Source organism: Equus caballus, chromosome 7, assembly GCF_041296265.1.
Source record: "Equus caballus isolate H_3958 breed thoroughbred chromosome 7, TB-T2T, whole genome shotgun sequence".
NCBI lineage: Eukaryota > Metazoa > Chordata > Mammalia > Perissodactyla > Equidae > Equus > Equus caballus.
The window spans coordinates 54,781,928-54,913,519 of record NC_091690.1 but is presented as its reverse complement, the minus strand read 5'-3'; the positions used below and the strand labels follow the sequence as shown (position 1 = coordinate 54,913,519).

Here is a 131,592-nt window from a genome sequence, read left to right as displayed (position 1 = left end):
TGAAGGGAAAACAAAATATCACGTGAGATTCACACTCAAAAAAATCTTTTAATCCTAATTGTATCCTTTAATGTGATGTGATCCTGGGCAAGTCAGTTACTCCTTCAGAGTGAGTAACTCCTTCAGAGTCAGTAGTAAAAACACCCTGAAAAGAGTTCTATAGGGACTAAGTGAAACGACGTTTGAGAAAGTGCTTTGTAAATTGCAAGGCAATCCTCTTTATCTTATTTTTTTCTAACAATATTTTCACTCACCCAGTCTTCTTAAACTACGTAATCTGGCTTGATTAAGTTTTGTCATTTATTTAATAAATATTAAGTGCCTATTATGAGCCAGACAATGTGGTTGGGGTTTATTAGTGAAAAAGACAGCGTCTCTGCCTTCTTGTAGTTGAACATCTAGTATGAAAGACAGTGAACAAATATTCACAAGCCTCATGAGTATAACAATGGAAAAACAATGAGTTAGCCTGGGGAGGGGATGGAGTGGGCTTCCCGGAGGAAATGCTGTGTGCACTGATACCTAAATTATGAGCAAGAGTTAGTTTTGTAAAGCCAGGGAGTAGCTTTCTAGGCAGATGGGACAGCATGTCCTAGTGGCGGGAAGTAATACAGCCTGTTCAAGAAATTGAAAGATTCCACTGTGGCTACCGTAGAGATGGGGATGGTGGTGGGACACAGTGTGAGATGAGGCCAGTGCAGTTGGCTGAGCAGTGCCTAAGCACTAGATATTGTCCCAGGTGCTGGAGGTGCAAGGATGAATGAAATATCATCCCTGATCAGCATTTCAAAGTTTAGTTCAGGAAAGAGATAGTTAAACTAATCATCCATTCAACAAATATTGACTGAGCCCCACATGTGATGGGAAGATAACAGTGAGCTAAACAAAACCCCTGCTCTCATGGAGCCAGTATCTTGGTAAGGAAAAAAACATGATAAGCAAGTAAGCCAATAAATGGTTTTCTCATCTTGTATCTAGGAAATGCTGTCAGAACCATCTTCAAAATATTTCCAGAATCTGACCATTTTCACCATATCCGATGTTAATTCTTTGGTCCAAGCCACCATTATCCCATGTAAATTCCTGCACCTGCTCAACTGGTCTGTCTGCTTCCACCCTTCTCCCTCTATATTCTGTTCTCAACATGGCAACCCAAGTGCTCCTTATAAACATGAAGCCAGATCATGTGACTTCTGTGCTCAAAACTCTGCGTTGGTTCCTCATTTTGCTTAGAGTAAAAGCTGGTGCCTTTACAATGGCCTACATGGCCCTCCACCATCTGCTTCCCTCCTCCCACCCCATCTCTCTGCCTCACTCTTTTAACACTGTCTCCCTTACACACTCTGCTCTGGCCTCCTTATTGTTCCTTACACAAGCCAGGCACACACCTCCTGCAGGGCATTTGCATGTGCTGTTGTCTCTTCCCCAAACTCTCTTTCTCTAGATATCTGCACCTTTACCTTCTTTAGATCTTTGTTCTATGAGGACAACTACCCAACTACTCTATATGATGTTGCAGACGCTTTTCCAACCACCTTATCCTTTATTCGTAGCATTTTTACATATTCTAACACACTATATCTTTTACTTTAAATAAATTATTTTTATTGTTATTGTCTGTCTTGACCCACAAGGGCAGGAGTTCTTGCATGATTTGCTTTGGTGATACATTCTAAGTGCTTTGAACATCATCTGGTCCATAGGAAGGGCTCAAAACATATTTGTTCAGTGCGTGAGTGAAATTCTGAGAAAAATAAACCAGAGTGATGGGCACAAGAATCCCTGAGTGGGAGGAGAATAACTATTTTACGTACAGGAATAAGCAATGTTTCTTCTAATGCAGTAATATTTGTAAGAAACCTAAGAGAACTGAGGGGCTGTCTTAAGTCAGTATCATTGGGGAAAATTCCAGGAAAAAACCCCAGCAAGTGCAAAATCTTCAAGGCGGAGCAACACATGTGTGTCCAGGTAACTGAGCGCAGTGAGTGAAGTGGCTAGTTGAAGGAAATGAGTTTGGAGACGTGGCCTGAAGGCAGATCATGTAGGCCCTTTATTAGGTTGAGTCATCTATAGCTGCCCTTTTTGTAGGTCAAAATAGTGGCAATTTTGTATAGTGTCAATTTCATGTGATTCAACTTAAAGAGTCATGACAATAATAACTTTGATTATAATTGTAGTTACAATTTATGTGTTGCTTTATCATGTGCCAGGCACGTTCTAAGTATCTGACACATATTCATTCTCCAGTTCCCACAACAACCCTATGAAGCAAACACTATTAACTCCTATTTTACTGATGAGGAAACTCAGGAGTGATATAATTATCCAAGGTCACACAGCTGGCCCCTGGCAATCTCCCTCCAGGATCTGGGTTTTAGGATTCCACGGGAGAGTGTGGATCTGTCTTACACTGCAGTCTGGGTGCTGAATGGCGAATGAGCCAGAAGCAACTAAAAGAGGAAGCACAAGGCTCATGACCTGATCCAGGAGAACAATTCTAATTCAGAGTGTGTGTTTAGGAAACGTTGTCGCGGTTTGCTGATGGATTGGATGTGAAGCGAAGGAGAAAGGAAGGAGTCAAAGATGACTCCTAATATTTTTTGCCTGAGGAACGGGGTGGATAAAAACAGTTACTATAATTTGTATGCAAATATTTGATAGAGGAATTTTGTCTGTAAGAATACAAAGAGAGAATACCTGGTTTCAAAATATCTTTATACATAAATGTCTAGATAGAAACTCAACATGGCTGCCCTGAGGAGGAAGCTGGCAACATAACACACGTAGAACTAACACATCTACACATGCAGAGGGAAAAACACTCACTATCTACTGAATCAGGATACACAGAACTAGCCCAGAGTAGTTCAAAGATATTCCCAGTCGGAAGGGCTCCTGGAGACCAAATTCTCACCTTTCCCCACCCCCTAAAGAGATACACTTTTGGGTCATTCCAGTGACCCCGTAATTCCCAGGATCCTGCTATTGCCCAATCTGGAGGAACTTCACAAAGTCCCTCGACCCTCCATTCCTAGTCTGAGGAAGAGTGGAGGAGGAAGGCACTAGATTTCAGACCAACGGTGCAAGGGGATGGGATGATGGTGCTCAGAATGTTATCTGAGGCAGAGACTGTCCCAGAAACTTGAAGATGGACTAACATGCTCAACTCCCCGTGGGTTCAAAGCCAGCACGTCAGTAGTGCACATGGGGCCTCATAGGAAGTGAACAAAGTGTGGCCTGGAAATGGACTGAGATGAGAACCAGAAGTTGGACACAGGAGCGTGCCTTGGAAGTGGAACATGGCTCCCAAGCAGAGAGCATTGTGGGGTGAGCAGCATGGTTTGAATGGAAGAATTTGTTGCCTGTGCCAGCAGTTGGCAGGAAACTGGAGTGGTGGGATGGATGTAAGGAGGGAGTGGAGGGGATTTCTGAGGCCTGGGGACCACCAACCTCTAGTTTGAGTGAATTTTAGTGGCCAGTCCTGCTATGTTAAGACGAGGAGTGATACCAACCTTTGGAGACTTGTGTTTCGGTGGTCAGGCCTCACTCTCACTGGATGGATCGGTGGATATTTCCTACCCCAATGGACACATACTAATCACACTTTAAATCTTTTCCTAAAGCCTCAGCATTCTTATAAGGAGTTATTGTTTTATAATTCAGATAAAAATAGTGAGAAATATTGAGATATATCTGTAAACCATAGCCTATGTGATGGGACATTTTCAAATAAGTTTTCCTCCTTTTATTTTTTTTACATTTTTTTATTTTTATTTTTTTTCTTGTTTTTTGTCCCCCAAATCCCCCCAGTACATAGTTATATATTTTAGTTGTGGGTAGTTTTCCTCTTTTTAAAAATTGGTGTAGGTAAGATAAAAAAAATAAAAGAAATCATGACATACAATAAAATAGCAATTTTTCTAAGGAAATGCATTCTTCTTTAGCGGTAACTTTCTTCTGGCTAGCAATTTGTAACTTAACAGCAGTGGGATTGACTCTTGGGTGTCTTTTCTGTGTTTCTGAAGGAAAAGAGGCCTTGATTTAACTAATGTCTCAAGAAAAAATGTCTAAGTGCATTTTAATTTCTATTTCTCTAACTTCTTTTGGGGAATATGCAATTTTAAATGTATGCTACAATGATTTAACAAAAGTCTTATGTGTTGCCTTTAAAACATTTGTGTGTGTGTGTGTGTGGCTAAATTTAAGGCTGGCTCCTACCAAAGGGCACTATATATACAAAGATTTGATTCAAAGATTGATGCCTACTAAAGTATAAAATGGTTATATGGAGGGACATAGAGATGTAGTTTCTATCAAATGATAGCAACTTGTCCTCTGTGTATAGCTGAAAATGTGTAAACTTGCCTAGATAATGCCAATGAGCACCTAGGGTCCTCAAGGACAGCCTGGTTCTCGAGAGGGGCCAACAGCATTCATGGGCATTGACCTCCTGGTTTCAAACATGGATCAGTTCTCCAATAATATTTTTCTGTAAAAAGCATATTTTTTAAAAGTCCTACTCAGTTGAATGAAAATTGATCACTTAGACATACTTATACATAATAATAGTGTTCACACATTTTATATATATATATATAAAATATATATATAACTTTTAATATATTTTCACAACTAATTCTCATAAAATCACCATAAAGCTGGGGCTGTTATGAGCACTTTGTTTTTTAACAGATGAAGGATCTGAAATACAAAAATGCTACTATGGTTTGCTCAAAGGTACTTGTTGGTAAGTGATAGGTTGGGTTCTTCTTTATCTTCTCACCTTTCACAGATAAGGGTTCTGCAAGGTTCCATCATGTTGCCTTCTTGTCATCCCATATATACAATCTGGGCAGCGCTCTCAGTTCTTATGTATTCATCAACCATCTCTCAGATGTTAAACCAAGTATCATTTAAAAGCACCCACTCTCTTCTCAGGTCACACGGAGACTTTTGTGGATTGACTTTCATTGATCCCCTTACAAATCAAGGCACCAGGTTAGCACACAAAGCTATGATGTAACCAAAAGGATATCAGTTGCAATGATAAAATTTGAAAAATATTACTCAGATGCTACTACTTAAACAGAACACAGTAGACAACCAGTAAAGAGGCTAAAGAATGAACTGGAAGTGGCGGTGGCGAGGGGACTTTGGGAAATGGGTCAGAGTTGTTTACAATGGAAGACAATAGAGTAACAGCACAAAACAGCCTCTGTTTGTTCTTCCTGTTCTCCAGCAGGTGGGTTCTGATCGTGGGACAGGTAGAAGAAAGATTCAGACAGAAGTGTCTCCTCTCTTCTTATCAAACCCTGATGACTTTTCTGGCTGTATTGAATATGGAAAGATAAAGTGAAAGGAAACTAAAAACAATAAATTTAACAAGTCATCTTTAACAAATCATTTTAGTAAAAGTCATCACAAACAAGATTGAAAAACAAAATGAGAGAAATAGCCGTAATATACCTAATATACTAAGAAGTGTTATAATCAACAGGGAAAATAATTAAGAACATGATTTAAAATAGACATGGCATGAACTGGTAAAATAAAGGAGAGGAAATTAAACTGGTAGTTAAAAAAGAAAATATGCTAAACCTCATTAGTTTTAAATTAAATTAAAATAAGATTAATTTGATACATGATTCAACAAAGATTTACATGGGACTTACTGTGTGCAAGGTGCCGTTCTAAGCAGGGTTCATGGCATGTCATGGATGACATGGAGAACATTTCCATCATACCCTCATTCTAAACTGCCTTTCCAACTTACTCTCCCACAACTCTTTCGGGTGCCCAGCATTCCAGCCACTATAAACTGTTAATACCTATGTTTCCTGAACACCTAATGTTCTTTCCACATCTGTGTCTTGGCCATTCACACTGTTACTTCTGACTAAAATGCCCTTCCTCTCCTGCTTTTTCTTGGCACACAGAGAAATAAAAACTGAGAGGGAGAAATGCTATTTCAATTTCTTTAATAGCTATCAAAATCATCTCAAGCACCAGGCCTAGATAGTTTTGCCAGAAAGTTCTTTAAATTTTCAAGGAAGATATAATCCCGATTGCATGTTATTTGCTTCAGAAAAAAGGAAAAGAGAGGGAAGCCACCCAGCTCTTTCTATGCAACCTGAATGCCAAATCAGAAGAGAGTACAGGAAAAATATAAGCAAATTTCACACACTCACACACACAGACCATGTGCATATATGTGTGTGTATCCAAAAAACATATTAGCTAACAGAATCCAAAAATGTACTAAAATTAGAAAGACAAAAAAACCTTACAATCACATGGATTTCATCCCAAGAATAAAAACTATCAATGTAATTCACCACAATAAGGAATGCAAGGAGAAAACTATATAGATGCAGAAAAGTGTTTAACAAAGACTAACACCTTTTTTTACACTAAAAAGTCTTAGTAAAATAGGAATAGAAGACGTCTTCCTCAAGAAAACATTGTATTTAATGGCAAAATATTACGTGAAGTTCCCTTAAGCACTGGTACTGTTTAAACAATCCAGGAATGTTAGTTTATGACTATATGAGTTCAAGTAAGACATTTCATAACACTTTACCACTCCCTCCTCCCTACTCTGTTAGTTCCTAGTGGAGTGAAAAACTGGCCAACATATTATTGATGGAGAAATGAGAGAAAACCCCAGCCAGAAAAAGAGAGATCTGTAAAGCCCCCTTTTCTACCCCACGCTCCCAGCCTCAAGTAGATTTGAGATGAGTGAGGGGCAGGCAGGTAGAGAAGATTTTAGTATTAGAGTAAGTGTGGCATTTTGATTAGTATCTTGGACGGGATATTCTGATTACTGAATTGATACTGTTTTGTGACTTAGTAACTCCAGGGTTATTTCAAGCAAGAAAAGTTGAGACCTGAGCTGGTTTCCAACTAGCACAGGGAGGAGTAACTCTTCTGAATAAAGCTCAAAAGGACAGCGGGAGATAAACAAAAACGAAACAAGTTGAATTTTCATCCTGACCAGTTGTGCATTTTGTGTGCCATTCGCATATAGAAATCTCAAGGGAATTAATGAAAAAGTCTGTCAGAATTAATGAGATAGTACAATGATGTTCCCAAATACAAGATCAGTAAAGAAAAGAACCCATTAGCATTCTTCTACATCAGGAATTACTAACTGGAAAGTATAATAGAAGAATTAAAAACTGTTTTAAAAAACATAAATTTAATTCTATTAATTTAGTTAACCTTTTATTTCAAAGTAATCATATATAGTCTACAGAAGTTGCAATAATAGCACAGAGAAGTGCCATATACCCTTTACCTAGTCTTTACCAATGGTCCCAACTTGACATTGGCATAGAACCATTAACTCTTTTTTTTTTTTTGAGGAAGATTAGCCCTGAGCTAACATCTGCTGCCAATCTTTCTTTTTGCGGAGGAAGGCTGGCCCTGAGCTAACATCCGTGCCCATCTTCCTCTACTTTATACGTGGGACGCCTACCACAGCATGGCTTGCCAAGTGGTGCCATGTCTGCATCCGGGATCCGAACCTGCGAACCCCGGGCCACCAAAGCAGAATGTGTGCACTTAACCACTGCGCCACTGGGTCAGCCCCAAACCATTAACTCTTATTCAGATTTCACCATAAAACTCTACTAAGTTCTATAAAAGATAATCTTAATAAAGCTAATGAAAGAGAAAATATTGTGCAACAAATAGCCAATGACACTTAAAAAACTTAGAACCTGACCACCCCTACTCACACTTTTTCTCATTCTCCTTATTGGACTTCACTTCTTATTTTTTCCCAAATCACTTATCGTCCAACATAACGTAGAGTTTACTTAAATGCTACAACTATTGTTTGTTGACTGTCTTGTCCTGTAGAATGTAAGTTTCCTTAGGTCAGAGATCTTTAGCTGAGTTTTTCGCCAGTACATGCTAAAGCCCTGGAACTGGGCCTTAGCACATGATAGGTGCTCAATAAATATTTGTTGAAAGACTATCTCCTTAACTACTGTTTTTCCATCACCCCACACCCAATCCATCAATATATTCTCTTCATTCTGGCTCACAAATACACTTTGGATGCATTCAGTTCTCCATTTCCCTGTCATTCACTCCCGGCTCCACGTCACCATCTCTCACCTGGATTACTGAACTGCTCTCACTCAGAAAGGCCTTCTCCTACCACCCTATATAAAGGAGCTCCCTGCCGTCACACCCACACACCTTGATTCTCTAGTCTGTGTAACCCGGGGGGTTAGGAATGTGGGCTCTGGAGCCCAGTGGGCTGGATTTGAATCCCAGCACCAAACTTAGCAGCAGAGGGACCGTGGTCAAACCAGACAATGTCTGTGCTTTGTTTTTTCTTCTGTAAAATGGTGATAATAATAGCAATGTGGTTGTGGTGAGAGTTGAATGAAACATTAAAGGCACGTAAAGTGATAAGAGGACAGTCAATACACTATTAATGTTCAGTAAATATTAGTTGTTGTTAATGTTGACATCTGAGTCCCTTGTGGTTTCCTGCAGAACATTCACCTCCCTGTGCAATGATTTACTTATTTACCTGTTGTTTCTCCAGAGGACTGTCAGCCCAATGGGGGCAGGTCCATGTCTGTCTTATTCAATGTGCATCCCTAGTGCCTTGAAGGGTAGCTGCCACATGGCAGGCGCTCAAATTTCTTCTAAATTACAATTTCCTGCTTGGATTCAGGATTTCGGTCCCTCCTTTCAGTGCTTTTTGTACCATGTTGCCCTTGTTTGAGACTCTTTTTACTCAAAGTGTGGTCCATGCACCATCAACTTTAGCACCATCTGGTAGCTTGCTAGAAATGCAGATTTTCCAGGATTCACCCAAGGCATATTGAATAAGAATCAACACTTTCACAAAAATCACACTGGGCTTTGTAGGCCCATTAAATTTTAAGAAGCATTGACTTAGATGAGTGCATCAAGCAAGAAAAGAAGTTCTTACCATTTGGTTGTGGGTAGTAGAGCTAGATAACACATAGCTACTGCTTCCCATTTTTTTAATAATCATAAAATATTTCTTGTATTCTTCTTGAACCTGAAAATTAAGGAGTAAACAGATTTGTTACCACAAGTGGCTAGTTACTGATGGAAGACACTGAAGTGGGAGTTAGGAGCCCAGGAAATTGTATGAAATGGCTATATCATTAAATGGTTGTCTGTATGACCTTGGTCATCTTTCTCCATTATAAAATGCTCACATTCACTCTTTAGGGCAGAGTCAAACTCATTATATTATTAAGGAATGATTTTGTTACTTGAATTTTTATAAAAATACTGTTTCCTGGACATAGGTTTTTATAAATCAGTGATTGGCAACCTATGGTCTGCAGCTCACATCTAGCATGCCCCATATTTTTCTTAGGACTTGTGATTTAAGAATGGTTTTTGCATTTTTATATGGTTGAAAAATAAAAAGAAGAAGAATATTTTGTGAAGATGAGAATGATAGGAAATTTAAATTTCTGTTGGAACATAGTCTCACTCAGAAATAGAACACCCATTTTGTCAGTGATGTCCTTGCGTGATTTTGGGGCTACAATAGCAGAATTGAGCAATTGCAGCACAGATCATATGATCCACAAAGCCAAACATAATTATTATCTGGTTCTTTACGGGAAGTGTTTGCCAACCTTTGATATAAGTGATATGTGCCTTTCCGTTCTCTTAATGGTTATCAGAATGGAATGACACAGTAGATGCAAGGATGTTTTGAAGTTAAGAGCTACAAGGGAATATAATGGTGTTACTGGGGAACATGATCAGCTTCCACTGAAAAGGAATATGTAGTGTGACGGACATCACTGCAGTCAACTTTGAATGATATAGGAGCAAATCAGGTACTTGGATTAAGGAGTGGTTGTTGCTGAGTTGTACCAGTAAGAAGACAACAAAGCAGAATGCAAATGATCCAAGTGGTCAGACAATGCTTATGACAAAGGCAGACTGTACGTTGGATCTGGGAATAGGACAAGAATGGTAACGTTACCTGCCGATTGAGGAGACAATGGATCACGAAGATGTAGACTCCCTGTAGGACATTGATGATGGTAAAAGCATAGGCATTCACTGATCTGAATGGTTCCTTTACGGGCTCAACGAGAAAAAAGCCAAGGCCCCAGGAGCAGCCCAAGAGGAAGAGCTGAGCCGTAGCTTTAAATGTCAATGTCCTGCCAAATCAAGATGGAAACACGCTCTTCTCTTTGCCTCTCACTTTCAATCTCAGCAGTTTTCCTTCTACCTAAAGTATTTCATTAAAAAAACCTATTCTCTTTACTAAGCAATTGGAAAGGTTGAGTTTTTCTCAAGACTGGATGAAATTGAGAAATATGTAGTTAAGAATAAGATTACAGGACAATGAGTGAATTACTCTATAGTTAATTTAACTGAAGAGAGCACAGCTAAAATTTTCAGCACATAAACTACAGTTTAGATGTATTTATTTTTTGATTTGTGTTCCATATTAGCTTTAAGGCAGTGGCTCTTAAATTTTCATTTTGGAACAACAGCATGGGCATCATCCGAGAACTTATTAGAACTGCAGTCTCGGTTCCAACCCAGATGTACTGAATCAGAAACTCTGGGGCTGTGGCTCAGCAACATGTGTTCTAACAAGCTCTCTGGATAATGCTGATACACATTAAAAATTGAGAATTATTGCATTAAAATATAATACTTGCTTAAATTTAATTTCACATTAAGTTGAATTTGGTAGTCAGTACATGTAGGTAATCTCTCTGAGCATGTATATTAACTATGATGTCTAGAAATTAAATATGTACAAGAAAGCTATGATTAAAGGAAATTTGTTAAAGAAATTTTACTTAAAGGAAAAGTAATTTGTAAGTACTCATCTTTTAAATATATGAATTTGCCCAGCCCAGATTTTTGTTACAAAAAGATAAAGCTTTTCTTATTACTCACCAGCCAATGTAGTATAGCAAAAAGGGATTGGATGAGGTCAGGCAGGCATTCCTTTAGCCTCTACTATTCACTGACATTTTGCTTTAGTCATTAGTCTTATTCATCTAGTATATCTTGCTTCCTTCCTTCTGAGGTCCTATTAGGATTTTACTTCCTGGTCTCTTGTGGTCAATGAACTGTGAGCAGAAGTGATGTGTGGTGCTTCTCAGCCAAAGTGTTTAATTGCCTGAGGGAGACCCTTTCCTGTAGTGATGGACAACATTCCAGATGGTAGCTACCCCATTTCCTGGCTCATTGAGCTAGGGCACTGTAGAACGGAGCCCCTAATTGATCCACATATGAACACACGGTATGAACAAGAACTCATCATTTGTTGATTTAAGCCACTGAAATGTGGGTGCTATTTGTTACTACAACACAGCCTAGCCTCTCCTTACTGGTACATCTTTGGAAAAGTTTTCCAGAATCCCTTGCAAGAGGTAGTTGTGGTTAAGGATGCATATTCAGGCATCAGACAGATTGGATCTCAGGTCTGACACATAGGTTCAGCTGTATTATATCAGGCAAGCTACTTAACTCTTTCAGCCTTAGTCTAGTCATTGGAAAGATGAGATTAATAGTTGTGCTTCTCTCCTTGTGCTGGAGTAAGGGTTAAATAAGATAATACGTACAAAACACAATGTCTGGCTCATAATAATCAGTGTAAAACAAGCACAAAAGTACTCACCTCATAGAACTTTTTGGCAAGCACAGAGATGGACACAAGAGTTAATACTTGATACATGATATTATCCTCTTTTTTGACCACTTTTATACTCAGGTTACTAAGGAAGACCATCATATACTTCTTCAAGTGTACCCCAAGAGAAAAATCTCATGGAAACATTTAATGAGCTCATCTCCCTGGGCCTTCCAAAAAAGCCTGATCCCTCCTTACCTTGTGTTTTTTATCGTGGACACTTCTTTATTGAGGGAAGAAAGCCTGTCTCTCAAAATCCATAGGATTGTCAAATAAAAGATAAAATTTATCTGTAGGAATGATATGAAATACCATCAGCAAATATCGACATTTAAGGCTTGTAGATATTGGCAAAATGGAAAGGAGCTAGGAATCTATTGTAAAAAGCTGTAAGATATATTCAAGATGCTTTGAGACCTACTGGCTAAGCCCATGGGTTCTTACGTATTCTCAAAACTAGCTGATCATTAGTTACCTGGGGTATTTACTAAAACACAAATTTCTGCATTGTATTCTCATAAATTCATATTTAGTAAGTCTGAGGTAGGCCCATGGGACCTGTATATTTAACGTGCTCCCCAGATATTTCTTGTGATCATCCAAGAAACATCTAGAATTGCTGAATAAAAGATAGCAAACATCAATTGATGTATAGTGGAGTTAAAAGAAATTAAAGAAAATCACTGATGATCAGAAATAAGGATGGAACTCCAAACCTGATCTGCCAGTGTGTAGGTTGATACTGCCCTTTCCTAGAATGGATGTGAGAGATGGTCTCAATTAACTAGGGACTTGAGATTCCAACATGTGCTGGGGCAGGGGACAAAGACTTGTGAAGTGACAAGTTGGAACTAAGACCCACCCGCATAAAGCCAAGAACCTTGAAAGGCTACTCTCTCACTAAAGTGGTCTAGTAGAAAAACATCTTCCTACCAGTGCAGGAAAAAAGGCAAATAAAAGCTAATTTTCTTAGTCAGGAGCTCTGAGCATAAGTTCAAATGCATTTCTTGAGATTTTTGTTACCAATTTCTCCTCACACTAGTTTGAAGTCCAAATTTATATCATCACTTTACTTTGGAATGCCCAAACAGGCCCATTTACATAACAACTTATCCTAGGTCAGTAGTGGCTCTGGGATACCTGATAGTATCAAATTCAGAACCACTCTGGAAGGATATGTTTTCAACAGAATTAAAACGCTTTTTGAAGATGAAGTCAAATTCAGGATTATAAACCATACAGTCTACCATGAGTGCAGAGTTGGGATACAATAAACAAGGGTAGGATTAGAGGCCAAAGTTCAGGGCTCTCATTGCTTCACAGTGGCCCAGATTTGTATCCCAGTCTCAGAACCACCCCACTCATCTGTCAGTGGCCGTGCTGTGGTGGTGGCTCACATAGAAGAACGAGAGGGACTTAGAACTAGTATGTACAACCATGCACTGGGGCTTTGGGGAGGACAAAAAGTAAAAAGAGGAAGATTGGCAACAGATGTTAGCTCAGGGTGAATATTACCCTGGAAAAAAACAATACAGCAAAATCGACATAATTTCCAGGAGAAATTGGTGGATTCACATTCATAATAAGAAATTTTAATATACATCTTTCAATAACCTCTAGTCCACTGTTTTACATTTAGTAGATCTGAATGCTCAGGAGGACTTGTAGATTCAAGTATCTGGAACATCTGCTTCAATTTTAAATGATGCTAATGTAGTGGCTTCCCATGTTGTATGGTACCTATTTTGATCTTACCTTAAGTAGAAAACAAATATATTATATACCCACCAAGATGATCACAGAGACTGGACCTATGAAACTCCAGATAAGCCCTCCTTTTAGGTTGAGCCAGCAGCTGAAAAAAGAAGAACCAGTAAATAGATATCAACTGTTCAGTACTATCCGGGATAAATATAAGATGTTTAAGGGATACTAAAATTTATGCTGTATGTTACCCATCAAAAATAATGAGATACATTCAGTGGTAAACTAAATTTGCCACACAAGGTTCATGAGGAATAGTAATGTGGTTAGATGATGTCTGGTAGGTAGCAGCCTGGGGATGGAGTAACGTAGTGGGAAAAATTTTGGCGTAAGTGGAGTGAGGTCAGGTTATGAAGGACATGGAAAGATTGTCATGGGCAGTTTGACTTGATGTGAGTTTGGCCTAGTTTATTTTTTGGTTTTAAAATTTGAATAATGCAGTAAAACATTAAGAAAATTCTGGATGCAGAATATATTAGAACTGGAGAGAGAACAAAGGTATAGATTAGCTAGAGAGTGCAAGAATGGAGACAAACAATCCCAAACATAATCAGAAGCACTGAATAGATGAGTGTGTTTATCAACATATTCAGTTAGAAATAGGAATCCACAGATTTTTGCTACTTCAGAGGAGAATCTCAGAGTGGGAAGAACGCTTAGAGTAATGATGAGGACTTCAAGTGCTTCTAAAGACTGTCACATCACATTATGTATTTAACAGTATACTTGGGATTAAAAACAACACAAAAATGCTTGTTTATCAGAAAATGTAATTTTCAGCTTTAAAACATTTACCAAGTATCATGTATTCTGAATGCTGTGACCATGATTATGGGTGGATAGGATTTGAGATGAGGCATCTTTCTTGATTGGCCTCCTGACACTGTAACAAACCTCTTGAAATTTATATAATTTTTGCTTATATGGAGACAGGGCTTTTTCTTTCTCTGCATTTCAAAACGATTACATTTTCAGCCACTATTCAGGCTATTTTTTTCATGTATAAAATGTGGGAGGATGGCTGAATGAGTGTTATTAGATTCTAATAACACTCTAAGACTCTTTACACCCCAGAAATTAATGATTCCAACTGTATGATAGTATAGACTTGAGTGGTAATTCAGAGCACTCAATCTGTCTACATTTTAAACACCAAACTATTTCCTCCTGACTGTCTGATATTGATGAGAAGAGGAAAAGCCCAAGAAGATGAGTAAGTTGCTTTGTGTTGTGAATACGATGGTTTAGAGATGCAACATAATTTATTTGAGTGAGACTAGCATCCAGACGTGGGCAAATCTTATACCTAACTAATTCTATGACCTTGGAAAAATCATTCAACCTCATTGAGTCTCACTGTCCTCACCTGTTACGTGGGGACACAGGACTATTCTCTACTTTTCAAATGCAGGTACTGAGTGTCAAATGGAATACTGTATACAAAGTGTTTAGCACAGAACCTGGACAAAGGAAATGGCAAGTGAGAACTGCTGCCACCACTGCTGTTAATATCATGGGTGTCAGTATTAATAATTATAGTGATGATTGTCAAAACAGATAGTTTCCTGTTGTTTCTCCCTTGTTTTTACAAGGAAGACAGGTGTGTACACATTTCCCCACCAGGATGAGTTCAGCATCACACTCACTGTCTAGGTGTGCCATAGCCATGGGGATTGAGCCCTGCAGACACAGCCACAATCACCACTGGGATCCCGTAGCCAAAAGGATACAGGAACCTCTTCTGGAGTCTTTTGGTGATGGTGTAGTTGGCCACTTTGAGGTTCCTAAGGGTAAGGAAGAGGTGCAGTCCTTCGAGGAGCATCCAGGTGAAGGAGGCCAAGTAGAGGTAGTGCAACAGCCCTGCGATGATGGAGCACAGCACCTGGAGGGGGAGGAGACGCACCGGAGTGCTCGATGGGCACGAGGATGCCATTTTATTCCCAACACAGCATTGCATTTGAAGAGAGATATAAACTTAGAAACATTAAACTCACAGATAAATCTCACAATTTATCTTTTTAAATATAAAATACTGACATAGGACAAAAATTATTCCATGTATCAGAGTTTTAAGAACTAAAATAATCCCCATTGTCTGCCTCCTTAGCTGAGCCTGAATTGAATACGTTCTTCTTCCAGAAAGACTTGATTCCTTCCCCGCCTAAAAAGGTGTACAAAAACCAATTATTCCAGAAAACTAGTGGCCAGCTAGCCCCACTGTGTATCTCATTCCTTTCACACTTGATCATTGTTCAAAATGTTTCATTTATTATTTCCCGTGCTTTCATTCCCACACGACGCCATGTTTCCTCAGCCCAGACCCAAACTCTTATTGCTTCCCTTCCCCCAAAACTGTCCTTGGTCCCTGTGAATTCCTTTCCAAGTCTTTACTGAACTCTCCTCCAGCTCCTTGATTTTCCTAAACTCTGATTCTGCCTTGGAGATGCTGCTTCCTTACGTCTGTCTTAAGTAGACGTCCCTTCTATGTACGCTGTGCATCTTGAAGGCAGAAGGTGAGGTTGGTATTGTATTTTCATTAACGGGATTTGCTGTGTGTTATTCCTACAGAGACACCAAACATCCAGGTCCAGCTAGGTCATCCTTTACCCGTTCTTATCCTTGGCACTTCCTAAGTACTGAGTGACTCCTGTTATGCTTTTAAAATTTGAGTGCTTCTCCAGCTTCTACCATCATCCTGGATAACTTCAATATCCAATACCTTGGCCTCTAAGTTTCTTGACCCCTTACCTACAATGATCTGCATTTCACTTTGGACACCTGTTTCTATGTCCACACTGTACTCCTTGACATTAAATTCAGGCATTCTTCTTTCTAGACATACCCTTCCAGGTTTTTAAAAGCACAATGACTCCAGCCATCCCTGTTCTTAAACTTTGCCAAGACACCAGGGCTCCTTGATCCTTCTGCTTTCGCCACACTAGCCTATTCCTTCCTTCATTCATCTCCTTCCCTATCTATCCTAGACCTGAACTCATGTTGCTTCAACCAATCTGTGATTATACTCGACTCTCCTGCCTTTTTAATTCTTTCATGATACTCAATTGGTAAAACTCTATTACCAGGTAAGTCTCACTTTCTGCCTTCTTTATTATAATTAAGGTACTGCCTAAGAACTAAACTACTGTATAGTTTTTTACGGTCCCTAACTAAACTGTGTTAGTACTGTGTAGAAATTCTTCTACATTTCTGCAGCACCCTCCAAAGCAGAAACCTCTTTTTTACTCTCTATCCTGTCCTCTTAGTCTTGCTTTGGATCCCCCATCTGTCGTTAGTCATAGTTCTTCTCCTGGGCACCTTCTTAAGTGCATTTAGGTACTCTCAAGGCTCTTTCATTTTATTGAAAGCAAATACCTCCCTGGTCTCAAGTTCTGCTCCAGGTTCTTTCTGGTCTCTTCGTCCCTCTTCAAGAGTGCTGCTTTCTCCTTTTCCCTCTTCCCGCCTACAACCCATTCAGTCCTCAGCCCTCCCCCGGTACCCCCTGACTTCTGCCCTATTCCTCTTAAACAGCTCTCACCAAATTCACCAATGGTCATTTTTCAATTTGACCAATAGAAACTGTTCAAGTTTTATTGCCTTGAATCATTGCATTATTTGACACTTAAAGCTCTTCCTCCCTGGCTATGCCTCCTCTATCTTTTCTTTTTCTTTTTCTATGCCTATCCTTCAGAATTTCATCCCCAACCCCCTTCTTATTCTGCATCTTTATTCCTAAGAGTTATCATCCTCTCCTGGGGTTTCTGGTACTTCCAGATGGTGTGCTAATTATTTCCATGTGCATTCTCACCCGAGCACTAGATCTATAGAGGGAATTGTCCTCTGACCACTTCAATTTGGATATACCAGAGAAACCTCAATGTGTCTCAAAGGGATCCAGTCCAAAGAGCTCCTTACACTGTATTCTGTGAATAGGACAATCAGCCATCCATTCCACAGGACAAACCTGCATTCTGGGTGTCACCCCTGATAACATCCCCAACCTCATCCTCCACATCCAAGCAGTGAGTAGGTGCTGTGGATTCCCCATCCCTTCTCACGCTCAAACCCATTCAACTTTCTTCTTCATTGGCACCAACTTGGAGCAGTTTTCAACCTTGAACTTTGCTCTACATTCTGTTTATTTCAGTTTTAAAGTCTGAGATACCAAAGAATGCCCAGATCCCCGGAAGGCTGTATAAAAAGTGACCAACTCTTGCCTCCTCCCCAATCACAGTATATATTCCATGCTAGTGGCTCTCAAAGTACGATCCCTGGACCATCAGCATCAAAATGACCTAGGAACCTGGTATAAATGCAGATTCTCAGACTCCATGCTGGACCTACTAGATCATAAAATCTAGAAATAAGGCTCACTTTTTCAAAAGCCTTCCAGATGAGTCTAATGCACAGGAAAGTGTGAGAATCATTATTCTAGGAAAACTGAGTTACATAAGATTTCCAAATAAGTTGAGACCCAGCTCACATCCAGGCCTTCATCAGTTTTCTGTCTGGAATGTTTTTCTCTTCCAATGGCTAACCTCTTCCCCTAACCTAAGGGCACAACTTAGACACAAATTCCTTCAGGGAGCCTTTCCTGTTTTTGACATTGGCAACTGTCTTACCTATGGGATCTGAATCTCTGTGTGTTTACTTCTGCTGTGAAAACAAGTTCTTTACTTTTTAATTGGATGAGGACGGGGCACTGTGTATTCTTAATTCCTAGCAAAGTTCTAGGCTTAGAATTGGCCCTAAATAAATATTCGTTAAACCAAATAAATTCAGCTAATTGAATGAAATTATGTAAATCATAGAGCTTGACCTATACAAAGTATTTTGCAAATAGCATCAACAAATCAATCATAATTGAAGTTTGCTATCCGATTATTTCCTGTCACATCACTTCTCCATACACCTCCTTTCTCCTCATTGGCAAGCTCTCCATAAACAAGAATGAACTTTGGTTAGTTTTTCTACCTTGGGCTTGGTCTGTTTGATGCCTGTGAGGAAGAGCAGGTGGGCCAGGAAGAGGCAGAGTGAGAGCTGCAGGTGGAGGGAGATGCTGGTGTTCTGGATGGATTGGCACAGGAGGAAGGTGAGGACCGCCAGGAGGAGACACAGCAGAGAGACACCCAGCCCCACGTGGGTGATCACAGTCAGCACAGGGTCCTCCTGGTTCCAGCAAAAGAAACTCATTTTAGACTTCCATTTTCTTTGATAAATTTACTATTGTAAAGAAGGTAATATTGGTTATTTTACATTCTTGATCTGGATTACCACTCAGACCTTAAAAAAATGTTTTCAGACCATTATGAGTATTAGAAAATATCCATGACAATGTTAAATTGACTACTTATGGATAGTAGACAGTGTCCATGACGATGTCAGATTTACAAAGCGGAATTTATACTACATAGATTAGGGTTTCTCAGTCTCAGCACTATTGGCATTCTGGGATGGATGATTCTCTGTTGTGGAGGGCTGTCCTCTGCATTGTAGGATGTTTAGCAACATCTCTGGACCCACTAGATGTCAGTAGCACTCTCCTCCACCAAGTAGTGACAAGAAAAAATGTCTGCAGTATTGCTGTATGTCCCCTAGGGGGCAAATTTGACCACCAGTTGAGAACCACTGAAATGGAGTGTGGTCACACATTTGAAAAAATATATACATGCATAAAATAACAGAATTTATGTTTTAAGCTAATTTCCATTATTGATGGATGGTAGCATCTTTTCGTGTTCTTTGTAATTTTCTATATTTTCCATTTTAAAACCAGCAGGCATGCATTTTTCTTAATTAAATAAAATCTATAAATATCTTTAAATTCTCCTCTGAATATAAATTTGAAATAATATTTATTTTATTAAAAAATTAGTTATCAGACTCTAATTGGTTAGTATTAGACTTAAGACCATACCTTCATCACACTGGATGCCATAAGTACTGCAAAACTGGAGAGGTGATTGCAGGAACAAACTGTTTGTGTCACATTACAAAAGATGACATGACAGCCATCATTGAACCAAGTCGTTTTGTGCCAGTAGACACATAAAGGCCTTTCAAATTCATTTTTCACCTGAAAAGAGAATAATATCCTTGTTATATTGTATTTTATAATCACCTCAGTCAGTAAATGTAAATATATGTATCAATATATTTAAACCTACTAGAATTTACAATTTATGTGTATTTGAGGTTAAAACACAGGTATAATTGCTGCTCCCTATTGCTGATTGAATAATCCCTCTCACATTTGCTCCCTCCCTCATATCTCTGACTACTCCTTGCCTAGTACTATGTCCTATGAACCCTAATAGTACCTTTTTATGAATGACTTCAAGAGATCTTTTAGCCCAAGGAATGGAAAACTATGAACCATGAGCCAGATCTGGCCCACTGCCTGTTTTTATGTGCCTGTGAGTTGAGAATCTTCTTTACTGTTTCAAATGGTTGAAAAAAAAGAAAAGAATAATATTTAATGACACTTGAAAATTATACAAAATTCAAATTTCAGTGTCCATAGGCAAAGATTTATTGGAACACGCCTATTTATTATGTACTGTCTATAGCTGATGTTGCACTACAGTGGCAGCATTGAGTAATTTTGGGAAAGACTATATAGTTAGCAAAGCTGAAAATATTTACTCTCTGGTCTTTTACTAAAAAAAATTGCTGAACCCTATTTTAACCTGCCAGCTATGACTGACCCACTTTAGACCAACTGGAGAACTTTCCATCCAAAGTGGGGAAAAGAACTAATGTTTGTTGAAAACCTACCAATTACCATAACAATATTATCTCATTTTAGTTGCCACAACAGCCCTGACAAGGACAGTAAATCTCATAGAGCACCAAAAACTTGCCTTAAGGTCAGACTACTGGAGGAGTCAGAAATGCACCTTGTGTTCCTTTTGTCAAAGCTATTTTCATTAGACTTTTTCTTTTTTTTGCATAAAATATCTATTATGAACCCCCTGGATCCAGCTGCTCTTGCAATAATAAATGGATAGTAGCCATACTTAGTGGGATATGCAAGATGCTTTTATATTTGGTTCATAAAACATGTTCTTATTATCTGACGTTCAGCGACAATATTTAAAATTTATTTCTGAGACATGAGAGGCTTGAAGAAAACATTGGGTTCAGTAATTCCAAAAAGTTCTGGAAATTCAAATGGAAAAATCTTTCCATTTCTTTCCTTTTCCATATCTTTCATAGGAAGTAAAGGACTAATTTGAACAAATTTCTTTTTTATCCGTAACAACAAATATTGCTGCATTTCTAATTCCCTTCCCATACATTAACTATTAAGAAGATAACTGCATTCATGTAGTTAGAATGTCTTTTGGAAATGGCGTCAGACCAGGTGCATAGTTTACTTGGTTACTAGTCTTCAAGAATCTGACCATGCTCATGTTCATCACCACTTAACAAACCCATCATGGGATTGATTGGAGTGGATACCAGAAAATTCCAAGAACTAAAAGCTACCTGCTTTGTGCCCACTTGAATATGTTGGAAAGTGAAGTTAATAGGAGCAGCCAGAGACCCATTCTTCACGTCTCCTATTGTGCCACTCACTACCTTGGAGTTGAGATAGAATTTGTCCAGCTCTTCGTCAGTATTTAGGTGTTCCTTGGAGATAAATGTGTTATTCATGATGAGTCCAATGGAGTTATAGGAAATAAAGGCAGCTGCTCCTGTTTGGAAAGAAGCAGACAGATTAAAGAGGTCCCTAAGGAGGGTCTCTAAAGAGACCCTTTTAGAAAAAAAGCATAGCTAAAATTAGACAGTTATTAGAGAATTTATTAGACGAAACTATTAGTGATCAAGGGATGAACCAAGGTGTAGAAAAACAAAACAAAGATCATGAGATCAAAAACATATGAAGTATCAAACAGAGACATCAGCAAGATGATGGGATAGAAGTTCCAGCCAGTGTCCTCTCACAGAAAACTGCTATGAGAAACTAGCAATGAATGAAAAACCTTCCTGACAGCTCTGGATTCCAGATGAGAGATTACAGCACTTGAGTGGAGCACAGAAACAAGAAAAGATGCATTGGAGACAGTAGCAAGGATGGTTCCATTCTACCTGGGTCACCCATTGCCCAAGCCACTATAGCAAAGAGTGAGCCTCTTCACCCCAGAGCTCTCCCTGGGGAAAAGAGAGTCAAGTGAGAATCCAAGTTCACTATGGATCTAGGCTCCAGGCCTGCCCCAGTGAACCCCAATGCCAGGCTGTCACCGGTGGACCTGGGCTTCAGGCCTGCACCAGTGGTCCCCAACACAAGACTGAGCCACAAAGATGTTGGCTTCAGACCTCTCCCAGTACCAGGCCAGCCTCTATGGACCCAAGGAGGTGAAAGATCTGGACATGAAAACTATAAAACATTGATGAAAAAATTGAAGAAGATACATATAAATGGAAATATACCCCACGTTCATGAGTTGGAAGATGCATATTGTTAAAATGTCCATACTATCCAAAGCAATCTACAGATTCCATTTAATCCCTATCAAAATTCCTATGGCATTTTTCATAGAAATAGATAAAAGAACCCTAAAACTCCTATGGAACCACAAAAGACCCCAAATAGCCAAAGTCCTCTTGAGAAAGAACAAAGCTGGAGGCATCACATTTCTTGATTTCAAACTATAGTACAAAGCCATAGTCATCAAAAGAGTATGACAATGGCATAAAAATGTATATAGAGACCAACAGAGCAGAAAGGAGAGCCCAGGAATAAACGCACACATACGTGGCCAACCAATCTTTGAAAAGGTCACCAATGACACACAACAGGCAAAGGAGAGTCTATTCAATAAGTGGTGTTGGGAAAACTAGAAATCCACACACAAAAGAATGAAATTGGACCCTTAAACCATAAACACAAATCAATTCAAAATGGCATAAAGACTTAAACGTAAGACGAGAAACCAAAAAACTCCTAGAAGAAAACATAGGAAAATTTCCTTGACATTGGTCTTGGAGATGACTTTTTGGATATGACACCTAAGGCACAGGCAACAAAGGCAAAAATAAACAGGTGGGACCATCTCAAACTAAAAAGCCTCTGCACATCATAGTAAACCATCAACAAAATTAAAAAGGCAACCTACTGTACAGGAGAAAATATTTACAAACTATATATCTGATAAGGGGTCAATATCCAAAATATATAAGAAACTCCTACAACTCAATATCAAAAAAAAAAAAAAAAGATCACCCACTTTAAAAATGGGCAAAGGACCTGGATCGAAATTTCTCAAAGGAAGACATACAAGTGGTGGACAGGTACATGAAAAGGTGCTCAATGTTGCTAATCATTGGAGAAATGCAATTTAAAACCACAATGAGATATCTCTTCATACCTGTTAGGATGGCTACTATTTAAAAAAAAAAAAAGCCCTATGGGTAGCAAGTGTTGGCAAGGATGTGGAGAAAAGGGAACACTTGTGCACTATTGGTGGGAATGTAAATTAATACAGTCATTAGGAAAACAGTATGGAGGTTTCTCAAAAATTGGAAATGGAACTACTCTGTGATCCAGCAATGCCACTCCTGGCTATTTATGCAAAGGAGTCGAAATCAGGATCTCAAAGAGTTATATGTACTCCTATGTTCATTGAGGCCTTATTCACAATAGCCAAGTTATGGAAACAATCTAAACGTCCATCCATCAATGAATGGATAAAGAAAATGTGGTATATGCATATAAATGAATACTACTCAGCCTTAAAAAAAAAGAAATCCTGCTTTTTGCAACAGTGTAGATGGACCTGAAGGACATTATGCTAAGTGAAATAAGACAAACACAGAAAGACAAATACTGTATGATCTCGCTTATATGTGCAATTTGAAATAGTCAAACGCATAGAAACAAAATAGAATGTTGATTTAGAGGGCTGGTGGGAAGGAGAATTGGAGAGATGATGGTCAAAGCATCCAATATTTCAGTTATGCAAGATAAATAAGCTCTGTGATCTAATTTAGTGATCTTATATGATCACTTATATGTATACATATATATCTAAAAGTATATGTCAGTCTTATATGATCTTATATATTATGACATATATATGTGATCTCATATAGTGATCTACTACACAGCATAGTGCTTACAGCTAATGATACTGCATTGTGTACTTAACATTTTCTAAGAGAGTAGATCTTATGTTAAGTGTTCACTTAAATTCACACAAAAATAATAAAGGGGGTGGGAGAAACAAATATGAAATACAAAATAGATATAAAAGATATTAGATGTTTATAATTCATGTGGCCACATTTGTTTGACAAATTCATAATATATGATGAATGAAGACTTTGATTGACTTTTAAATTGTCTATAAAAAGGCCACAGTGGTTGGACTTAGAAGCAGTGATGGATTTCTCAATTTAAGTGAAAAATATTTTCCTTAGTTCTAAAGCCTCAGTTTTCCATTACCTCCAGTGTCTTCCCCAGCAATGGTCGTGCAGTGAATGCTCATCACTTCTGTTCCAGCCCTCAGGGTGAACGTCTCTTTTGACCCTTTGCAGCCTCCTTTAATGGCCAGAGTTTCAATAGCTGGAAACCAGACATTTTTTTTTATGAAGATTGACATCTATTTATATTAAAAATTCAAAGCAGTTTACAATTACATAGAATGAGTTTCATTGTGTGTGGCACCACTGCCACCAATGGAATAGAATCACTAGGTAAAGTAAAAGAAAATTACAAAGGGGCTTCAAACAGGAAATTTATTCCGCTGAAACAGAAATGTGATGATTTTTCATGGTAAGTGAGTTTGTTGGTCTTATGTGGAGAAACAATATTCTTGAGGGAACAAAGCAGATAAAATGGGGAATGTGTATGGGTGAGATGAGAAGCAAGAAGTCAGACTCAACTTTGAGCTTGATGCTTTGTCATTTTGACTGTAGTCATTTCAAGAGAAGGAAATGGAAGAGGCTTTGTGACACCCCACCACTCTATAATCAATGTAAGAAGTGGTATTTGAAGCAATTTTTCTCCATTTTCTTAAGATATACAGATGGAAAATTGTAGAGACTTGTCTTTACATTCCTCCATTTTACCTCTTTTGGTGAACGACAAAGACATTTTAAGCAACTTTACAAGGAGGTGCTGGTAAGAACACATAGTGAGTTTATGTCATTTTGGTCTTTGTCAGTGTTGAACTCTGTCCTCCTGTATCCTTGAGGCTAAGTACACTACGTAGAGCTTCATTTGAAAGTTTCTCATCTGTTCTACACATTTCATTATCATTCACTCATGCATTCATTTTATTATTTAACCACAGTGTCCCACCTGTTACTAGGCGCAGGGAAATAAAGGTAACAGGACTTGAAATGGGGCACTACCTGCCTGAGTTTTGACGTGGCCTCAAAGGCCAAGAAGAACATAGTAGGACTTGTGTGTCTCCCATATCCAGAAATGAGGGGCCAAACAACTATACTGGACATCGCTCATAATATCCAACAGTAGGTTTCACCAGCATTGGTGATGGCTGCCTGCAATCCCCCCTCTCCATAACAGCTTGGAGAAAACAGATAGGATTCTATGGGAAAGAGTTGAAGGTGTAAATGAACATACTTTCTCCTCCTGTCAAGTCAACTGAGAAATGTTTCAGGGGTATTATGCAAGGAGCATCCATCTGTTACTGGAGATTGGAGAATGTAGAGTTTGGTGTCTGACTCTCACCAGGAGAAGCCTAAAATCTTCCCTGGATGAAGCAGAAGATGTCCTTGCCTGATAGAAGAATAAAGGGTATTGCAGTGGAATCAGGATTCAAGGGTGCAGAGTGTTGGGGAAGGAGATTCAGATCTGCAAATTGGAGCTAGACTGGAGCCCATGATAAAAGGAATCCTCCTCAAGAGCTACCAGCAGGATGACAGGATCCAGCTCTAGAAGCTCAGAGGCTGAGGGGAGTGTTCTAAGATGCCAGCTGGAGGAGGGGTCTTGGGGCATCTTGGGATGCTTGCAGGTCTTTGGCAAGAGGAGTGCCAAAGATGCTCCATGAAGGAAGCTGCCAGTGTCCGAGCATCAGAAACATCAAGAGGTCCAATGCTAGGTGACAACAGCTGTAGCCACCTGAAATTATGGCCTTTTCTCTGCCCTGGAAAGGTCATAATGGCAACTGGCTTGTGGGAATGAGAAGTGGAAAGAGCCCTGGATCCAGAGCAAGAGCATCTGAGACTGAGTCCCAACGTTTCCTCTTTATTAATATATCGCATAGTGATTAAATCTCAACCTCTTTGAATCCATTCCATCATCTATAAAATGCAGTACCTTCCTTACTCACGCTGCTGGACTGTCATGAGGACCAAATTGGGATAAAGTTGGTAAAAGCTTTTGAACTATGTGTTTCACCTTGGAAATAAGGTGCAATGGTATATTCCTAGTTCTAAAATGGTTTTGTCTTGTGGCCAAGGAGTTGTTATTTGTGTACTTATTTTACATTCATATGTCATCAGATTACAAACTCCTGGAGGGCAGTAATTTTTACAATTGGCTTTGTTTCACTCATATTTTCCCTTATTTAAAAAAGTGTATTCCTGATATTTTATCACAAATGGTCAAGCAGATTGCACACTGAACAACCAAGTACCCACCACCCAGATTCTGCAATTCCCAACATTTTGCTATGTTGCTTTCATCACTTATCTATCCCTCTATCCATCCGTCAATCACTGGATGATGGGTGAATTTATTTTTTTATGGTATTTCCTTCTCCTCTCCCTCCTCAACCACATCCTTGATTCTGATCTCATTGAAGTGTTTCTTTGGCAACTCTACCTGACATTAAGCTTTCCATCTCCTAGGATGTACAGTCTTTTACACTGATTATAATGTCTGCTATGTACGGTTACTGTTTCGTGTACTTATGTCTTATTTCTCTAAATCAGTGGCTCTGAACCAGGGGTGACGTTTTTCCCCCTCAGGGAATATTTGGTAATATCGGGAGAGTTTTTGGGTTGTCATGATGTTGGGATGAGGAGAAGGTTGGTACTGGCATCTAGAAACCAGGTTTGCTGCTAAACATTTTATAATGCATAAGGCAGCCCCCACAACAAAGAATGATCCAGCACCAAATATCAATATTGCCAAAGTCAAGAAACCATGCACTAGAAAAGTTATACGTCCCCCAATATAGCAACTGAGGGTGCCCACTGAAATACGAACTTGGAAAATACCCAAAAAGAATGTTAAATAGGTAGTTAGACTGAGAGTGATTTCATTATTCATTAATAATGATTTCATTATTCTAGGACATAAGTAACTTTATCAATGACACTCTGTGCATACTTCATGATTCCTCGCCGGTGTAGGTTCTGAAAGGGTCTTAATTGTAGTCCATGATTTTTTTTGCAGAAACAATCCATTTTGAAACACATACATTCAAGCAGACGCCTTGTGAGGAAGAGCGACTGGCGTGGGCTTACCCATAAACTGTGTCTCTACCCTCCGTTTGCCCTCTGTGGTTTGTTTCTGAGCTTCACTGTATGCTGCTGACTGAACACTCTGCAGATACAGGGTCAGCACTGCAGCCAATTCTTCTTTGTTTCTGGCGGTTCCATGGGCAGTAATGTTGGTGAGGAGATCAAAAGAATTAGCTATTCCCTGTGGTAAAATATAGATAGCGTCACTAAGGAAATGGAAAGAGATGCCTGAAACTACTCATTCTGTGCCCAAGATCTTTCTCTAAAGCATTTGGAATTAAAGAGACACCTTCCTTGGGGATGCTCGTCTTCCTACAAATAGAGATGACAGGCGCATTGAAGCAGAATGTTTGGGAAATCAATGCAATTGTTCAGATCTAGTAGAAGTCACTCTGTTCTGCTGTGATCAGGTCACTTCTTGAAAAACTGTGGATAAATGCTGCTGTGCCTTCCTGTCCCATATTTTATCCTTTCTGTCATCATTTTTTTCTGTTTGTGATTCTTTTCTTGTTCACCTTCTCTCTCTTCTACTGTCTGCTATATTCTTCCTGTAAAGATCCATATCGTAGCCAATATAGTAAAACAACAACTATATTAAAATGAATAGAGTTAGCCATTACGGTAAAACAATATCGTGAAACACCAGTGACTTCATGTATTGGGGCAGAAAATGAGACCTGTTTTCACCTGTTTGCCTACTGAATTAAGCACAATCCATTTAAGTCTGTGAGCTTCTGGACTGAGTAATTTTTAAGGGGTGGATGGCGTGAGAGAGAAGCATACCATCCTTAGTAGAGACTCACAGGACCACCTCTGGAAATTTTTTTTAACTATGAAAAACTCTCTGAACCTCCTGCTAGTGATTTGGATACTTATTCTGTATGTGCTCCCCTTTCCTCTGAAAATGAACTGGGATTCCAGTAGACTAGCCTTCTATCCAGAGTACTTTGAGGAAACCCTGAGAGCCATTTGTAATGGTTCTCAACCATCCCTGTGCATTAGAATCGTTTGGTCAGTTAAAAAATACAGACAATGGGACTCTACCCTCAGAGATTCTGGTTCAACTGAGACCCAGGTATCAGTACATTTTTTTATAGCCATCCTAGTCTTTCTAATGTATAGCTAAGTTTGAGAATCACCAAGCATGAAAAGATATGAAAATATTAGAAGGGATTTCAAACCTTTAAAGACAGTGTTGCATTTCCATTTTCACACCTACGTGAGAGCCTCACTAGGTCAGAGCAAATCCATCTACTGTTATGCCGATAATGTGTGGAATTCAGCTAGAAAAAAACACACAAGAAAGGTGATTTGAACATTTTCTTTATACCACAGAGATCTGGGCTTCATAGAAATATGTGTATGAACTTGGGCATACAAGACTTTGAGTGGCTGATAGTTAATGTGGCCATGAAATTGACTTAAAGCTAATTATACATTTATAGAGGGTTAGTACAGCTTTCCAATAATTCTTCTAAGGACAAGTCTATATGTAAAAAAAATCTCAGTGGTAAGAGATTTAATATCTGAATTGAGCACTCAAGTGATATTTGGTGACATTCAATGTATTTAGTATTAACAAAAGGCATGCTTAACTGAAATTCAGAAAAAAAGGAAATTTTTTATTGACTTGCCCTATGAGTTATTAAAATATATAAAGATGCATTAATTAGAAATTTTGTTCCTGAAACAAAGAGACCAGGAAGTGTGTATATGGGATTGCCCAACTCCAGGGGTACAATAGGGCTAATTGTCACTTCCCCACCCAATTTACAAAAGCTTTGCAAAATAGTACAGAGAATTTCTATACACACCTCCCATGTTTTAGTTATCAACTTGCATTTTAAAAAGTAGCATTTTAAATTAGTGGATATCTAATGAATAAATAAGGTTGGTACATTTGGTTTTGTATTTGGAAAAAAAAATCTACCACACAATATAGTAAAAAATGTTACAAGAAACTTAAGTATATTTTATCTCTGCCCCTTTTCATGCCCAATACACAAGATGATGATGGCATGAAACTCACCTGGACTTCACAGTCTCTGGAAAATTTATTTTTGCCAAGTTGAGAACAATTAGGATTGATTTCTAAGAATGAAAAGAAGAAGAGAGGTTGGAGAGAGTTACTTCTTCAAGGTCAGGAAATATTTGACCTTACAAGATGACAAAAATGTTTCTTCTCAGATTCCTGTAGCATCAAGTATCTACAAGTGAGACAGGATCAAGTTTTCTTAAAAAAATAATATATTTTGGAGACCCAGGGAGACAGAGTACCATTATTGAAGAATGTTTGCCTTCAAAAATTCCTAAATATTTCTCTCCAAGTCCTTATTATCATCTCTATAGTTTATTCACTAGCCACGGCTGCCATTTTATTTTATAAAACAGTGTAACCTATCATCAGCATTTGTGGACAAGAATTCTTGATAGGATTTTTATTATGGGTACGCTGTCCCATTTTTAGAGTGTTGATGCAGGTTGGCCTAAGACAGTGGTTCTCAAACTCTGGTGTGCATCAGCACTGCCTGGAGAGCTTGTTAAAACAGACAGATTCAGTAGATCCAGGGTGGAGCCTGAAAATTTACATTCCTACCACATTCCTAAACATTCCACTCTCCTGGCTGACATGGATGCTTCTGCTTCTAAACCGAGGTCAACTCTTACCCAGCTTCATTAGTCTCATTGCCTACCTGAAAGTCAAGATAGTCAATCATCAAATTGCTCTCATTTCCTGACAGCACCATTTACAGAAGAAATTGCTGCTTCTTTAGCTCTCCTCGAAGCCACCTGGCATAAGGCCAGACTCTTCATTAAGCCCATTCTGGCATCTTTTTACTGAGACACCCAAGCTTCCTCATGGCAGGTGTACTTCTTTGTTGTAGCAAGTTAATAAACCTGACAATGTGGACTTCATATGCGTTCCCGGTGGTGTATAGGCACTGGGCTTTATCAATACTTACCAGTGCATTCTACCTTCTAATGTGTGAAGTTTGGCTTTCCATTACTTAGAGCCAAACCAGGTTGACAGGTACAAAGGTAGCTTCCAGTTGTATTGGTCTTTTTTTTTTTTTTCTAAAGATTTTATTTTTTCCTTTTTCTCCCCAAAGCCCCCCAGTACATAGTTGTATATTCTTCGTTGTGGGTCCTTCTAGTTGTGGCATGTGGGACGCCGCCTCAGCGTGGTCTGACGAGCAGTGCCATGTCCACGCCCAGGATTCGAACCAACGAAACACTGGGCCGCCTGCAGCGGAGCACGCGAACTTAACCACTCGGCCACGGGGCCAGCCCCCAGTTGTATTGGTCTTTGAGGGTCGATGGGCAATACTATTATGGCATTCATCCTTATCTGCAGAGTGGTCAAACAGTTCATAATCGAGCCAGCTGAATATATACACTCCACCTACCCATTGGCAGTGGTGCCAAAGACTTTTCTGTGCCAAAGACCTATAGCTTCAGAAATATTTAGAGGTATTTGTTGAAAATACAAATCCCAAAGTGAATCTCAGACCCACTAAAAAAGAATTTCAAGGAGGTGGGACTCAGAATCTGATGCTTTCACAAAAACCCCAGGTGATTTCATTCAGCATACAGGTTCGGGAGCCACTGATAAGGATGGCTGCCTGAAGACATAAGGGATTTTCCTAAGTTACTAAGAGTTTAAAAAATATCTGAGTGTTTGTTCTCTGGGAGAATTCTTAGAAGTAACAGCCTACTGTGCAAAGAGGCGATAATTCTCCAGGGTCATAGAGGTAATCAACATGGGATTAGAAGACTAAGCTGTTAATACAATATCAATATCTAGGACAGGAACTGGAAAGATGGGAAAAAGTCAACTCTTATGCTATTATGATTCCCACTTGTTTCAAGATTTTTCCTTTTCATAATAAAATTTTCAGGCTACTCTGTTTGCTTAGTAACATTTCCAATTATGGGCCTTGGGTTTTGATGGAAAATTCTGGTCTAGCAGCTAAACTTATCACAGAATGAATAGAGACTCTAAGGTGTGGAATACTTTGAACATTCACTGTTTTGCTTTTGTTTTTTGTTTTCTGAAACAACCAATAAAAGAGAAAATTCAATCATGGGCATAGTTTCACGTTTCGGTTCTATGACCTGTTTTCTTCCTGGCATCTTTGCTCACCTGGGTAGCTTTTCTCTAGAATCTCAAACCCATGTTGTATGGAACTGGTTCACTTTTGCTACACCTAATTCCATTCTGATTTTTTAAGGCTGTTACTCTATTCGGACTTATTGTTGCAATCTTCTATGTTGTTTGTAAAATTCTGCTTTCCAGAAATTGATGTAAGTCCTGCATCACTGGTAGATTCATAACCCTTCGTAATGTTATTACGCATTGCATTTAGAGGACAAGGAGTCGAGACATTGTCACGTGCCAGAGCAACTGTCAGAGCGAAGGAGAGGATAGGAACTCAGTTTAGACCCTGGGCTGCATCAAGTCAACTTCCTGCTCTTGAGTCTTTGTGACTTGAATCCTTTTACGTGCTGAGTTTGATGTCTTGCAAGTTGTACACGCTTTGTAAACATTTGTTCAGTGGATGATCAGTGAACATGATTGGTGTTGCCAGCTTAAATTATTAGAAAAAAGAAAGATGTTTCAGTAGGGATTGATTAAAACTCTTTTGGAGAAACTTTGGAGCAATCCGCTTGGACAGTCCTACTCAAGGTGTGAGCTGTGGTTCTCCAAGTGTGGTCTCTGGACCAGCAGCATCAGCATCCCCTGGGAGCTTCTTAAAAATGCAAATTCCCTGGCTCCACCCTAGCCCTGCTGAATCTGAATCTGAGTCCTGCGCTGGGAATCTCTTTGAACCAGTTCCCCAGAGGATGGATGGTGATGCACACTCAGGGTTGAGAACCCCTGCATTTTGGCTGCTTGTGGGATAAAAGACTTCTCTGATGAACACCCTAAGAATTTTTTTGTAAGACCTGGCTTGGAATTTTTTGGTCTTTACTCTTTTCTCTTGTGTGAACTCAGAGAAGTGTCATGAGCCAGCCCACTGTTGTTTTATGCCATGGTTTTCTATCGATCAATAGTCTCAGGATTGTATTGAGCTTCCTAAACTTCAGGCCATTTTCAAAACCAGTTCTGTTTCTAGTTCTTTCCTTTTTATCACTTCACCAAACCTGTTACTCGTTTTCTCTCTCCTCATGAAGTTTTCTCTCTCAATCTCCCCCATCTCCTTTCCCTTTTCCAAGATTCAACTCCTTTTTACACCTCCTTACCCATCATCCTGTCTTACATCATTTCTTCATGTCTGTAAGGAGATGACCATGATTGAGGAGGCAGGTTTTGTGTATGAGATTTCTTTTTTAAATTACTTTTAATTTCATTAATTCTGATACTGAAACTTTTTGTATTTAATCCAAATGAGATAAAATTATAAAGAAAGAGATTTATCCTCTAATATATGATAAAGTAAATAAAAGTTTTTTTAAAAAAATTGTGTCGAAACCCACATGCAAATTGTTCATCTGGGATGTCATGTACTTATTTGAATAAAGTCACTTCCTATAATATATTTGGATCCCTGTCTCTTCCTTTTTTTCACTTCTTTTTAGTCTTCTTCCCTTTTCTCTCCCTCTTCATCTTATACATTTTGTCCTTAGAATCTATTATTGAGAAAGGCAAGAAAATTCACCGCATTTTCATTTTTTCTCCCAAATGGCATTTTTGAAATGAAATGAAAGCCATACCATCTTCAGCTGAAGAAGATACACCAATTTGAATACTATTTTGTATGTTTTCTGACATTTCATTTTGACCATCACCTGGGGAAAGGCTGAAATGATCTGTATCCACTGAGCCCCCGTGTAAGCCCCGGGTCCTGTACTCACTAATGCATTTCTTCTGCAGACTCTTGAAGGTGCGATCTCCATCATTGGTGACATATCCCTGTTGGCACTCACAGTAATAGCTGACGTTAGTATTCACACAGTTTGAAGTTGGAGGGCAGACAAATTCTCCTCCACAGTATTTAGCACCTGTGAAATAAAGGAGTTAGTAGGGGCTTTCATTGGGAAGAGTTTTCAGGTAAGTAATTTAAAACTGGGTGCATCATTACTGGGGTTTCAGAACCAGTCTTTCTCTTAGTAGACTTTTGCTTCGAGTTCCTGCCTCACTGATCCGTTACATTTTTTCTCTGCACACAAGTGTTGAGATTTTGGTGAACTCCACTGAAGCCAAAGATGCTTAATAATAGAAACTAGTGGTGGAAAAATACAGGACTAGGGCTAATTGATGCCAAATTCTTGAAATCCGGTGTGATGAGACAGAAAGTATGTCTCTAGAAGTGCCTAAAACTCACTCTTGGAATGTGGTTAAAATGCTTCACTTTTTTAGTGAACTCCTAGGCAACTGAATGACTATACCCATCATTTCAGTTGTAATCCCATGTTAAGCAGGAGTTTCCACCTTCTGTGCAACAGAGAAGACATCAGATTTTCAACATTGTTACCAGTGTTTGAGTTGGAGGAAATAGAAACAACAGTTATAGTGCACTTATTTTGGCAAGCACTAAGATAGACAGTTTACTGGTGCTATCTTATTTAATCATTAAAGCAGGTCTCTTACATGTATTAACTCATTTTACTGACTAGGAAAATGAGATTCAAAAAAGTGAAGACACTTGTCCACGGTCTCCCAGCTAGTAGATCACAGGATGGATAGAGCAGGTGTACTAGGGAAAAAATCTACATTTGGAACTAATATTATAGCACACTGCTTCAATGTGCACATGCTTCGTTGTGCATACAAACCCGGAGGTATAATAGGGGTCTCATTTTAGGTTTTCCCCAGGAGAAATTTCTGATGGACAATTCTGATCTTTATATTCCATGTAATTTTATACAAAAATTTTCCACTCTCATCTTCCTTAACAGCTATAAATCCATATCTTTTCTGAATCTAAACCAGCTGCATACCTTTAAAATTTCCATTTTAGTGCATAATGTAATACCCAAATGCAAATATTGTAGATTTACATTCCAGTGAAAACCTATACATGCTCATTTGATTAGGGTGTTATTTTTAGGGGGGGGAAAAAAAAGAGGTGTATTCACCTAGACAAAATAGCCATATATGTTCTGCAGAATATTACAAAAATTTTACCTGTTTTAGATGCCCCCCTATGGCCACAGGAAGTGAATAAACAATGAGATTATTACTTCATTGTTATAATGAGTGAGTCTTGAAAGGACTTAGAGTGTAATTCTTTTTATATAAATGGGAAAATTGATAAAAATGCAATTTTGTATTTTTTAAATAAAGATATTTATTAATAAGGGAGTGAAGCATTCTGCCTTCTCTCATCCCATTTTGTGGTTAAGAATCTAGTTAAGTGTAGCTTTGATTAAAATAATGCCCTCTATTAATAAGCATTTACCACATATAAGTCATTCCACAAAATGCTGTGCAGATATTCTACTTATTTTATTGCATTTCCTCAAAATAGCCATAATGTGTAAATATTAGCATTGCCATTTCATTTTGAGGAAGAAGCAACATAGAGAGGTTCTATACTCACCCATCGATGGGTTGGCATCTATGGGAGCAGAGGTTCAAACTCACATTTGTCTGACTCTAGATAAAATATCATTGGCCTCCATTCTCTGTGTGATACTCTCTTCATTACTTAAGAAGTTCACTTACCATCTCTATGCCACACTTTCTCTGTCTGAAACAAGTTGAGGACAATGTTTGTCTTTCTTACCTCCAAATGGTTGTAGGATAATATAAAATCACACACATGGACTGTGTTGAAAACCCATTGCTGTAGAAATGCAAGATGTACTAACCACCTTCCTTCATGAGCTTCAACAAACCTTGGGTTGAAGACTTCTGAGTCTCAATGAAGGAAAGAACGCAGTAGAGTCCTGAGAGAGAAAAAAGATAATTTAGGTTAATTGTTAGCATCCGCAAATGCCTTCTGGGTCTTGGAGTCTGCCCGGGGCTGGCATTTTTTGCCATCTTGCACATTGCAGATTTCAGTACTGTCTCTTAGTTTCACCCAAACGAGGTGTAGAAGTTCAGTTAGGCAAATGCAGTGTGCCACTGGCGTAACTCCAAGATTTCCACTCTAGCCAATGGCCTTTCAAATTTTGGATGATGGAGAGATCATTATAAGAGTGGATAATCAGCACTTGAGAATCAGATTCGATGTTTATTAAAGAACCGTTTCCTAGGAGTTCTCATCCTTTAGAAACTAAGGGGTTGCTAAAAAAAAAAAAAAAAAGAAATGCAAAAGGTGGATGCAAACTCAAGAGAGAAACAGAATCAATAACTAAGGCTGTATTCATATTTAGTTGAGACTGCCACCAATGTCACATTTTAATGATACAGGATTTTAAGTTGAATGTCAGATTAAGACTGGTGGCTAGTACTTGTGAAGTCTCAATTTTGTGATGCAATTTTTGCCATTATTATTTCCTTGACCTTTTCCCTCCCCTCATACCCTCAACCCCAACACACATACACACACACAACCACCACCACTAACACCAACAACAAGGGTGCACGGATAATGTAGGATGATAAAGCTCTGCTGCAATTTAGGAGATTAAAAGAAGATGGAGTTTGTAACAGTAATATGAAGACAGCTGTCTTATGGGTTCAGCAGTTTATCTGTAGGCTTGAACTACATGTTAGATAATTTCCTGTTTGGAGAGAGAATAAGCTGTTTAAACCCTTACTCCAGAAAAGAAGACTTCCGTGTAGCCATAGTTTTGGGAGCTATTTCCTGTCAAAACTCAAGGACACACCCGGTCCCTTATTTCTCCCTCCTGTTTTATCAGAAACTTCAGGGTTTATGATCTAGTGTTATAAAACAATACACGATTTGCCTTATTACCAAAATTACGTCATCATTTTACTAAAAAATCAGGTAAGCAAAGAGAGGAAACAAAAGAAAACTGAGTCAACTGTCATTTTTCAGAGATATTCCCCATTAATATTTTGGCGTATCCTCTTCTAGTCAATTTTTCTCTTATGTATATAAACATGAATATATTATTTTACAACACTTATATAATAACTAGACTTAGCTTTTGCTCAAAAATAGACTCCAATATGATTTTTAATGTCTACAGTATTTTATTAGTATTTTTAGAGTAGTTTCTTATAATAGCTTTAACTAGAATTCTATCAGTAGACACGTAGGATTTTGGAAAATTTTCAATATTATAAGTAAAGTTACAGGGAAGGTCTTCTTGGGTTCATCGTGAATTGGACAAAGTCCCATTTTTCTCAAAGATCAGTGGAGAAGGACCAGCTGCACCTGATTCCCAGTCACCTTGTGATGGCCTTTTCTCCCAGTTTAGGATTCTTGAATCACAAATATCTCCATCATTTCCAGCGTAACAGTTAGAGCTTCGCATGCCATTATCTGTTTCTTCTCAAATGCTTCAACGGCTTCACCAGTTCCGGCAGCCCCAGAAAAACCACAAAGACACCAGAAACATCCACTGCAGCAATCACTTTTTCTGGAAACCACTCTAACTTGGAAGGAAGAGAATAAAGCCCCTGTTGTCCGCCTCTGTTTTCTGTTTGTTTCCTGTGTTACAGGAGCTCTGCCATTTATACTTGTATGACTATCCTAGGGTTGCTGTAACAAAATGCCACAAACTGGGTGGTTTAAAACAAAAGAAATTAATTTTTTCCCCATTCCGGAGCCTAGAAATCTGATTTCAAAGTTTCAGCAGGTCTTTCCTTGACTCTTTCAGCTTATGGTGGTGGCCATCCATCCCTGGTGTTTCTTGGCTTACTGCTGCCTCTGTCATCAAATGATGTTTCCTCTTACAAGGACACCAGTCATATTGGATTAGAGTCCACACTAATGGCCTCATCTTAACTTGATCACATCTGCAAAGACCCTATTTCCAAATAAGGTCACATTCACAGGTACCAGGGATTAAATATCAATATATCTTTTTTGGGACACAATTCAACTCATAACAATAGACTTGCTCCAAGTCAGAAGAGGTGGGTTTGAGTGTGGGAGGCCATAAGTTTGTGTGGTGGTTGCAGATCCTAGAACCCCCTGCCTCAGCCATAGTCTCGTGTGTGTGTGTGTGTGTAGTGGTGCGTCTTGCAATTTCCAAGTCAGTAGCCATGTAAGTCTTTCATTTTTTTATCTTAATAATGTTTTTTTTAACCAAACATCTACAAAGAATTATCATCTCAACATGTAATCAATATAAAATTGTTATTGAGGTGTTAGACATTCATGTTTTTATATAAAAGCTTTGAAACCCATTGTGTATTTTACACTTACAGACATCTCAATTTGGACTAGCCACATTTTAAGTGTTCAGTAATGACACATAGCTATTGGCTACCAGATTGGAAAATGCAGTTTTAGAAAAATAACGGACTTTATTACTTATAACAGTTTTAGGTTTACAGAAAAATTAAGTGGAAAGTAAAGAGAGTTCCTACATGTTCCCTCATCCCTCCCAACACACAATTTCCCTACTATTAACATCTTATTAGTAATCTATATAATTTGTATATTATTATTGTAACATTATTAACTATAGCTTATTAACTTTAGTGTTGTACATTTGTTATAATTGATGAACCCGTATTGATACATTATTATTAATGAAAGCCCATGGTTTACATTAAGAGTTCACTCTTTGTCTTGTACATTCTGTGGGCTTTGACAAATGCATAATGACATGTATCCACCATTACAGAACCATAGAGAACAATAGCTTCACTGCCCTGAAATCCCCTATGCTCCAGGGCCATGGAGGTCTGTAAGTGTGATCTTTATCATAGTCATAGATGTTTGGGGTAATGTGGAATATAGAGGTTCCTTCCAGCTCGTACCCTCTTCTTTAGGGAGAGAAAAGGGAGGAATTTCCCATATAGTCCCATGTGCTCACAACAGCGTAAATAATACAGGAAACCAACCTTGAAGGTGTAGAAGTGGATCATCACAACAAATTGGTCCTGGGATTAACATGGTTAAAAGAACTGAGGAAAAGGAGAGGAAGTCAATTTTTAGAAAAGCAAAAATGCAGCTTTATTTCTGCATTGGTCTTGTGTTAGTGATTTAGAATTTTATAAATTCAGCATGACTATTGCTTCCCCAGGCAGGGACGCACGGCCTTGTGGCATTCTGCACACGTGATTGGTATGCAGCCCTGCGTGAGTCACACACGGAATGTTCTGTGGCATCCCTGGGCCCTGGGTGTGTGAGGCTGTCCCTCCCTATCATGCATTTTGGAGGCTGTGATGCTGGAATGTTCTTGTCTGAGACCTGACCGGCATGGGCCCTTTCTGACCCTCTCACTTTACCCCTGACATGGCATCCTCTGGTGCAGTTCATTTGCATCATTGCAAATGGTGTTCATGCAAATGGCTTGTTGACCCCGGCTTGGGACTCAATCTGGCTAAGAGGAGGTGGTCCCTGGAACCTTGCTATCCATGGATGTGGATGAAATCATAGCGCCTAGGACTGACAAATAAAGGAAATGTGCATACCCCACCAGGACTCTATACACTTATCCTTTGAGATTACATTCTTTGAGAGATGCATAAACACAGTCTCCTCCTTTTATCCTTTTCAGGCACCTGAGGATGGCATCAAAGGAGACATGGTGTCATCTCTCCCCATCCCACATAGCCTGCAGACTTGCTCTCTCTCCTACAGGTGAAACGTGGGACATCCTTTTCCAGCCCTGAGAGCCAAATGAGGGAACTCTCCAGTGTCCTCTGTTCACTGTGCAGGGCATTATAGAGATCAAATCCTAGAGAAATGTTGGGTAAAAGATGAGGGTTTCTGTTGATTTCCTCAATGGCAAAAATGAAGGCCAGAACATACCGGTAGTTCTTGTACTGAAACCTGCAGAGAGGGATAAGGATCCTTAGGGAAAAGACTCAAACCACGATTATCATCAAATCTGACGCAAGCACTTAATTAAGGAGGAATGCCCAGTCAACTCATTGTATCTGTGGCAACAGCTCTCCTGGAGCCTTAGAATTTATAGTTAAATCAAATAACGTAGCCTGGGCTCTGGAACATCCTTACTGAATTCCACTCACATGGAGGGAAGTGATTATGTTTATGAGGAAACTGTAATGAATGAAAAAGCAGATCACATTCAGAGTGGGTTTTCTAAGTGGTTCTTTGCTTCAGGATCCAAACTGTTTGTTCATATGAACACATCATTAAATGCTTTGGAGAACAGCAGTAATATTAACAGGAGATTGGAGATAGGCCTGCGGAGGAAGAGTAATTCCGACTGAAGGGTACGAGACATGCAGAGAAGCATGATATCTGTGGGTTGAGAATGGTGTGGGAGAAGGCTGGCAATCAAATTGCCTAAGCTTCTGCCCCATCACACTTGAGTATTTGCCACCATCAACAACCAGGAAACTAGGATGAACTTGAGAGTTCCAATAAGGGAGGAAACATCAAAAGGCAGGAACATGTGGAAGAAGCATGAAGGGCCGAAGGGAGCGGAAATGCATGAATCTAAGAGACACAGCCTTGTAAGGTGTAAAAAATGAAAATGTGATTACCAAAACTGACTCAAATATAAAATAGAGAAAATTATACAAATGTTGCTATATGGTTTCAAGAGAGCGTTTAAGAAATAAGATTCCAAATGTCCACCAGACCTAGATGAATTTACATGGCCATTGCGTGGGTGACAACTTGCCCAGGTACAAGGTCTGCTGAGCTGGTGTGAGTGAAGAGCAGAGGGCAAGAAGAAAAGCATGTAGCCTCTCATCCTCTGACAAGAAACAAACTCTCCCTACGCCATCCAGGTGCCTGAAGCCACAGAGACGTGTCAGTTGAGCTTGACTTTTGCCCCCAGGAGATTCAGGCCAGACCCTCCCTGATTCAAGAGCCTGCAGAGCCTGGAGCCCTGGCACTGGCTAAGAAACAATCACCAATGTTATTATAAATCACATGTCAGTACATTCGAAAATTTAGGTAAAATTCACAAATTCCCAGGAAAATAAAAGTTACCAAAACTGTCTCAAAAAGAAATGAAAAATCTGAATAATCCCATATCTATGAAAGAAATCAAATCCATAGTTTAAAACATTCCCACAGCATTTTATTGTGGCTAACACCTTCGCTGATAAATTCTACCAAACATTCAAGAGAGGAATAACACGCATTTACTCCAGCTCTACCAGAGAACAGGGAAAATGGGAAAACTTTTCATTTCATTTTATGAGAATAGCTTAACTTTGCTACAAAAATCTAACAGAGTTATTACAGGAAAGGAAATTTGTAGGTCACTGTTTCCTGTACTAAATTCATGCATTCCTAAAAACAATTAACATTCAAAATCTAGCTGTATTTTATAAGGAGACCATACCATGACCAGATTTGGTTTGTGCAATGCAGTTCAGTGCAATAGTTCCTGAAAAAAGGAGAAATAATAATCCCAGTAACTTCTGTTATTATCTATTATATATATTATATGTAATCTTTTATAAAAAGAACTGGTTGTGTTCCGTTTCTTGGCCTGAGTGGTGTTAACACACATGTACACTTTCTGATAATTCATCATCTTTACACTTCTGATCTATTCTCTATTCTGATTGTATGTCATATTCCAACAAATATGTTTATTAAAAAGAGAACATGAAAGCGCAAGAATGAATGAAAAATACAATGGTTATTCAATTGAAAAGTGCCCAGAGGTCTAACAGAAATGTTTGTGGAAAAAAATGAAACAAAACAAACCTAACAGATTGAAGCACAGAGTTATTTATAGTCGATACAAACTGGAAATTTGCCTTACTGAAGGTAAAATTGTAGAGATATACGTGGGCATGTGTGTATTCAAACATGCATACATACATGTATATAATATACATATGTACACATTATATATGCATGTATGTATGCACATATGTATGTATCTATATCACTTATGGGGGAATATATATATGTATATGTGTGTATATATATATCTGCTCTGGAGAAGGAAGGCAGGAACAGACATTTATCAAATACCTACAAGGTTTCTCAAGCTTAATTTTTCCAACATTTGAAATGTCGTTTTTTTAAACTTTCTATTTTTACAAAAATATATTTATTCTTAAATGTGTTATACCAATATGATCTCAGCAGTTTTACTTTATTAATTAATGGCAGAATTTGCCAGCTTTTACACATTGTCTTGATGCTGCAATGTACTAAGCCAGGTGCTTACAGCCTGCCTTTTGTTTCTCCAGAGGTTGTGTGAAAGCTTAAGCTTGTGGTCTCTCTCTGGCCTGCAGATTTGGACCAAGTTTCTGCACATGCTCAGTAGCTGTCCTCCAGAGCTCACTCTGACCACCACTGTTGGGAGCACACACGAAGAACAAGCCATAAAGCGGGGGCATGTGTGTATGTGAGGCACACGGAGCAGTGGGGGTGCCCAAGGGCCAGTTGGGGAGATCCATGAATGAGGCATTCCCAGTGACTCATGGGAAGGCTTCTTGATGGAGTCCTCAATGCAGTTAGAGGACCCACATCCCTTTAAAGCCCTCCACGAGTAACCACCTGTCAGTGCATCCGAACTCTTCAACCCATCTGAACACATTTTTGCGCTCTGAGAGAGTGCTGGAACTTCTCTTGAACCCTGGACTTTCACAAATCCCCTCTCATCTGTGTGTCTTGGTCTAAGACAGTGTTTTCCAGGGGCTTCCATATAGCAGATGAAAGGGGCTTGAGCAGATTCATGGGCCACTGCAGGGCCCACAGATGGGACCGAGGTCTGTCAGCCTATTATCAGATGTATGGGTGGGTGAGACTCCTCCCGGGTCCCTTGGCATATGGTGCTGGATCCCACTTCTCCCACAAAGACACTTTTATCTGTGGATGAATGACAAATTATTGTTGGTGGAGGAGGAGAAAAACGAGACATGTCTTATTCCACCATGATGCTGATATTACTCTCCTTCGCTGATTTACAAAGACTCAAATTTGACTCAGACTTTTAGGAGCCTACTGTCTGCCTAAAATTCTGTACAATCCCAGACCCTCCCAGACCCACACAATGAAGGACATAGAAAGAATATTCTTAGATCTACTTACAAGGCCCAGGCAGATAAAAGCCAACAAATTGGTTCTGGTCATTCTGCTGGGAAAAGAGGGCAGGGATCCCTCTCATACATTCTGGTTTGGAAGCAAGACTTTGTTCTCTCCGTGAATGAATAAACACCAAGAGAGAGAGGCTGTGGTAGGTAAACAAATACTTGATTCATCTGAGAAGAACATCATCTGTTCCTCTCAGGAGGAGGTTAGTGTAGGGAGAGAGCCCTGGTAGTTTCCACACTTCACATTCTTCCTTAATCTTAAGATTAGAGAATCAGTTTTATTTGGGATGGCAATTCAACAAACTCAAAGATAAAGTTCCTAACCTCTCTTGCAGCTAAGAGTGACCAGACCAAGTTCAGGCCAACGATGCGTGGCCAGAAGTATGGTGTGGGAGTTTGTCGAGGCTGCACAGATGGAACTGACATAGATGCGAGAGCCAGCATCAGACACATGAGACAGCAGCCCACAGGTATTGTAAGTATTAGCTCATAAACACCTGACAATGTCCCTAGGAAGCTGTTTTAGCACCATCTCCATTGTGCAGGTTGGGAGACTTGGGAGGCCCTGAGAGGCACAGTGGCTTTTGCAGGACACAGAACTGGTAGGAAAAAAGAGGTCTGAACTCAGTTGTGTCTCCTCAAAGCTGGGACCTTGTTTCCATTCCCAAGGTGCTATGGGAAGAACTCTGATGGATGTTTGTGTACAGTTATGGAGATGTCATGGGCAGAGAGGGAGAGCAGTCAATAGCCCAGAGGGGGCTTTTGGCAGGTCTCATTGAAGGAAGGGGCCCAGGTAATGGAATCTTGGAGAGGTGACCTCACTTCCTTGGTGACAGACCCAAACAGAACTTAGAGCTCTGGTTCCCAGGCACACATGTTCTAGACACAGCCTCGTGTCCACCTCATTTGAGTGGAGACACTCAACACAGCAGGATGTTCTCATTTTGTACCCCGACTTTCTGAATCTTTGGCTCTTGGAAATCTGCGAATGAGAGCCTCTTCAGTCACTGTAGATATTGGCTCAGCCCTCACCTCCAACGCCTCTGGCCTTTTGGCAGGAGGAACCCTCAGGTAACACAGGGCAGGCCACTCCAGGTCAGGGCACAGCTGTGCTCCCACTTGGGCAGCCCCACACCCCTTGACCTTCATTGCATGTGTGTGTGTGGTGGGGGTGGAGTTAGGAAAGGTGAGGATGAGAGGGGATCCACCTTGGGCAGGAGCATGTTGTTAGGTGTCAGAAGCCTGATAGGGTGGCATGTTCATACCCCAGATCGTGCCTGGCAGGATAGGAAGGTGAATACTGGGGACCAAGCTCCTTTGTCATGTGAATCCCAAGCCCTTGAGGTGTCATCTCATTCCCTCCCTGGCTGGGGGTCTATGCAGATGCTCCTCTGTGCCTGAGCTGTGGTTGGGGTTACCCCTGTGGCCAAGTCCAGGCAGGCCCCTGATACCTCTTGGCCCAAAGACCAGACACTGTCTTTAAAGAGCTGCACCCAGGAGATGGTTGAGGAGCTGGCAGATGGTTTCAACTATGCCATCTCCCTGGACAGGGAGCAGGTGTACCACACCACCAACAATGACCACAGCTGGTGTGAGGGAGAGTGAGTGCAGAGGGGTCTCTATAAGCAGGATCCCGAGATGGATCCAAGGCGGCCTCAGAATCCACATTCAAATCTGAGACTCCCCTGAGACTTTCTCATGGTTTTCCCACTGGAGTCTTCCACATTCTCTCTCCCAAAGGAATTTGGTCCTCCTTACCTCCCCACCAGCTACGTAAGAGGGTAGAAAGTCACCTCCATCCTCCTGGTGGTTCATGGTGATGACACTGACTATGCGTTCCTCATTGTCCTGCCCAGTGTGAAGATGACCCCACTGTGAAATTAAATGAGCCCTGCAGGATGCATGCCTTACAGGCACGCATGATGGAGAAGCTGACAGAGTCCATGGTACCAGACTTCCTGGGTAGAAATATCTCCACCGTCACCACATTCATGTTCAACTACTCAGCCTTCAATACATCCCGCCAAGTCTTGGACCAGCTGTTTACTAGATGAGTGCCTGTCCCCTCCTCAGCACAGTGGTGACTCTCTCTACTGCTAGCTGTTCATCATGGGAATGCACCACATCTCTCTGAGCCTCAGCTTGCTCCTCTGAAAAGTGGGGTGGGAGAGATTAAACTTCATGGGGTTCTCATAGGGACTAATGGGATCAGCCATGGGAGGTGCTTACCTGGTGCCTGGCTCTGCAGATGGGGCTGTGGGGCGTGCTTTGGTTGTTCATGGTTAGTATTGGTTCTTCCCTGTGAAAAGCAGTCTGCCTCACCCACCTCTGTGAAGGGGTCTTTTGAGTTTGGACTCAGCACATGGGGATCACCCTGTTGAGGAGTTTCAGATCCCATCCAGTTGGTCCTGGTCCTTGGGCTTGGTGGAGCCAATTAAGGATGCCTGGGACAGCAGAGGGGCCCCAGGCCCACTCAGATATCTGAGATGGTTCTGGTTGGACTTCATTCATTCAGCCGTTTATATTGAGCACCTACTCCATGAAGGACTTTTGGAGACACAGCACAACTCAGTGAATGAAGCAGACACAATCTCTGGGACTCAGTTGTAGTCTGAGAGTCAAACAGTGACGTTAGACATCATTTGTAGGTCCTGTCCTCCATCGTACATTACGTGTGATGCTCTCGTAGCCTCCTTTACATCTGGAGGCATCTTCTCATATTCTAACAGGACCACCTAAAAAAGTGAGTGATCTTTGGGCCCAGAAAGAGGGCTTCCTGTCTCTATAGAACAGGGTGGAGGAGAAGATGGGGGCAGTAGTGGGGGCGGGCCTGGCAGAACCCTGCATCTCACACATCTTTTGATTCCCATGGGAAGGCTGAGGTCTGGTGGCTTCCAATCCCGGAGGACAGGAGTCAAAGAGCCATGGAGGGGATCTCAGGACCCCTGGGAACCAGAGGGGAGGCTGGGCTGAGTTGGCCCCTAGAGATCCATCCCCACTACATTCCCATTTTAATCTGCCTCCCATTCGTTGCATCCACCAGTTATGGTAACCACCACCAGGTCCAGAACAGGAGGTGTGTGAGCAGTCTGCTCATGAATCTGCCTCAGTCCTTAGTCCAGTTGCACAAGTGCATGGAAGGCTGGTTGGGCCTTGTCCAGGGCCTTCGGGAGGAGAGTGTCAGTGGGAAGAACAGACTCACACTGCCTCTGTGTTGAACTTGCTCAATGAGCAGTCCTGCCACCACCAGGACAGCCACACAGGGGTTGGGACTGGAATGGGGCTCTCCTCTGGATGAGAATGGGCGGGCATAGGGGCCCAGACCCAAACAAGGGTACGTTGGGAGGGGAGTGTGGCGGGAACGACAAGGCCTCCCATTCTCCTGCCCAATTGCCTCTCCCCAGTGCCATCTATACTCCAGTGGGAACCTGCCTGGACCCAGTGCAGGATTTCTGGAAGCCCCTGCATTTTCCCTACTTCAGGATGAAGCTGGCCCATGTGCATGTGAGCTCACCTGCCTCAGAGCTGGAGGGCCACGCCTCCCTCCTCCCAGTCCAGCTGGAGCCTCCAGAGCCCGTGGAGGCAGAGCTGGAAGGTGAGGGCCCTGCAGTCTGGGAAGACAATTTGCAGGGGGTTCATGGGCTGGGTTCCTTTAAAGCAGTGGGGTCCTTCCTGAATTTGGAAAGACACAGGGGAAGTCAGCTACTTGATGATACTTTTGCTTTATGCTGCTCCAGTACGATTTCCAGAGCTCCCACCAGCTCCAGCTCCAGAGCCAGAGCAAGGGCCAGCTCCATGGCCCAGGCCAGCTCCAGCTCTAGTTCCACCACCTGTGCTACAGCTGGAGCAAGTGTCACCTCCATCAGCCCTTCCAGGGCCAGAGCCAGTGCCAACATCAGCTCCAGCCCCAGGGCCAGCTCCAGCTGGAGCCCGCTGGACCCTTCTCTCCAGGGAGAACACTTCCTCCATCTGGAGAGATTACATCAGAGCCGGATCCAGCCCCAGAGCCCACCTGCCCCTGTGCAGTGACCACCAAGAGCCTGCTGTGGGAGCAGAAGCCTGACTTCCTGGGGTTCCCTCCCCAGCTGATTGCAGAGCAATTTACACTGATGGATGCGGTGAGCAGCAGGGCTCTCAGGGCAGGTGGGGCCGGCCTTCCCTGTGCCATCAGAGGTCCAAGACCTGCCTTTTCCTGATTCGGAATCCCATGTCCTACATCCAATCCCAGCTTCCCCACTTACCCTCATGTGACCTGCGCAACCTCTGTAACTCCCAGGCCTTTGCTGTCCCCACATGGACAAAGAGATGGACACTGAGAGCACCTGCAACACAGAGTAGCTATGCAGATGAATGAAGTAGTACACAGGATGCTGGGAAGAGTCTGGCCCTTTGGTGCGGAAGGGGAGCTCACTGAAGTGCTGCTGGGTCCATGGGTTGATCATACATATGCCCACGAGGCCTCATAGCCTCAGAACTTAGTAGGCACCTCATAGGTACATGACTACATAGGAGACAGACAAACAAAACCCATGGTTGTCAAGGCCTTAGGGCAATGTACATCTGAATGGGGAATTGGAGCCCAGGGTAATCAGAATGTGTGGAAGATGCCACTTGAAAATGGCTGGTGTGAGCTGCATTCTGGTGCTTGGAGGATGTGAGACTGGGTTGGCAGCGAATGCCACTTTCCTTCCCCACAGTATTTGTCCAGAGTCATCCTGTGCTGGGTGCCCTCAGTGGACATAGACAAAACCCAGGGACCCCCACAAGCCCCACGCCACATTCTGAGCTTCCTGAGCTCCAGATCTGGTCACTGACCCTGACTGGGATGGTGGGCTGGGCTGTGGCAGGGCCTGCTGACCATCCTCATCCTCACCAGGAGTTGTTCAAGAAAGTGATACCCAGCCACTGTCTGGAATCCACCTAGTCCTGGTGGGACAACAGGGGCAATGAGCACCTGGCACCTACCATCTGTGCCGCCATCACCCAATTTAGCACTGTAGCAAACTGTGTCATCAGCACCTGCCTCGGAGACCCAAGCATGATGGCCCAGGACAGGGCCAGAGTTGTGGAGCTCTGGATCCAGGTGTCCAAGGTACCTTCTGGGCGGCCCAGGGAGCCCCTCTCTGGAGTCGTGGAAACTGCCCCTTCTCCTTTCTCAGCTCTCAGGATTGAAGTCTGTTGTCTGAGCCCTTGCACAGTCCCTAGGCTCTTCCTGCTGGGGCCTCCCTGACCTTGACTCCTGGGCCCAGGGTGGGAAGCTCAATTCTTCCTGGACTCCTGACTTGGGTTGAGCTCAAATCCTCCAACCTGGGAATGCTACTCATCAGGTCCTGGGGGTGCCCTCCCCGGGTTCCCTGAGCATCTGTCTCATCGATGACAGGAGACGTCCATTGGGGGACAGAAGCCAGAGGCAGCAGGGCTCCAGCTCCCCTCACCAGCTCACTCTCTTCCCTTCCCCAGGAGTGCCAAGGCCTGAGAAGCTTTTCCATGCCATCCTCTCTGCTCATGGAAGCTGCTCATGGAGGTAAGTGGAGGGTGCAGATCTGGAAGGAGCGGAGGGGTGATGGGAGGAGGGAGCAGGCAGGATATGCTTTGCTGAGCTTTTCCCTTAAAGTTTCTCTGAGGAATAACCGTCAATATTGTTCTGAATGACAGGAAGAGGGGGTGTTAGCTGCGTGGGCAGGTAGGGGCAGTTAGGGACAGGAGGCCTTGGTCAGGGGGCCCAGGGATGCTGGCTGGACTGTTCCAGGAGGGCGAGGAGCAGGCAGGATGAGCAGGTCTCTGGCTTCCATGCGGATCCATCAGCCGGCACTTGACTCTCTCCAGGCTGTGGGTGGATGGAGGGGGTGGGGACTCTTTTCTTCCTAAAGCAGCCCAGTCTGTCCTCAGGAAGCCAGGCTCCTCCTGCTCCTTCTGTCTTTGCTGCACCTCGAAGGACAGGGCACCCTGCCTGCCCCAGGGATGGGGCACTGCGGGGTCCCATGGGTCAGGTGGACATGGGTGCTGCCCAGCCTTGGGATGAATGGTGGATCTGGAACAGAACTGTGTGCTCTCTGGGACTCCCCACTGTGCCCTGATAGTGGTCACTGCTGACACACCCAGTGGGATTCTCACCTGGTGCCGTGTTGGCAGGGCACATGCCCCAGATGGCAGTGAGAGTATCGGGGGATCCAATAGATACTTCATGGACCTTCTTGAGTGGACGTTAGAAGTTTCCAAGAACAAACGGAAGGAAATGTCAGCATCACCCAGTGTCCTGGTCACCCCATAACTGTCACTCAGATGTGGCACTACAGGTCCCCTTCCTGAATGGATGAAAAACAGAGTTCCGTTCAGGGAAACGTCCTGAGGGGATCCTAGGGAGCTGAGGCCTTTGGCATGGCCTCAGGTACATCCTGGGGTCAGAGAATCCCAGGCCTTGGGACAGGTAGATGCCACTTGGACAGTTGCCCCACGACAACCTTCCCCCCTCCCCATACATCGCTCAGCCTGGCTGAGGGCCTGTTCATACTCTGAGAGTCCAGAGGACATGACCTTGTTCAGAGGTGTGTCTGTAGGTGGGGTGAAGGCAGGGGGACAGGGCCTCTGGCTGGGAGGGGAAGGGGTCTCTCCTCTGTGGGCCTCTGAGCAAGTCAAGCCCCTCTGTGAGCCTCGGTCTCCTCATGTGGGACGTGGAGGGAGGTGACCTGTGGTACAAGCCCCACAAACGGGGGATGAGGTTCAAGGGAGGAGAGGAATGTGCAGGAGCTGTGTGCCGCCTCCTCCTCGAGGGGTGAGGGGAGAGCAGTGACGACAGTCAGATGACACTGAGTCCTCAGGAGGCCCTGGGAGGCAGGTGGAGTTCTCCTCACACTTTCCAGATGAGGGGAGAGGCTGAGGGGCCTGGGCAGGCCGGAGGCCACAGAGGAGCGAGTGTTGGAGCTGGGACTGATCGAGAATCAGAGCACTCTGGAAAAGGGAGCAGCCACACACACCAGATGTCCAGGGTACAGGATCAGGGGCCTGGGAGACATGTGGAAGGGAGCATGGCCTCCCTGACCTTGTCCTTGACCCTGCAGGAAGCAACCTCTTTGTTGGAAACCCTGGACATAAATGCCTAGGGAGCCCAGGTGAGGCAGCAGCAGCAGGTAAGTGTGCCTGTGGGGAAGGGTCCATGCGTCAGAGGAGAGGGGGCTCCGCCCTCACAGCTGGAGGCCTCCACTCAGAGAGGGGTCCCTCCTCCTTGGGCCCAGCTCCTGGCCCCACAGAGCCTGAAACGCCTGCATTGGAAGTGAGCAGGAGGAGGCCTGGCAGGGCTGGGCCCAGGAGGGACTTGGGGTGGGGAGGAGCAGGGACCACATTCCCTGGGATTTGGCAAAAGCCGACCCTGGGAGGTGATGGGGGGGATTGGTGTTCCTGGAGGGGGCTACTTTGGGGAGACTGCTGAGGGTCCTGGGCTGCTTTTTGTGGGAGTCTGGGGTGGCAGGAGGCTGGGGTGAGGGGTTTTGGGGGAGGGTCCATGGGGGTATCTGAAAATCTGGACTCATCATCACTCCCATTCTGCTAGCACAGGGTGTCGTCCCCTTCCTGGGCTAAATCCTCGATTACCTGCAGCTTCTGGACACTGAGATGGAGGATTATCTGAAGGAGCGTGAGCATGGAGGGGGGAACAGGGAACAGAATCCTGAGGTTTGGGAGGCGAGAGTCCCGCACTGGGTCCTGAGCTCTCAGCATTTGGAAAAGCTCCTCTCCAGAGAGCCTCATGGTTGCCCCTGGAAGCTGGGGCCTCAAGCCCATCTTTGAGATGCGGGAATGAAGGCTCTGCATAATCCCCCCTCCAGGCTCCCTGGGCTGGGGGAGCTCAGAGCTGCCTGACTGCAGAGCTGCAGAAGGTGGCGTGAGAGCTGGACTCAGCCTCATATGTTGGAGTCCTAAACCCCATAGCTCAGTATTTGAAGACAAGGTCTTTATAGGGTGATTAAGTTAAAATGGCGTCAATTAGGGCAGACCCTAATCCAATATGACTGCTGTCCTTATAAGAAGAGGTCATTTGGACACAGACATGGACAGACGGAAGACAATCTAACAATGCAGGAAGAAGATGGCCGCCTACCAGCCAGAAAGAGAGGCCTGGAACAGATCCTTCCTTCCTCTCAGAAGGAGCCAACCCTGCCAACAGTTTGAGCTCAGATGTCTAGCCTCTAGAACTGTGAGAAAAAAAATTCTGTGGTTTAAGCCATCCATTGTGTGGTACTTTGTTATGGCAGCCCTCGTAATTAATACAGGGTTTAATGCCCTTGTAATGTTTTCCAAGTTAGGGGAGGTCTTTCCATTCTGTGAGTTATATATTACAAATGAGTATTCTACTTTCTCAATTTTTTTTATTGTGGAAAAAAGACAGACAATATTAAATTCACTCTGCCAACAATTTCCAAGTGTACATTACAACAGTGTTGACCACATGGACATGTTGTGCCACAGATCCTCAGATGCCCCCATCCTGCATGACTGAATCGCTACACACAGCAAACCACTCCCCACCTCCTCTGACCCCCAGCCCTTGGGATCCACTATTCTACTTGGCTTCTGTGAGGTTCACTACTTTAGATCCGTCATTTCAGTGGAATCGTGCAGCATTTGTCCTTTGGTGACTGGTTTATTTCATTTACCATAATACCCTCAAGGTTCATACATGTTGCAGCATATGACAAGATTTCCTTCCTTTTTAAGGCTGAATAATAGTCCATTGTATGCCTGTATCACCTTTTCTTTATCCCATCATCCATCAGCGCACATTTAGATCATTTCCACCTCTTAGTTATTGTGAATAACGCTGCAATGCATTTTCTCAAATGTTCTCCTGGCCCTTAGTGAGACTGAAATGTGATAAATCACCCTTCTAAATGTCTAAGAGGAGGAAAATTGGACACATGACATGGACAGAGGGAAGACAATGTAACAACACAGGGAGGATATTTAAATATTTGTCACTCTACAGATAAACCTTGTCTAACTACATATTGTATTGATATCAGTATATTAATAATGTAAGAATTTTGCATCAAGTGCTTTGTCATAATGACTTTTTGTGTGTGTTCAGGAAGCTTGCATAATATGAGGATCCCCCGATTCTTGAATATTTAGTAGAGTTTTCTAGTAAACTTTTAGGATGGGAAGTCTCTTCCTAGATGTGAGGCAGGGAACAGAAAAATAATAAAGTGATTGATATATTTAACTACATCAAAAGAAAACTGTCGTTTTATTTAATTGTTCTTACATACTCCTTGCTTATTTATTAGAATGACACATTTTATTAATGAAAAGAAAATTCAATAAACAATTTTAAAATAAAATAATATCCACTGAGAACTTGTATGAAATATGAAAGTTTTAGCAACATGCTGTGATCAATTTCCTCATCTGTGAAACGGAGATACATAATAGCATCTTCTGTATGGGTTCCTGTGAAAATACTCAAGAGTAATGTATGTAAAATGCTTATCACCATGTAGGTTGGAAAGGAACGCCCCATTCATTTTTCCACCAGGATGATTATATATTTTTTTAATGCTTGAACTCTGCAGTTTTCAAAATACATTCCATTGTTGCAAAGTGATGATTTTTATAAGTTCTTTGTAGCGTTTGATGATCCCTTTGGAATACAAATTCAGGCTTGTGTCTGTGTGTCTGTACATATATATCTCAAATAATACTTCAAGACTTATAGTGAAAAGCTACCTTCTCCACTATTTACTCTGATTTTCAGAAACAACTTCTTTATTTTTTCTGGTTGAAACTCTATTTATTCCTAACTTAACTCCTTACGAAACTTTTGACTTTTTCTAATTACTTCCTTTTCTGAAAGAAGTAGCATATAGTTCTCTTACATACCTTAAAACATCATCCCTCACTCAATATAATTGTTTAATGAATTAGGATAAATCAAAATTCAATGCCTATTGTTTTATTACATAAATGTTTACCATTTTATGACATGAATCTTATCAGAGGTGTGCCACATAGGATATTATGAATAAATTTTCTTTCTCACCTTTTTTTTGACCTTTTAAATGGTAAGATCCATTGTTGCTTTCTTTTCTTCCTATCAATTCATCACTGGTTCATCCCTCTCCACCATAAATTTAAATCTTTCAGTATGTTCAGATGCATGAGACAATTTATTGGCTTCAGTTTTTGCTTGGGGACGCCCCTCTTGGGCTTGAACACATACACGCATACGTATACATACTGTATATAGGAGGTTAGAGGCGAAAAGGGTGTTTATCTCTGGGGGAAAAGACTAGGAGACAGAGGTGGGAGTGAGAATATTTTGCTGACTTTGTATTACTCTTTGAAGTTTTCTTATATGTTTTATCTATAATGTAGTCCCCTCCCCTCCAAAAATTTTAAATTAAATAGCGTAAGATCCTTATTTACTGGCTTGGGTCAGCAAGTGGTAGAGAAATGTGAATATATGGAACCAATTTTTTAAAGAAATTAAGAACAGCAAACATGCACAAAAATTTTAAAATTCCAAATATGGACATGGGGTTCTGTTGGGCTGTGTCAGGCTGAGTGAACGCGGAGAAAAAACTGAAGCGAAGTTGTTAAGCATCCTGCCGGCTGTACAGTCTGGGGGTCCCCGGAAAGCCCCGCCTCCAGCCCCGGCCCTCGAGCTGATTCCCTCCCACTCTCCCACCCAATAACTCTATTCCAGCCCCACCCCCGCCTTATCACCGCCCTGGCTTGGTCTCCGCCCACCGTCTCCCGTTCGACTCTAGCCCCGCCCCCAGGACCTGTAAGGACCACAGTCCCAGCCCCGAAACAGGTCCCTTCACACAGCCCTGCCCCTAGACCGGATCTCCGCCCACGGTCCCACCCCCGCCACAATTCTCCCGCCACAGCACAGCCTACCTGCAGGCCCCGCCCTCAAGCCGGATCCCCGCCCACAGCCACGCCCCTAAAGCTACCCTTCTCCCACAGCCCCGCCCATGGAACTGAGCCCTTCCCACAACCCAGCCCTCCAGACGTGGTGTCGCCCATACAATGATCCCCACCCTCAGAGCTGGTTTCTACCCACAGACCCTAGAGCTGGTCCCCGTCCCTAGTACGGACCTAGCCCGAGGCCGACCCTTCCACTCACTAAGGAAACTGGACACCGCCTCCAGGCTGCAGTGCGTGGCCCCGCTCCGCCCCGCCCCGCCGCTTCAACCCGGAACCCCCAAACGCCTCTCCCGGGTAGGCCCGCCCGAGACCGGAACCTGAAGCGCAGAGCCGCTCGCCCGAGACCGGAAGCGGAAGCCGTGGGAGGACCCGGGTGGTTCTGCTCGGTGTCTGCCGTTTTCTCGGCGCGGACGGGATTCCCGTGGACGTGCGGCATAAGGGGCGGGACGCGGTGAGTGGCGGCCGGGCCGGGCTCTGATCCGGGTCCAGGGAGGGGTCTGGGCCGGGGCAGCCCCGTCAGGGCCCGGCGTCCTCCGTCGCCCCGGAGCCCCGTTTCCCCCGGGCTGTTCGCTCAGGTCGCTGGAGCTGCTGTTTCCTCCGGGCGCCACCATCCCCTCCTCACCGTCCCCGTCCTCCGTGGGATTTGCCCCGGGGGCTTTTAGCCTCGTCTGGAGGCGTTGTTTGGGTTGTTACAAATCGGGACTCCTGGCACCTGGAGGGCGGAGGCCGGGGATGCTGCTCCGCATCCTCCACGGCACAGGACGGCCCACGACGCAGAATTCTCTGGCCCAAATGTCAGCAGTGCCGAGGGTGGGAAACCCTGCCCCAGGGCCTTAGACTCTCCCGAGCCCTGAACGAACTGTGGAAACTGTTCACAAGTCAGCCGAGTCACTTACAGGGCCCCTAAGTGACAAGCTTGTTTCAAGGGTCTGGAGACACCAAAAACTCTCTGTCAAGCCTAGTGAGGTGAGAAGGGAAATGCACACAGCACGGGGCTGCTTTCTGCCGTCTGGGGGAGCATGGGGCTGGATAGGAGTCAGGGAAAGCCAGTCACAGCCAACAGTTACCGTTAAATCAGTAAATACAAACACGAAAAGTGAATGGGGTGTCCTCTCCCTCCAGCAACTGTCATCACCCTGTAAAAGGCCTCAAAAGCACTCTTTGTGCTTTTTCCCCTCAGACAAGAAAAGCATCCATGGAGCTCAGGTTTGAGTTGAAACCAGGCTCAAGGTCCGCCTGTCCTCGCTGATCGTGGATTTCTGTGTGAGCAGGTGAGCGCCGCATGGACTCCTTCCAGCAGGTTCCAGCAGCCCCCGCTGTGCAGAAGAGCTGCCTGTGGGCTTTCCTGGGCTCGGGGTGTCAACACGAGGAGTCACTAAGAGGGAGGGTGTCTTAGGAAAAGTTCTTGATGTTTGATGGATCATATTCAGGGGAAAGATAGTAAAGTGTGTGTGGTTCTGTGTGTGTCAACAATTCAGAAAATACAGTTATATGCAGATAACATGTTAAACAAACATGCAAATAACTGCAAATACGTGTGCAGTAGAGAACTATAGATGTACTTGCATTCCATCATATTCAAAATGTCAGGATTTTATATGTAATATAAATATGTAAATGCTTTCTGTGTTTATGTAGTGTTACAAGACAACCCGTTAAATATTGGCAGGAATACTGAGCAGCATTCCTCAGGCTCATTCAGCTTGACTTCTAAAGCCCTTTCAATCCTCCACAAAGATTCAAAATAGAGGGGCACCGGAGGAAAAAGATGATTTTTAACTTCTTTATATTAGTAACAGAACTTTAAAATGGAATTGACCAGCAACCAGATGTATTTTGAGCAAGTAGTTTTTTATTCTTTGTGAGATTTCGCATCATCTGGAGGAATGTTAAGCGACACCTTGTAGATTGAAGGGTCGGGACTAGTCTGCAAACAGAGTGTCCGCTGCACCTTGCCTTCTACGGGGAATTGACTTTGTTTCTTGAAACTTTTCTGAAATGACAGTGTGGTGATTCACATTGCAGGGAATGATGTTAAGTAATTTTATATTTAATTGTTGGCTTCTACTAATTGTGAGTGTGGGTGTGTGTGTCTTTCTCATTCTAGCTTTCCTGGGACATTCTTGAGGGGAATGTGTGCTTGTCATGTAATTGATATTCTTTGAGTGCACAATTTATGGTGACCAACCGTCCTCATTTATTCAGGACTGAGGGGTTTGCCGAGACACAGGACATTTAGTGTTCAAACCAGGACAGTCCTAGACAAACCAGGATGGCTCATCATCTCCATGAGCCAGGCCCTGGGCCAGCTGCCAGGTGATGTGGAACTTGGCACAAGAGGACGCAGCCTGAGGGGACAGAAAAGCCCTCTTGAGAAGGACTGACATTTGGCTTGAGAGCTAGATTTGGGACTGGATTTAGGTAGTCGGAGGGTTAGCCTGGAGTGAGGGTGTGGGAGTGTGTTCAAGAGAGCCTTTCAGGCAGAGGGACCTATGTGACAGCAACTCTGAAGCAGAGAGCCTGGTGTGTCCATGCCCTGAGAAGAGGGATGATTGAAGGGAGTCAACACAGGGGAGGGGTGTGAGTCAGACAGGCGAGGGGGGCAGGCAGGACCAGATCAGGCATGGCCGTGGACTCTGCTCTAAGACCAGTGGGAAGACGCTGGAGAGCGGGGAGCAGAAGGATGACGTGACTAGCATTTGGTCAAAGCACGTGGGTTAAAATGGACTTTAGGGTTAAGAATGAAGACTTAAGAGGCAAGATGGGAGGGGTTGGGAAGAAGATTAGAAATAAAGTGATTGTTCCTTAGACCTGGATGATGGCTATGGAGTAGGAAAGAGCTAGAAAAAAAAGACCTTGGCGTTTAGCACTGAGAGAAGGTAACAATACTTTAATGGGTGCATTTGTCAGATGGCACAGGGCAGTGACTGTGCTCCTAGCTGCTGTCCATGCAACCCTGCAGGCATCCCCCTCACCCAGGTCCATGTTTTTCCGCCACTTTGCCACTCACAAGTCCCTCCTTCACATCCTAAAGGAAGTCAGGCCTCAGTGTGTCTAGGGCTTCCCTGTCTACCACAGTAGTCAGTAGCCACTTGTAGCTATTTCAGTTGTACCAATGAAACATATAATTAGAAATTTGTTTGCTCAGTCACCCTAGCCACATTTCAAGTGCGCAGTAGCCACATGTGGCTAGTGGGTACCATATTGGATGGAGCAGAAGTGTACAGCATTTCTATCATCACTTCAAGTTCTGTTGGGCAACACGGGTATAGAATGGTCCATCCTCTGTGACCCTCTTCCAGCTGCAGCATATCCAGGGGAGCAGCTGTCACTCTGTAAACTGAACAGAGACCCCTCCTGCCCTACTATGGGATTCAGCTTCCAAAAGACCTTGAAGGGGTCCGTGAGGCCTGAAAGTGTCCCAGGCCCCTTCTCCGTCTGCTCTCGTCTTGGGGGCCCAGTGAGCTGGCTGGATCCCAGCCCTCCTCTCTGTTGGCTCAGTGACTATAACTTCCTAACTGCAGATCGGGTCCCTGGTGGGAGAAAGGAGACCTCCTCCACCTGCCGAGGGGAGAGCAGTTCTGCAGTGGTGTCCGGGTCCACTGGACTCACACCCTGGCTCAGGAGGGTTGATGGGAGAGGCTGAATTAGTTTCCCGTGGCAGCTGTAACAAATTACCACAAACTTCACGGCTTAGAGCAACAGAAATTTATTCTCCTGCAGTTCTGGAGGTCAGAAGTCCTTAATGGATCCACGGGGCTGTGTTTCTTCTGGGGGCTCTCATGGAGAATCCATTTCCTCACCTTTTCCATCGTGTAAAGGCTGCCTTTATTCCTTGGCTTGTGGCTCCTTCCTCCATCCTCAGAGCCAGCAGCGTAGCATCTTCAAATCTCTCTTTTTCTCTGACCTTTGCTTCCCTCATCACATCTCCTTCTCTGACCCTGGGCCTTCTGCCTTCCTCTTATAAGGACCCTTGTGTGACATTGGACCCACCCCAATAATCCAGGGTCATCTCCCGTCTCCAGATCCTTACCTTAATCACATCTGTCAAATCCCTTTTGCCTTGTAAGGTCACATATTCACAGGTCCTAAGGATTAGAATATGGACATCTTTGGGGCGAGGGAAAGAGGGTCACAGAGGATGGACCATTCTATACCCGTGTTGCCCAACAGAACTTTGAGTGATGACAGAAATGCTGTACACTTCTGCTCCGTCCAATATGGTACCCACTAGCCGCATGTGGCTACTGCACACTTGAAATGTGTCTATCACACAGGCCAAGGAGTCAAAGACTCCTTGCAACTCTTTTTTTCCACCTGCTCCAAACTCACTCTTAGTGTCCAGTGTTCCCTTCCCTGCCCCACTCACACCCTTTATTGCTTTTATCTTTGGGATGGAGGGAGGACATGCAGAAAGACCTCAAGAAGCCAGTTTTCTGGAGTTACATTTTATTCTGTGATTCCAGGGAAAGGAGACCTCCCTTCTTATAAAAAGGAGACAGTCCATAGAGACAGCTTTGTACCTTGATTTTTTTCACTTAAATTTATTGGAGATAAGAATACCTACAGATCTTCTCTTTCCTTTTTCTGTGCTTGTTTCTTCATTATGTGGCTGTCTCATAGTTTATTGAACTGATTCCCTGTTGATGGTCATTTATGTTGTTTCCAATCCTTCCATATTATAAATAAGGCCACAGGGAATAATCTCACTCATGTCTTTTAGTATTTTTGTATCTCTCAGGCAGAGTCCTGGTAGTGCAGTTGACAGGGACAGGGTAAATGTTTTTCCATTTCGCTTGACATTGACATATCTCCTGCTGAGTTTTACCCCCGCAGTGTATGACAAGGCCTTTCCATATGGCCTGGCCAATAAAAGATTCAGCCCACCAAGTCTTTGTTGATCTGACAGATGAGAAATGATGTCAGTGTAGTTGCAATCTACATCTCTGTTCTATGACTAAGATCATTGGTGATTCTACCAAGTGTATTATCCTTGAAATGGCAGTGGTGGAAACCAAATTATACTGTATTGGGGAATGAATGGGACATGAGGAAATGACACAGAGAATAAACAGTTTGTGTTGAAGGAGAGAAACTGGACAGTAACTGGAAAGAAATTATGCTGTTAGGATAGATTTATTTCACTACTACAAATCCTGCATCAGGTTGGACTCATGGGTTAAAGAGTCCAGTAGAGTGAGAGAGCTGGAAGGGAAAAGGTAGGCAAGAGATCAGTAATGCTGTACAGCTCTTAAAAAGGCAGGTGGGATGGAGCACAGAACAGAGCCGCAGAGCACGGCCTTACAGAGAAGGGAGATGGCTCCTGGTTTCTAACAGGAGAGGGAGGAAACCATGGTGCGGGTGGTTGTTTTGGTGACAAGACAGGAAAGTGGCTTTCTTCTCTGGATGCTTGCTTTAAGAAGTAGGATGCAGGACCATCTGCTGAAAGTCAGGGTGTATTCGTCCTTATCTACTGCTGCCTAACAAATTCCCCCAAACCCTAGCGCCTTAAAACAACAATAATCATGTGTCACCTCTCACACTTTTAGTGCTTTTGGAGTTCAGGAGTGGCTTCGCTGGAAGGTTCTGGCTCAGGACATTGATGAGGTTGCAGGAGGATATCTGCTGGGACTGCAGTCATCTGAAGGCTCGACTGGTGCTGAAGGACTCACCTCCAAGGTAATTCACTCGCGTGGCTGTCAGGTAGGTGCTGGCTGTTGGAGGGAGGCCTCAGTTCCCCTCCATGGAGGTGTCTCCACAGGGCTGCTTGAGTGTCCCTGAAACATGGCCATGGTCTGTCCCTAGAGCAAGCAGTCCAAACGAACCAGCAGAAGCTACGGCGCCTTCTAGGACCTAGCCCCAAAGTTGCCCACTGTCACCTCTGCAGTAGTCTAGTGATCACACAGGTCAACCCTAATTCACTGTGTGTGGGGGACTCACAAAGGTGAGACACCAGGAGGCTGGGATCATTGAGGGCTGTTTGGGAAGCTGGTTAGCATAGAGGGAAAAGGTGAGCATGTGTGAGATTAGAGACATTGGAGAAGGTTTAATGAGCACGGAGCTCCATGGACTTGTAGGATTGTCCTGCAGGGTCAAGGACTCTGCGTGTTGGAGACCATGTTTTTCTAGAGGTGGCAAGGTGACAGCTCTTGTGCAGGTTGGTCTGCCCAAATGTTGCCATGGAGCAGGCAGATGATTGCAATCCTGCCTGGTTGGAGTTCTCTTGGGCTGGAGTGAATGTGGGGGGTAGGGATAAGGAAATATTTTGAAATGAGAGACATTACAGTTGGAGTTTGACAAGTATGAAGTGAAGAGAGAAGGTGGTAGATGGACAACAAGAAAGTAGGAGAGTGGGCAGACTGGAGCCTTTGTGTGGAGAACACGTAGTGAGAGGAAAAAAATGAGTGAACAAGGTAGAAATTTAGCAAGTTGTATTCAGAGAGAGAAATTTCTGAACTATTGTTCTAGATGGTGGAATAGTGTCAGGTGATGACAAAGCCTGGGGTGGTGCCCATGGAAATGTGTGGCCATGGTGGAGTAGGGACAAACTCCTAATGCTGTGAGAGTCATCCTCATGACTCTGCTGTCATCCAATGACATGGAACTGGAGGTCAAAAGAATGATGGGAGTCAGGTGCCAAAGTCTCAGTGAACAGGCTTTGTAGCTGAGTCTGTGATTGTGACAACCACGTGGATGGGAAGAATGTGCCCCGAGACTCAGGGAAGCAAGGACTTAAAGTAGGGGGAGCAGTAATGTATTGGTCGTACCACTGGGGACAGAAGAAGACAAGTTTTGCCATCACATGGCCCTGAGTTCAGAATCTGCTAAGCAAAGACAGGGCCCAGTATTAAATATATCACCTTTGAAGGAGGACATGATGGACAAGCTAAGACAGATTCGTCCTCAGGAGCCTGGAGAGGGAGAGAGGCTGAGAAGACTTTCTATTTTCCCTTTTATTCCAGAGCCCTGTCCTGAGTGCTCCGTGGGGACGAGAGGAGGAGTGTCCTGGTTCTCCACTGCCCTGTTGGTCAGGAAGACTTAGCGCCTTCATCACAGGATGGCGGCAATGGTTCTGTCCCCCACTTGTGGTAAGTTCTTGGGTCCTCACAGCCCTGAGAGTCCAGGTGCTGAAGGCCCCTGCACCACAGAGCAGGCACAGGGGAGGGGGCTGAGCAGGAGAGGCGGGAGTGGAGCCCAGAGGTCACTGGTATGCAATTGGGTGCTTTTGGGGATGTGGGAGTTTGGAGATTTGAGTGTCTGTGGAGGTGTCACCTGTGTGGTGAGTGTGTGGGAGCTTTGGGATTCTACCTCTAATGCCGTCTTTATTAAACGATAAAATAATGTGATGTCCCTTTGAATTTTCATTTCCTTGTCTGTGAAATGAAAATAATCTCTTCCTCAAGTGCAGGAAGACCCTCGTTCCTATTTCCTGGCCCTGAGTAAGACAGGACTGTGTTCTGGTTTCTTAATGAAAGCTGTGTGTGTTAGTGTTGGGCCGTGTTCAGTCACAGGTAGGTTGGCGAAGCCTCCAGATGTGTGAGTGCTAGAACCTAGAGCAACCCTGGATTCTTGTGACTCATTCCTCTTTCCCCAGCTCAGTCTCCCCTGTACCCAGCCTCTCCTCAAAAAGGATGCACAGAGGAGGAAGGGTTCGTTCGTGGCTTCCTGACAAGCTGGTTACCGGTGAGCCAGATATTCCTTTCTCCAAATCATTATTCCTTTGATCAAAAGTTGCTTTTGTTATCTTTCAACGACCTAGAGCCTCACAGCCAAACCAGGTCTTCAGGCATCCCAGGGTCTCTGGGCCTCTGATGGAGGGTGTGGGGCTACCCCGTCATTGTCAGTAGATACCGACGTTTATTACATTGCGAAGCTTCCTCCAGGGTCACTATCTACATCAAGTTCTGCTGAGAGTTTTAAGTGGAAGCTAAGGAAGGACATGACTGTGTCCTAAACTCAAGCACTTGATGATGGCTATCGGGGAATCATTCATACTTTACCAAGTATTTCTCTGCTTTCTGCAATGTCCCAGGCCTATGTTCAACCTTGGACACTGAGGGAAGTTAGATTGCAGGATTTCACAGCCTCATTGGAAGAGTATCACGTATGTGTTAGAGGTGCATTTAACGTTGGGAGTGGGCAGAACTGGACAGGAGATGAGCAGTGAGGGTTGAGCCTGGATGCAAATGAGAGAAGAGATCAGCACCTGTGTGGACACCTTGTGCTGTGGGTTCCTCCTCCCCAGTTCTGTCATCCTCGGCCCTTTTCCTGTCCACTTTGGTGGAGGGGTCATGGTTAAGCCATGATCTTTGTGATGGTTTAGGACTTGGTGACCTTGGAGGACGTGGCCGTGGAGTTCACTCCGGATGAGTGGGCATTGCTGGACCCTTCGCAGAGAACCCTGTACAGGGACGTGATGCTGGAGAACTGCAGGAACCTCGCATCGCTTGGTAAGCCCGACATCGTTCCTGCGTTTATTTATTAACTCAGGTAGCAAGGCTTTTTTTTTTTAGTTCTTATAACATTCACAGAACAGGAAATTCCCCATTTTAACCATTTTAGGGTATCCAGTGCAGTGGCTTTTGATAGATTCACAGTGTTGAGCAACCATCAACACTATCTAATTTCAGAACATTGTCATCACCCCTAAGGGAAGCATCTACCCATTAAGTGGCCAATACATGTCACCTACCCCGCTCACTGCTGGCAACCGCTAATTTGCTTTCTGTCTCTATGAATTTTCCTATTCAGAACATTTCATATTGCTGGAATCATAAAATATGTGATTCTTTGTGTCCGGCTTCTTTCAAGCAACGTAATGTTTTAAAGGTTTAGCTATATTGTAGGATGTACCAGTTCTTTATCCCCTTTTATGACTGAATAATATTCCATTGTATGGATATTCCACATTTTGTTTATCTGTTCACTGGTTGATAAACATTTGGGTGTTTTCCACTTACTGGCTGCTATTAATAATGCTGCTATGAATATTTGTTTACAAGCTTTTGTTTAAACATCTGTTTTCACTTCTCATGGGTCTATGTCTAGGAGTGGAATGCTGGGTCATATATGACTGTGTTTAGCGTTTTGAGGGTTCCAATTTCTCCACATCTTCCCTGACATTTTGGTTTTTTTTTTGAGGAAGATTAGCCCTGAACTAACTAATGCCAATCCTCCTCTTTTTACTGAGAAAGACTGGCCCTGAGCTAACATCCATGCCCATCTTCCTCTACTTTATACGTGGGACGCCTACCACAGCATGGCTTTTGCTAAGTGGTGCTATGTCTGCACCCGGGATCCGAACCGCAAACCCCGGGCCACCAAGAAGCAGAACGTGCAAACTTAACCGCTGCACCACCGGGCCGGCCCCGACCTTTGGGTTTTTGATTATACACATCCTCGAGGATATGAAGTGGTATCTCGTTTTGATTTGCATTTCCCTTATGACTAATTACATTGCACATCTTGTCATGTACTTGTTGGCTATTTGTATATCTTTGGAGAAATGTCTATTCAAGTCATTTGCCCATTTTTCAATTCAATGGTTTATCTTTTTGTTTTTGGGTTGGAAAAGTTCATTATATATTATGAATATTAGACCCTTATCCAAAATATGATTTGCAAATAATTTCTCCCATTCCGTGGTATCTGTTCATTTTCCTGATAGTGTGCTTTGACACACAAAAATTATAATTTATCTATTTTTCTTTTTTGCTTGTGCTTTTGGTGTTATATCTAAGAAATTATTGCCAAATCCAAGGTCATGAAGATTTATCCCTATGTTTTCTTCTAAGAATTTCCTAGCTTTAGCTCTTTAATGAAGTCTTTAATCCATTTTGAGTTAATTTTGTATATGGTTTGGAGAAAGTGTCAGCTTTATTCTTTAGCATGTGTATATCCTGTTGTCCCCGCACTTTTGTAGAAGACATTATTCTTTCCCCATTGCATTGTTTTGGCACCCTGTTGAAAATTATTTGACCATAGACACGTGAGTTTATGTACACTAAATTCTGTTCCATTGATCTATATGTCTGGCCGTGTGCCAGCACCACACTGTCTTCCTTACCTTTGCTTTGTAGTAAGTTTTCATATTAGTAAGTGTGAATTCTCCTATTTGTTGTTCTTTTTTGAGACTATTTTGTCTATTCAGGAACTCTTGCAATTCCATATGAATTTTAGGGTCAACTTACCATTTCTGCAAAATAGCGGTTGGAATTTTGATAGTGATTGCATTGAATCTGTAGATCGCTTTGGTTAGTATTGTCATCTTAACAATATTAAGTTTTTTGACACATAGCCTTCTGTTACTCATTGTTAATTTGATTCTATTGTGGTCAGAGAAGATACTTTGTATGATTTCATTGTTTTTAAATGTATTTGGATTTGTGTTGTGGTCTCACATACGGTCTAGTTTAGAGGATGTCTCATGTGCACTTGAGGTGAGTGTGTATCCTGTTGCTGGTGGAGTATTTTATATGTCTGTTAGGTCTAGTTAGTTTATAGGATTGTTTAAGTCCTTTGTTTCCTTGTTGCTTTTCAGACTAGTTGTTCTACTCATTATTGAAAGTGGGATGTTGAAGCCTGCAACTATTATTATAAAACTCTCTATTCCTCCATACAATTCTGTCATTTTTAAATTTATATATTTTGGAGCTATGTTGTTAGGTACACATATGTCTATAAACGTTATATTGTTTATAGACATAAACTTTTCTATTAAATATCTTTCTTTGTGTCTTATAACAATTTTTGTCTTAAAGTCTATTTTGCCTGAAATTAATATAGCTACACTCTCTCTTTTGGCTGCTGTTTTCATGGAATATCTGTTTCCATCTATTGACCGCCGATCTATTAGTATCTTTAGGTGTAAACTGAGTCTCTTACAGATAGTATATAATTGGATTATTTTTCAATCCATTCCTCCAAAATCTGCCGTTTAATTGGACAGATTCATCCTCTTGCATGTAAGGTAATTTCTGAATAAAGAAAGACCTGCTTGTGCCATTTTGTTATTTGCTTTCTACATGTCATTCAATTTTGTTCTTCAATTCTTCCGTTATTATTGACTTTTGTATTAGGTATTTTCTAGGGGAATATTTTGATTCCCTTCTCATTTCTTTTTGGTTTTTGGTTACTTTTTTTAGTGGTTGTCCTGGGGGCTACAATTAACATTTTAATTTATACCAAAGTATTTTGATTTAAAAGCAACTTTGTTTCAAAAGCATACAAAAATTTTGCTCCTATATGGCTGCCCCCCCGCTTTAAATTGCTTTGTCACAAATTACATCTTTATACATTATGTGCCCATTAACATAGATTTATCGGTTTAAGCATTTATCTTTTAAATCATATAGGAAAAATAGAGGAGTTAACAAGCCAAAAATAAGTAACTGATTGTTATTGACATTTATATTCACCCATGTATTTTCCTTTATCAGTGTTCTTTATTTCTTTGTGTAGATTTGAGGAATATCCGTTGCCATTTCATTTCAGCCACAAGTCTCTCATCAGCATTTCTTACAGGATAGATGTCCTAATAATCTCTGTCTCTTTCTCTTTAACCTATTTGGGGTTTGTTAAGCTTCTTGGTTGTGTACATTTGTATCTTCCACCAAATTTTAGGCAGCTTTTAGCCATTATTTTTTCAAATATTCTTTCTACCTCATTCTCTTCTCTCCTTCAGAAGCTCCCATAAGGTGTGCGTCTGGCATGTTTGATGGTATCCTGCAGGTGTTTTAGGCTCTGCTCAAATTGTTTTATTTCTCTGTTTCTTTGTCTTCTTCAGACTAGGTAAGACAAATCGTCCTGTATTCATGGTCATTGATTCTTTCTTCTGTCGGCTCAAATCTGCTGATGAACTGTTCTTCTGAATTTTTCATTTAAGTTACTGTACTTTTCAACTCCAAACCTCATGTTGTTTGTTCTTAATTTGTATATCTATAACATGTTTTCTATTTGATCAGAATTTATTCTTATGATTTCCTTTAGTTCTTTGTTTATGGTTTCCTTTAGGTCTTTGAACAATTTTAAAATAGTTGATTTACATTCTTTGTATATTAAGTCCAATATTTAGGCTTCCTCATGGACTGTTTCTGCTAATTTTTTTTTTCCTGTAATGGGCCATACATTTGTTTCTTTGCCTGCCTCAAAACTTTTCTGTTGAAAAGTGGACATTTGCAGTATTATAATATGGCAATTATGGAATCAGATTTTTCCCCGTCTCCCGGGTTTGTTGTTGTTCTTTGTTATAGTTGGTGTGGTATGTATGTTTAGTTATATTCTGAACTAATATTGTAATATCTATATTTGTTGTGTCCGGTCACTGAAGACTCTGTTATGTTAGGTTAATGGTTAGCTCGTGGTTTGTCAGAGATTTCGTTGCATGCCTGGAACAAAAAGGAAAACACTCCTGGTCTCTGCAGATGGGCTCTGTATATACAGAGGGGCATGCCTTCTGAATCAGCCAGGCAGTTTCCAGCTCTGCCTTAGCCTTCACTTCCTGCTTGTGCAGAGCCTGAAGGTCAGCCAAAGGTGAAGCCTTAGTGCCTTCTCAGGTCCTTGCTGAGCATGCACCCGACCCTGGGTGTGCACATGGCTTTCTAGAGTTAAAGGAATATGAGGGAGCTGTTCAAAAATTCCCCAAAACATCTCATTCCACACTTTTCCTCCCAAGCATTTTGTTTAGTCTTTTGTTTTCTTCTGCTGTTTTCACTTCCCTCGGGTGGTGGTGGCTAATATATTTCCCTTTAAATGTGTTCAGTACATGGCCACTGGGTAGCCAGCTCAGACCTTGGAGAGTCTGGAATTAGATAAAGACAAGCCCTTTGAGCCAAACCTTCAGAAGGGTCAAAACAATCAATCACAGTTCTTTGAGATTAAGGTCCATCCTGTGCCCTTTCATACTAGGAATGAGGGCCATCATCTTCAAGCTAATGTCCAAAGCAGGGAATTGAGGATGAGGCAAGCCTCACTTAAAATATGAACTGGGTTTTCCCAATTAAGCATTTTCATGGTTGCTGCAAACTTTTGACAAGTTTCCAGAGTTCCAATCAAGTTGATTCTGATAGTTTTTGCCAGTTTATTCACAGTTTTGTGAAGGGATGGACTTTTGGAGTTCAATATTCCACAATTTTTACTGTCCTCACTTCTCACAGGTCTTTATTAAGCACGTCTGTGTTCCTGGGTCTGTGTGGGGTTTAGGAATACAGTGGTGAATGATACAGACATAGTTCCCTCCCTCACTGAGCTTTCTGTCTGATGCCTTCCCCATGAACTGAACATGTGTTCCTTTATATTCTCCATGGTTAAAAGCTTTAGAGCTTCTGAAGTGTATATTTAAACTGGGGCATGTACTTTGGAACTATTTATGTCCTGTCACCTGGGTCTTGAGTGAGGATGCTTATATTTTTGTTCCTTGAGAGTTACTATATTCACTGCTCTGAAAGTCACAGTCACCCATCTTCAGAATTGCTGGCTTTGGTTTTGTGGAGTTCCTTGTCATCTGCATAGTCCCCCTACAATATATGTCTTTTTTCCATGAGTAGGGTATCATGTTGATAAACCCAGTCTGATCTCCCAGTTGGAGCAAGAAGATAAAGTGATGGCAGAGGAGAGAGGAATTCTCCCAGGCACCTGTCCAGGTGAGCACCAGGTGGCTAGGGGTCCTTGTGGGGAATAGCTCTGGCCAGTGACTTGGGGCATGGGAGTTTTACATGAGGAAATGCCAATCAGGGAACTTTGTAAAGTAGCCTTTTTTCTGACAGAGAAGGCCAAGAACATTTGCTATTAGCTTCCTCGTGTACATTCTTACTTTCCTTTTTAACTTTCTCTTCAACATCTTATACTTTACTTTGGACTCAGAGGGAGAAAAAGACATGTCTTTTTTTCTTGTTTAAATTTAAGCTCGCATGAGCTCTTTGTCCAATTCTTTCCTACTTTGCATTCCTGATAATTCCTTCTTTGGTAAAACTCTGATCAATCTTAATCCTTCTAGAATCCTTTTTTAATAACTGCAGTTTACATGCTCATATCCCTTTTATTGCCAAATTCAAAAACCCTAATCCCTCAGAATCTGCTGTTACTCATGTGTGAACTTTACTATTTTTTTATCCATCAACTTAAATTTCTTTTCAATTTGTTTCAGATTTGGAGACTGTACTTAAGGCCAAATGGTTAACTCCTAAGAAGCGTGTTTTCAGAAAAGAACATCCTAATGGTGTAAAAGCGGTAAGTCTAACATAGGTGATTTCTGGTTTTCCACTGTAGGAGAACTCCATAAGTCAGAAAAGCCACGAAAATACCAGGAGATTAATTAAAGGAAAGTATCATTTACACATGAGAAAATGATGTCTCTGGAGAGATACTGTAAAACTGTTGGGAACTTGGAGAAAAATGTAGGCTAGCTCCAAACTTATTTCTTCACCAAGAGTTTCCACAGGTGAATATTTCCTTAAATGTGACTCAGATATTAACTGTTTGAAACATAAAGTGGTCGTAAATTTAGCAGGAAATTCTTTGTGATTATGATAAGCATCTATCATTTTTGATTTGTAAGGGCTCAAACTGGGCAGAAACCATATACAATCACTGAAAATAACCAGAGCATCAATTCTAATAATGTAACAAAATCCATGGGAGAGAATTCATATGATAGCATGGAATATTAAAAATATTGTAAATTACAATTATCATTAATCTCTTAATTAACAGGGGAGAAGTCATCTTGGAGTGAAACTCAATGAGTGTAATCAGTGTTTTAAAGTCTTCAGCACGAAATCTAACCTTACGCAGCACAAGAGAATTCATACTGGAGAAAAACCCTATGACTGTAATCAATGTGGCAAATCCTTCAGCAGTAGATCTTACCTTACTATTCATAAGAGAATACATAATGGGGAGAAGCCCTATGAATGCAATGACTGTGGGAAGGCCTTCAATGATCCCTCATCCCTTAGATTGCATGTGAGAATTCACACTGGAGAAAAACCCTATGAGTGTAACCAGTGTTTTCACGTCTTCCGCACTAGTTGTAACCTCAAAAGCCACAAGAGAATTCATACAAGAGAGAATCACCATGAATGTAATCAGTGTGGAAAGGCCTTCAGCACAAGGTCCTCCCTTACGGGGCACAATAGTATTCACACAGGGGAGAAGCCTTATGAATGTCATGATTGTGGGAAAACCTTTAGGAAGAGCTCATATCTGACACAGCATATGAGAACTCATACTGGAGAAAAACCCTATGAGTGTAATCAGTGTGGAAAATCCTTCAGCAGTAGCTTTTCTCTTACTGTGCACAAGAGAATTCATACTGGGGAGAAACCCTATGAATGCAGTAACTGTGGGAAAGCTTTTAATAATCTCTCAGCTGTTAAGAAACACGTAAGAACTCACACTGGAGAAAAACCGTATGAATGTAATCATTGTGGGAAATCTTTCACCACTAACTCTTACCTTTCTGTGCATAAGAGAATACATAATAGGTGGATATGAATACAATCGTGTGTGATGTTTTTGCTGTAATCATCTTTGTTGTAAACATATTTGCTGTAAGTATTTTCGCTGCATAACTAATTGGCTGTAAGGCAATTTTGCCATAAAAGATAAAATAACTGGTTGACAGTTTGGTTTCATTTTTGGTAATTTGGTAATGCCAAGTTTATATGTAAGATATATATAGATATCTACCTAAAACTGAATGCAATAACTGGGAAAGCCCTTATCGATATCCTATCCCTCAGACAGCTTGTGGTAACTCACACTATGTGTACAAGTTATCTGTTGCTGCATAACAGATATCTATATATATCTTACAAGGAGACAAATCAACAGGCAAACAGAAATATGCATAATCCTATGAACGAAAGCCTTGGAGGACAAATGCTTACCAATCCACAAAATTAAATCAGTTGTTTGTGCAGTATTGCCATGAAGCTACTACACCATAGTTTGTTCTCCTTGTTCAGCATCGCACTTTCTTTTTTGCTAAAATTTCTTCTTTCCTTAAGAGTGGTATCAGTTTCCAAATACTAGGTTGCATATTTGTGATTGAGTTTTGCATTGTGTTGTGAAATGCAGTATTGTCACATAGCCATTCATAGACATTCCAAAGTTCTATAGGAAATGTAGGAGGGACGACTATGTTTACTGAAGGATTTACAAACTGATATTTTTTACTATAGTATGGAATCTGGCTTTACACTCTCTTATTTGTCCCTTTATTTGTATCTTTACACTTAAATGTCTTATTTTTCCACCAGTTATTTCATCTTTTATGGCAAAATTGCCTTACCGCCAATTAGTTATGCCGTGAAAATGTTTGTGGCAAAGATGTTTACGGGGAAGATGCTTACAGTGAAACTACCTAGAACTGAATACAGTAACTGGGAAAGCACTTACTGATATCTTATCCTTCAGCCAGCTTGTGGTAACTTACACTAGGTGTAGAAGTTATCTGTTGCTGCATAACAGATTTCCCTCCAAAAATAGTGGCTTCAAACAACATACATTTCTTATCTCACAATTTCTGTTAGGTCAGGAATTCAGAAACAGCTTAGCTATGTAGTTCTGGCTCAGGGTCTCTCATGAGGTTGCAGTCAAGGTGTCAGCTGGAGCTACCGTCACCTGAGTCTTTATTGCTGAAGAGTCCACTCACAAAATGGCTCACACATGGCTGGCAAGTTAGTGTTGGTTGTTGGGAGGGAAGCTTCATTTCCTTACCATGTAGTGCTCTCCACAGGGCTAAGTATCTTTATGGTGTAGCAGCAGGTTCTCCTCAAAACATTTGGTCTGAGGAAGAGCTAATGCAGAAGCCACATTGTCTTTTATGACCTAGTCTCAGAAGGACATGTTACCACTTCTTCCATTATTGTATTGGTCACACAGGCCAATCCTGATACAATGTGGGAAGAAACTACCCAAGGTATACCCAGGGGCAGAAATCATTGGAAACCATATGAGAAGCTTGCCATGAAATCACTGAAGAAAGGCATACCCCTATCCTTTCAATCTATTCGATGAGAAGTAGCATTCAGTAACTCTCATGTTAATTCCCTCTGGAGAGAAACCTCATGAGTGCAGTCTTCATGGTAAGCCTTCAGTTCAGACACACCCCAACGTGCATGAAAGATTATGTATCGAGGAGAAACCCAAGGGATGCAGTAGCTATAGGAGAGCCTTCAGCAATATCTCCAGGGAGTCACATGACAATTCACACTACGGGGAAAACCTTATCAATATCATCAGAATGCAGAAGCCTTCGGGACATTTATCCCTTAGAACACGCATGAGAAATCACTACAGGGGAACACTCGTGTAAGGAAGGTGGAAAACCCTACAGCACAAGCGTTCAAATTACTGAGGAAAAGAAGGTGAGATATTCTGAATGCAATTACCATGGGAAGGCCTGGTATTTCCTCTCAATTTTAAGAGACATGAGTATTCTGGAGAGAAGGTCCCATTGAATGTCATCAGTATTGGAAAACCTTTCATTGCGAAGGCATCATTCACTGCAGAGAAACTTGTGACTATAAAGAATGAGGGAATGCCTTTACTGATACCCCTTACATTAAGAAAAATATGAAGTTCTCTCTTAATGCAAAACCTGTGAGTGTGTGAATTTTGGAAAATCTTTCAGTGACTCCTGTTACCGTTGACTCCTGGGAACTTAGACTGAAGGGGAATCCTAGGAACATAGTCAATATGGGCATGCCTCAGCCTCGGCTCTTCACGGAGTGGCCACAAAATAAACTGGGGATGAAAAGGGTAGACATTATGAGTTGGGATTACCTTTAGTGGTGTCTAATCCTTAGGTTGGACCACTAGCTCATTAATTTTCAGTCTTTTTGTTTTAGTAAATGCATTTGTCAATAGCTATACCCTGAAATAAACCTTAATTATGTTACATAGATTTGTATTTAATTTGTTTATCATTTACTCTTTAAAAATATCAGTACACTGCATATTCAAAAAGGTATTTCTGAATATCTCCTGAGTGATTTTGTTTATCTTCATGGAAATTAGGCTATACTTACTGTATACTTCTAATTTAATGGCATTTTTGTCAAGTATTTGGACTTTATGATGTCGATTCTTTTTTATCTTTCTATCCTAGTATGGTAGTTACTTTTAGTTTCTTTCCCAAGGTCCATGCTCCCTGACTTATTTACTTAAAGAAAAAAATATTGTGTTCAAGTTGTTGAGCAGTGTTGAAATGTTGGTGAAAATACTCAATCTATGAGGCTACCCTAAAGCCCGGAGAGGTGTTGTCCCGCTCTGCTGGCCATGAGAAGTAGGTAGAAGTCACTGGGGGGACATCATCTGGGTTGTTTGCCTCACCTGTTTCCTGTTCATCTCACACATTCTTTCTCTCCAAAGTGGACTCAAGGCCTAGAGTTGGAAGACCTGTATTTTGCTCATGATGACAAAAACCACAGTGCAGCAAAAAATCACAATGCTATATGCTGCCTGAAAGCCTCTGATTTGCTGTATCAGCTCTGGACTGCTTATTCCTAGACTTCTCCATACGTGATTAAAGGTAACCTCCAACTGGTTGAAGCCAAAGGTTTTTTTGGTTGGTTTTGAGGTCTGTTAATGTCCAGCTGAATGCAGTATCTAGCTGATAAACGTATTTGTTAGTCAAATTTTATAAATGCTCCCTATTTCTTTGAAAACAATGTGTGTTCACTAAAGTTCGGTTATAGAGTCTGTGCCCATTAATTCAAGCTAATTGTGTTTTGGGATGCAGTGTGTACGTTAAGGTTTTTTTCTCAAACCAATTTAGTGATGGATGTACATTAAAGTCTTCCACTATAGCTATGGATTAACAAATTATTATTTGTAATTCTGTCATTTTTCTTTATATATTTGGATGTAACATAATTAAGTACATACAGGGTTAGGTATTTTCTTGTGAATTATTCCTTTTATGTAGGGGCCATATTTTTTCATAGCAAAGTATTTCCATACATTAATAAATGATCAAACATTTATAAAGGCTTTCTCATATACCAGGCACTCTTCTAACTGCCTTATGAATATTAATTTACTGAGTAGTCAATATAAGCTTAAGAAGTATGTTCTATTAATGTCCCCATTTTACAGATGAGAAAACTGGCATGGTACATTTATGATACTTGACCAAGCTCACTGGCTAGTAAATAGTGGAGCCCAGATAGGAACCCAAACAGTCAGCACTCATCCACCAGCCTATTTATTGAGTATATTTTATATGCCGGACATTGTTTGAGACAGTGGTGTCTATAGCGATGAGTAAAGCTCCAGTTTTGCTATTAAAGCACTTACGTTCTAATAGGGAAAGACAGATTGTAGAAAAATCAAGAAAATATGTTATTATAAGTGTCATACAGAAAATATAAACATTCTAAGATAGTGAAGGTGGATTGAGATTTGCCTTTTTATACAGAATAGGAATGGAAAGCCTCTTAGTTATAGGGCACTTGAACGGAGATCTTCATGAGTTGGGACAGTGAGTCATATGAATTTCTGTGGCAAGAGCACTCTTAGCGTGCAAAGGCCCACAACACAGAGGCCAGTGTGACTGGAGAAGATCACATTGGGAATAGTGAGGTCGTGGTAGAAGCTGATGTGGTCAGAGACTTGGTGGGTCCTGATCTTTTTGGGTTTTATGGGTCACCATTAGGATTTTTCCCTTTCCTTTCAATGAGCCGGCACATCAGTCAGAGTCCCAGCAGGAAACACTGGACACACTCAGACTAGGTCTATTCAAGTGGAGTTTTCATAGAAGGCCTGAGAGTTGTGGACAGGATGGAGGAAAACCACAAAAGGTGGTTGGTACCTGGTAAGCTGGTAAGGCCAGGGCTCTCTTAACACTCCTAAGCCTGAAGGGGCAAGGAGAGGGAATAATAATTGAAATCCAGGGACAAGAGAGGACAGAATTGCATTCCAGGAGCTGAGAGGCGGTCAGGGTTAGTATCAGCCCCAGGTTCTCCTGCAAGAAATAGCCAGGGACAGACATCAATCTCTTTCATCCTTCTGATTTCATGTCTAGGCTCCCCCTTGACCAAACTAAGCCGAAAGCCATAAGGCAAGGAACCCCATTGATGTAGTTCATCTTGACTAACCCTCCTAGGTGCAGCAAGAGAGAGAAGTTGGACAAATGGATGATGTCCAGAATGGTTCACCCCTTTTGTTTCTGAGCATCTACTCTTGTCAGTTACCTGGGTGGAAAGTTCGTATCCTTGCCCAGGAATTCCATCAGCTACTGCACCATCCTGGGTGCTGTCAAACCATTGATACTCCCATGTGTAGTCTAATATAGTTGCCTCCAGAAGTGTTCTTCGTGTAAGATGGGTTGTGGGGTTCCTGGGAGGAAAGTGCCAACAGTAATTAACCTGAAGGTCCTGGCTCCCAGAGGTGGAGACTTTCACCAGGAGGCAACGTGAGGTCCCATTGAACTTTATGACTGCTAATGAGGCCAGCACAACAAAAGAAGTCACTATGGCACGTGGCATGGGTAATTCATCCAGACGATGTTGGACTTCCGGTATTCAGTGAGGGCAGAGAAGACATTTGGCACTCAGGTAACCCATTGGGATGTCTTGATATTCTTTCTCCAATTCTGTTCATAATTAAATGCAGCAGCTGAATTCTGAAAAGGACATGGTGACCAGGTGTTCAGACTCCTCAGGGACGAGGATCTGGATCATTCTGCCATGTAAGCCACCTAGACCAGTAGAGGTGCTAGGCAAGGCTGAGGGGAATCTAAGTGGGACAGTAGGAGGAGCGGGATGGTAAGTGTCAATTACAGCACCAACAAAAGCTGCTGTTGTTAGCTGTCTATAATTTGTCCCACTGATCTTTGTCCCATAAGTTTCCCCAGTCAACATGACCAACCAGAATCCTGTGTGCACTGACCTTAAGAAGCAAGTGCATCTGAGTGGCATCAATGGTGAACCATAATGGAGACAGTGGTATATTTCCCAGATTCTTATTTTGGGACTAAGTCACTTATTCTTGTAGCTGCTGGAAGTGTTCTAAGGGCTGATGCTGCCATCCTCTCTGGGAATTCCCTTGTGCCAAAGGAATGTGCCACACCTAACATTTTGACCTCTCCCAATGGCAGCCCATTTGCAATGACTGTTTCATGTGGGGAGTATAAAGGCCCAATTCCTTCGCCTCAATTTGAGACAGCCTTGCAGTTCCCTATGGGATCAATTATTGTCTCCATTTTAAACCTTTCACAGATCAGTCTCTTAGTCTGTCCAACCTCAGTTCTCTCCTTTAGAGATGATTACCTCAAGCAAGTGACAAACTTTTGGTGCCAAAGCTGCTTCACCAGTAAAATGGGAACAATGAGAGCGCCTACTTCATAGACTTGTAGTAAGGATTCAATTAGTTAATATATGTAAAGCACTTATGAAGCTTCCTGGTATATAGGAAATATGTATTTCATCTTCTATAATGAATTAAAGTTCATTGTAGGGTTGTACTGAGCAAAATAAGACACACAAAAAAGTAAGTATTATGAGATTCTATTTGTATGAATTTCAAGAACAGGCAAAAAATAATTTGTGATAGAAAAAAATCAAAACAGTGCTTGCATCTAAACTCAGATTGCGGTGAAGAGGTGAGGCAGGCATACGGATTGACTGAGCAGGGATGTGGAGGAACTTTATAGGGTGAGGAGAATGTTCTATATCTTGACAGGAGTATAGGTTACATGGGTGTATACATTTGTCAAAACATTGAATTCTACACTTAAGATCTATACACTGCACTGCATGTACCTTATACTTCAATTTAAATCAGATTCATTTTGCTAAGTGAAAGAAGCCAGAGACCAAAAGCCATTTATTGTATGATTCCATTGTATTGCATTTTGGAAGAGGCAAAACTGTAGGGAAGGACAATGAATTACTTGTTTCCAGGGGCAAGGAGTAAGAGAGGGGGATGACTACAATCTGACAGCACAAAGGAATTTGGGAGTGATGGAATTGTTCAATCATGACTGTGTTCATATGTGTATCATGTTCAGTCATGACCGTGTTGAAAGATACACAACTCTATTAATTTGCCAAAATGCATAGCCTTGTTCACTACAAAGAGTAAATATTACTGTAGGTTAAAAACAATAATAATCCAGTGGTAGCAGATGTAAGGTAAAATGGCATACAACCTGTAACGAATGAACCTAACTGTATTACAAATGAAATAACGTAACCACAATGAAGGGAGTGAGAAGGAAACCAAATTTACTTTGGAAAACTGTGTTTTGACCAGATACTATAAGGCTGGATACAAAAAGAACTGTCTCAAAATCTTGTACTCTAGCTCATAAGTTTCTTAGAAGGGTATGGGTTAGCAGTTCTGAAACTACTTTATGTATATACTAGGGCTGAACAACTAAGTAAATATATTGTAGATCATGAGAGCCAGTTTCTCACTGTCAAAGATGTTACAAACGAGGAAAGGGAGAAGGCTATAATGAACATGGGTATTGGATTGGAATTTGAGGCATCAGTATAAATTCATGGTTTTGATGGATAGATAGATAAGGTGCATACATGAAGGACAGTATACATGTATTTCCAAGGTCTGTCAGCTCAGCAGGCCTAGAAGCAATGACACTCCAGTAGCAATGAGAATACCTATCATCCACCAAGATCTTGATTTCCAAAATACTATTCTAAAGAAAAAGGAAGGAACCAGGGCTCTTTGGAGAAATGGTTGATTCCAGGGCTGGGGTAAGGAAAATATAACCTCATCATGGAATATCTCTGAAGGATCTTTATTGTAAAATAAACATTCACAAAGAAGAAGCCCCCCAAATCTGCCTAAAAATCCCCCTGAGGTCCTTGAATAACACCTAAGCTGTCCATGTGCAGGGAAAGACTCTAGGGGACTTAGAAGAGAAAAGCTACTGGAAACTGAAGACTGTACAGAAATTTCGGAGATCACACATGCCAGGAGGTGGTGGCTGGTCTTTTGACTTATCTGGAGTGGAATGATGTTAAAAAAAAAAAAAAGAAAAAAAAAGCCCTGGGTTTCAAGTATGACCCTAGAGATGTCACACTCTGCGAGTCAGTACCATGCACTAAGAGTAAGGGCTAAATCTTAGAAGTCAGTGCCAAACTGAAATAAATCTGTCCTTTTGGAGTCTAAAACCTAGCCTTCAGAGGCTCAGTGTGATCCATTAGTACTATAATTGCCTGCCGTAATGAAACCTAATCTTTAGAGGAAGGTAACATAATTAAGAGCCTCTACAAGGTACTGCTCGCAAGATCCACCACAGAAAACATTACTAGACACACAGACCAGCAGGAAAATGGGCTCAATTATGAATATATAAACCAGCAGAAGCAGACCCAGAGACAATCCAGATATTGGTGTTAGCAGACAAGGACTTCAAAATAACTGTGAATAAAATGGAGGAAACATGGACAATTGTAGAAAATGGAAGTCAAATCTTTAAAGCAACCAAAGAAATGGCACATTGTTTTGAAAGGAGCAATAATAAGACTAATAACTTTTAAAAAGAAACTATGGAAGCCAGAAGACAATGACATCTGATATCTAAAGGATCAAATGAAAAAAAACCCAAACACCTGCCAATCTAAAATACTATGACCTAGGAAAAATATTCTTTGAAACTACAGACAAAGATGTTTTCCAAAGGGGGTTAAAAAAAACAGAGCTGAAAGAATTAATCAACAGCAGAAATGAACTTAAAGAAACACTAAAGAGAGTTTTCAGGCTGAAGGAAAATAATTCCACGTGGAGACACATAATGTTAGGAATGATCAGCAAGAAAGAAAACATACATAAATATGATGAATATTGACTGTATAAAACAAGCCTGTATGCTTTTACAACTTTTATGTAAGTCTAAACATTTTCAAACTAAAATGCTTTTAAAAACACATTGCACTGATCCTCCAAAACTAGAGATGATGGAAGCCACTGCAAGAGATCCTCCAGTCCACCCCCCAATACTAGAGATGCTAGGGGCCCAGCAAGTGGTGCTCACAATCTGCCTCTAACAGTAGGGGTGACAAGCCCTAGTGAGGGACCACCAGTTCCCTCCAAAACTAGACTCAACAGAACCTCGGATAGCAACTGTTATCCCTAAACACAGATGTTGCATCTGAAAAAGTAAGATCTTCATCCTCCCAAAACTAGGAATGATGGGACTCCAGCAAGTACCCCATAGTTACTTCCAATTCTAGAAATCCCAGCAGCCCCATAAGTGACTCCCTCAGCTGCTCCTCAGCACTAGAGAATTGGGAGCCCCAGCCCAGTGACCCACCCAGTCTATGCCAACAAGACAGACAAGGGCAGACCCAGAAAGTGAGGCTTCTGATCTCACCCAACGCTAGAAAAAAGGAGCGCCATAGAGACCCCTCCGTCCCCCTGACTACAGATAAGTGGAATCTCAAGCAATTATCCCAGTCCTCTCCCCAAATTAGAGGCAATGGACCTCCATTCATTACCCATCCCTGCCACCCCAACACTTGAAATATGGGAGCCCCAGGCAAGCAGTAGCCCTCCAGTTTCCAAGCACCAGAGACAACAGGAACCCCAGCCTCATACACCCCGGTTAGCCCTAACATCACAAGGGCTCAAGTGATGCCCTGTATCCCTGCAAGATTAGAGATGTTGGAAACCCTACAAAGCAGCTTAAGATCCCTTACACAATAAGAAGAAAGCAGCTCTAACAAGTGCCACGACATTCTCACCCAACACAAACCCTAGCCTGCCTCCCTTGACTCCCAAGACTAGATATAAGTATCCTCAGCAAAGAGTAACCCCAGTCTCCCCACCTCTGGAGACAAGCAGTGATGACAGAGTCTTAACAGGCAACCCACCAGGTTCTCCAACACAGGTTTTAAACAGATCCCCCAGAGCACTACATCTCATCCCATTATCAAAAAAAAAAAAAAAAAAAAAGTTGATACAAGCATCAGCAAGCAGCACTCTCAACACAAATGAGGGGAGCCCACGGTGCAAGTCCCTCAAGTGTCTCCCAACAGGAGGTGACTTCCCCTGATATCGAACCTGAAGTGAGTTTGCTCACCCATCACACAGCAAGCCAATCTCTGACACCAGCTACAGTGCAAAAAAGGAGGAATTTTATTGCAAAGCACTGAGCAAGGAGGCTGGGCAGCTAAGCTGTAATTCCAAACTCCCAGAGAAGCTGCAAGCAACAGTTTTTATTTGGGGTTTTAGGTGGGGAGGAGGAGCATGTGGCCTTGAGGGCTCAAGTTCTAAGAGTCCTCCACACACAACTATCTGTTCTATGTGTTGCACACGGTGGATTTTTAGTCTTTGACATCTAAAGTTTGCAATCAGTCATTTGTGCTTAATGTGCCTGCAAGATGCCTAGGCACGGCACTGTCAGCAAGTTCCTCTCTTATCAGTGGTCCTCCTGCTGTTCTGCAAGGCAAACTCAGAAACTGGTTATTTTGTTTCCCACATTAACTTTATGGGTAGAAGGCACAGTTTCACCCTAATCCAGGGGAATTTTAACTACTTCATCCTCAGTTTTACCTCTGTGATGACCCTTCCCTTATCCCAAACATGTGGAACATTCTGAGCCCCAGCTGGCAACTCTTCAGCTTCCTCTTGCAATGTAGATGTCTCTGCCCCAACTGTAGTGGAGAGAGAGAGCCCCATTCAACCTAGTGTCTCCTGCCCTGGGGAATGTTGAGGACCCCAGGCTCAGAATAAGGGACAAGCCAGCAGACACCCCCAAGTTCCCCTTATACAGAAGGGGACAGGAGCCCAGGAAGCAAATCCCCAAACATTTCCTGCCCCAGGAAACCCCTCTTATCTGCTGCGTCCCCTCTTGTCTCTCAGAACATCTACTGCTTGAAGGGGCTCTAGGGCTCAAGGAAGGCTGGAGCTGGTGGAGAGGCTGAGAAGGATAGAGAGGAGAGAGGAGTAAAAATGAAGGGGAAAAGGAGACCTTCTATGGTGTCCCAAACCCAGCCATGAATTCCAGAGGCCCCATGCAGCTCCAATCAAACCAGGCTGTTGGGGCCAAGCTGAAGCAGACGAAAAGAAATTCTGGGCTGATGAGGAGAGGTGGCCTGGACAAAATGCAGGTGTGTTGGCTACCTGCCAAGATGGCCACCAATGATCCTTGCCACCTGTATTCATGCCCTGTGCAGTCTCATCCCACATTCAATCAGACATGACCCAAGTGATCAATACAGCACTGCAGAAATGACAGTGTGTCACATCTGAGGCTGCAGCATAAAACACACTGAAGCTTCCTCCTTCTTCTCTTGGATTGTTCCCTTTCTAGGGGAAGCCATCTGCCATACCATGAGGATGCTCAAGCAGCCCTGTGGAGAGATGTGGAGAGGGACCAAGTTGTCAGCATCCATTACTCCCCATTCAGTGAGCCACCTGGGGAGATCTTCCAGACCCAATCAAATTTTGAACTCTAATTAATATGTGTGCTAAGTGTTTGGGAGTGAATCCTACTGCTGTTTACAACCTACTTCAAAATACATTTAAAAAAAGATGGATTGATGGATGATAGTGGGATGGAAGTGGCCAAGGAAGTATAGAAAAATGTTAGTGATGGAATCTAGGTGGCGGACTGTATTAGTTCATTGGGGCTGCCACAGTAAAGTACCACAGATGGTGTTTAAACAGCAGAAACTTGTTTCTCACAATTCTGGACGCTGGAAGTCCAAGATCAAGGTGCTGGCAGGACTGGTTTCTCCTGAGTCTTCTCTCCTTGGATTGTAGATGACGACCCTCTTGCTGCCTCTTCACATAATCTTCCCTCTGTGTATGCGTGCCCCTGTCATCTCTCGGTCTGTACGTCCTAATCTCCTCTTATAAGGACACTTGTCACACTGGGTTAGGGTCCTCCAATGGCTGCATTTTACCTTAATTACTTAAAGTCCCAACCTTCAAATACAGTCACATAATGAGGTATTAGGGATTTGGGCTTCAACACATGAATGGTGAGGGGACAGAATTCAGTCCTTAACATGAGTGTTCACTGTAAAAATCTTTCAAATTATCTCCATGCTTGAACATTTTTCATAATAAAGTGGGTACGGGTTATGTGCTAAGTCAGTAAAGAAAAAAGAGATCGTAAACAAAAAAAATCCTGTTGGAACCACCAGTTGGTCTGTGGAATAGGGATTATCATAGATTTAAATGTAAACATTGAAGTTATAAATGTCCCAGAAAAAACCAAAGGAAAATATTTTATACATAATCTCAAAGGAGAGCCGGTCTTTTTTAAAGCAGAACACAAGAGGTAACAAAATTAACAGATTTGATTTCATTTAAAACATCTGCATGGCAGCAACGTCTAGAGGCAAAGATGAAAAAGAAAAGAGGAAAACATTGGCAACTGACCAAAAAAGCTAATTTGTTAATATTAAAGAACTCCTACCAGCCAGAAAAAGAAAAACTAAGAATCCACTGGAGAGATGGACAGATGCAAAGACTAGTTCACAGACAATACAGAATGCTCTTAACATAAGAGATGATTCCCAAATTCTCCCATCAAAACAAACATCCGAAGTAAAACAGTCCTTTTTTTTTTATCAGATTAGGAACAGTTTTTGTTTGTTTAATATGTTGATGGGATATCAGGATATCAGGGTGGGAGAAAGTGGAACTCAGGTACCACAATGAGGAGGAGGTAAGTTTGAACCACCTCTGCCCGCGGACACAAAGACCTGGCGAGACAGAGAGAGCCGAGCGGAGCCCAGGGCGAAGCGAGGAGAGACGAAAGAGCCGAAATTTCGCAGCGAAATCAGAGAAAGCCAAGGCCAGGCGGAGAGAGCTGGTTCAGGCAACCACTGAGCCGAGGAGCGGCGCGGGGAGGCGGGGAGAGCCGAGGTTAGGCGGAAAGAGACGAAGATGAACGGAAAGAGCCGAAGATGCGAAGAAAGAGCGGAGGCCGGGCGGAAGGACCCGAGGCCTGGCGGGGAGAGCCGAGCGAAGCCGAAAAGCTGCGAGAAGTGGCGGAGAGAGCCGAGCCGAGGTTCCGTTGGGAAGAACGGAGAGGCCGTTGAGCGGTAGAGAGCGCGGAGGTTAGCGGCGCCGCACAGGGATGCCGAGGCGGGGACGGCGGAAAATGAAGGCGGCTGGGCTGGAAGGAGCCGTGGAGGGCGAGCCCGGAGCCTTCCAGGCGCCCGAGCTGCCCCGAGCGCCCCTCGAAGAGGGTCGTGGTCGCCGGTCCCCCGCTACCGTCCTCCCCGCTCCTCCGGCCCCGCCGCTGCCCACGGTGCGGGGCGGTCTGGCCGGACAACGGCGTGTCCTCCGCCCACGACGAGGACGCGCGTGTCCCCACGGCTGGATCCTCCGGACTTGATGGCCCCGTTGAGTTTGGCGCTGATGTCCCCAGCGGAGACTGACCCCTGGGGGTGCAGCCTCTGACTTGCGCTGAGCCCACCTACCCAACACGTGAGGAAGGCCGCTGGGGTGCAGTGACCGCGCCGGCTGACCGGGGGGTCTGGGAAGAGGCCCCCACATCATCCAAGACTGAGGCTGGAATGCAAACTGTGGGCCCCTCCTGACCCTCTGCCCACTTCCAACACCAACGCCGGGTTCTCTTATTCATGGTTTTAATTGTGTGCAACAGAAGGTTTGTTACAATCCGAGCCTCTGGGAGGACGGGGACCTGGGCTTGGGGGTCCACTGAAGCTGCCTCTGTTAGCCGTTGTCCAAATCCGTTATCATTAGAGCGATGCTCCTGCCTCTGAGGTCAGGGTCTACCTGAGTGCTGGATTCATGGAACTGTATCCTGGCTGCAGAGGGGAGGCTGCAAATGGAAGTATCTGGCATTTTCTGCTTTTAGATTGGGAAGCTGGTGTTTTCTCCTCCCAGGATCATAAAGTGGGGGAAGCCCTCAGAGAAGATAGGAGTTCAGTGGGTGAGAAACCAAAAATGATGGCAGATGTCTCCTAGGAGACCCTGTACTTAAAGTTAAGAGGAACCGCTGGAGACCCAACATGCCAGCAACTTTGGGAATTTCTGCTCTAATAGTTTCTATTAAAGTTGCTGCACCTAGAAAGCATGTGTTGGCCTTCGCAATCTTCAGTGGGGTGGCCTCTACCCATCCCAATCTCTGGTTTTATGACCCTTCCTAAGGACTCGACGAGTGTTTACGTTGAAAAGACCTGGTGTCTAAGCAGGTCTGAGCTGACTGGATGGCAGAGAACAAGAAGGGTGATGGGAGACATTGGTCCAAGGCCACTGAAGGTGCAAGTGGGACCCACAAAAGGTGGACCAGTGGAACTCAGATGGCCATCAGCTAATGAATGGGTAAACAAAATGTGATCCGTATATCCATACACTACCTTATTGGGCCCTAACAGATGTGAAGGACACGTGCTACAACATGGAGGAACCTTGAAAACCTATTGCTAAGTGAAAGAAGCTGGTCAAAGAAGACAGCATATATGATTCCGTTTATATGAAATGCCAAATTTAGGCAAATCTGTACAGACAGGAAGTAGGTTAGTGGTTTCTTAAGGCTAGAGAAGGGAGACGGAAATGCAGCTGTAATCCTCGATTATTTCTATTTCGTTCTTTCTACAATTTCTCTCTATTGATATTCTCTGTGAACTGAGATGTCATTCTCTTGATTTTCTTTAGTTCTTTATCACAGCTTTCAGGCAGCCCTTGGAGCATATATAAGACAGTTGTTTTAAAGTCTTGGTCTCCTAAGTCCAATGGCTGGGCTTCCTCAGGGACATATGTCGATTTTCATTTTATTTCATATGAATGGACTGTGCTTTCCTGTAGCTTCATATTGCCTGTAATTTTGTTGAAAACTCGACATTTGGCGTATTACAGTGTGGTCATTGTGAAGATCAGATTCTCCCCCTCCCCAGGTTTTGCTGTTGCTACTTTTGATGAGGTGTAATCCTCCTTTTGTTTAGTGAATTTTCAGACTATTTTTACAAAGACTGTATTTCTTGATGTGAGTGGTCACTGAAGTCTCCTTTTGGTTATCTCAGAGATTTCTTTAAATGCAAGGATCCAAAAGAACACAGTTGAAAAACAAAAAAATCCCAACTCTCCCAGTCTTCGTAGCTGGGCCCCCTGCGTCTCTTCCTTACAGTTCACCCCCTACTCGCATGGAGCCCACAAATCTGCCAGAGGTGCAAACCCAGGGTCTGCTCAGGTGTTTTCTGAACGCACATCCGGCTCTGGGCATCCACATTGCACTCTGGCTCCCTGGGACATGCAGTGGCCCTTCTAAGCCTTTATTCCCCAGAAAACTTCCTCCTCAGGGGCCTCCTTTCCAGATTTTTGGGTCCATCTGTGGCTTGCCCCGGCCATCATCACTTGCCCAGGTGTCTCCCAGTAGCATAGACCTTTAAATCTTTCATCAGGTCGTGCTACCACTTGGAAAATCTTTTCAGCCTGAGGGGAAGAAATACCTGTCTGCTTCTGCTCCGGTCCCTCAGGGACCCGACAGACAGGTCACTGCCATCCAGTCACAATCACCCTATTTTGAGAACCAGGTTGATGTCTGTCCCCTGGCACCAGGGAGCCATTCAAGGAATCTGGGCTCCATCTTCACATCCTCCACTGAACCAGGGAACGGTAGTGTGTCTGCATTAACCAAAAATGCTGCAATGTTTTACCCAAATTCAGCCACCTCTTCCTTCATTCATCACTCCTCTGGTTGATGTAAGTTTTTGTTGTATTCCAGAGTTCTGGAACAGTTGATTCTGTCAGTTTGTCCAGCTGAATGGTTGCTTCAGTGGATAGACTGATTCTGTGAGCACGTTAGTCTGCCATTGTTGTTAACAGGACTGGGGAAATGTTTTGATATGTTACCCTTGTCCTGTTCTCCTTCATGTTCATTTTGTTGCTGGGTGGTTTTCAAAAATTCTTCTTTCAGCAGTGGCCCTGTAGCATAGTGGTTAAGTTCAGCCAGCTCTGTTTTGGCAGTCCCAGTTCATGGGTTCGGATCCTGGGTGTGGACCTATACCACTTGTCAGCCATGCTGAGGTGATGACCCACTTATAAAGTGGAGGAAGATTGGCACAGATAGCAGCTCAGGGCTAAACTTTCTCAAGCAAAAAACAAAAGGAAGATTGGCAAAAGATGTTAGCTCAGGGCTAATCTTCCTAAGCAAAAAAAAAGAAGAAAAGAAAGAAAAAATTTTTTCTTTCACTTTGTAAAATTTCTCTTCCATATGAATTTAAGAATCAACATAAGGGGGCTGGCCCCATGGCTGAGTGGTTAACTTCACGCACTCTGCTTCAGAGGCTCAGGGTTTCACTGGTTCAAATCCTGGGCATGGACCTAGCACTGCTTATCAAGCCGTGCTGAGGCAGTGTCACGCATAGCAGAACTGGAAGGACCTACAGTTAGAATATCCAACTATGTGCTGAGGAGCTTTGGGGAGAAGGAAAAACAAAAAAGATTGGCACCAGATGTTAGCTTAGGGCCAATCTTAAAAAAAAAATCAACATCACAATTTCAAAAAAATTGTATTATGATTTTTAACTTTATTACTTTGAATCAAGTACTTTTGAGGAAGATGACTCCTCCAATATTATTATCATTCAGGTCTGCCTGAGCCATGAAGACTGTCTGTGTACTTTGTATGGCTGCTGCTGACGTCAGCCCTTCAGGTCGCACCTGGCACAAGAAGGTCACTTCCTGCGTGGATTTCTCCCATCCCCAGCTTGAGGGCAGAGGAGGTAGTGGGTTGCCAAATGTCTGCCAAAAGTCCCTGTCCACCCTGAACGTCGGACTGTGATCTTATTTGGAAACAGAGTCTTTGCAGATGTGATTAAAGACCTGAGGATGATGAGCTCATCCTGGATATCGGGTAGGGCCTGAGCTGAATGACTGGTGTCCTTATAAGAAGAGGAGAGGACACAGAGACATGGAGGGGAGAAGATCGTTTGAAAGACGGGGCAGAGGTTGTAGATCTGCTGCCACAAACCAAGGAGGCAGGAACCGCCAGGAGCTGTAGGAGGTAAGGGGGGATCTCTGCTGTTGGTAAACTGAGTCAATTGGAGGGCTCCCCCTTTGTTCTCGCTTAAACCATCAAAACTTAATAGTACCTTGTCTTCAAAATTGTAATTATCACGTGGCTTATGAGATGGATGTCCTGAAGAGCGTTGGCCATGCCAGATGCCATCATTTAAATTTCTCAGGTCCTCAGTTGTCACATGTTAAGTCTTCGTTTTTCAAGGTAACTCACCGAAATCATAGTCTACATCTAGGAATCAGTCAGAAATAATTTAAATATATGGGAGAGAAAACCCGACTAAAATTAACTTAAGGTAATATACCAGAATATAAGAAGAAAGAAAAGATTCAATGAGGGAAGAAATCAGCTCATGTTAACGAGACTTGAGGAGTAGATTATGTCCAGGCACAGATACAGGCAGGATACAAGTGAGGGGGCAGGTCTTGTCCTGACCATCCCTCACGCCCACTCCTACCACGCTTTCTTCCCAGGTGGCCTCAAATCCTGTCAGCTGCTCCTGCCCTGTGACCTCACTCAGCTCCGCTTCCCAGAACTCCAGGTCTGGCAGGTAAGAACCCTGTGTGCCCCTGGCTCCTCCTCTGGTTCCATAAAGGGTCCTGTGCCTGGATCCTGTTGGACCAGAGAGGGCCATTCGACACTCCCTGTGCCAGGACTCGGGGTTTGGAATATGCGGATTAGCTGACACTGAGGCGTTAGAACACCCCAGTCCTAGGGTGGAGCCAGCCCCACAGCAAAGCCTTGGCCCTGGGAGGGAGCGGTCATTATGTTAAATCAGGAGGCCACTGTCAAGAGGCACAAGGCACAGTTGCCCACTTCCACTCACTCTCTGCCCTTCTGATTCTCAATCCCTCTTTGACACTCTAGAATCAGGCTTCTTTCCTCACCACTGCTAAAACTGCTCTGTCTTAATTTTTCAAGGAAGTCCAGAAAATGCCAGATCCTTCCAAAACCACCTCAAGTCCTTTTCCTTCCTGAGCTAGGGAAAGAGTCCCCCCATCTCACATCTGTATCTTGACACCTTTTCCACCAAATATTGTTCATAACATGTTAATTGAATAATTACGATGTGCCCTACACTGTGAGCTTATAATCAAGCAAAAAGGGGCTCATTCTGCTCGCTGCGATCTGGTGCCAATCAACTACAGACAAGCCAGTGGTTGAGAAGGAAAATTTAGACGATTAGCTAGCATAATTGGAAGATGGGAGACTAGTGTCCTGAAGAAGCATCTTAAAATCATACAGAATCTCGAGGCAGTTATATAGGAGAAATGGGCAAGGGAGGGGGGTTTAGTAATGTCAACCGTCTGGTGTGATGGACTTGAAGGCGCCTTGATATCTCTTTCTTCTGTCATTTCTGATGGGTACCAAGGCAGAGTTTTTCTTTCTGGAGATCGTCATGTTCCTGGGGAACTGAGAGAACAGAGTTGTCTTATCACAGCTGGGAGACACATGTAAGCAAGTGTCATGGAACTAGCAGGTCATGTATACCGCAAAGGCGAGAGGTGCTTAATCGTCTAGGCTATGTGCGGGCTAGAACACATTTACAGAGACGAGTGAGTCAGGGCCATAGTTCCAATATTGCTTCCTTTCCCTAACATGGCTTCCCTCATGCTAACTTAAGATCTAGCTGTTACAAGTAGGAGGACAAGTTTCATTGACTTAGAACCTAGTGTCAGGGTGAAGGCAATGAGCCTGCTGCCAAGGTTCTCTCAGTGCAAAATGTTCTCAAAGGACACTTTCCTTCTTAATAACCTAAAGTTAACTATTTAAAAAACCACCCAGGTAATTTTAGGTAACAGATAAGGCTGTAACAGGTAGCCTAAGCGCTAATTAAATTATATAAAAATGTCTTATGTCTGAATTAGCATTTGGCAAAAATATGGAAGAAAAGGATGCGACATTTTAGAATGAGATATAAAAGCAAGTTTAATCAAATAAGATTTTTATGGAGTCAAATTCATTCAATGTTAAAAAAAGCTCTTTACAGTTGGTATCATCTTTTCTTGAGCATAAATATTAGAAGAAAATATTATAACTAAAAACACTAAGTGATCCCTCAAGCTAAATTACCTCTGTCGAATTTAATATAAAAGTAAATAAAAATCATGGTAAACAGAAAGTGTGGAGTACAAGGACAAGTAAAGATCTTCTTTCTTGTCACACGAAACCCGATCTCTTACCCACCAGACCATCTACTCTTCACATTTTTGTCTTTCAAAAGAATTAATAAAGTACAATTTTAATATGACAAAGTGTCACAGTCCAGAGCAGGATTGACATTAAAAGAGGTGAGTGAAACTGAGGGCTGCTCATGGGAGCCACTTGCCCAGGGCCGCACCTCTTGGCTTCTTCAGCACAAGCTTCTGTTTCCATTCAGTTCTCAGAACATCCTTCTTGGCTCCTCCCTCTCTGCCTCCCTGGCAAGCCTGTCTGCCCTCAGGGCCTCAGCCAGTCCCTCCCTTGGCTTTTTAACTTCCTGACTGTCTGCAGATATCTCCCTAAGTTACTGGCTGTGTACAAACGGACTGTGGGAGGCAGAGACCTGCTCCTGGGGTCATCTCTGCCCAATCTGAAGACCGTGCAGCAGTGGGCTCGGGGCTGGTGTGTAGAGACCCAGCATCATTGTGGCCCAGGGATTCACCTGGATTATGAGGTGCCATTATTTTTAAGGTATTTGTGATATTGAAGACTTAAAAGTTCTCCTTCAGTGCTGCCGGCCTGGAGATGCTGCAGTCTCCTGGATGCACAGACTCGCTGGGGCTTCTGCCAGGTCTCCTGCCGTTGACTGTACCTGACCTCATTGCCAGGATGGGAAGTTATCATTGTGACTGGCCTCTGGAGATGCAGCTGGTGAGTCTTATAGGAAGGGCAGACCTTTCCCAACGAGTCCGCCCTTGGGAGTTGGCTAAATGGACTTGTCCTTTCTTCTCTGAAACCTGGGCCATCGTATTTCTTTTGAGCTTCCCCTTTGAAAACAAAATGAAATGTGAACCTTGAATAAAATGAGGGATGCAGACTGCCAGCCAGGCAGAATGTTCTCAGCTCATTTGGATCTTCCACCCTCTTCTCTTCCTGGAGAAATGTGTCTCATGTTACTCTCTGCATCATAATCATCTGGATGGTTGTTAAAACTCAGATTTCTGGACTTCAACTCAACTAGGGTGCAGGTGGGGCCAAGAATTTGCACTTCTAAGTGGTCCCAGATGCTGCTGCTGCTGCTGGCACAGGCATCACACATGGAGAACTAGATTTGGGGACATCGAGCTGATAGGAGTCAAGGACAGAAAGCTCAGGTCATTACCCAGTGCCAACTCCAGACATTTCCCTCCACCACCCTCCTCTGAGGATGTTCCCTCTTCCCACCCTGTCACTGTCAACTACATACATGTTGGTACCCCCCACCCACTGTCATTTGCATACAGAGATCACAGGCATCTTTGTATCCCCAAATTTCAGGTCTTCAGCGTCTCTTTGTGCTCTGCCGTAGGCACACGGTCACCTAGTTTTCACGGCTCCTTTAGTGCCTCATCTCCAGTGAAATCACACACCTCTCAGCCCTTACATGCTCCACTCCACTTCCACACCCAAGTCCCATCTTCACTCTGATATTCTCCTGTTCATAAATAAGTAACTCAGACCCATCCCCAGTAAACAACCATCTTTCCTCCCCGACTCTCTTCCTTCTCTCTTCCAACTCTCCTTGTTAATCTCAGCTCCACCATCTGACCTAACACAACAATTGATGCTCCTTAGAAGTCAATCCTGCTCTCACATTTATTCCACATTCACACCCTCTTCCCGTCCATTTTCCTGGCTTCACGTACCATTAGTGAACTAGAAATGCCCATAGAATTAGCATAGACCCTACTTCAACCCTGAGACCCAAATACTCATCTGCCCACTCCCTACACCAGTGACAAATCTCAACTCACATTGAGCAGGTGCCAAGTTGAACCAACCAGTTCTCCAAATAATTCACCCCTCTGTCAAGGTCCCCTAAACTTACTTGTTGGTACTAATTTCCTGTCTACCCCTGAGTGTCATTCTGGACACCCTGCCATCCCACACTCATATATCAGTGAGCAATCCCTCCACCCTCCTGAATCCACCTACAGATTCTCAACTTTTGAATAATTCTTGAGCACCTTTCAGATTTCCTACAAAATACCATCTCCACAGAGTGCCCTTCCCTGATCCAGCAATCAAAATAATATTACATGTTCTCTGTGTTAATATTTTTAATTGTATGTGTATTATTATCTGTTTCTTTCGTACTGTTTTCCTCACTAAATTGGATACTCCATGAAGTGAAGACTAGTGTCGACGTTAATATTTTGCACTGCTGTATTCACTTCTTGCTTTGGCCTTAGAAGGTGCAGATACATCTATTGAAAGAAATTATTCAAACTCAAAAATTACTTTCTAAGTTTTTCAAACAAATTCACTCAATTAGAATTGAAGAATGACGTAATCTCTTTTGTGGTGTATTGCAAAAAATTATCAGTAAGATAGCAAATCCCTTCTCTGTGTAATCCATTATAAGACTCTACTCCCAAAAATCTGTTAAAAATGTAAACCTAATCAGTACACCTTTCCTTTTAAGCCCCTCATTTCTGTCTTCAGAAGATATTTTTTTAAAGTAAAACCATAAATCTCACTTCATTCCTGTTGTCCTGCTGTAATTATTAACACCACTGCATTCCCCGACATGTCCCAGTTTGGAGGGAAAATTATTTGACCCTTCCATTTATAGAGCACCTATTATCTGCCGAGTTATGCACTAAAACCCATGATCCAGAATTTAACTTAACAATATCCCCGCCCCTGTTTATTTTAATCTCGGTGAGAGGAAAGAGTTAATAAACATAGTAATGAGTGTCTAATATAGTGTTAGGTATAACTAGGTCCTGGTAAACAGTAAGGCTGACACAGAGAGAGAGAGAGCAAGAGGGAGGGATGGAGGAAGAGAGACAAGGAGGGAAGAAGGGAGAAAGAAATTCACTAAAAGCATTGATGAGGACGAGATTAGGGAAGGACTCACTGATGACCTGATGTTGGAGTACAGAACTGATTTTTTTTAAAAAAAAGACCGAGCACATTGTGGGTTAACAATTATCTGGAAAGGTGAACAATTGAAACAGTGCAGGGCTTAATACTATTTCCACTTCCTAGTGATGCTGTTTAAAGACAAAACAAAACAAACGTCTGGCCTAGTATCACAGGAAAACTCCCTATACAAAAAAGTAGGGTGCCCTGAACATGACTTAACGAACATTAACACCTAGAAATAACTTTCAATAAGATATCTCCTTATTTTAAAGAGCTTCTGTCTGCTCACTTAAAGAGCTTCCACAGAAGAACAGAAGATACAAGTGGACACTCTTGCCGTCAGTGTGGATTCCACACTCACCGGAGTAGGCTGGCTGGGCAACCAGGTGGATGCAGGTGTCTCGAGGGCTGCAGACTCGTCCTGCTGACCCCACTCCTGATGTGCAGACAGCCTGTGGCTTGCTGGAGAAGGCAGTGACTTCTGCCTCTGATTCCCCTTTTATCAAGGAAGAGAGTGGATAACCCAATCAGGGGATAATCCAGAGGAGACATCCTGTCTCTTATCAACGGGATTTGAGAAATGCCTAAATCTTTATACTGAAACACAAAAATGTCAGGTTATTGACACTGTCAGATACTGGTCATAAATGGAAAAATTTTAATACAGTTGTGTGTGGGGAGGTGGTATTTGCAGTTTCTATCAGTATTTTGATGTTTCCTTTTTCTCCCACTATGGATACCTTCTATAAAAACAGGAATAGAAGTTTCTATGTACAAAGATGTACATACAACTTACATTTTTATAGGAAACAATTGGAGACTGTTTAAATGATCGTCAATAAAAGAATGTCCAAAGTTTATTAATACATCTCTAGAACATATCACACAGCCATTAAAAAGAAATTAATATTTTGTGCATTTACATTTCACCTAATTACCAGTAAATTTGAGATTATTCTAAGCATTTTAGTCTTTCCTTTCCCTTTGATCTAAATAATTAATGTCCCTTTACTCTCTTTACTTCACTGGCTTTGATTTAATCCATTTATTATTCCATTATTTCCTCTATAAACTGCTTAATTGCAATCATATAGAAATCTTGGTTTAATTGCACTAATGGTTAAATCATTGATCCTTAATATAATTAATACAAATAGTTACTTTTACCACCTCCCACCAATTCTAATACCGTAAACAATTTCAGTTTTATTTTGAACCTTCCTCACTTTTGCATTACTGTTGTCATGCATTTTAGTTCTACGTGTATTTTAATCTCCATGAGAGGTTTCTACAATTGCATCATAAAACAAAATTCGTGTGTATTTATTTATAGATTATCCTTTACTTTCCTTTTATTGCTTCCTGCATTCCTGGTTCTCAATCTGGGATTATTTTCCTTTGGACTTAGTAACTCACTCTAGTATTTTGTCTAATTCAAGGCTGCTAACAGTGAAAAGTTTCACTCTAAGTTTTCCTAAGACATCATTATTTGGTGCACTGTTGCTGCTGGATACAGAATTCTGTTTTGACATGAGATTTATTTTAGCGTTTTAAAAATGGTGCTCTGGTGATGTCTATCTTATTTTATCTATGGTTAGAAATCACCAATTATCCTTTTCCTTGCTTATTTGGCCTCTATAGTCTCTAAAATCCTTTACATTAACTTTGGTTTCCGGACTACATTATAGCTCCTTAATAGTTCCTGTGTATTCACTCTGCTTAAAGAATGTTGAATTAATTAAATCTGTGGGTTGATGTCTTTCACCATCTTGGAACAGGCTTGTGCATTTTCATTTCTGATATCAATTCCTGCCCACATTCTTTATACTCCCCTTTTGATCACACGTGTCTTGTAATTCTATGCTGAATTTTCCAATGTTTTTCTCCCTGTGGTTTTGTTGGGAAATTTGCTCTTGAACTGTCTTCCATATCAGTAAACCAGCCTTTTGCTGGATTCAATTCCTTCTTAATTACTTAAATCTTAATTTTAGTTCTAACATAAACACAATACATAGATTGAATTTTTTAAATGAGAGAGAGCAGAGCATTTTCACAATGAGGAGAAAATGTTTTCCTTTTGATACAATAAAAGTCAAAGAGGGGTCAGACCCGTGGTGTAGTGGTTAAGTTCAGTGCAGTCCACTTTGAGCCCAGGTACATGGACTCAGATCCCAGTCATGGACCTACACCACTCATCAGCCATGTTCTGGCAGCAACCCACATACAAAGTAGGAGAAGATTGGTACAGATGTTAGCTCAGGGCTCATCTTCCTTGAGCAAAAAAAGAGGAAGATTGGTAACAGATGTTTACTCAGGGCAAATCTTCCTCAGTGGGAAAAAAAAAACAAACAGATAAGAGAAAATTATAAATTGGATCATATTAAGATATATGAGGAGCAGGTATTCATCAAAATTCACCAGACACAGAGGCAGTGGAAAACGTGAGTGGGAGACAAGATTGGCATTACCTACGTCTGGTAAAGTACATCAAGCCAAATTCTGTAAGTAATTCTGTCCAATGAAACAAAAATACAGAAAACCAACTAAAAAAGTGGGTCAAATTCTAGAACAGTCACTCCATAAAAGAGGCTAAAAAATACTCTGTGTGAATCTTCTCTTACAACTATAAATCTTATGAAATTTCAATACAAATCAAGTATAACAGGCCAATTTAACTTTTAAGTTGAGATATGCCGTAATTGTAAAATACTTTCAAGGCTCAGAAAGAAGAAAAAGATATAACCTATCTTGTTCTTCCAACAGATTGGGAGTACATTTTTGAAATAATATTTAGATTTCTTGGGTTAAATAAAAATGTTATAAAACCCAGTTTCATCTGTTTGTATTTACTTCCTTTAACTTGTGTTCTAGGAAATTTTAAATGACATAGGTCACAGTGTTATATTTCTGTTGGTCTTGGCTGGATAAAGCCACTATGTGATGTTAATTTTAGATGTCAACTTGACTGGGCTAAGTATGCCCAGATAGCCAGTTAAGCATTATTTCTGGGTGTGTCCATGAGGATGTTTCTAGAAAGAGATAAGCATTTGATTCCATAGACTATGTAAAGAGACCCACCCTCCCCAATGTGGGTGGGCATCATCCAACCTATTGAGGGCTCGAAGGGAACAAAAAGATGAAGGAAGGGTGAATCTGCTCTCTCCTCTGGAATGTCCATCTTTTCCTGCCCTTACACATCAGAGGTCCTAGCTCTCAGGCCTTTGGACTTGGGCTGAGTTATATCAGTAGCTTTTCTGGTTCTCCAGCTTGCAGATGGCAGATTGTGGGACTTCTCAGCCCCCATAACTTTGTGAATCAATTCCTATAATAAACCTCCACTTCTATATGTTTATATTTATTCTATTGGTTCTGTTTCTCCTAAGCACCTTGACTAATACACATGGATAACAAAGTCCATAGTAAGTACACCAGAGGAAATTCCTCAAGGTATAGGAGGCTTCCCCACTGCCAGGAGGAAGCAACTTATCCCACCCTGGCAACATATGTGTGCTAGCATGTACACATGCACCCAGCTAAACTTGAAAATGCACACAGGCTCAAACTCTCTCTCTGACTTAGTAACGGGGGTTATTTCTACATGACATGTTATAAACTCTTTGCTTTGTTTATTTTCTCTTTCCTCTCATTAAGACTCAGTCAAATGGGCATTGAGTCTGTTTAGTTTATTTCTGGATAAACTAAAACCACAGGTTTTATACCAGAACTTTGTACATAGTAGATGCTCTATAAATAGGATGGCCAAATAGTTTTTCCTCCAAACTGGAACATATCAGGGAATGAAAATTGTGGTATTAATACTTATGATAGGAGAGCAGGAAAAACGTCTTAAGCTGTAATTGCTAATTTATTGCAGTATACCACTCAAAAGATGATAGCTTTGCGTAAGTGTAGTTAAGTGGGTGGATTTAAAATATTTCAGGAAGCAAAGTTTTAGTGTTTGAATTTCATATGTATATAAATATATATATATTATACATAAAATATAGCTGAGGCCTTTTTGTGTGCACAGCTATATGTGAACACTGCTGTGGGAAACAGAAAATCCATATTAGTCTTGTCTTCGTGGAGTAGTCAATTCAGTGAGAAAGGACTAAATATTGAAAGAAATAGATAATTTCCATATAGGTAAAATAGAAAAAATATCAACAAAGAGAAAAAATGGAGTTTTGTAATTTAGGGGAGTTCACTATGGTAAATGACATTTTGTGTGAGATTTGAAGAGTGGTTAGAAATAATTCAAATTCAAAAGTGGAAAATATGTAGGTGGATTCAGGAGGGAGGATGGATGGTCCATTGCTATGAGTGTGGGGTGGAAGGGTGTCCAGAATGACACTCTGGGTTACACAGTATATTAGCACAAACAAGTGAGTTTGGGGACACTGGAAGAGAAGTGAATTATTTGGGGAAGTGGTTTGTTCAGCTTGGAACCCAGTCACTGTGAATTGAGTCATTGATGTCTCTAATGTGGTGAGTGGGCAGGTGGATATTTGAGTCTAGGAGTCAGAGTCAGATCTGTGCTGGCTCTTTGAATATTTTTGGCTCATTAGTGATATTTGAAGCAGGAAATGGATGGGATTGCCCAGCAGGAGGGTGCAGAGGGAGAACAGATGTCCCAGCAGGGCTGACTTCTGGGAAGCCTCAGTCATTGTGGGTTGGTCCTAAAGAGAAGCCAGGAAGTTTGGACAGGCAAGAGCAGCACAGTGTAGTGCTGGTGGATCCCAAGAATGAACAGGCTTTTCAAAGGAAGTTGAAGTCCAGGATGTCACATGCTACCGCAGGACATGTCAGACACACAATGAAAAGTCCACATTGGGTTTGTAAGCATAGCCAAAGAAGCATCCACAGAATGTGGATATGGGATTGGGTGGGCACTGTGGAAATAGAGGCATTGGGATGGATGTGAACTTTTCACAATGAATCCCTGGCAAGAGGAGGAGAGGGAGAACATGGCGGGTGAGGAGTATTAGGAATGCTGGATGAGGGATTGGTTTGTAGATGGTAGAGATTTGTACAGTAAGGAAGTAAATGAAAGTACTTCAAATATGGAGCTCATAAGGTCATTGAGATTGAAGGATGAGCTAAAAATCAGAATGGTTTCAGCTGAGAAAGAAATTTATTTGGTTATAACAACAGAAAAGTTGTGATAAATGAATTCCCGATGAGGAATATTTGTAGATCTGATGACCTGAGAGTGAAACAGTTCTTGTCTAGGTTGTTAACAATTTATCTGTGAAATATGAAGTAGGTCGGGAAGAAATAGAGTTTTATGGAACTCAAGAAATGGAAAGAAATTAACAGAGCATTCAGGGCATGTTAGAGAACGCACATAGGCCCACTGGTTGCTCTTGATTCTCTGTTGGGATCCACAGACTCCTCGTGTGCTCTCTCTTCGGTGGTGATCCTCAGTGCAGGTGTCAACGTGGCATGGCAGGTATTTGAAATTATCCAAAGTCAGAGGCTTACAGGGCCAATGTGATGGAAGTGATGAATCTGGGAGCATGGTCAGTGGATGATTGAAATGATGGACCACAGAACCCAAGATTGAAAGAAAGGAATAGGAAGAGAGAAAGGAGAGAGCCTTGTGAAGATGTTCATACTGGAGTAAAGTGATTTCTTGAAGGCTGGTTATTTACAGTAGAGTTCTTTATGTAAAAACAGGAACTGGAGATTTGTGGTGGGAATGTGGTGTTTGAGTACCTGATTTGTGAGGAGAATGTGGGGTTAAGACAGGATTTTGCTGTGGAGGGTATCTAAGAGTGGAACAGTGCATGATCTCATTAGAGATGGCACTCTAAAAGTAGCTACGGGGCCCTTGGATCACTGTTTCCCAATGATAGTGGGTTACTTGGTACCAGAATGTGTGTAGTTGACAATGACAGAGAAGGGGAGAGAGTAACATCCTGAAGCAAGATGGAGGAGGGAAGTTTGTCTGGATTTGACATTGGATAATGACCTTGAGCTTTCTGTCCGTGTCTCACATGGGCTTGATGATGTCCCAGAATCCCATTCTCAACATGTGGTACCTATACTAGCAGCATCAACAGCACCTGGGAACATCTTAGAAATGAACATTCTCCATTCCCACCCCAGATTGACTTGAGTTGAGGTCCAGCAATCTGAGTTTTAAAAACCCTCCAGATGATTGTGATTCACATTTGAGACACATTCTCCAGGGAGGGAAGGAGGGTGGAATAGCCACATGAGCTGAGAACATTCTCCATGGATGGTAGTCTTCATCCCCCATTTTGTTCAAATTTCACATTTTATTTTTAAAGGGAAAGTTCAAAAAATATGCCCCAATTTCATGGTGGAAACAATGAACTAAAACCAAGCAGAAACCTGCAGCTCTGTACACGCTGAAGGCTGAGCAGCTGCATATTCCGGAGGCCAGGTACTAGGATAACTTCCCATCCTGGCCGTGAGGTCAGGGGCCGTCAGTGGGAGGAGACCTTGGAGAAGCCCCGGTGAGTCTGTGGAGAGGAGAGACTGCAGGGCCTCCAGGCTGGCAGCAGTGAGGGAGAACTCTTAAGTCCTTCCGATTCACAGATACCTTAAAGATAATTGCACCAGCTGGTCTAGGTGAACCCCTGGGCCATGGCTGGAACTGAGGGATCTGCACACCAACCCTAGCCCGCTCCTGACCAGTGTCCGTATTGGGCAGAGATGAGTCCAGGAACGGGTCTGGGTGTCTCACAGCCCCTCTGCAGGCAACAGGCAACTTCTGGAGATATTAGGAGACAGATGTTGCAAGTGAAGAAAAGCATGGGAAAGACTGACTGTTGGCTTGAGAACAGAGGAGATTGCCAGGGAGGCAGAGAGAGCAAGGAGCCAAGAAAGGCACCTGAAAACACAGTGAGGAAAGCGATATTGGTGCTGAAGGAAAGGAGAGTGGTGCAGTGAGAAATCCACCAGGAGACAGCCTTGACCCCCACAGCGTCTCTTTGTAACATCCATCATGATCCTTACCTTTCATGGGAAACCTCGATTTTTATTTACCATGATTTTTCTTCCTGTTTATATTAAAATCAATAGGATAATTGAGGCTGAGGAATTAGTGTTTTGAACTTACATTTGTTTTTTCTACACTCAATGAACAGATAATACCTACTCAATGAGATTTATCTCTTAATGTGATATTAAATCTGATTTCATAAATTATGAATTTGCATCTAATTTTAACAAAATCCTTCAGTCTTTGTCACATGTTAATTCAGACATAGGTAATTTCTATATCATAAATTAAGTACCTCTGATTTGTTCCATGGCAAACTTGTCTAGCTTTGATGTTGGAATCTTAACAATGACCATGCCCCGTGGGGCATTATTTTCCACTTAGAGAATCTTGGCAGCTGGCTCAGTGCCTTCATTCCCACACTAGATCTGGAGATGTGGAAATGCATTCACCTTGCTTGCAGTACAGAGTACATAGTAATTATGCAATAAACATGAGATAAATGAATAATCAGTGGCATCATCAGGTCATTCACAGAAGCCAGACAGACAGAGCTTCCCCAGGTCAGGAAGAAGAAGCATTCCTTCATATTTGCAATGTTTTCATTTTTAACATTGTAATGTGAACAGTGATTATACTATTTTTATGAAAATTGTCTTCTGAAAGTTTTCAAAAATCTCCAAATCTCAGAGTAGGGAAAATCAACCTCTGTGAACCTGTCACTTGCATCAGAGATTGTCAACTCATAAACCATCTGGCTTTATCTTTACACCCACCGCCTGGAATTAGCCAGCTGTAGATGCCGAGAGAACATCATTTCAGGTGTAAATATATCAGTTTCTCTTACAGATGAGAGATTTTTGGGACTCAAACCCAACAAAGTTATCACACACAAAAGTAAAAATGTCACTCCTATAATCAACTATCTAGTCAGCCTCCAAAGTCTCCCAGTTTTCTCCGGGTTGTTTCTTGGTTTTACATTTTATTTGAGTCAGGATCTTAATGAAACCCTTCGTTTGCAATTGGTTGATCTGTTTCTGAAGTCACTTTTGATCTCTGTAGTTCATGCATCTTGGGCTTTGGGTGGGATATGTGTGTGTGTGTTAATGTGTCTACACCAATATGTGAATTCTTTCTTTCCTGGATGGCTGTGCCCTGTTGGGAAGGGCCTGGGCTGCCGGAAGCGGGATTTATACTCGGCTTGTGGCTGAACTGAAAGGGCCTCCCAGGGTGACACTTGCAGCCTTCAGCAAGGAGGAGGAAGAACTACCAAGGAATTCATGTGGCCCTTGTCTTACAGTGTTTCAGGGGATGACGTTCAAAATGCCAGGTGATAACCCTGTAGCTCCTGGTCATGAGGCGGGTTCTCAGGGTGAGCTCAGAGCAGTATCAATTCACTGCCCAGATGGGAAGCGTTTCAGTATTTTAATTGGTAAGGTTGTGTGTGTAGGCCCATGTTCATCAGTTTGGTGGCATTCCTCTGCTAGACCCATCTCTATACTGGCACCTCTCATGCCTTATCTTTCAAAACTCCCAACAGGCAAGTTTCACATCCCCATAACACATAACCACAGCACCACAGCACAAGACTGGGGAAAAGAACACAGCCATCCTGGGGGCTAGAAGCTCTATAGGATTGAGCCCAGATGACCCTTTAGGTCAAGCTGGTAACAACAGGACTGAGCGTGTAAACTATTGTTTGTCCGGGAGCATGAACCTCAGAACCACATGGGACCCTGGGCAGCAAGGGAGAGTGTGGGTCATGCACTGCCCAGGATTAAGGTGCGTTATCCTGGGCAAACCAGAGCTCACGGCTGATCCATCAGGCCTGGCTAGGTAGGAATGGCCACGATGTACCTGACAGAGAGGCTGGGGCCTTAGGGAATTTCTGCCCAAAAAGAATTGTAGAAGGAAGTGAGGGATGCTGGAAATCTAGTTCACAGGGAGCAGTGACGCTTATGCAACAAAGCCCTGTTGTAGCTTTAAAAGCTGCATCACAAATCTTTCCCTCTGGATAGGAAACAAGCAGGAAAAGGACTTCCAAGGTCATGGACCAGGATCCCGGGAGGAGTCCAATCCAGGTAAAGGGTGAACAGGGAGCCCCTAGAGGCGGCCTGCAGAGGGATATCCTGCCTGCCCTTAGTCCGTCTGCAAATGGTCTTCCTCTGGCCTTGTCCTTTCCACATGCAAAGATTTATCGGTTTACATTTTTTACCCATTTAGTGTTAGTGCAATTCCAGAGATTCATTAGAAAACTACACTTTCCAAAAATTGATCAAAAGAAAGCTCCATGAGAGAAGCAGAAAACATTCCTTCTTCTTCGAAAGCTGTAGAAAGTCAGCCAGTGTCCCGGGGCAGGACATGGTCCTGGCAAGTGCCATCTGAAAGACCCACATTTCTGTGCTGGTTGCTCTGCTGGGAAAATCCCTCCAGCCTCTAAATCCAGGGGGATCTGAGGGGCTGTCTCTGCTCCTGGCCCAGGGGAACCACACTGAAACGAACCTGTCCTCTAAGGAAGGGCAACTTGGGGGGTCCTTAACTTGCCAGGGAGGGGGCTGGCCTTCCTCCCTTGTCCCACATACAATGAGCTGTGACCGTGCACCAGTTCTTAATTCAAGGAGGAAGCTGAGGTTCTGTGTCTCATTTATATGAGATGAGCACAGGAGGTGAACCACACCACAACTCCCAGGCTGTAACAGAAACAGGATTTTAGTATAATATTCAAATCTGACACTTACTATTAAATAATATTGCTCTCCCCAATAGGCAAACAGACACTGGGGTAGAGATGTCAGGGAGCTGGAGGGGGATCGTCCCCTCCCCTTTGGGATTTAGGCAAAACCAGGAAAGAGCTTACAACGTCCTCCTTCACATCTGGGTGGGAAGAGCTGGCCTGGTGCACCCCGAGGGTCCCAGCCATGTCCCTGCGCCTGAAGAGGCTGAGCTTGTGGTGGCATCCAGAGTGTGATGGCTCCTGGCCAAGGGCATGGCAGCTGAATAGAAGAAACAGGCTATTTTGGGGTCCCTCCCTGAGAAGCATGGCCCAGCTCCCTGCCCCCACTGCACTCTGTGCTCCAAACCCGGTGCTGAGTGCTCAGTGCATCCACAGCACCCCATTCGTCTGACATTGAGGTACCGTAAAGCATCACCCGTACCAGAGGGGGCAACTGAGTCCCAGCAAGGAGAAGGGAGTGGCCTGTCACAGGACTGGTCAGCAGGGGAGCTGGGATCCAGGCACAGACTGAGCCCAAAGCTTTGTGAGCCCCTGGATTCAGTCCCTGCAGTCCCGACACTCACTCAGCCCCAATCTTGAGGATGGCCGGTTCTTCTTGGTCCTGAAGAAGCCTCGCATTTTGCTCACCTTCAGGTTTGGGGGCTCCAGCTGGCAGGACAGGCTGTAGCTACAGGACAGAGTGGACCTGTGAGCTACCAGGAGCCACATCTCAAGTGTCCCTCCCAGAGCCTGCCAGCAGCTGGAGTCTTGGTTCGCCAGGGTTCACCAAGCAACAAGGTCTGGGGCTGATCAGGGAGCCGTGGGCACATGGTCCGGAGCTGGCCCTCAGAGAGAGTCTGCCCTGCACTCACCCAGCTCCTGAGCCCTCACCTCTCATCCTCACGGAGGGGCTCCATGGCCTGGAACCAGGCCCCAAATTGCTCCTCGGGCTGCAGGTGGCATTCATTGGCAGCCTCTTGGAGCAGCTGGATCCTTTTAATGACCTTGAATTTCTGGGAGGAAGGACAGGATGCAGACAGGGCCTGGGGGGGGAACCCAGCCAGGAACTTGTGGGTAGTGAGGAGCTGCTCTGGGGTCTTTGCTCATTGGGAACCCTCCTTCCCTCCCACTCCATTCAGGATGTGCCTGTTCTCACAGTTGGGTTGAAATAGTTCCTCATCCAGGAAGGTGTCCTCGATGTCAGCCCCTCCTCCCACCCACCAATGTGATGGGATCCCCAGCTGCCTGTATCTAACTCTCCCAATAAAGATAAGACCCAAGGGATGAGGCCAGAGAAAGTCTTGCAGGGGACATCTGTGATTTCCACAGCCCCACCCTCCCCACATCGAGGGCACGGCTGCTCACCTCACTCCATTTCTGGAAGTTCACCATATTTCCCTCGAAGGCAGAGAGCCAATGTCCATCAGAAACAGCCCCCTTGGCCCATGACTAGCCCCCAGCCCACCCCTTCCCAGGTTGCAGGACTGCCAGGGCCTGGCAGAGGGCAGACACTGCCACAATAGAGCCTGAACCTGGGCCAGGCTCTGGGCTCCAGCGCAGGCAGGACAGGGGCACTGAGGCCAGAGACTCTGTAGCTCCAACCTCTCTGATGACAGACAGGGAGACTGAGGCCTCAGAAAGGAAGGGACAGCTGGACCACGGATGTGCTTCCTGACTTGCAGGGGCTGACTTCACTCCCCCAGGGGCGGGGCCTGAGGGAGAGGCTGAGTCCAGCTCTGACACCACCTCCTGCAGCTCTGTAGTCAGGCAGCTCTGAGCTCCCCCAGCCCAGGGAGCCTGGAGGGGGGCTTATGCAGAGCCTTGGGTCTCACATTGCTAAGATGTGCCTGAGGCCCCAGCTCCAGGGGCGGCCAGGAGGTTCTCAGGAGAGGAGCTTTGCCAAGTGCTGAGAGCTCAGGGCCCAGTGCAGGGCTCTCGCCTCCCAAACCTCCGGATCCTGTTCCCTGTTCCCCCTCCGTGCTCACACTCCTTCAGATAATCCTCCATCTCAGTGTCCAGCAGCTGCAGGTAATAGAGGATTGAGCCCAGGAAGGGGACGACACCCTGAGCCACCCTGAGTCCTGGCTTTCATGTGCCCCCATGGGACCCTCCCCCCAAAACCCTCACCCCAGCCTCCTGCCCACCCCAGACTCCCACATAGAGCAGCCCAGGACCCTCTGCAGTCTCCCCCAGGAGCCCCCTCCAGGAACACCAATCTCCCCTGTCACCTCCCAGGGTCGGCTTTAGGCAGATCCCAGGGAATGTGGTCCCTGCTCCTCCCCACCCCAAGTCCCTCCTGGGCCAGCCCTGCCAGGCCTCCTCCTGCTCACTTCTAATGCAGCCAGTGCAGGATCTGTGTGGCCAGGAGCTGGGCTGGAGGAGGAGGGACCCCTCTCTTGGTGGAGGCCTCCAGCTGTGAGGGTGGAGCACCCTCTCCTCGGACACATGGACCCCTCCTCCCCACCACAGGCACCCTCACCTGCCACTGCTGCCTCTCCTGGGCTATCCAGGGATCCATGTCCAGGGTCTCCCACAAAGAGGTCGCTTCCTGCAGGGTCAAGGACAAGGTCAGGGAGGCCATGCTCCCTTCGACATGTGTCCCAGGCCCTTGATCTTGGACCCTGGACATCTGGTGTGTGTGGCTGCTCCCTTTTCCAGATGCTCTGATTCTCGATCAGTCCGCAGCTCCAACACTCGCTCCTCTGTGGCCTCGGGCCTGCCCAGGCTCCTTAGCCTCTCTCCTCATCTGGAAAGTGTGAGGAGAACTCCACCTGCCTCCCAGGGCCTCCTGAGGACTCAGTGTCATCTGACTGTCATCACTGCTCTCCCCTCACCCCTCGAGGAGGAGGCGGCACACAGCTCCTGCACATTCCTCTCCTCCCTTGAACCTCATCCCCCGTTTGTGGGGCTTGTACCACAGATCACCTCCCTCCACGTCCCACATGGAGAGACCGAGGCTCACAGAGGGGCTTGACTTGCTCAGAGGCCCACAGAGGAGAGACCCCTTCCCCTCCCAGCCAGAGGCCCTGTCCCCCTGCCTTCACCCCACCTACAGACACACCTCTGAACAAGGTCATGTCCTCTGGACTCTCGGGGTGTGAGCAGACCCTCAGCCAGGCTGAGCCATGGATGACAAGGGGCAGGGTGTCTCAGAGGGCCTGTCCAAGTGGCATCTACCTGTCCCAGCCCCCTTGGATTCTCTGACCCCAGGCTATACCTGAGGCCATGCCAAAGGCCTCAGCTCCCTAGGATCCCTCAGGATGTTCCCCTGAACAGAACTCTCTTTTCATCCACTCAGGAAGGTGACCCCTAGTGCCACATCTGAGTGACAGTTACGGGGTGACCAGGGCACTGGTTGATGGTGACATTTGCTTCCTTTTGTTCTTGGAAACTTCTAACATCCAGTCAGGAAGGTCCACGAAGAATCTACTGGATCCCCCAATACTCTCATTGCCATCTGGGGCATGTGCCCTGCCAACAAGGCAGCAGGTGAGAATCCCACTGGGTGTGTCAGCAGTGACCACTATCAGGGCACAGTGGGGAGTCCCAGAGAGCACACAGTTCTGTCCCAGGTCCACTATTCATCCCATGCTGGGCAGCCCTCATGTCCACCTGGCCCATGGGACCACGCAGTGCCCACCTCAGGGGCTGGCAGGGTGCCCTGTCCTTGGACGTGCAGCAAAGACAGAAGGAGCAGCAGGGGCCTGGCTTCCTGAGGACAGACGGGGCTGCTTCAGGAAGAAAAGAGTCCCCACCCCCTCCATCCACCCACAGCCTGGAGAGAGTCAAGTGCTGGCTGATGGACCCACATGGAAGCCAGAGACCTGCTCATCCTGCAGGCTCCTCTCCCTCCTGGACAGTCCAGCCAACACCCCTGGGCCCCATGACCAAGGCCTCCTGTCCCTAACTGCCCCCACCCGTCCACGCAGCTAACACCCCTCTTCCTGTCAATCAGAACAATATAGACGGTTATTCCTCAGAGAAACTTTAAGGGAAAAACCCAGCAAAGCACATCCTGCCTGCTCCCTCCTCCCCTCACCCCTCCCCTCCTTCCAGATCTGCAGCCTCCACTCACCTCCATGAGCAGCTTCCTGCTCACCCGCTGGTCCTTGGTGCACAATTTTGTAAAATTTTTGAGAGCTCTTCCTGAGGGGGGAAAAGGAATGAAAACCTGTGCAGTGGTTTAGGGGTAAACCCTGTGTCTTTGAAAACCCAGAATATCCAAACATCCTGGATGAGCATTTTCCCTGGGTCCTCTGAGCCCTGGGGTCTCCACGGGACTGGGGAGGGGGCTCTCCCGGTGTCACCTGGGCCTCCATTCCTGTAACTCCTGAGCAGATGTGTTTTGAACAGTCGTGGTTTCAGTTGGATGGAGAGTTCTGTTGCTGCAAAGCAAATACTTGAAAATCTTCAGTTTGGCTCGACCCAGGACCTGACATTCAGGGACACTGATTCCTGAAGCAGAAGCCCCCGGCCTAAGTTTCCAGAGAGACTCAGAGTCCGCCAGCCAGGTGAGTCTCTGTCACTAGGGTTTGCTGTCTCCCAGGTGGTGCCAGCTTACTGAGGGGGCAATGCCAGCAGTATGGGGGATGTCTGGTCTTCCCAGGTGATGCTCACATGAAGAGAGGCCTACCCACCTGGAAACGCGTCCCCATGTCTTTTTGAGCCGATGGATCGTGCAGCTCTGCAGAGCAGAGAGGATGGCATGAGGTGAAGGGAAGTTCCTCAGGCCTTGGCACTCCTGGAGAAGGGAAGAGAGTGAGCTGGTGAGGAGAGCTGGAGCCCTGCTGCCTCTGGCTTCTGTTCCCTCATGGACATCTCCTGTCTTGGATGAGACACATGCTGAGGAACCCAGTGAGGGCACCCCTGGGACCTGATGAGTAGCATTCCCAGGTTGGAGAATTTGAGCTCAACCCAAGGAAGGAGCCCAGGAAGAAGTGAGCTTCCCACGCTGGGACCAGGAGTCAAGGTCAGTGAGGCCCCGGCAGGAGGGGCCTGGGGACTGTGCAAGGGCTCAGAGCACAGACTTCAATCCTGAGAGCTGAGGAAGGAGAAGGGGCAGTTTCCATGACTCCAGAGAGGGGCTCCCTGGGCCACCCAGAAGGTACCTTGGACACCTGGATCCAGAGCTTCACCACCCTGGCCCTGTCCTGGGCTGTCATGCTCAGGTCCCCCAGGCAGGTGGTGACAACACAGTTGACCACTGTGATAAACTGGGTGATGGTGGCACGGATGGTGCATGCCAGGTGCTCATTGCCCCTGTTGTCCCATGGGGACCAGATGGAGTCCAGACAGTGGGGGGGATCACTTTCTTGAACAGCTCCTGGGGAGGAAGAGAGTGTCACCCAGCCCTGTCACATGCCTGCTCCATGTCCACAGTCCACAGTCCCAGGCAGAGTCAGTGGTCAGAGCTGGAGCTCAGGAAGCTGAGGATGTGGCCTGGGGCTTGTGGGGGTCCCTGGGTTTTGTCTATGCCCACTGAGGGCACCCAGCACAGGATGACCCAGGACCAGTAGTGTGGGGAAGGAAAGTGGCATTCGCTCCCAGCCCAGTCTCACTACTCCAGGCACCAGAACCCCGCTGATACTTGACGATCGCAAGGGGCATCGTCCACCTTTTCTGATCACCCTGGGGCCCGACTCCTCGTTCAAATATACAGTCCCCCCAAGGAGTGACAATCACAATCTTTGTATGTTTGTCTCCCAGGTAGTCATTACATATGAGGTGCCTAATAATTGCTAAGGCTGTTGATGCCTCCTGTGCAAATGGATGACCCACCCAAGGACCTAACAGCCCTTCAGTGACCTCTCCTCCCCCGCCAAAGGGCCAGACTCTGCCCACCTTCCTCTCTGTTCCGCCTCATTCGTCTGCACAGCCGCTATGCCTGGCAGATGCTCTTTTGTCCATGTCTAGTGTCCACATGCGGACAGTACAGGCTTGGGAGTTAAGAGGTTGCCCAGGGCACATGTGTGTAAGTGGGGAAGCTGGGATTGGATGTAGGACATGGGATTCTGGATCAGGAAACAGCAGGTCTTGGGCCTCTGATGGCACAGGGAAGGCTGGCCCCACCTGCCCTGAGAGCCTGGCTGCTCACCACATCCATCAGTGTAAATTGCTCTGCAATCAGCTGGGGAGGGAACTCCAGGAAGTCAGGCTTCTGCTCCCACAGCAGGCTCTTGGTGGTCACAGCCCGGGGGCAGGTGGGCTCTGGGGCTGGATCAGCTCTGATGTAATCTCTCCAGATGGAGGAATGGTTCTCCCTGGAGACAAGGGTCCAGCGGGCTCCAACTGGATCTGGCGCTGGGGCTGGAGCTGTTGTTGGCACGGCTCTGGCCCTGGGGGGACTGATGGAGGTGACACTTGCTCCAGCTCTAGCACAGGTGGTAGAACTAGAATTGGAGCTGGCCCGGGCCATGGAGCTGGCCCTTGCTCTGGCTCTGGAGCTGGTGGAAGCTCTGGAGATGGTCCTGGAGCAGCATAAAGAAAAAGCATCATCAAGTAGATGACCTCCCCTGAGTCTTTCCAAAGACAGGAAGGACCCCACTGCATTAAGGGAACCCAGCCCGTGAACCCCCTGCAAATCATCTTCCCAGACTGCAGGGCCCTCACCTTCCAGCTCTGCCTCCACGGGCTCTGGAGGCTCCAGCTGGACTGGGAGGAGGGAGGCGTGGCCCTCCCACTCTGAGGTAGGCGAGCTCACGTGCACACGGGCCAGCTTCATCTGCGAAGAGACGGCACTGGGGGAAGGCATTGGGCAACAGAGTCAGAGGCCTGGTCTTTCCCTCCACACTGCCCACTGAAGGCGCCCTTATTTGGTCTGGGCCCCTGTGCCCACCCATTCCCATCCAGAGGAGAGCCCCAGCCCAGTCCCGCCCGTGTGGCTGTCCTGGTGGTGGCAGGATGGCTCATCCAGCAAGTTGAACACAGAGTCTGTTGTGAGTCTGTTCTTCCCACTGTCACTCTCTTCCTGAAGGGCTCGGACAAGGCCCACCCCAGCCCTCCATGCATTTGTGCAACTGGACTGAGGACTGAGGCAGATGTGGGACCATGTTGCTCACACACCTCCTGTTCTGGGCCTGCTGGAGGTGGTCCGAAGAAGTGGATGTGGAGAAGGGGAGGCAGATCAAGATAGGACTGTGGTGGGGATGGGTCTCTAGGGGACAGCCCAGCCCAGCCTCCACTCTGGTTCCCAGGGGTCCTGGGACCCATCTACAGGTCTTTGAATCCTGACCTCCTGGAATGGAAGCCATCAGACCTCAGCCTTCCAATGAGAATCAAAACATGTGTGAGATGCAGGGTTTTGCCAGCCTGGCCCCAGCCACAGTCCCCCATTTCCCCCAACCCTGTTCTGTAGAGACAGGGTGCTCTCCTTCTGGACCCAGAGGCCACTCATTTTATTCCGGCATCCTGTGGTCTGCCCTCCTGGTTTTGATAATGGAAGATGCCTCCGGATGTAAAGGTGGTGACGAGAGCATCATTTGGGATTTGCGATGGACGACAGGACCTGCGAATGATGTCTAATGTGACTGTTTGACTCTCAGATTACAACTGAGACATAGGGGTTGTATCTGTTGGACACCTGGATTCACTGAGTTATGCTAAGTGTCTCCAAAAATCCTGCACTTAGTAGGTGCTTCTCATACATGGTTGAATGAATGAAGTCCAGCCAGAAGCATCCCAGATGTCTGAGTGGGCCTGGGGCCCCTCTGCTCCCCAGACATCCTTAATTGGCCCCACCAAGCACAAGGACCAGGACCAGCTCTCTGGAATCTCAAACTCCTTGACAGGGTGCTGTCCGTGTGCTTTGCCAAAATCAGAAAGACCACATCCCAGAGACGGGTGAGACAGACTACTTTCCATGAGGAAGAACCAATAATAACCATGAACAACCACAGCTCACCCCACAGCCCCATCTGCAGAGCCACGCACCAGGTCAGCACCCGCCATGGCTGATCCCATTAGTCCCTCCAAGAACCCCATGACGTTTATCCTCTCCCACCCCGCTTTTCAGAGGAGCAAAGTGAGGCTCAGGGAGATGCAGTGACATTACAAGAATTACAGCTGGCAGTGGGCAGTCACCCAGTAAACAGCTGGTCCAGGACCTGGTGGGATGTGTTGAAGGCCGAGTAGTTGAACACAAAGGTGGTGACATTTGAGATGTTTCTGCCTAGGAAAGCTGGTGCCGTGGACTTTGTCAGTCTCCATCAGGCCTGCTGGAGGGACCGCAACCTGCAGGCCTCATTTAAATTCACAATGGGGTCATCTTCAGTCTGGGTGGAAGGAGGAGGGACACAAAAACAATCAGTGGCATCACCGTGAACCACTAGGAGGATGGAGGTTACTTTCTTTCTGCCTATGTAGCTGGTGGGGAGGAGGGGAGGTCGTGATTCCTTTGGGAGTGGGACTGTGGGACACTCTAGTGAGAAAACACTGGGAGCGTCTCAGGGGAGTCTCAGATTTGGGTCTGGATTCTGGTACTGCCTCAGTCATCTCAGGGTCCTGGGTGTGAAGACCCCTCTGCACTAATGCAGAGAAAAGACCCGGCCCGGGTCATTGTTGGTGGCCTGGAGCACCCGCCCCCTGTCCAGGGAGATGGCATAGTTGAAACCATTCACTAACTATGTGACCATCTTGTGGGTGCAGCTCTGCAAACACAGTGCCCGGGAGAAAGACCAGGAGGGATCAGGGGCCTGCCTGGACCTCACCAGGGCGAACCCGCACCACAGATCAGGCTCAGAGGGGCACCTGCATAGACCTCCAGCCAGGGCTGGAATGTGATGACACCTGGTGGGCTTGGGATTCACATAGGGATAAAGGAGCTCGGTCCCCAGCACTCAACTTCCTACCCTGCCAGGCAAGATGTGGGGTATGAAGATGACCCATTGCCAGACTTCCAACATCTCACTACCTGCTCCTACCCGGGATGTGTCCCCCCTCATCCCCACCTTTCCTAAGTGCACCTCCCAAACACACACACACACCTTGAGCATCAAGGGGTGTGGGGCTGGCCAGGTGGGAGCACAGTTGTGACCTGACCTGGAGTGGCCTGCCCTGGGTTGCCCTGTGTTGCCTGAGGGTTCCTCCTGCCAAAAGGCCAGAGGTGTTAGAGGTGAGAGTTGAGTCAATGTCTACAGCGGGTAAAAAGGCTCTCGTCAGATTTCTAGAAGCCAGAGCTTCGGAAAGTTGGGGCACAACATGAGAACATCCTGCTCTCTTGAGTGTCTCCATTCAAGTGAGCTGGATGTGAGGCTGTGTCTAGAATGTGGGTGCCTGGTAACCAAAGTTCTAAGTTCTGTTGGGGTCTGTCACCAAACAAGTGAGGTCACTTCTCAAGGTTCCATTATCTGGGCCCCTTCCTTCAATAAGACCCACCCATAGTCCCCTCTGGGCTGTTGACTGCTCATCACCCTTGCCCATGTCATCTCCATAATTGTACACAAATATCCATCACTGCCCTCCCCACAGCACTCTGGGAACGGGACCAGGGCCCTAGCTTTGAGGAGACACAGCTGAGTTCAGACCTCTTTTTTCCTACCAATTCTGAGTCCTGGAAAAGCCATTTGTGCCTCTCATGGCCTCCCCAGTCTCCCAACCTGCACAGTGGAGATGGTGCTAAAACAAATTTCCTAGGCACATCATCAGATGTATATGTGACAATACCTATAACGTCTGTGGGTTAGAGTCACATGTGTCTGATACAGAAACTTAGAGATGGAAGATGGAAGATTGGGACACTCACTGCCCCCTGGGCCTCATTTTCAGGTCTGCACTTTTCAGGGGTTGAAATTAGAAGAAATTCGTATATTGTGATCCACTGGCAAAAGTTTCCCATGGTCTCCTGTTTTACTTAGAATCAGACCCAAGTGCCTCATGGCGGCCTGTGTGTGGGGCAGCCTCCACAATGGCTCCCAATGCTCCCTGCCTCCTGGAGTGCACGTCCTTATGTGACAACTAAGTGGTTAGTAACTGGCTTCTGATCAACAGAATGCCCCCAAGGTGATGGGATGTCACTTCCAAGTTTTAATTACGAAGAGCCTGTCACTTCCTTCTTACAGGCCTTCTTGGATTCCCTCGTTCTCTCTCTCCTGTTTGCAGCTCTCTCTCTGTCTTATCTCTGGAACTGAGAGAGCAAGCACTGATGCTTTCAGTTGCCCTGTGTAGAGGCTCCATAGGAGAGAACTGAGGGGGTGCCCAGCCAACAGACAGGCAGGAACTCAGACTCTCAGTCCAAATGAATCCTGACAACACCCATGTCAGCGATCTTGGGTGGGAGTCCTCCCCCAGTTGAGCCCTGTTGAGACCGCAGCCCCTGCTTCATAGAGAATTTGAAGCTGAGGCACCCAGCTAAGCTCTGCCTGATGCCTGGCCCACAGAAAGTGCAGGATGTTAACTATTTGTTCCTTATGGGTGGAAGGTTTTGGAGCAATGTTGTCATAGAGGAACAGAAACTAACACAGTCCACCATGTCCCACGATCTGGCCCTATCACCCTCCTCTCTCTTATCAGGCTCTCTCCAGCCACACCTGCCACCTTTCTGACCTCCTCTGGTCAAACTCACTTCTTCCTGTGAATCTCTGCACCAGGGGTGCCTTCTCCCTGACATGCTAACTGTTCCCAGATAGAGGCAGGGGTGGCTTACACTTGTCATTCTGGCTACAGCAAATAATCACCTCAGTGAGGCCTTTCAGAACCTCCCAGCACAGTCTCACATCCAGAGGTGCATGACATTATTTCTTTTGTCTTGATCACATTTAGATAAAGTTGAGTCCATGAGGAAGGGCTGTCTGCTTTGTCTGAAGCAGATGCAAATCCTGGTTACACCAGGCACCCAGGTTGAAACACCACCAGATCCTGAATTCAGTTACTGCTGAGATCCTCCCAGCAATTTGGTAATTCAGTGGTTCTCCTGAGGTCACCTTTCCCCTGAGACCCAACTCCCAGCCAGCCCTTGGCTTATTAGATGAACAATGAGATTTTCTCAGAGACCTCCCAGCCAGGACAAGAAATGTTTTGAAATGTTCTCTGTATTAATTTTTAGGAAGTGGGGATGCTGGCAGAAGTAATTTGGGTGTGTATGTACAATAGTTTCTCTATAGGTACTATTCAGACAAAATAGTGTGGCTATGGGATATATCAAGAAAATGGATAAATTGATCCAATTTTTTCATGATGTGAAGTCTTTAGAGATTAAATATCATGGTTAAGAGCATAGAATATGAGCCGACATCTTATGTTCAAACTCCAACTCAATCGCTTACTGGTTATTTGTATTGATCAAGTTACTTACCTTGTTGGTACCTCAGTTTCTTCATCTGTCAGTTGACAGTAATGATAAGCGTACCTACTTTGTAAGGCCATGGAGAGTACTAAAGGAGTTAATGCTTGAAAAATGCCTGTAACACCTAGCATTTACAGCACTGTATCTATATATTATGAATAAAATTTAAAAATTGATTTGACCCTGTAAGTTCCAGAAGGTAGACTAGTAGTGCCTGGGTGTATGTAGGAAGCGCTCCATGACATACGATGAGCAAACAAATGAACACCGTTGGTGAATGGATTACCAACGTCCCCTACGTCATCCTACCGGCACTCCCAAGCAGAATCACACCCAGACACACCTGCTGTGTCCTGCATCGCCTTCCTTGGAGGAATCACTGGGGCTCCCTGGGCCCCCCTAACTGTGCCCACTGAAGGTTCTCATCTCCGTCGGCAAACCCCAGTCCTTGTCCAATTTCTGCATCTCACAGGGTCTGCAATCTGGTCTTTTGCTCCACTCAAGGGAGAAATGCCATCCCCAGAAGTAGGCACACAGAGCGTGAGCCTTGGATAAAATGTTTTCCTGGGCTGGGGCGAGAAGAACAGAGCAGGGACAGAGTGGGATTTGGGGAAAATCCCACAGGTGTTGTAGAAGGGACAGAGGCGGGATTCATCAGCAAGGACTGGGCTGGGTGGCGCGCCCTGGTGGTAAAATAGCAGGAGAGGCTGGCACATATCATAGGTCCTAGCATAATACAATCAATGTGGTGGTCATGAAATCAGGATCAGTCTAATGAGGTCCCATTAGTCCAAAGTTATCTGTTCCCTGACTGATTCAGTAATTTATAATAATAGTATTCGTGTTCTGTCATCTCCTTTTCATTGATTGGGTAGAGTTTATATTCTTTACATATCTTATGTATTTTTATATAGTAACAAAAAGAGATTTAAAACAGCTCTTCTTATAGAAGTCTCCCTAACATATTGAATTAATAACAGAAACCATGACAGAAAATTCACAGAAAACCTTGACCTTTACGCTTCCCTTTTAGACATTCCTAATTGGTAAATTTTTTTGACTTCTGACTTCCTCCTTGAGACGAGACCACTTAGGACAATGTAGGAGTGCAAGCTTTTTCCTTTTGAGGTGTAGTGGTGGTACTCTAGGGTGATGTTTTTCATTTTGTAAGCGTGTGTCTCTGTGTGTGTGAGTGTTTGTTTCACCTTGCTGTGTGGGCCAGGGCACACTCCTTTTCTTGGGACAAAAAATTTTGACCACTTTCTCTGGGTCTTATTTTCAGTTGTGACTTGACCAGTGCTGTCCAATAGTAGCGTTAAGCTCTCTTTTTTATGGAATTTAAAGTTTTCTTTGAAGCTGCATTTTAGAAAGTGAAAACAAACGTGAAATGAATTTTAATAGTATATTTTAACCCATTATAACCAAGATATTATCATTTGTGCATGCAGTCTATATGAAAATTAATAACGAGATAGTTTAAATTTTTTACTGCGTTCCACAAGTCTAGTTTGTACTTTCCACTTACAGCACAATCTCAATTGTAAGCTGAATTTTTTCTGATATGCATTCTCCGTCTTGAGATATTATAACGTTCCAGATTGTAAAATAAGATTCACATATCTAAATTGTTCGAAACGTACTTAAAAGTGTTCCATTTCAAGATCATGTTGGATGAATAATGAAAAGTTCCTATTGGATCTGATAACAAAGGAGCCACTGTGACCTTACAAGGGGAGCAGCCATAGAATGGTGAGGGCAGATGGAGTGTGGGGTGGTCTGAGGGGGTGGTTGGAGGTGAGGCCTCAGAGACACATCATGTAGATGATCTTTTCTCAATGGTTCACAATTATGAGGAAGGAGTAGAGACAGCAGTTTCCCTGTGAAATATCAGGCAAGTTAAGGGACCTTGAATGTGTATGAAATAAAAATAAATGTGGGGAATATGTGAAACGAGCTTTGAGAAAAATCAAGGAGTAAATATGCCAACACATGAAAAGAAAGTAAAATTTCCTTGCACTATGGATGTTTCCCAGTTGATGCGGATGATTTTGATATATAGTGGTACCAACATTATGCTTTTCTTAGCAGTTATCATGAGACCAGCAGTAGCTCAGTTATGGCAGATAATCGGGATCTTCTGGGTTTGAAGGTTTACAAGGCATATATGATGAGCGGTAAGGAATTCTGGATCATTCCAAGGAAATTATTGAGATCATAGACCATGGAATCCAGGACTGATAGGAAAAGAAGAGAAATTAAGGTAAAGACATGGACATCTGGCATCACTTTGGTCTTGAGGAACAGGCATCTACTCTTAGGAGTGAGTAAAAAAAAAATGGAAATCAGGAATTTGTGGTAGGTGAATATGTTTTCTGAATTATTTATTTTTGAACATGACCATTTGGGTTGATGGAAACATCTGGGAAATGAGAGTGAGTAACTACGAGTGGGGTGGATGATAATTTCACTGTTGATTTAAGCTCTAAAGGAGCTATGAACACCAAGTGGTCCATGGGGTAATCAAATGAATAGTCATATAGCACAGAAGAATGTTGGGATTTGGGATTACGAAAAGACTGGGGACCATGTGTCCTGAGAGGGAGTACCAAGGTTCGTGTGGTTAAATGACAAGGACAAAAAGAGAGTAAAGTCATATTCATAAAGGAGAGTGTCTCACAAGATGGTGGAGAAATGACCTGGAGTAGTCCTGAGTTTTGACTTTGAGCTTTCTATTCTTGACCCAAGTCTCTTTGATGATGTCCCAGGAAGCAGGTCAGATTAATCCCCACAGGGGGAGAGGGAGGGTAAATGTACAGTAGGCTGCTGTTTCATTTTGTTGATGGTTTCCTTTGCTGTGCAGAAGCTTTTTCGTTTGATACAGTCCTACTTGTGGATTTTTGCTTTTGTTGCCTGTGCTTTAGTCGTCAAATCCAAAAAACCATCACCAAGACCAACGCTAAGGAGCTGTTGCTATGTTTTCTTCTAGGCATTTTATGATATTTTTTTTAAGTCTTAACCCATTTTGAAGTGAGGATTTTTGTGCATGGTTTAGGTATGGGTCCAATTTCATTCTTTTGCATGTGGATTTCTAGTGTTCCTAACACCATTTGTTGGATAGACTATCCTTTCCCTATTGTGTGTTTGTGGTGCCCTTGTCAAAGATTAGTTGACATCAAGAAGTGTGATGCCTCCAGCTTTGGTCTTCTTTCTCAAGATTTCTTTGACTATTTGGGGTCTTTTGTGGTTCCATAGGAATTCTAGCATTGTTTTTTTCTATTTCTGTGAAAAATGCCATTGGAATTTTAGTAGGGATTAAATTGAATCTGTAGATTGCTTTGCATAGCATGAACATCTTAACAATATTGATTCTTCTAATCCATAAACATGGGAGATCGTTCCATTTATTTGTGTCTTCTTCAATTTTTTGATCAATGTTTGCTAGTTTTTAATGTACAGGTCTTTCACCTCCTTGAGTCATCAGAGGCTGACCTGGCACTGTGGCAGGTCTGAAGCCTACATCTACGTGGCTCAGCCTTGTGCTGGGGACCACTGTACAAGCCTGATACTCAGGGCCACAGGGCCAACCTGGCACTGAGGTTCATGGGGCAGGCCTGGAACCTATGAGTGGAACTGTCCTGCGTACCATCTTATTTGCATCCTTTCTTGTTTCTGGGCTCCACTGAAGTGCTGTAATCCCTCATCTGGAATACGGAGCTCTCATGAAGGCTTTTTCATGCACGGTTGGTTTCTTCTATCAGTTTTCTGTGAAGGGACACTGTGGAACTTCCTATCCCGACATCTTGCTGATGTCCCTCTTTGATATTTCATATGTTTTTGATCTAGTGATCTAACTTTCTCTTTGTACACCAAGATTAGGCAGTTCATCATAGTCTTATAATATAATATAATATAATATAATATCTTGTCTAATAAATTATCTAATAACTGTCTAATTCTGGCTATGCTTTTTTTCTAAATGGGCCTACTTAGAGACCTCTTTAATCTGGCTGCTTCTTTCCAAACAAGAGAAGCTGCCTTTTTTTCCTATAAGCCCTTTGGAAACATCATGGATGACACACTTATCTCTAAGGATGATACATTTATCTAAATACCGATGAAGAGCTGGACAGATTCTTTCAACTCCAAGGTAGTGAGTGACACAACAGGATACATGAAGAATGGGTCCCTGGCTGCTCCTACTAACTTTACTTTTCGACATACACAGGTGGGCACACAGCAGGTAGCTTTTAGTTCTTGGAATTTTCTGGTAACGACTGCAACCAACCTTATGATGGGTTTGTTGGATGGTGATGAACATGAGCGTGGTCAGATTCTTGAAGACTAGGAAGTGAGTAGATTATGCACCTGGACTGCTGTCATTTGTAAAAGGCATTCTAACTACACAAATAGAGTTACCTTCTTAATAGTTAATGAATGGGAAGGGAATTACAACCTGCAACAAAATTTTTCACTATGGGCGAAAAAGAAATTTGTTGAAATTAGTCTTTTGTTTCCTACAAAAGGTAATTTTTCCATTTGAATAATTTTTGAACAGTCTGAAATTTTGAACCCAATGTTTTCTTCAAGCCTCTCATGTCTTAGAAATCAATTTTAAATATAAGTACTGGACTTCAGATTATGAGAACATGTTTTATGAGACAAATATAAAGGCATCTCACATATCATATTGCTCTAAGTATGGCTACCACCCATTTATTGTTGCAAGAGCAGCTCGCTCCAGAGACGACATGATAGATATTTTATGCCAAAAATAAAGAGTCTAATGAAATAGCTTTGATAAGTGAAACCCTAGGTTCATTTCTGACTCATCCCACAGCGGGATCTGCAGGCAAGCTTTTGATGCTCTTTGAGATTTAGTTTTCTCATCAGGGCTGTTGTGGACACTAAAATCAGGTATCACAGTTAATTCACTTGGCAGGTTTGCAACAAACAATCATTCTTTTCCCCAGTTTGGATGCAAAGTTCTCCAATTGGTCTAAGGCTGGTCAGTCATAGCTGGCAGGCTAAAGTGGGGTTCAGCAAGTTTTTTGAGTGAAAGACCAGATTGTAAATATTTTCAGCTTTACTAACCATATGGTCTCTGTCAAAATTACTCAGTGCTGAGGTGACATCAGCAACATGGCAGAGTGAGCTGTTCCCTTTTTCTCTCCCACTTTTGAACTACAACTAAATGGACATTCACTGAACAATGGAGGAACCCTACACAGCACAACAGGGTGCCTTGACAGACACAGGCAGCTCTACACCTCAGAATGGATGGAGTGGCCACCTGAAAAGTGGCAGAGAGATGTGAGCATGCCCTGTTATCCCCTGGTAACCTGTGCATGCACATGAATGTTTTCCAGCCTGGCACAATCACCCCAAAAGTGGGAACATGCACCGTGGAAACCATAGGAGGAGGCTGTGGTAACCTTTAGCGTGCACTGGTGATCATTCTCCCAGCAAGGATGGGGAGCTCACCTTTCCCCTGTGCTGCCAAGGAGCGGCCCCAGCTCAGTTCAGCAAGGAAGCCTCAGCCACCAAGTACAGCACTCCATGGGCCATCAACAGAGAGTAGCAGATCTTCACGCTGGGGCAAACATACCCCAGGCCTGAGTGAGCATTCATAGTGTTGCTGAACCTGGGAAGAGGGAGCATGTCCTGGGTGGCTGTGGGAAGAGGTGGTGGCAGCTTTGAGCCCACATGGGTTCACTTTCCTGGCAGCGAGGGGGAGCCCATAGTGGCCCTGCAGCACTAAGGAGTGGCCCTAGCTTGGGTCTCAGTGACGAAGCCCTGCCAGCCAAGCACAGTGGTCCCACAGCACACTGGTCCCAGGGACCTCAAGCAGAGACTGCAGCAGATCTACATGCTGGGGCAAACACACCCCAGGCCCGCAGAAGCACTCATAGTGCTGCTGAGCCCCAAAGAGGGAACATGTCTGGGTGGCTGCGGGAAGAGGCACAGCAGCTTTGAGCCCACTCAGGTTCACCTTCCTGGTGGGGAGGGGGAGCTCATAGTGCCCCAAGGCACCAAAGAGTGTCCCTAGCTCAGTCCAGCAGGGAGGCCCCGCCCACCAAGGACTGTCCACACAAGTGCTTGGACACACCTCAGGCTTGGGAAAACACCCATAATACCCCCACAGCTTCCAGCAGATGGCGCGGGGCCAGAAAATCTGCTTCTGCTTCCCCCATCAGTAACAGGGGGGATCTGTGTCCTAAGAATACCACAAATGCCCCAACAAAAGATTAGGTTGTCAGACATTATGAGAAACTGCAACAATTCAGAGCAGAAGGAAAATGACAATTCTCCAGAAACCAACCCTGAAGACACAGAAATTTACAGTCTAAATGACAGAGAATTCAAAATAGCCATCATAAGGAAACTCAACGACTTACTAGAAGACATAGACAATTCAAGGAGCTCAGCGATAAAATGAATCTCTTCACTAAAGAGACTGAAACCATAAAAAAAAAATCAAGCAGAAGTTCTGGATATGAAAAACAATTAATGAAATAAAAAATAATCTAGAATCATTAAGAAATAGAAATTATTTATGGAGGAAAGAATTAAGTCTTCTAGAGGATAAAAATGTAGAAAATCTATAGGTAGAGGAGGAGACAGATCTAAGATTTTAAAAAAACAAGGGAATTCTTTGAGAAATATCTGACTCAATTAGGAAAAGCAACATAAGGATTATAGGTATTCCAGAGGGAGAAGAGGGGAGAAAGGAGAAGAGGGCTTGTTCAAAGAAATAATTGTTGAGAATTTCCAAAACCTGGGGATGGATCCGAATTTAAAAATAAGTGAAGCTAATAGAACACCCAACTTCATCGATGCTAAAAGACCTTGTCCAAGGCATATAATAGCAAAAGTGGCAAAAGCTATTGATAAAGAAAAAAATATTAGTAGCAGCAAGGCAGAAGAAAATAACCTACAAAGGAAAGCCTATCAGGCTTTCAGCAGGTTTCTCAGCAGAAGCCCTACAGTCTAGGAGAGAATGGAATAACATATTCGAAATAATGAAAGACAAAAACTTTAAGCTGAGAATACTCTATCCAGCAAAATTTTCCTTCCTTTGTGAAGGAAAAATAAAAGCTTTCCCAGATAAACAAATCTGAGGTAGTTCACTGACACTAGACCTCCCTATAAGAAATAATTAGATACCCTCACACCAGCAACAAAAAAGCAAAGGTCTGCAAAGCTGTGAGCAAAGAAGTAGACATGATCAGAAACCTGCAGCTCTCTACCAGAACAGGGAGGCAAAGACTCAATTACAACTTAAAAGAGAAAGGGAAAGAAAGCACCAAAAGTAATGATAACCACTTCGACTTAGCCACAAACTCACAAAATTAAAAACACAGCAATTTGTAAAAGCAATTACTCAGAGGGGGAGAGGAAAGGGAAGGGACCTCCTTAGGTTAATGGAGATAAGAGGCTGTGGGAAAATGGGCTATCTCATCTCCAAGATCTTCCATACCACCCTCATGGTAACCACTAATAAAAAATCAGAGCAGAGCCACAATTTACAAAAAGAGAGAAAACTGAGAAATCCCCATCAGGAAACCACCAAAATGAAACGGGAGTCACAAATACAAGGGAAGAGAAACAATGGAAACAAAATCACCAGAAAACAAGAGATAAAATGGCAGTATTAAGCCCTAATATATCAATAATCACTCTAAATGTAAATGGATTGAGTTCTCCAATGAAAAGACACAGAGTAGCTGGATGAATTAAAAAACAGGAGCCAACAGTATGCTGCCTCCGGCAAATGCATCTCAGCTCCAAAGACAAACATAGGCTTAGAGTGAAGGGATGGAAGCCAATACTCCAAGCTAATGGCCAAAACAAAAGAAAGCAGGTGCTGCCATAGTTTTATCAGACAAAGCAGACTTCAAGTTAAAAGAGACAATGAGAGACAAAGGGGAGTAGTATATAATGATAAAAGGGACATTCCCTCAAGAGGACATAACAGTTATTAATATATATGCACCTAACACGGGGCACCAAACTACATAAAGCAGTTATTAACAGACCTAAAGGGAGACATTAACAGCAACACAATAATACAAGGGGACCTCAGTACCCCACTAACATCAATGGACAGATCATCCAGACAAGAATTCAACTAGGAAATCATAGATTTAAATGAAACACTTGATCAGATGGACTTAATAGATATATATAGCACATTCCATCCAAAAATGGCAGACTATGCATTCTTATCAAGTGCACGTAGATCATTCTCAAAGATAGACCATATGTTGGGAAACAAGGCAAGCCTCAATAAATCTAAGAAGATTGAAATCATCCCAACCATCTTTTCTGACCACAATGCTATGATGCTAGAAATCAACCACAAGAAAAAAACTGGGAAAGTCAGAAATATGTGGAGACTAAACAACATGCTATTGAACAACCATTGGATCATTGAAGAAATAAAAGGGGAAATTAAAAAATATCTGGAGGCAAATGAAAATGAAAATGCAACATATCAACTCTTATGGGATGCAGCAAAAGCAGTCATAAGAGGGAAATTCATAACAAAACAGGCCACCCTCAACAAGCAAGAAAAATCTCAAATAAGTAATCTTAAAATGCACCTAACATAGCTAGAAAAAGAAGAACAAACAAAGCCCAAAGTCAGCAAAAGGAGGGAAATAATAAAAACCAGAGCAGAAGTAAATCTAAAAGAGACAAAAAACAGTGGAAAGGATTAATGAAACCAAGAGCTGATTCTTTAAGAAGATAAACAAAATTGACAAACCATTAGCCAACTCACCAAGAAAAAGATAGAGAAAGCTCAAATAAATAAAATCAGGAATGAAAGAGGAGAAATTACAACAGATACTGCAGAAATACAAACGATTGTAAGAGAATACTATGAAAAACTATATAACCACAAATTCGATAACCTAGAAGACATGGATGAGTTCCTGGACTCATACAACCTCCCAAAACCGAATCAAGAAGAAAGAGAATCCGAATAGACCAATTACATGTACACAGATTGAAACAGTAATCGAAAACCTCCCAAAAAACAAAAGTCCAGGACCAGATGGCTTCTCTGGAGAATTCTACCAAACATTCAAAGAACATTTAGTACCTATCCTTCTAAAACTATTCCGAAAATTTGAAGAAGATGGAATGCTTCCTAAAACATTCTACAAAGCCATTACCCTGATACCAAAACCAGATAGGGACAACACAAAGAAGGAAAACTACAGGCCAATATCACTGATGAACTCAGAAGCAAAAATCCTCAACAAAACCTTGGCAAACTAAATACAGCAATAAATTAAAACAATTGTACACCATAAGCAAGTGGGATTTATTCCAGGGATGCAAGGATGGTTCAACCTCTGCAAATCAATCAATGTGATAAACCACATTAACAAGATGGGGAAGAAGAATCACATGATCACTTCAATAGATGCAGAGAAAGCATTTGACAAGATCTAACATCCATTTATGATAAAAACTCTCAATAAAATTGGTATAGAGGGAAAGTACCTCAATGTAATAAAGGCCATATATGAGAAACCCGCAGCCAACATTATACTTAATGGTAAAAAACTGAAAGTCATCTCTCTGAGAACAGGAACAAGACAAGGATGCCCACTCTCGCCACTCCTATTCAACATAGTACTGGAGGTATTGGACAGAGCAATTAGGCAAGGAAAAGAAATAAAAGGAATCCAAATTGGAAAGGAAGAAGTGAAACTTTTGCTATTTGCAGATGACATGATTCTATATATAGAAAACCCTAAAGAATCCACCAGAAAACTATTAGAAATACTCAAGAGCTACAGCAAAGTTATAGGGTACAAAATCAATTTTAAAAAATCAGTTGCACTCCTAAACACTAACAGTGAACTAGCAAAAGAGAACTCAAGAATACAATCCAATTTACAATTGCAAGAAAAAGAATAAAATACCTAGGAATAAACTTAACCAAAGAGGTGAAAGACCTGTACACTGAAAACTATAAGACATTATTGAAAGAAAATAAAGAAGACAAAGAAATGTGAAAGATAGTCCATGTTCATGGGTTAGAAGAATAGACGTAGTTAAAATGTCCATACTACCCAAAGCAACTGACAGATTCATTGCAATCCTAATCAGAATCCCAATGACATTCTTCACAGAAATAGAGCAAAGAATCCTAAAATTTATATGGAACAACAAAGCACCCCCAATAGCCAAAGCAATCCTGAGAAAAAAGAACAAAGCTGGAGGCATCACAATCCCTGTCTTCAAAACATACTACAAAGCTGCAGTAATCAAGACAGCAGGGTACTGGCACAAAAACAGACAAACAGATCAGTGGAGCAGAACTGAAAGCCTGGAAATAAAACCATGCATCTGTGGACCGTTAATTCTGGACAAAGGAGCCAAGAACATACAATGGAGAAAGGAAAGTCTCTTCAATAAATGGTGTGGGGAGAACTGGACAGCTACATGTAAAATAATGAAACTAGACCATTATCTTGCAGCATACACAAAAAATAACTCTAATGGATTAAGGATTTGAATGTAAGACCTGAAACCATAAAACCCCTAGAAGAAAATATAGGCAGTACACTCTTTGACATTGGTCTTAGCAAAAACTTTTCAAATACCATGTCTACTTGGACAAGGAAACAAAAGAAAAAGTTAACAAATGGGACTACATAAGACAAAAAACCTTCTATAAAGCAAAGGAATCCATGAACAAAACAGAAAGACAACCCACCAGCTGGGAGAAAATATTTGCAAATCATTTATCAAACAAGAGGTTGATCTCCAAAATATATAAAGAACACATACAACTCAACAAAACACCACAAAAACCTTAATCAAAAAATGAGCAGAGGATATGAACAGACATTCCTCTAAGGAAGATATACAGATGGCCAACAGACACATGAAACGAGGCTCAACATCACTAATTATTAGGGAAATGCAAAACAAAACTACAAGGGCTGGCCCGGTGGCTCAGCAGTTAAATGAACACATTCCGCTTTGGCGGCCCAGGGTTCACTGATTCGGATCCCGACTGTGGACATGGCACTGCTTGGCAAGCCATGTTGTGGGAGGCGTCCCACATATAAAGTAGAGGAAGATGGGCGCCAGCGTTAGCTCAGGGCCAGTCTTCCTCAGCAAAAAGAGGAGGATTGGCAGCAGTTAGCTCAGGGCTAATCTTCCTCAAAAAAGAAAAAAATTAAAACTACCATAAGACGTCACCTTACACCAGTCAGAATGGCAATAGTGACAAGACAAAAAAATAACAAATGTTGGAGAGGATGAGGAGAAAAGGGAACTCTCACACACAGCTGGTGGGAATGCAAACTGGTGCAGCCACTATGGAAAACAGTGTGGAGATTTCTCAAAAAATTAAAAATAAAAGTATCATATGATGCAGCTATCCTACTACTGGGTATCTATCCAAAGAACTTGAAATCAGTTATCCAAAGAGATTTATGCAGCCCTATGTTCATTGCAGCATTATTCACAATAGCGAAGCTGTGGAAGCAACCCAAGTGCCCTTCTACAGATGAATGGGTAAAGATGTGGTATATATACTTTCAATGGAATACTCCTCAGCCATAAAAAGACAAAATTGTCCCCATTGCAACAACATGGATGCACCTTGAGGGTATGGTATTAAGCGAAACAAGCCAGCCAGAGAAAGACAAATACTGCATGATTTCACTCATATGTGGAAGAGAACAAATACATGGATAAAGAGAACAGATTAGTAGTTACCAGAGGGGAAGGGGGTTGGAGGTTGGGAAAAAAGGGTAAAGGGGCACATATATATTGTGAGGGATAAAGTTAGATGACTGGGATCCAGCATGATGAAGTGTATTCAGGAATTGATAGACAATAATGCTCACCCGAAATTATACAATCATATAACCCATTATAATTACAATAAAATGACTTGAAAAAATTACTCAGTGCTGCCACTGGAGTGCAGCACCGGTCATAGACAATACATAACAAATAGTTGTGTTCCAATAAAACTTTGCTTATTGATGCTGAAATTTGAATTTTGTATAATTTTCAAGTCCCATGAAATATTATTTTTATTTTTTTCAACTATTTGAAACAGTAAATAAAATTCATAGCTCACAGGCACATAAAAGCAGGCAGTGGGCCAAATATGGCCCATGGGTCATAGTTTCCCATCCCTTGGGCTAGAAGATTTCTTGAAGTTATTCATAAAAAGAAAATATTAGGGTTCAGAGGACATAGTGATAGTCAAGGAGTAATTAGAGATATGAGGGAGGGAGCAAATGTGGGAGGGATTATTCAATCAGCAATAGGGAGCAGCAGTTATACCTGTTTTACACTCAAATACACAGAAATTGTTAACTCTAACAGATTGACATATATTGAGAAATATATTCACATCTACTTACTGGGGTCATTATAAACTACAATACGACAGGGATGTTATTGTCTTTTCAATGAGAAATGAAATTGAAAGTCCTCTGTGTGTGTATTGGCACAAAATGGCTTGGTTCAATGAGGGCCGTCATGTCATCTTTTATACTGTGACACAGTGTGTCCCTGCAGTCATTTCTCTAGTGTTGCAGTACTCGTGGCACCCAGTGTGATCAAGGCATTGTCTTAAGTATATTACTAACTGATTAGACTCTGATAATTAATTTTTTAATAAAATAAATCTTATCCCAAGTTTATATTCAGTGTAGGATTTAAATATATATAAATTTCATTTGATTAAGAAAAATGTGTGCTTGCTGCTTTTAAAACGGGAAATAGACAAAATTACAAAGAATAAGAAAAACCTCTACTATCCAGAGATAGTGGAAATTACCTTAAAAAATAAATCCTGTTATTTTGTGAATGTATATCTTTTTCAAACGTGAGACCACACTCCATATCAGTGGTTCTCAACGGCGGCAGTTTTGCACCCTAGGGGACATTTGGCAATGGCGGGAAACTATTTTTGTTGTCACTACTTGGTGGAGGAGAGTGCTGCTGGCATCTAGTGAATCCTGGGATGTTGCTAAATGTGCTACAACACAGAGGATGGCGCTCTACAGCACAGAATCATCCAGCCCAGAACGTCAACAGTGCTGAGACTGAGAAACTCTGATCTATGCAGTATATATACTGCTTTGTAAATTTAACATATCATGGACATTTTCTAATATCCATAGCGATCTGAAAATATGTTTTTTTAAGGGCTGAAAGGTACTCCAGTTCAAGGATGCATAATAAGCAATATTATCTTATTTACAATAGTAAAATTATTAAAGAACATGATGGTCCAAAATGAGTTGATAGCACTTTCCTTTTGTTGGATCCAGGAGGCCCCTGTGCTGACTGTGATCACCTACACGGGGCTGAGTCCCTCTCTGCTGTGTCTCCTCCTGGCAGCCCTCACCTTCCTCCTTTGTCGATCCATCCAGAATACCAGCATCTCCTCTACCTGCAGCTCCTTCTCTGCCTCTTCCTGGCCCACCTTCTCTACATCACAGGCATCAAACAGACCAAGCCCCAGGTAGAAAAACTAATCAAAGCTCATTCTTCTTTGGGGAGCTTGCCAATGAGGAGAAAAGGGGTATATGGAGAAGTGATGTGACAAGAAAGAACTTGATGACAAACTTCAAAAATGATTTGTTGCTGCCATTTGCAAAGCACTTTGTATAGGTCAAGCTCTGTGATTTACATTATTTCATTTAACTAGCTGAATTCATTTGCTTTAACAGGTATTTATATAGGGCCAACTCTGGACCTAGAACTTTGCTAGTCACTAAGGATACACAGTGCCCGTCCTCATCCAATAAAAAAATAAAGAACTTGTTTTCACAGCACAAGTAAACACACAGGGATTCAGGCTCTCACAGGTGAGACACCTGCCAATGTCAAAAATAGGAGAGGCTCCCTGAAGGAATTTATGTCTAAACTGAATCCCTAGGTTAGGGCAAGGGGTTAGCCAGTGGAAGAAAAACAGCATTCCAGACAGAGAACTGAGGAAGGCCTGGATGTGAGCTGGGTCTCAACTAACCTGGGAAATGTTAGGTCACTCAGTTTACCTAGAACAATGATTCTCACACTTTCCTGTGCCTCAGACTCCTCTGGAGGGGTTTTGAAAAAATGAGCCTTCCCCCTAGATTTTATGATCTAGTGGGTCTAGTGTGGAGAAGAGGAATCTGCATTTATACCGAGTTCTCAGGTCGTATTGATGCTGATGGTCCAGGGACCATACTTTGAAAGCTACTCACATGGAGTATCTACTGAGACTGTGGAGGAGCCACGAATTGGTCACTTTTTACACTGCCTTCTGGGAGTTCTGGGCATTGTGTTGTATCTCAGACTTTAAAACTGAAATAGAAACAATGTAGAGCAATCTTTAAGGCTGAAAACTTCTCCAAGCTCTGAAGTAAATGGAACGGATTTGAGTGTGAGAGAAGATGTGGAACCCACAGCACTTACTCACTGCTTGGATGTGGAGGATGAGGTTGGGGAAGTCGTCAGGAGTGACACCCAGAATGCAGGTTCGGCCAATGGGATGGATGGCTGATTTTCCTGTTCAGTGGCAGAATACAGGGTAAGAAGGCCTTTGAATCAGATCCCTTTGAGACATGTTGATTCTGCCAGAGGGCAGATTTCATTTGAAGTGGTCAGAGGACAAGTCCCTCTACAGATCCAGTGCTCAGGATAGAATTTAAACATGGAAAGAATTAGCACACAGTGTGGAGGTAATGAAAACCCAGGGAGGAGATGAAAGCTCTCAGGAATAAGCATGAAGAATGAGAAGGGGGTTGAGAATGGAATTCTTAAGGATGGGCATAGGAAAAGAACAAAAAGACAGAGACAGAATAGACAAAGAGGGAAGAGTTTTAATTGTCAAATATTGCAAAGTTCCAGGGCAATGAAGGCTGAAAATCTCCTGCTGGTCTACTCCAAATGTGACCATTGGTGAATTTGGTGAAAGCTGTCTAAGAGGAGTGGTAGGGCAGACGCCATGTAGTACTGGGGGAGGACTGAGGACTGAAGGTCAAGTTGGGGAAGAGGGATGAGAAGAAGGGACACTGTAAAGGGAGGGAGAGACTGGAAAGAACTCAGAGCAGAATTTGAGAGCTGGAAGGTATTTTGGTGTAGTAAAATGGGAGAGCCTAGATAATGCCTAAATGTACTTGAGAAGGTGTCCAAGAGGAGAACCATGACTAACAACAGAGGGAGGGACACAAGCAAGACTAAGAGGACAGGATAGAGAACAAAAAAGTGGTTTTTGCTTTGGAGGATACTGAGGAAATGTAGAATTTCTATACAGTATTAACACACTTTAGTCAGAGACCATAAAAAATCCGTATAGTATTTTAGTTCTTAGGCAGTATCTTAATTAGAATAAAGAAAGCAGAAAGCTATATTTACATGGTAATACTTTTACCAATTGGGTATTATAAAAGAATAAAAAGCAAGAGAGTCAGATATAATCACAAAAGTTGTTGAAACAATATAAGTTGAGGTCTGGAATATAGAGGGAAGGAGACGAATGAAGGAAGGAACAAACTAGTGTGGAGAAAGTAGAAGGACCTAGGAACTGGTGTCTTGGCAAGGTTTAAGAAGTGGGATGGTTGAAGTCATTGCATTTTCAAAAACATGGAAGGATATGTTTAAAAAGAAGACTGTCTGAATTTAATGGCAAAGAGTACAGTGTGGCCACGGAAATAGATGTCCAAAGTGAAATGGAAGTCATTGTAGGTAAGAGGACAAGAAACTTAGAGGCCAAGATATTGGATATTGAAATTACCCAGGACGATGACAGAAACTGCAGAGGCACTGAAGTTTTTTTATTATTTCTATTTTGTTAACTGCAGTAACAGTGGTTCATAACATTATATAAATTTCAGGTGTACATCATAATATATTTTGAATTTTGTGTAGATTACATCATGTTCACTACTAATTACAATCCATCACCACACACATTTGCCTAATCACCTCTTTTGCCCTCCCCCTTCCCCCCTTCTCCTCTGGTAACCATCAATCTAATCTCTGTTTTTGTGTGTTTGTTATTGTTTTTATCTTCTGCTTATGAGTGAGATCATACAGTATTTGACTTTCTTCCTCTGAGTTAGTTCACTTACCATGATACCCTCAAGGTCCATCCATGTTGTCACACATGGTTGGATTTCATCATATCTTATGGCTGAGTAGTATTCCATTGTGTATATACAACACATCTTTATCCATTCGTCCCTTGATGGGCACCTAGCATAACCAAAAGTTCGGTCCCTGAACCTGATGCCAATCTGAATAACGAGAACAGAGTCTTGAGTGGAAGAGGAAAGGTTTTTACCATGCCAGGCACAGGGAGCAAAGCAAGGGCTCATGCCTCAAAAATTGCTAGCTCCCCAATGAGGAATGGGTAGGGATTTTTATTTGGGGTTTTGGGTAGGGGTGGGGGAACATGTAACTTGTGCAGGTCGGCGCTCTTCCACCAGCCTGCGTTTGGCCTTGAGAGGCTGCTTGCAGCGAGGTGGGGTGGCTGGTGAGATAGGAGGATGGCAGGTGGGCATCCTTTGCCGTTGTCTTGTCTGCCTGTTTGAGGCGGGTTCGAGCGCTGGGAGTGAAGAGTTGAGGTCTGGGGAGCCTCTGCTCCTTGATATTCTTGAGACAGCTGCTTTCCTGGCAGACTTCAAGGACACGTGATCAGCTAAACTTTAGTGTGCTTCCAACTCCAGGCCACCTGGGCTTTTAACAATTTGTAACTCGCATTTAGTTGTAAAGCTCAAGGAGTCCAAGTTTAAAGAAACAGGTATTTGCATATGAGTGGAGCTAGAGAAGCAGGAAAGGGGGTGGTGGGTTTTAGTTTTAATGCCATATATGCTGGGTTCAATGTGGGGGAACTGATATCAGGGCTGATGTTAAGAGCCTGTAAGACTAGTTTGCTTTCAGGTCTTGGGTATTGTGAATAACGCTGTGATGAACATAGGGATGCATGTATCTTTATGCATTTGTGTTCTCATGTGCTTTGCATAAATACCCAACAGTGGAATAGCTGGATCATATGCTAGATCTATTCTTAATTTTCTGAGAAATCTCCATACTGTTTTCCATAGTGGCTGCACCAATTTGCACTCCTGCCAGCGGTGTATGAGAGTTCCCTTCTCTCCATCTCTTCTCCAACACTTATTGTTTCCTGCCTTAAGTAGCCATTCTGACCAGAGTGAGGTGATATCTCATTGTACTTTTGATTTGCATTTCCCTGATAGTTAATGATGTTGAACATCTTTTCATGTGCCTGTTGGTCATTTGTATATCTTTGGAGAAATGTCTGTTCATATCTTTTGCCCATTTTTTAATTGGGTTGTTAGCTGTTTTGTTATTGAAGTGTATGAGTTCTCTCTATATTTTGGATATTAACCCCTTATCTGATATGTGGTTTGCAAATATCTCCTCCCAATTGTTAGGTTGTCTTTTCATTTTCTTGATGATTCCCTCTGCTGTGCAGAAGATTTTTAGTTTGATGTAGTCCCATTTGTTTATTTTTTCTATTGTTTCTCTTGCTAGGTCAGATATGATATTTGAAAAAATGCTGCTAAGACTGATGTCAGAGAGCATACTGCCTATGTTTTCTTCTAGAAGTTTCATGGTTTCAGACCTTAAATTCAAGTCTTTAATCCATTTTGAGTTGATTTTTTTCCAAGTAATTTTCTTGGGATTATAATGATTTATAACATTTTTGGTTGATTTTTGTGCATGGTGTAAGATAATGGTCTACTTTCATTCTTTTGCATGTGGCTGTCTAGTTTTCCCAACACCATTTATTGAGGAGACTCTCCTTTCTCAGTTGGATGTTCTTGGCTCTTTTGTCGAAAATTACTTGTCCATAGACATGTGGGTTTATTTCTGGGATCTCAATTCTGTTCCATTGGTCTCTATGTCTGTTTTTGTACCAGTACCATGCTGTTTTGGTTACTATGGCTTTGTAGTATATTTTGAAGTCAGGGAGTGTGATACCTCTGGCTTTGTTATTTTTTCTCAGGATTCCTTTGGCTGTTCAGTGTGTGTGTTTTGTTGTTCCATACAAATTTTAGGATTCTTTGTTCTATTTCTGTGACAAATGTTAGAACTTTGATAGAGATTGCACTGAATCTGTAGGTTGCTTTAGCAACTATGGACATGTTAACTGTTAATTCTTCCAATCCAAGAGCATGGAATATCTTTCCATTTCTTTGTGTCTTCAATTTCTTTCAACAATGTTTTATAGTTTTCAGTGTACAGATCTTTCATCTCTTGGGTTAAGTTTATTCCTAGATATTTTTGTTGTTGCAATTGTAAATGGGATTGTATTCTCAATTTCTCTTTCTGCTATTTGTTGTTAGTGTATAGAAATACAACTGATTTTTATATGTTGATTTTGTATCCTTCAAGTTGACCATATTCATTTATTATTTCTAAAAGTTTTTTTAGTGGATTCTTTAGGATTTTCTATATATAAAATCATGTCATCTGCAAATAGTGACAGTTTCACTTCTTCCTTTCCAGTTTGGATCCCTTTTATTTCTTTTTCTTGCCTGATTGCTCTGGCTAAGATTTCCAATACTATGTTATATAAGAGTGGTGACAGTGGGCATCCTTGTCTGGTTCCTGTTCTTAGAGGGATAGCTTTCAGTTTTTCTCCATTGAGAATGATAATAACTATGGGTTTGTCATATATGATCTTTATTATGTTGAGGTATTTTCCTTCTATACCCATTTTATTTAGAGTTTTTTCATAAACAGATGCTGTATCTTGTTAAATGCTATCTGCATTTATTGAGATGATCATGTAATTTTTATTTTTCATTTTGTTAATGCAGTGTGTCACAGTGACTGATTGGCAGATATTGAACCACCACTGGAATGAATCCCACTTGATCATGATGTATAATCTTTTAATGTACTGTTGTATTCAGTTTGCTATTATTTTGTTGAGGATTTTTGCGTTGATGTTCATCTGTGATGTTAGCCTGTAATTTTCTTTCTTTGTGTTCCCCTTGTGTGGTTTTGGTATCAGGATAATGTTGGTTTCATAGAATGAGTTAGGAAGCTTCTCTTCATCTTCAATTTTTTTGAAGAGTTTGAGACAGATACATATTAAGTCTTCCTTGAATGTTTGGTAGAATTCACAAGGGAAGCCATCTGGTCCTGGACTTTTATTTTTTGGGAGGTTTTTGATTTCTGTTTTCATCTCCTTACTGGTGATTGTTCTATTCAAATTCTCTATTTCTTCTTGATTCAGTTTTGGAAGGTTGTATAATTCTAAGAATTTATCCATTTCTTCTAGATTATCCAATTTGCTGTTGTATAGCTTTTCTCTTATAATATTTTGTATTTCTGAGGTGTCTGTTGTAATTTCTCCTCTTTCATTTCTGATTTTATTTATTTGAGGCTTCTCTCTTTTTTTCTTGCTGAGTCTAGGTAAAGGTTTGTCAATTTTGTTTATCTTTTCAAAAAACCAACTCTTGGTTTCATTGTTTTTTTCTATTTTTTTAAATCCCTATTTCATTTATTTCTGCTCTTATTTTTCTTATTTCCTTCCTGCTAGTGATTTTGTGCTTGCTTTGTTCTTTTTCTGGTTCCTTTAGGTGCACTGTTAGATTGGTTATTTGAGATTTTTCTTCTTTGTTGAGGTAGGCCTGAATTACTATAAACTTCCCTTTTAGAACTGCTTTTGCTGTATCCCATAGGTTTTGGCATGTCGTATTTTCATTTTCATTTGCCTCTAGATATTTTTTGATTTCTCCTTTGATTTCTTCATTGACCCAATCATTGTTGAGTAGCATTTTGTTTAATCTCCACATATTTGTGTCTTTTCTAATTTTCTTCCTGTAGTTGATTTCTAGTTTCATATCTTTGAGGTCAGAAATGATGCTTGGTATTATGTTAATCTTATTAAATTTATTAAGAATTGTTTTGTGGCCTAATACGTGATCAATCCTGGAAAATGTTCCATGTGCATTTGAAAAGAATGTGTATTCTGCAGTTTTGGATGGATTGTTCTATATATATCTACTAAGTCTATTAGGCCTAATGTGTCATTGAAGACCAATGTTTCCTTATTGATCTTCTGTTTGTATGATCTATCCATTGGTGTAAGTGGAGTGTTAAAGTCTCCTACTGTTGTTGTGTTACTAGTTCTCCTTCTATCGCTGTTAATAATTGCTTTATATGTTTAGGTAGTCCTATGTTGGGTGCATAGATATTTTCAAGTATTATATTCTTTTGTTGAATACTTTCCTTTATCATTACGTAGTGCCCTTCTTTGTCTCTTGTTACAGTTTTTGTTTTAAAGTCTATGTTGTCTGATAGAAGTATTGCTACTCCAGCTTTCTTTTCTTTGCCACATGAAGTATCTTTTACTATCCCTTCACTTTCAGTTTGCGAGTGTCTTCAAGTCTCAAGTGTGTCTCTTGTATGGAGCATACACCAGTCCAAATGTTCCAGGAGTGACCCCTGTGTGTGCTACGTGTGTACTTCCACTATGGCAGGGTTGTTCTTGCTGCAGGTGCCCAGGGAGTCTAGGCTTTCCCACCCTGGTTGGCTGTTTATAAATCGGGTTTTGGGAGCCCCAGCACAGTTGGCTGCCAGGACTAACAGCACACTCCTGTTTCAGTTTTTCTGTTATGTGTGTAGGCACAAATATGATGCTACAGTGGGAATTAAATGACATCCTAGATTTGTTTGCCGACAAATTGAAGTAAAAGAAGGGCATTCGAAGGCTAA

At 43.0% G+C, this 131,592-nt stretch overlaps 3 protein-coding genes, 1 long non-coding RNA gene and 1 other non-coding gene across 38 annotated transcripts; 3 read left to right on the top strand and 2 right to left on the bottom strand.

Annotated features, from left to right (window-relative positions):
• Positions 1–2,405: 2,405 nt before the first annotated feature.
• LOC138925243 (adhesion G protein-coupled receptor E3-like) lies at positions 2,406–21,542 on the bottom strand. The gene is made up of 7 exons (XM_070275004.1): positions 21,530–21,542; positions 20,942–21,135; positions 19,353–19,511; positions 18,410–18,604; positions 15,085–15,320; positions 13,463–13,529; positions 2,406–2,450 (listed from the first exon to the last, which is right to left on the bottom strand). Exons 1-7 carry the CDS (start codon positions 21,540–21,542, stop codon positions 2,406–2,408), a joined length of 909 nt encoding a protein of 302 aa, XP_070131105.1.
• A 21,262-nt stretch (positions 21,543–42,804) lies between these two features.
• On the top strand, positions 42,805–51,175 carry LOC111774305 (uncharacterized). Of its 3 annotated transcripts, none has more exons than XR_011441011.1 (8): positions 42,805–43,016; positions 43,802–44,688; positions 45,350–45,540; positions 45,683–46,063; positions 46,822–47,037; positions 47,406–47,469; positions 49,004–49,054; positions 49,497–51,175. It is a non-coding gene; the product is annotated as an uncharacterized lncRNA (long non-coding RNA). The 3 variants fall into 3 exon arrangements; XR_011441010.1 differs by having other exon boundaries at positions 42,816–43,016; positions 49,004–49,072; positions 49,492–51,175; XR_002809256.2 differs by lacking the exon at positions 49,497–51,175 and having other exon boundaries at positions 42,816–43,016; positions 49,004–49,138.
• Positions 51,176–53,227: 2,052 nt separating this feature from the next.
• Positions 53,228–70,760, top strand: ZNF558 (zinc finger protein 558). Its single transcript, NM_001301293.1, is given in 9 exon segments — positions 53,228–53,319; positions 54,049–54,139; positions 58,418–58,547; positions 59,831–59,956; positions 60,463–60,551; positions 61,192–61,318; positions 66,413–66,508; positions 67,012–67,094; positions 67,578–70,760. Coding segments are annotated over 6 exon segments (1,209 nt in total). The 5' UTR covers positions 53,228–53,319; positions 54,049–54,139; positions 58,418–58,547; positions 59,831–59,925; the 3' UTR covers positions 68,361–70,760.
• Positions 70,761–84,913: 14,153 nt separating this feature from the next.
• On the bottom strand, positions 84,914–108,849 carry LOC106783448 (ral guanine nucleotide dissociation stimulator-like). Of its 32 annotated transcripts, none has more exons than XM_070274166.1 (12): positions 104,690–104,829; positions 104,219–104,322; positions 103,889–103,966; positions 103,657–103,727; positions 103,222–103,293; positions 102,061–102,129; positions 100,947–101,603; positions 100,473–100,594; positions 100,166–100,269; positions 99,726–99,861; positions 90,257–90,391; positions 86,755–88,110 (listed from the first exon to the last, which is right to left on the bottom strand). In XM_070274166.1, the coding sequence occupies exons 2-7, from the start codon at positions 104,286–104,288 to the stop codon at positions 101,496–101,498; spliced, it is 468 nt and encodes a 155-aa protein (XP_070130267.1). In that variant the 5' UTR covers positions 104,289–104,322; positions 104,690–104,829; the 3' UTR covers positions 86,755–88,110; positions 90,257–90,391; positions 99,726–99,861; positions 100,166–100,269; positions 100,473–100,594; positions 100,947–101,495. The 32 variants fall into 32 exon arrangements, with proteins under 32 accessions (XP_070130290.1, XP_070130267.1, XP_070130289.1 ...); XM_070274175.1 differs by lacking the exons at positions 86,755–88,110; positions 103,222–103,293 and adding exons at positions 89,901–90,023; positions 105,676–106,048; positions 106,191–106,318 and having other exon boundaries at positions 100,473–101,603; positions 104,690–104,904; XM_070274168.1 differs by lacking the exons at positions 86,755–88,110; positions 90,257–90,391; positions 103,222–103,293 and adding exons at positions 105,676–106,048; positions 106,191–106,318; positions 107,749–107,851; positions 108,563–108,815 and having other exon boundaries at positions 99,160–99,861; positions 100,473–101,603; positions 104,690–104,904.
• MIR8993-2 (microRNA mir-8993-2) lies at positions 102,105–102,219 on the top strand. The gene is given in 1 exon segment (NR_128010.1): positions 102,105–102,219. It is a non-coding gene; the product is annotated as a microRNA mir-8993-2 (primary transcript).
• Positions 108,850–131,592: the final 22,743 nt, after the last annotated feature.

Bases quoted from the DNA above. Each gene is read 5' to 3' on its own strand.
- LOC138925243 (XM_070275004.1), bottom strand. The intron at 15,321-18,409 runs GTAGAAAAACTA...CTCCCCCTCCAG, and splicing joins TCAAACAGACCAAGCCCAAG to GTGCTGTGCTCCATCATCGC. The intron at 2,451-13,462 runs GTGGGTATATAA...TTCCTCTTTTAG, and splicing joins CAGTCTCTGTGATCATCTTG to TTGCTTCTGGCTCATTCGCC.
- LOC106783448 (XM_023645525.2), bottom strand. From the start codon at position 104,288: ATGCCATCCTCTCTGCTCTGCAGAGCTGCACGATCCATCGGCTCAAAA. The intron at 103,967-104,218 runs GTGGGTAGGCCT...TTTGCTTTGCAG, and splicing joins ACATGGGGACGCGTTTCCAG to CAACAGAACTCTCCATCCAA. The intron at 103,294-103,656 runs GTGAGTGGAGGC...GTCTGTCCTCAG, and splicing joins GCAGGAAGCTGCTCATGGAG to GAAGCCAGGCCCCTGCTGCT.